Consider the following 144,179-nt stretch of genomic DNA (forward strand, 5'->3'; position numbering starts at 1 on the left):
GAACCTCAAAAGTGGTGCTGAGGGCCAAAACTCCTCGGGAGAGCATTAAAACCAAAAATTCTGCCGACAAGAAAAGGCAGGAAGCGCCCGCCTTTAAATAGCGTTCCCCAGCCCCTTCCTGACTTGAAAACGTTCCCCTCTACCTGTCGTTCCTAGCGGCAGGCGCTAAGGCAGGGGGCGCCACTCACTATCCGGTCCGGGGCGCTACCGGGGCACTCCACGCTCGACTGACGTCACGATCTGCGGGCGCAGGAGATTGTGGCGGTAGTGTTTAGCGCTGCCACAAAACGACTGGTCAATTTTGCGAGCGGCGCAAACAATGCCGCGCTCGGGCGCTAAGTTCCTAGCGCCCCATTAGCACCCCCCCCCCCCTCCAGGAGGCGCTAACGGGAGGCGCTAACCAACCGAATTTTTCCCCCGAGGAGTCGAACGGCCTCCTGCGCTGGAAAGTCTGGCTGTATGTTCTACGCAGCCCTTTGGCTGGTTCTGGGTGAGGAGTTTCTGCCTTGCTCAGCACTGCCCTCTGCTGGAGGGAGAGAATGAGCAGGACCTGCAGGAGATCTCTGACCCAGTCCCAGTGAGGCGAGCGGTGAGAGGCGAAGTACAGGAACAAAGAATTCACTGTTCCTAGATTGTGCGAAGGCTTCTGCCGCAGACTGAGCGTTTCCCCGAATATTTTTCCGTGTCTAAAATCAAAAAAGCAAAGTCTGGAGACAATGAAACCGTTCTGAAGTCGTTAAAAAATATAGCGCCTTTAACATAGCAAAACGTTCCCAGGGTGCTTCACAGGAGCAATTATCAAACAAAATTTGACACCGAGCCACATAAGGAGATATTAGGGCAGGTGACCAAAAGCTTGGTCAAAGAGGTCGGTTTTAAGGAGCGTATTAAAGGAGGAAAGAGAGGTAGCGAGGCGGAGAGGTTTAGGGAGGGAATTCCAGAGCTTAGGGCCCAGGCAACAGAAGGCACGGCCGCCAATGGTTGAGCGATTATAATCGGGGATGCTCAAGAAGGCAGAATTAGAGGAGCGCAGATACCTCGGGGGGGTTGTGGGGCTGGAGGAGATTACAGAGATAGGGAGGGGGCGAGGCCATGGAGGGATTTGAAAACCAGGATGAGAATTTTGAAATGGAGGCGGTGCCGGACCGGGAGCCAATCAGTGCTCCCCCCTAATGTTTCGTTGTGTTGCCCGGCCCCTTTAGCGGGCTCATTCGGACTCCTGCGCACTCGCGTTTTTTTTTTGCATTGTGAAGTCGGCTCGCTGGCCTCGAGACAGTGTGAGAGGAGCACTGGAGCCAATGTAGGCCAGCGAACACTGGGGTGATGGGCGAGCGGGACTTGGTGCGAGCAGTAAAGTGCTCTTTATCTTAAATGTGAGGCTATATTTTCACTGGGACACTGCAGTGTAGCGTTCCGCCCCCCCCCCCAACCCCCACCTTATCCTCCTTTATCCCCCCCCTCTCCCGCAGGTGCTGAATTGACGCCGGGCTGCAGTTACACACGAGCTGGCTGCCCTCTGGTTCTTCACCCAGGCAACACCTCTGCCCATGTAACGTGAGCCTAGGCAGTGGACTATTCGGCCAGGGCAGGCATCCCACCTGAGCCTGAACCCTGCCCTCACTCGACATCTCTCCAAACACATTTTCCAACCGGGGTCACTAGATGGTGATCAGGAGCAGAATCCCACCCCCTCCATCTCAATAACCCAGGAACTGAGGCCAATTATAGTACCCCCATCTGTTGCCTCCACTGAAACTAATGAGCCACACAAACAGAGCACAGGAAGATCCCAGGTTCCATCCGCAGCCTGAACTGAGTGACCTGCCCTCTCTCACCCGGTGCGGTACTGAGCACCACACACACACAGCACAGGAAGATCCCAGTCTCAATGCTTGACCTGTGCTGATTGGGCTGCCCTCTCTCACCCGGTACGGTACTGAGCACCACACACACAGAGCACAGGAAGATCCCAGTCTCAGTGCTCAACCTGTGCTGATTGGGCTGCCCTCTCTCACCTGGTGTGGTACTGAGCACCACACACACAGAGCACAGGAAGATCCCAGTCTCAATGCTCGACCTGTGCTGATTGGGCTGCCCTCTCTCACCTGGTGCGGTACTGAGCATCACAGACACAGAGCACAGGAAGATCCCAGTCTCAGTGCTCGACCTGTGCTGATTGGGCTGCCCTCTCTCACCCGGTGTGGTACTGAGCTCCACACACACAGAGCACAAGAAGATCCCAGTCTCAATGCTCGACCTGTGCTGATTGGGCTGCCCTCTCTCACCCGGTGTGGTACTGAGCCCCACACACAGTGCCGGAAGACATCAGGCTCCATCCCCGGCTTCTGCTGTGTTATTGTAAAAACAGAAAATGCTGGAAAGACTCCGCAGGTCAGGCAGTATCTGTGGAGAGAGAAAGGTCGGGGAGTTAACGTTTCAGGTCGGTGGCTTTTTGCCAGCACCAATATTTTGCTTTCTTGTCCAGTTGTTGCTTGCTGTGTTATACCATATACACCATGTAATGTCACCTCTTCACCAGCAGATGGTGGTGTTGAGCTTTGTAGCCAGTGACTGACATAGCTCACGGTCTACAGAGCCTCAGTGATACCCGCCCTGCTGTATGCTTCAGAGACATGGACCATGTACAGCAGGCACCTCAAAGCACTGGAGAGGTACCACCAACGCTGCCTCCGCAAGATCCTGCAAATCCATTAATGCAAAAGCAAAATACTGCGGATGCTGGAAATCTGAAATAAAAAGAGAAAATGCTGGAAAGACTCAGCAGGTCCCTTATGCCCTCACCTCAATGAATTTCGAGCTCTTTTTCCACTGCCTTCATCTCCGTGCCCACTTCTTTGGCCAGGAGTCTTCTCCCCGCACAGCTGACCCTTTCTCCCGCTTTCAGAATTCTTGTTCGACTTGGACCCCTCCCTCTGGCCTCTAGATCTTTTCATCGCTAAATGCTGGCGTGACATCGACCGTCTCCATTTCTCTGCTCCCCTCACTCACTCCGACCTACCTCCCTCTGAACTTGCAGCACTCTGTTCTCTCAGATCCAACCCCGACATTATCATTAAACCTGCTGACAAGGATGGTGCTGTTGTTGTTTGGCGAACCGACCTCTACCTAGCGGAAGCTGAACGCCAACTCTCCGACACCTCCTCCTACCTCCACCTGGACCATGACCTCACTACCGAACATCAAACCACCGTTTCCAAGACCGTCACTGACCTCATCTCCTCTGGAGATCTTCCCCCCGCTGCCACCAACCTCATAGTTCCCCAACCTCGCACAGCCCGCTTCTACCTCCTTCCCAAGATCCACAAACAGGACTGCCCTGGTAGACCCATCGTTTCAGCCTGTTCTTGCCCCACGGAACTTATCTATTCCTATCTCGACTCTATTTTTCCTCCTCTTGTCCAGTCTCTTCCCACCTACATCCGCAACTCTTCCGACGCCCTCTGTCACTTTAACAGTTTCCAGTTTCCTGGCCCCAACCGCTTCCTTTTCACCATGGACGTACAATCCCTCTACACCTCCATCCCCCACCCGGATGGCCTGAGGGCGCTCCGCTTCTTCCTTGAACAGAGGCCTGACCAGTCCCCATCCACCACCACCCTCCTCCGCCTGGCTGAACTTGTTCTCACATTGAACAACTTCTCCTTTGACTCCACTCACTTCCTCCAAATTAAAGGTGTTGCTATGGGTACCCGCATGGGTCCTAGCTGTGCCTGCCTTTTCGTGGGCTATGTGGAACAATCTTTGTTCCAGTCCTACTCGGGTCCCCTCCCTCACCTCTTTTTCCGGTACATCGATGACTGTAGTGGTGCCGTTTCCTGCTCTCGTCCTGAACTAGAAAACTTAATTCACTTTACTTCCAATTTCCACCCTTCCCTCACCTTCACATGGTCCATCTCTGACTCTTCCCTTCCCTTCCTCGACTTCTCTGTCTCCATCTCTGGGGATCGGTTATCGACCAACATTCACTACAAGCCCACTGACTCCCACAGCTACCTGGACTACACTTCCTCCCACCCCGTCTCCTGTAAGGACTCTATTCCATTTTCCCAGTTTCTCCATCTCCTCTGCATCTGTTGTGACGATGCCACCTTCCACACCAGTGCTTCCGACATGTCTTCCTTTTTCCTCAACCGAGGATTCCCCGCTACCGTGGTTGACACGGCCCTCGACTGTGTCCGTTCCATTTCCCGCACTGCTGCTCTCACCCCTCGCCCCTCCCTCCCGGAACCATTATGGGTTCCCCTTGTCCTCACCTTTCACCCCACCAGCCTCCACATTCAACGGATCATCCTCCGCCATTTCCGCAACCTCCAGCGGGATCCCACCACCAAACACATCTTCCCCTCCCCTCCCCTTTCAGCATTCCGAAGGGACCGCTCCCTCCGTGACACCCTGGTCCACTTCTCTACCACCCCCAGCACCCTGTCCCCTTCGCCCGGCACCTTCCTGTGCAAGCGCAGGAGATGCAACACCTGCCCTTATACCTCCCCCCTTCCCACTGTCCAAGGCCCCAAACACCCCTTCCAGGTGAAACAGCGATTTACTTGTACTTCTTGCAATCTAGTATACTGTATTCGCTGCTCACGATGCGGTCTCCTCTACACTGGGGAGACCAAACGCAGATTGGGCGACCGCTTTGCGGAACACCTCCGTTCAGTCCGTAAGGGTGACCCCGAGCTTCCGGTCGCCTGTCACTTTAATTCACCGCTCCACTCCCACTCTGACCTCTTACACTGTTCCAATGAAGCTCAGTGTAAGCTCGAGGAACAGCACCTCATCTTTCGATTAGGCACTTTACAGCCTTCTGGACTCAACATTGAGTTCAACAATTTCAGATCATAACCTCGGCCCCGATTCTTTTTTTTCCATTCATTTTTTTTTACACCTCATCTAGAGCCATCTTTTGTTTCTTAACTTGTCCCATTACCATCTCCTTTTGCCTCGCACCATCTCTTAATGTCTCTTAATCTCTCCTGCCTTCCAGCCTATCACAGACCTTCCCTTTTGTTCTTTCCTTCCCTCCCCCCTCTCCCTGCCCCCACACTCGCTTAAAAACCTGTTCCATCTCCAGCTTTTTCTCGTTCTGACGAAGGGTCATCGATCTGAAACATTAACTCTTGTTTCTCTCTCCACAGATGCTGCCTGACCTGCTGAGTGTTTCCAGCATTTTCTGTTCTTATTCCTGCAAATCCATTGGCAGGATAGGTGCACCAACATCGGTGTTCTTGCTCAGGCCAACATCCCCAGCATCGAAGCTTTGACCACGCTTGATCAGCTCCGATGGACGGGTCACATTGTCCGCATGCCCGATACGAGACTCCCAAAACAAGTGCTCTACTCGGAGCTCCGACACGGCAAGAGAGCCCCAGGTGGGCAGAGGAAACGCTTCAAGGACACCCTCAAAGCCTCCTTGAAAAAGTGTAACATCCCCACTGACACCTGGGAATCCCTGGCCCAAGACCGCACAAAGTGGAGGAGAAGCATCCGGGAAGGCGCCGAACACCTCGAGTCTCTTCGCCGGGAGCAAGCAGAAGCCAAGCGCAGGCAGCGCAAGGAGCGCACGTCAACCCAAGCACCCCACCCACCCGCCCCTTCAACCACCGCCTGCCCCACCTGTGACAGAGACTGTAGGTCCCGCATTGGACTCATCGGTCACCTGAGAACTAATTTTTAATGTGGAAGCAAGTCATCCTCGGTTCCGAGGGACTGCCTAAGACGAAGTATACTGTGGTGTATGTGCCTTTAAGAGCCCCAGGTGTGCGTAATGCCGGTAATTGCCACTTGGGCTATATAAGCCTGTGTATTGTGTATATCCTTTAGAACCCCCCCCCCCAGACTTTGCTTAGTAAATACCTATGAACCAACTCCTGTCTTCAGTGTCTTTATCTACACACGGACACTACAGTGGCGACGAAGTGGAAACGGACTTACCTGCAATTCGGCAGCACCTCAAGGACATCGATTCCTCGGGCATCCAGAAGACTCAAGGAAGTAAGAGAAACTGTGGTTTCACCAGCTGGCCAAGCTGGTGACAGGTACTGCGCTAATCCTTCCTGGGCGTCAGGCTGGGGCTCCAGCGGCGGGCTCTACAGCTGAGACAGGCAGCGAAATCGGAGGCAAGCAGTAACGGACTGGGAGGGAGCACTCGGGAGACGGCCGGCGCGGCAAGCAGGTCAGCGTTTAGACCTCCGTCGGGAACGAGTCTCCAACAGTGAATAAACGGAAACCACAGTAAAACAGCGTTGTTATCGGTAGCAGCGGCGGGAAAGCGCGGGAAGCGCCATATCTTTGCTACAGAAAAAAAAAGCGCGGGAAGCGCCATATCTTTTCTAAAATGCCTAAATCTGGTAATATTGATGCTTTTGATAGCGAAATAGAGGATTGGACCACATACGTGGAAAGAGTAGAGGTTTATTGCACTGCAAATGGAATAGAAGATGAAAAAAAAGCTTCAGTACTTCTGAACTTAATGGGCGCAAAGACATACGGGCTGTTACGAAACTTAATCACTCCAGCCAAACCAAAGGACAAGAATTTTAAAGAAATTGTTGATACCTTGCAGGAGCACTTAAACCCAACACCGCTGCTGATAGCGGAACGATTCAAGTTCTTCAAGAGAAATCAACACAAGAATGAAAGTAACGCTGATTACCTAACCGAATTAAGAAAGCTATCAAAGTACTGCCAATTCGGGGCAGGACTATCAGATTATCTTCGAGACAAATTCGTTTGCGGTCTCTTAAGTGAAGGAACACAAAAAAGACTGCTTTCTGAAAAAGATTTAACATTGGACAAAGCTTTCAGTATGGCTGTATCATACGAAGCAGCAGCAAAAGGAGCTGCAGAGATACAACAAAAGACACAGGACTTCGGCACCCATGAAATGACACAGGGGTTCGGAAGATGTTATCGCTGCGGCAGATCCACCCATAACCAGAGGGACTGCTGGTTCAAGGACAAAGCATGCAGGCAATGCGGGAAGATTGGACACATTGCACGGGTATGCCAATCTGGACAAAATAAATCCACTGACAGAAAACAAAAAATCAATAAAGAAAAGTACAGGAAGGTACAAATGATGACGGACAGTAGCTCCGAAGACCAGAAGAGCGATAGCGACTTCAAAAACAAGAGACTAAGCTGTCTCAAATTACATAATGTACTTGCCAAAGAGGATTACCAAACCATTTGGGTTACCCTCATAATAGCAGGGTCCCCAGTTAAAATGGAGCTAGATACAAGATCAGCTCTAACCGTAATAAATCAACGAGACTACGAGAGGCTATTTTCGCATATACAGGTAGACTACCCTTTATCTGAACTTCCGAAAACCGAAACCCTCTAGAAACCGAAGGTTTTTTCGTTCAGCGTAAGTCGTGCGCACGACCCCGACCCCCGCCGACCCCCACCCCCGACCCCCCGCCGACCCCCACCCCCACCGACCCCGACCCCCGCCGACCCCCGACCCCCACCCCCGACAAATTTCCCAGTCTTATAAAATACCTTCTGAAATCTGAAATTTTCCGAAAATCGAAACACGGCTGGTCCCGAGGTTTTCGGATAAAGGATAGTCTACCCGTACCTCTAAAAGACACATCCATTATCTTAAAAACATATATGGGGCAGAAAGTATACCCCAAAGGAAAAATAAGGGTGCCTGTTGTATACAACGGCAAAGAAATACAAAAGTTGTATTTATACATTCTACAAGATGGTGGTCCACCGTTGTTGGGACGTGAATGGATCAGGAAGATACGTTTAGACTGGCACTCCATTCAGGCACTGACGGTGACCAGTAAGGAAAAAAACAATGATGACATCATACCTGAACGATTAAAAGACATCTTGGCCAACGCCAAAGAAGTGTTTCAAGAGAAACTAGGAACCTTGAAAGGCATCACCGCCTCAATAAAAGTGGAAGATGCAGCAATTCCCAAATTTTTTAAGGCAAGACCGGTGCCATACGCAATACGTCCAGCAGTCGAGGCAGAGCTGGAGAATTTGGAAAAAGCAGGCGTATTATCCAAAATAGATTGGAGCGAATGGGCAACACCCATCGTTCCAGTCATGAAAAAAGCATTGAAAAATAACTCTGAAGAACAGAGAAAAATTTGCATCTGTGGTGACTTCAAGGTGACTGTAAACCCGGTCCTTCACACAGTACAGTATCTCTTCCGAGGATAGAAGATATTTTCGCCTCACTATCCGGAGGGAAATGTTTCACCAAAATTGACTTGGCACAGGCATATCTACAGATGGAGGTTGAGGACGCCTCTAAAAAGTATCTCACAATAAACACACACAAAGGCCTGTACCAGTACAATCGACTGGTTTTTGGAGTAGCATCAGCTCCAGCTATCTGGCAAAGAGCTATGGAGCAAGTCCTGCAAGGGATTCCGGGAACTCAATGCTACCTAGACCACATCCTTATAACAGGAGAAAACGACAACGAGCACCTTGCCAATTTGGAGCAGGTGCTCACTCGGCTGAAAGAACGGGGCCTACGAGCAAATCGCCCCAAGTGCGAATTTTTCCAAAATCAGATATCATATTGTGGCCACATAATTAATAATGAAGGGTTGCATAAGTCACCTGAAAAAATTGAAGCAGTTATAAAAGCCCCAGCACCTGAAAATGTTTCACAATTAAGGTCATTCCTGGGATTAATAAATTACTATCATAAATTTTTACCGAACTTATCAACTCTTCTACACCCTCTTAATGAACTTCTACAGACAGGAGTGATTTGGAACTGGAACGAAGACTGTAAACGTGCCTTCCAAAAATGTAAAGACTTAATCACATCCGAAGAAGTTTTGGCTCATTACAACCCATCACTACCAATCAGACTGGCGTGCGATGCATCCCCTTACGGCATAGGAGCAGTATTGTCCCATAGATTCCCTGATGGCTCGGAACGGCCGATAGCTTTTGCGTCACGCTCATTAAACTCAGCTGAGCGTAACTATGCCCAAATAGACAGGGAAGCACTCAGCCTGGTATGGGGAGTGAAGAAATTCAACCATTACCTACACGGACAAAAATTTACCTTGTTGACTGACCATCAACCCCTCATCTCCATATTCAACCCTAAAAAAGGTGTTCCCATTATGACAGCACAAAGGCTACAGAGGTGGTCCCTTTTTCTAGGGGCACACCAATACAACATAGAATACAAAGGGTCAAAACAGCATGGGAATGCTGACGGTTTATCACGCCTACCGTTGCCAACGATAGAAGAGGCACCTACAGTAGACCCAGTGGAGATGTTCCACTCGACCATAGTGGAATGTCTACCAGTGACAAATTCTGCCATTGAAAGGAAGACAAGAAATGACCCGACTCTCTCACGGGTCTACGATTTAACAGTGAAGGGATGGCCAGCACATGGCGAACCACTGTTGCCAGCATTCTCGCAAAGAAGAGAACAGCTGTCAGTGTGCCGAGGAACCTTGATGTGTGGATCCAGAGTGGTGATTCCACCCAAACTCCAGGATAAAGTGCTAAAGGAGCTTCACGAGGGGCATCTGGGTGGAGTGAAAATGAAGAACCTAGCTAGGGCGTTTGTATGGTGGCCAGGTATCGATGGAGACATCGAAGACATGACCAAGAGCTGCCTAGGATGCCAGCAGGTCCAAAACGCTCCACCACAGGCCCCTCTACATCCATGGGAGTGGCCCTCATCTCCCTGGCAAAGGGTGCACATCGACTTTGCTGGTCCATTTATGGACTCAATGTTCTTAATCGCGGTTGATGCACACTCCAAGTGGCCGGAGGTAATAAAGATGTCCTCCACCACCACGGAAAAAACCATCACAGTATTAAGGACCATATTTGCCAGGAATGGGCTGCCGGAACAGATATGTTCTGATAATGGACCGCAATTTGTGTCCGAAGAATTCAGAAAGTTCTTAAAAAACAATGGGGTAAAGCTCTACACGTCTGCCCCATACCATCCCGCCACCAATGGATTGGCTGAAAGGTTTGTCCAGACCTTCAAGAAGGCCATAAAGGCCATGGGTAATGAAGACATAAAACTTCAGCACAAGGTGGATAACTTCTTATTCGCATACAGGAATGCAACACATATGGTTACCAACCAAACTCCCGCCATGATGTTCTTCAATAGAAACCTAAGATGCCGGCTGGATTTGGTCAAGCCCAACATCAGAAGGGACGTGGAGAACCGGCAGTTTCAAGGCATGAATGAAAGGCCAACTAGGGCCTTCCAGATAGGTCAACAAGTTTTGGCCCGGGACTACCGTACCGAGAAATGGCAGCCTGGAACTATCTGCACACGACTAGGACCACTGATGTATACCGTGGACATCGGAGAAAGCATAATAAGGCGCCATGCTGACCAAATCATAAAGTCATCCGAAAAGGGACAACCTACACCACCACTCTATACATCTAACGATGAAGTAGAGATACCCATATCTACCTCCGATCCGGTGATACTGGAACCCGATGAACCCGACACTGGCATTCAAGCCGAATCAGCCTTGCCAGAAGAACCTACTACACCACCAGAAACTACTACACCCCTGAGGCGTTATCCGGACCGAGTCAGGAAGCCTCCTGAGAGACTAACTTATAATTAATTAATTACAGCAATGTATATTATTTTGCATATAACATGTAATTAATAATTACTTAAAATATGATGTACTGGTTAGCTAAAAGGGGAGGAATTGTGGTGTAAGTGCCTTTAAGAGCCCCAGGTGTGCGTAATGCCGGTAATTGCCACTCGGGCTATATAAGCCTGTGTATTGTGTATATCCTTTAGAACCCCCCCGCCAGACTTTGCTTAGTAAACACCTGTGAACCAACTCCTGTCTTCAGTGTCTTTATCAACACACGGACACTACATATACCATGTAATGTCACCTCTTCACCAGCGGATGGTGGTGTTGAGCTTTGTAGCCAGTGACTGATCAGCTGATGATAGGAGGGATACCAACGTAAATATGGGAGCCATTGGGCCCAGCTTGCTTCACCCATCCCGGAACAGAATTACATCCCCCACCCCTGCCCGATCATGTCAACCAATTGGATGTGGAATGAATTTAAAGTGTTTCCCCGTCCCGCCTGCCCAGAAGTTTTCACAGAATCAGAGAAATTTACGGCACAGAAGAAGGCCATTCGGCCCATCTTGTCCGTGCCGGCCGACAAAGAGCTCTCCAGCCTAATCCCACTTTCCAGCTCTCGGTCCATAGCCCTGTAGGTTACGGCACTTCAAGTACATATTCAAGTACTTTTTAAATGTGATGAGGGTTTCTGCCTCTCCCACCCTTTCAGGCAGTGAGTTCCAGACCCCCACCACCCTCTGGGTGAAAGAATTTCTCCTCAACTCCCCTCTAATTCTTCTACCAATTACTTTAAATCTATGCCCCTTGGTTATCGACCCCTCCGCTAAGGGAAATAGGTCCTTCCTATCCACTCTATCTAGGCCCCTCATAATTTTATACACCTCAATTAAATCTCCCCTCAGCCTCCTCTGTTCCAAAGAAAACAACCCCAGCCGATCCAATCTCTCCTCATAGCTAAAGTTCCCCAGCCCAGGCAACATCCTCGTAAATCTCCCCTGTACCCTCCCTAGTGCAATCACATCTTTTCTGTAGTGTGGTGGACTTTATCTTGACATCTATCATAAATTGACCGGTTTTAGTCGGTGCCTCTGCTAATCCTGAAGTAATGCTCCAGCATTATCTTACCATGTTCAGGGTGCCACTGCTCTCGGGTAGTGTGGGGTCTGGACAATGGCCACATTGTTCAGATGCAAACCTCACCTGTCCCTTTAAGCTCGTGGCTCAAGTATTACGGGGATTACTGTGGCCTGAATAGGTAAATCCAGGTAATGGCACCAGCCTGTAAACTCCTGAGGTGAACAGGCGACATGGGCGGCTGCTTATAAATTTCTGGCTCCAGGTCAGAAAAAAGCAGCAGGAGATGACTGGCTTTCTTTCTCTTTTCTTTTAAGATTGGACTGCACCTGCGACAAAATGTGACAGCTCGACGTGTGACGTCTGGAGTTTGTGCCTGGTCTAGACACAGGGCGGGGAGGGATTGGGCACCTTAGCGCCTCCGGGGGGCGCTAACGAGGGGGGCGGTCACTTACCGACCGGGCGCGACGAGAAGATCGCCTCCCGCTATATTCGGCCGGAGGTTTGCGGCGGCGGTAAGGCGTTGCGCCCCGATCGCCTTCGCCCGGAGATCGTGACGTCATCGGCGTGCGTGTCGCCCCGGTAACGCCCCGGCCCCGAACTTCGGTTCCGCCCCCCCGCAGCATCGCCACCGTGATGACACCGACAGCCGCAGGAGGCGTGCATCCGGCGGCCGGGCACTTCGGGGGCGATAATTAAAGGCGAGGTGGCCGAGGTAAGTGGGAAAAAATTCTGAAACGCTCTTCCTCTTTTTTTTTCCTTTGTCTTCGCCAGCGCTCGATCAGCCCGGCACTCTGCTGCAGGGCATCGGGCCGGATTGTGGCTGCTGTCGGGGACCAGGTAAGTTTTGCCCCTCGCACAGCCTGCAGCGATGGACCTTCCCTTTAAGGGAGGGAAGGAGCCTTCCAACGTTTGATTGCACTCCACTTCCTTCCTGGACCGCAAAACCGAATTTTTTAAAAAGTTGACATGCATTAGCGTTTGGCGCTAATTTTTTCAACTTTTAAAAGTTACCGAATTTCTCCCCCAGGACTTATATATCTAATATAAGAGGTAGCTGGATAAACACCAACAACCTGTGATGTAAGAAAACTACTAGGCACTCGGTCTAAGCGTTAAACAAAGCTTTAATCAACTGTTTTACAACATGGAGGTCTAGTTGTGTCCTTCACTAGTTCCTGTTAAAGAATGTCCTGAGCAAGCTGGGCCCGTGCCCGAGTATTTATACTCTCCCTGGACAGCGCCACCAGCAGGCCGCCCAGTATTATTTCATAAGTCATTTCCACATTGTAGGGGGTGGTGTGTGGGGTCAGCTTCACCTCTGACTGATGAGCGGTTCGAATCGTTCCCACTCCCTTGGTTCGAGACCTTGGACTTATTTGGGGGTTGTGATAAAAGTACAGCAGACAAACTGAATTTTGATGCAAGAACTTTGATTTTTATTTGAGAAAGAAAATACAACACAATAATAACACTCTAATAAAATGGGGAAACACTTCGACATACACGAGGGAAAAATTACAGTAGACAAATCTCTCACCCCTCCCAATCCCACCTTACTAGCTAAGTTAGGCTCTGAAGGACCAGGGATAATGCTCACCAAAACAACTCCTTGACAGTTGAGCTGGTTCACGATTTCGGGGTTCGCTAGATGTGTTGCTTGGGGCCTGCCGTACCCCGGACGTGGTAGAGGACTTCACCTGCGTAGCTGGTCAGTCTTTGCGAGTCCACTGATGCGGTAGGGTGCATATTGGATCTATCAGGTGAGTACCCAATTTTCTTTGGCTAGAAATAGGGTCTAGAGTCTTTTTGGATAAAATCTTACCCGGGGTAAGTCAGGATAGTTTGTAGAGTGGAAAAGACTTGAGGATCTTCGGTTTCTTCCAAGTTGGTTTTTCGTTGGTCGCGGTGGCCCAATATTACCCGGTTGGCTGTGGGTAATATTCGGTTGGTTGTTTCATGGGGCCCTTGGTGCCGCGAGGTGTCCGATGGTGTGTTACTTCTTCTTCTTCGAGAGAGAGAGAACTGCTTCGAGATGCTTGCTCCTCGACCTTGATGTTGCTCAGCGATGGCTCTTCTTGAGCTTGGTTCCTGCGAGATGTACTGTACTCTGTGTGATGTTCCTGTACTCTTTAACTGTTAAAACAGGCCCCCAATTATATTAATCGAGGCCTGCTAACCTGCGCGCCAAATCAGTTCAAGTCCATTTTTAGATTTTGGTGGGCTCGTTAATATTAAGTTGTGTAAATTGTTTAAGCGGTTTCGAGATGGCTTCCTGAGTTGTTGAAGTCGTTTAAAAATGTGAGAAGTAGTTTCGGAATGGTTTTCCTGAGCTGTTGAGCTCTTATCTGATTGCAGTGAATTGTCCTCAAGTTTTGAGTTTCCTGTGCGGCCTGAGATTCTTTGTAGGTTGACGAAGCGATTTGTTTTATGCATGATTTGGATGGGTTCTGTGAGACTGTTCTTCCGTGGGTCTATTGTTAGCATGTAAATTTCTTGATAGGGGCTGAGTGACGTTTACAGTTCCCCCAGACAGTTTGACTATCTCGAATACTCAAACTGTCTACTGCAGAGGTAGATCCCATTTCTGCAACAGCCTTTTCCCAAACATGCCTGAGCATGTCCGTTTTATAATGCCAAGTCTGTTTCTGACCTTGAATCTCCTTGTTAGGCCCAACATGCCCTTTTTATCACTCCTGAAGTTTTTAGCAAGGGTCCAAAGTCATTTTTAATAGGGTTTTCTTTCATTTTGGGAGATCTGTTAATTTTGAGAATCTTACAACATGAATGACAAGATTCATGTCAACCTGCATTTATATAGCACCTTTAATGTAGGAAGACGCCCCAAGGCGTTTCACAGGAATGTTACGAGACAAAAATTGGCCACAAGCCAAAGACATTAGGTCTTGGTCAAAAAGGTAGGTTTTAAGGAGAGTCTTCAAGGAGGAGAAAGCAGTTTAGGGAGGGAATTCCAGCGCTAAGGGCCCAGGCAGCTGAAGGCACGGCCGGCAATGGTGGAGCGATTAAAATCAGGGATGTTCAAGAGGGCAGAATTGGAGGAGTGCAGAGATCTCGGGGGGTTGTAGGGCTGGAGGAGGTTACAGAGATAGGGAGGGGCGAGGCCACGGAGGGATTGGAACAAGAGGATGAAAATTTTAAAATTCAGGCATTGCTGGACTGGAAGCCAATGTAGGCCATCGAGCAGAGGGGTGATGGGTAAACGGGACTTGGCGCGAGTCACGAAACCTCAGTAAGATCACCTCTCACATCCCCTCCTTTGAAGGTGAAAGAGCCCCATTTTCACAAGATTCAATGTTTCCTTTCTATCGGTGTGTAAAAGTGGGCACAGGAGAGGAGGTGTGCAACAGGCGTGGAACCAACAGACTGCTGCCCTTTAGAACACTGCCAGTACTGCCCGGTGTTACTGCCCCCTCTGGGAACAGCTCCAGTACTGCCCGGTGTTACTGCCCCCTCTGGGAACAGCTCCAGTACTGCCTGGTGTTACTGCCCCCTCTGGGAACAGCTCCAGTACTGCCCGGTGTTACTGCCCCCTCTGGGAACAGCTCCAGTACTGCCCGGTGTTACTGCCACCTCTGGGAACACTGCCAGTACTGCCCGGTGTTACTGCCCCCTCTGGGAACAGCTCCAGTACTGCCCGGTGTTACTACCCCCTCTGGGAACAGTGCCAGTACTGCCCGGTGTTACTGCCCCCTCTGGGAACAGCGCCAATACTGCCCGGTGTTACTGCCCCCTCTGGGAACAGCTCCAATACTGCCCAGTGTTACTGCCCCCTCTGGGAACAGCGCCAGTACTGCCCGGTGTTAATGCCCCCTCTGGGAACAGCTCCAGTACTGCCCGATGTTACTGCCCCCTCTGGGAACAGCTCCAGTACTGCCTGGTGTTACTGCCCCCTCTGGGAATAGCTCCAGTACTGCCCGGTGTTACTGCCCCCTCTGGGAACAGCGCCAGTACTGCCCGGTGTTAATGCCCCCTCTGGGAACAGCTCCAGTACTGCCCGGTGTTACTGCCCCCTCTGGGAACAGCGCCAGTACTGCCCGGTGTTACTGCCCCCTCTGGGAACAGCTCCAGTACTGCCCGGTGTTACTGCCCCCTCTGGGAACAGCACCAGTACTGCCCGGTGTTACTGCCCCCTCTGGGAACAGCTCCAGTACTGCCCGATGTTACTGCCCCCTTTGGGAACAGCTCCAGTACTGCCTGGTGTTACTGCCCCCTCTGGGAATAGCTCCAGTACTGCCCGGTGTTACTGCCCCCTCTGGGAACAGCGCCAGTACTGCCCGGTGTTAATGCCCCCTCTGGGAACAGCTCCAGTACTGCCCGGTGTTACTGCCCCCTCTGGGAACAGTGCCAGTACTGCCCGGTGTTACTGCCCCCTCTGGGAACAGCTCCAGTACTGCCCGGTGTTACTGCCCCCTCTGGGAACAGTGCCAGTACTGCCCGGTGTTACTGCCCCCTCTGGGAACAGCTCCAATACTGCCCGGTGTTACTGCCCCCTCTGGGAACAGCTCCAGGACTGCCCGGTGTTACTGCCCCCTCTGGGAACAGCGCCAATACTGCCCGGTGTTACTGCCCCCTCTGGAAACAGCGCCAGTACTGCTCGGTGTTACTGTCCCCTCTGGGAACAGCTCCAGTACTGCCCGGTGTTACTGCCCCCTCTGGGAACAGCTCCAGGACTGCCCGGTGTTACTGCCCCCTCTGGGAACAGCTCCAGTACTGCCTGGTGTTACTGCCCCCTCTGGGAACAACTCCAGGACTGCCCGGTGTTACTGCCCCCTCTGGGAACAGCTCCAGGACTGCCCGGTGTTACTGCCCCCTCTGGGAACAGCTCCAGTACTGCCCGGTGTTACTGCCCCCTCTGGGAACAGCGCCAGTACTGCCCGGTGTTACTGCCCCCTCTGGGAACAGCTCCAGGACTGCCCGGTGTTACTGCCCCCTCTGGGAACAGCTCCAGTACTGCCCAGTGTTACTGCCCTCTCTGGGAACAGCGCCAGTACTGCCCAGTGTTACTGCCCTCTCTGAGAACAGCGCCAGTACTGCCCAGTGTTACTGCCCTCTCTGGGAACAGCGCCAGTACTGCCCAGTGTTACTGCCCTCTCTGGGAACAGTGCCAGTACTGCCCAGTGTTACTGCCCTCTCTGGGAACAGCGCCAGTACTGCCCAGTGTTACTGCCCCCTCACCATCTGTCAACATCCTGGGGGGTCACCATTGACCAAAAACTTAACTGGACTGGCCACATAAATACTGTGACAACAAGAGCAGGTCAGAGGCTGGGTATTCTGCGGTGAGTGTCTCACCTTCTAACTCCCCAAAGCCTTTCCACCATCTACAAGGCACAAGTCAGGAGTGTGATGGAATACTCTCCACTTGCCTGGATGAGTGCAGCTCCAACAACACTCAAGAAGCTCGACACCATCCAGGGCAAAGCAGCCCGCTTGATTGGCACCCCATCCACCACCTTAAACATTCACTCCCTCCACCACCGGCGTACCATGGCTGCAGTGTGTACCATCTACAAGATGCACTGCAGCAACCCGCCAAGGCTTCTTCGGCAGCACCTCCCAAACCCATGACCTCTTCCACCTAGAAGGACAAGGGCAGCAGGTGCATGGGAACACCATCACCTCCAAGTTCCCCTCCAAGTCACACACCATCCTGACTTGGAAATATATCGGCCGATCCTTCATCGTCGCTGGGTCAAAATCCTGGAACTCCCTCCCTAACAGCACTGTGGGAGCACCTTCACCACACGGACTGCAGCGGTTCAAGAAGGCGGCTCACCGCCACCTTCTCGAGGGCAACTAGGGATGGGCAATAAATGCTGGCCTTGCCCACATCCCATGAACAAATAAAAATAACTGCTGGAGCTGATAGGGGGACTTTGTCCGTGGAGGGCAAGTGTGAGAATATTCCGCAGTTTTGCTTCATTAACTTCAGGGAGTGTTCATACAGAGCATTGCTTCAGGACATTAAATGGATGTGGCGGAGTCCATGAGAGGGTAAATCTTACACTGTCTCGAGGGTCATTTCTTCATTCCTCATGTGACTGTCTTGGAGATTATTACAGTACCACTGAGTGCCTGGGGGTGGCACTGTTAGTCCAAGTCATGGTTACCCAGCCGTGACAACAAAGAGAGACTTGCATTTCTATAGCGCCTTTCATGACCATGGGACATCCCAAAGCGCTTTACAGCCAGTGAAGTACTTTTTGGAGTGGAGTCACTGTTGTAATGTAGGAAACGCAGAAGCCAATTTGCGCACAGCAAGCTCCCACAAACAGCAATGTGATAATGACCAGATGTTGATTGAGGGATAAATATTGGGCCAGGACACCGGGGAGAACTCCCCTGCTCTTCTTCGAAATAGTGCCGTGGGATCTTTTACATCTACCTGAGAGGGCAGACGGGGCCTCGGTTTAACGTCTCATCCGATAGACGGCACCTCCGACAGTGCAGCACTCCTTCAGCACTGCACTGGGAGTGTCAGCCTAGCTTTATGTGCTCGAGTCCCTGGAGTGGGACTTGAACCCACAGCCGTCTGACTCAGAGGCGAGAGAGAGAGAGAGTGCTGCCCACTGAGTCACGGCTGACACTACAAAGTGATAACAGAGACCGCCAATGGGTCAAAGTTTTCCAATGGTTCAAAGGCCTCCAATGGGTCAAAGGTCATCATTACTGGTTCTCTGAGGCTTGGCCTTCTTTAGTTTAAAATACAACATTTACTTTGTGTCTCACTCTTTCGAGGGGTTCGCTGGTCACCTTGTCAGTTACGTAGAATTTACAGCACAGAAACAGGCCATTCGGCCCCACTGGTCCGTGCCGGTGTTTATGCTCCACACGAGCCTCCTCCCACCTTACTTCATCTCGCCCGACCAACATATCATTGTGTTACTGGATTCTCACTCTTGGCAATGGCCTGAGATTGGTATACACCTGGTCTCCAGATGGGTTGGGTTTTCAAATCTTCACTGCACCATTGCCTTGCAATAGCAGGAGTGGGCACAGGTAACGTAGAATCCTCACCGGTGATTTGTATGGTTTAGGGTGGAGATACTGGGAAGGACTGACATGGAGTCAGATGTTATCTGAGAAGGACAAGGGCAGCAGGCGCCTGGGAACATCACCGCCTCCAAGTCCCCCTTCAGGTCACACACCATCCCGACTTGGAAATATATCACCGATCCTTCATCGTCGCTGGGTCAAAATCCTGGAACTCCCTCCCTAACATGTGTACCTTCACCACACGGACTGCAGCGGTTCAAGAAGACCATAAGAACATAAGAAATAGGAGCAGGAGTCGGCCATTCGGCCCCTCGAGCCTGTTCCGCCATTCAATAAGATCATGGCTGATCTTCTGCCTCAACTCCACCTTTCCCGCACTATCTCCATATCCCTTGATTCACTTCGTATCCAAAAATCTATTGATCTCTGTCTTGAATATACTCAACGACTGAGCCTCCACGGCCCTCTGGGGTAGAGAATTCCAAAGATTCACAACCCTCTGAGTGAAGAAATTTCTCCTCATCTCAGCCCTAAATGGCCGACCCCTTATTCTGAGACTGTGGCCCCTGGTTCTAGATTCCCCAGCCAGGGGAAACATCCTCCCTGCATCCACCCTGTCAAGCCCTGTAAGAATTTTATATGTTTCTGGCTGGAGTCATACCTCGCGCAAAGGAAGATGGTTGTGGTGGTTGAAGGTCAATCATCACAGCCCCAGGCCATCGCTGCAGGAGTTCCTCAGGGCAGTGTCCTAGGCCCAACCATCTTCAGCTGCTTCATCAATGACCTTCCCTCCAATATAAGGTCAGAAATGGGGATGTTCGCTGATGACTGCACGGTGTTCAGTGCCATTCACAACCCATGCCCGCATGCAACAAGACGTTCAAGCTTGGGCTGATAAGTGGCAGGTAACATTCGCGCCAGGCAATGACTATCTCCAACAAGCGAGAGTCTAACCACCGCTCCCTGACATTCAACGGCATTACCATCGCCGAATCCTCCACCATCAACATTCTGGGGGTCACCATTGACCAGAAAGTTAACTGGACGAGCCACATAAATACTGTGGCAACAAGAGCAGGTCAGAGGCTGTGTATTCTGTGGCGAGTGTCTCACCTCCTGACTCCCCAAAGCCTTTCCACCATCTACAAGGCACAAGTAAGGAGTGTGATGGAATACTCTCCACTTGCCTGGATGAGTGCAGCTCCAACAACACTCAAGAAGCTCGACACCATCCAGGACAAAGCAGCCCGCTTGATTGGCACCCCATCCGCCAGCTTAAACATTCACTCCCTCCACCACTGGCGTACCGTGGCTGCCGTGTGTGCCATCTACAAGATGCACTGCAGCAACTCACCAAGGCTTCTTCGGCAGCACCTCCCAAACCCGCGACCTCTTCCACCTAGAAGGACAAGGACAGCAGGCGCATGGGAACACCACCACCTCCAAGTTCCCCTCCAAGTCACACACCGTCCTGACTTGGAAATATATCGGCCGTTCCTTCATTGTCGCTGGGTCAAAATCCTGGAACTCCCTCCCTCACAGCACTGTGGGAGCACCTTCACCACACGGACTGCAGCGGTTCAAGTAGGCGGCTCGCCACCACCTTCTGAAGAGTAATTAAGGATGGATACTAAATGCCGGCCTTGTCAGCGATGCCCACATCCCGAGAATGAAGAAAAATGTGGGTTTTGGTTGTGCTAGGACTGTTTTAAATACCGTGTACAGTGAGTTGACCGCCACTACAAGTCCCTGACCATCACAGCGCTGCCTCCCTTCCGATACCTGTGATAAACCTTTTGCCCGCATAACAAAAATAAGCGGTAGTGCCGTTGAACGATCACGGAGGTTTTCCCGCTCACGGTTGCTGCCATGGAGATGCAGCCCATAATGGCTGACAAAATCCCCAAACCACAGTATCAGCAGGGATGACACAGAGGTTCCCCGTGGGTCGGACATAACACAGCCGGTGGAGCTGTGCACCACCGTGCGTTTCTTGGTCGGACTTCCAGGTTGGATGGGCGTTGTATCTAACGCGGGTGCAGCCCGTACCCACGAGTGGAGTGGAGCGCGAGCAGAGACTGCCCTGCGGAGTCAGCCCTCCCCCTCCCAAGGATTCTGACGTTGTGTTGAAAGGTTGGCAAGGTGTGCCATCACCTGGAAATGGCTGCGAGGGGCCTAGCATCTCCCTCATTCAGTTCGTTGCTTTCCTCGTCCTGTATATTGGCTCGATTTCCATCGCTCCACCATTGGCGGCCGAGCCTTCAGCCGTCTAGGCCCTAAGTTCTGGAAATCCCTCCCTAAACCTCTCCGCCTCGCTCCCTCTCTCTCCTCCTTTAAGACGCTCCTTCAAACCTACCTCTTTGACCAAGCATTTGGTCTCCTGTCCTAATATGGATATGTGGGTTCTTATGTGGCTCGGTGTCAAATTTTGTCTGATAATGCTCCAGTGCAGCTCCTTGGGATGGTTACTACAATAAAGGCGTTATGTAAATGCAAGTTGTTGTTGTATCTTGTTCATTTGCGCGCCTAGGAAATGAATGGCCAGCTATTTGGCCTTAAAGGGCATTGCAGGACCATCCTAAGGTGCCAGCACTCTCTCGCCTCAGAGTCAGAAGGCTGTGGGTTCAAGTCCCACTCCAGGGACTTGAGCACAAAAATCTAGGCTGACACTCCCAGTGCAGTGCTGAGGGAGTGCCGCACTGTCGGAGGTGCTGCCTCTCGGATGAGACGTTAAATCGAGGCACCGTCTGCTCTCTCAGGTGGACATAAAAGATCCCACGGCCACTATTTTGAAAAAGAGCAGGTGCGTTCCCCTGATTGTCCTGCCCAGTATTCATCCCTGAACCAACACCAACAAGATTATCTGGTCATTTATCTCATTGCTGTTTGTGGGAGCTTGCTGTGCGCAAATTGGCTGTCGCGTTTCCTACATTACAACAACCACACTTCAAAAAGTACTTCATTGGCTGTAAAGTGCTTTGGGACGTCCTGAGGTCGTGATAGGCGCTATAGAAATGCAAGTTCTTTCTTTCGAATGTTGTCCTCATCTGCCATCCATACACACTCTAGCAGGAGGTGGCGGACTAGCGCTGAGGAGCAGGAGCATTGGCTGATTCCTCCTCCCCTTGGCCCAGGAGTCCCTGAGACTAATCATCGTGCAGCCCGGACATTTTCTTATTATTCATTCACGGGATGTGGGCGTCACCAGCAAGGCCAGCATTTATTGCCCATCCCTAATTGCCCTCGAGAAGGTGGTGGTTGTAAAGTCCGCGCCTCAATAACACACGGACTTCGGGAGAACAGTTTAACAGGTACTTTACTGAACAAGAGGCAGCTTGAAACTGAAACTACAGAAGCCTGCTAGGGCCTTTTATACAGGGGTGGTCACTACCGGTACTGCAGTCTAAGACCAGTTATTCCCTTAAAGGTACATACACAACAATTCCTCCCCTTTTAGATAAACAGTACATAACATTCATTTAACAACTAAATAATAACTAATTACAATTTTCTCAGTAATATATACATCAACTGAAATAGTCATTTATAAGTTCAGTCTTTGAGGAGGCTTCCTGATCCTGACTGGATAGCGCCTTTCTCGAGTATCCTGTTCTGGCAGTGGAGTCAATTCTGGCTCATTGTCATTGGTTGGTTCGTCAGCTTCCAATATACCCCTGCTTCTGAGGTAGATGCAATCTGTACTTCAGGCTCATTACCAGGTGCACATGCTTGTGGTACAGGTTTGGCTTGTTCCTGTGACTCTAGAATCTGGTCAGCATGGCGTCTCACGATGCTCTCTCCAACGTCCACTGTGTACATTAGTGGTCCCTGCTGTGTGCATATCGTGCCTGGCTGCCATTTTTCTGTTCGGTAGTCGCGGGCCAAGACTGGTTGCCCTATCTTGAAGCTCCTGGTTGGCTTCTCATTTATGTGCTGGAACTGCTTATCCTCAACATCTCGTCTTATGTTTGGTTTGAGCAAATCCAAGCGACATCTTAGTCTCTGGTTAAAAAACAGTACAGCTGGAGTTTGGTTGGTTACTGCATGTGTCGCATTCCGGTAAGCAAACAGGAAGTTATCCACCTTGTGTTGCAGTGCTTTGTCGTCATTATACATTGCCTTTATGGCCTTTTTAAAGGTCTGAACAAACCTCTCAGCCAATCCATTTGTGGCTGGATGATATGGGGCAGATGTGTAATGTTTCACCCCATTATTCTTCAGGAACCTCCGGAAATCCTCAGACACAAACTGTGGGCCATTGTCGGAACAGATCTGTTCTGGCAACCCATTCCTGGCGAAGATGGTCCTTAGGACTGCAATAGTTTTCTCTGTGGTGGTGGAGGACATTTTAATGACCTCTGGCCATTTTGAATGGGTGTCCACAGCGATTAGAAACATTGAGTCCATAAATGGGCCAGCGAAATCAATGTGTACCCTGTGATGAAATATATGTCTTCATCAGCCCCTGTGTTTTACCTGCATTGTATTGTGTGTACCGCCCCCTTTTCCCCTATTGTGTGTATTGGCTCCGCCCCTGTCTTTTGTCATATAAAGGTCTCAAGAGCTGTATGAGTCATTCTGCCAGACGAATCCGATGTGGAATGACGTGCAATGTTCTTAGCGATTAAAAGCCTTCAGTTGAATCCTTTAACTTCTTGTCTTTGAGTTATTGATGGCACATCATACCCGTTGCCATGGAGATGAGGGCCACTCCCATGGATGTAGCGGGGCCTGTGGTGGAGTGTTTTGGACCTTCTGGCATCCTGTGCATCTCTTGGTCATATCCTCGATTTCTTTATCGATTCCCGGCCACCACACAAACGCCCTGGCTAGGCTCTTCATTTTTACCCCTCCCAGATGACCCTCGTGAAGCTCATTGAGCACTCTATCTCTCAACTTGGGTGGAATTACCACTCAGGATCCACACAACAAGGTTCCCCGGCACACTGACAGCTGTTCCCTCCTTGGCGAGAATGCTGGCAACAGTGAGTCGCCATATGCTGGCCATCCCTTCACCGTCAAATCATAAACCCGAGAGAGTGTCGGGTCATTTCGGGTTTCCTTCTCAATACTTGTGTTTGTAACAGGCAAACATTCGACTATGGTCGCATGGAATATCTCCACAGGGTCCACTGCAGGTGCTTCTTCTGCCATAGGCAACGGTAGGCGCGACAGCCCATCAGCGTTTCCATGTTGTTTCGTACCTTTGTACTCTATGTCATACTGATGTGCCCCTAGAAAAAGTGACCATCTTTGCAGCCGTTGTGCCGTCATCACCGGAACGCCCTTCTTTGGGTTAAAAATGGAGACCAGGGGCTGATGATCAGTCAGTAGGGTGAATTTCTGCCCGTGCAGATAGTGATTGAACCTCTTCACCCCCCACACCAGGCTGAGGGCCTCCCTGTCAATCTGGGCGTAGTTACGCTCGGCTGAGGTTAGCGAGCGCGATGCAAAGGCTATTGGCCTCTCTGAACCATCACGGAATTTGTGTGACAGCACCGCTCCAATGCCGTAAGGTGACGCGTCACATGCCAACCGAATCGGTAGTGTTGGGTTGTAGTGGGCCAATACTTCTTTTGAAGTGATTTGGCATTTACATTCCTGAAAGGCACGCTTACACTCATCACTCCATTTCCATGTTACACCAGTTTGAAGGAGGGCGTTCAGTGGGTGCAGAATTGTAGATAAATTCGGCAAGAACTTATGGTAGTAGTTCACCAACCCGAGGAACGATCTCAGTTGCGACACATTTTCTGGTGCTGGAGCCTTGACTACAGCCTCAATCTTGTCCGGCGACTTATGCAACCCTTCCTCATCAATCATGTGGCCACAATACGAGATTTGTCTCCTGAAGAACTCGCATTTGGGACAGTTGGCTCGTAGCCCATATTCCTGCAATCTCGTGAGCGCCTGTTCCAGGTTGGCAAGGTGTTCATTGTCATTTTCGCCCGTAACCAGGATGTCGTCCAAATAACACTGGGTCCCCGGGATCCCTTGTAGGACTTGTTCCATTGCCCTCTGCCACATAGCCGGGGCCGATGCTACCCCAAATACCAGTCGATTGTACTGGTAAAGGCCTTTGTGAGTGTTTATCGTGAGGTATTTCCTAGATGCTTCTTCCACCTCCATTTGTAGATACGCTTGAGCCAGGTCAATCTTTGTAAAACGTTTCCCTCCAGATAGTGAGGCGAAAATATCTTCTATCCGCGGAAGCGGATACTGTACTGTGCGCAGGACTGGGTTCACAGTCACCTTGAAGTCCCCACAGATGCGAACCTTCCTTGGCTCCCCAGGCATGCTGCTCAATGCTTTCTTCATTACAGGAACGATGGGTGTGGCCCACTCGCTCCAGTCCACCTTAGACAGCACCCCCGAACGCTCCAGACTCTCCAGTTCAGCTTCCACAGCAGGGCGTATTGCGTATGGCACTGGTCTGGCCTTGAAAAATTGTGGGGTTGTGTTATCCTCAATCTTTATGGTTGCCTTTACTCCTTTTAGAGTCCCAAGTCCTTGTTGGAACACCTCTTCCGCGTCAGATAGAATTTGTGACAGACGTCCAGGTGCGACGTCATCATCTTTTTTGTCAGTCACAGTTAGTGCCAGAATGGAATGCCAATCCAATTGTAGTCTTCGGATCCATTCACGTCCCAATAATGGTGGTCCTCCATCTCGTAGTATATACATGTATAGTTTCTGTGTTTCCTTTCCATTATATTCAACTGGCACCCTTATTTTTCCTCTGGGGTAGACCTTTTGCCCCGTGTATATCTTCAATACAATGGACGTGTCCTTTAAGGGTATGTGTGAGAATAGCTGCTCATAGTCTCGTTGGTTCATGACAGTTAGGGCTGATCCTGTGTCCAATTCCATCTTCACTGGGGACCCTGCTATCCTGAGGGTGACCCAAATGGTTCGGTGATCTTCTTTTGCGATCACGTTGTGTAACTTTAAGCAACTTAGTCGCCTGCTCCCGGAGTCCTTATCACTCTCCTGATCTTCTGAACTACTATCTGTCAGTTTCTTTACTTCCCTGTACTGTTCCTTAGTAGTTCTTGTCGTGTTGGTCTTCTTTCCCGACCTGCAGACTCTTACTATATGTCCAATTTTCCCACATTGCCTGCATATTTTGTCTTTAAACCAGCAGTCCTTCTGCTCATGGGTTGTTCTGCCGCAGCGATAGCACTTTTCGGCTCCATACGCCATTTCGTTAGCGCTGTATTCTTGTGGTTTCTGTTGTATTTCCGCAGCTCCCCGTGCTGCTGCTTCGTAGGATACTGCCACGCTGAAAGCCTGTTCTAGCGTCAGGTCCTTTTTTGAAAGTAGTCGTTTCTGGGTTCCTTCACTCTGGAGCCCGCAGACAAACTTATCCCATAAGGTGTCTGCCAGTCCTGCTCCGAACTGGCAGTGCTTCGATAACTTGCGTAGTTCCATAAGATAGTCAGCATTGCTCTCATCTTTGTGCTGGTTTCTTTTATGGAACTTGAATCTTTCTGCTATCAGCAGTGGTGTAGGGCTTAGGTGTTCCTGTAAGATATGAACAATCTCCTCAAAACTTTTCTCCATTGGTTTAGCTGGGGTAATTAAATTCCGCAATAGGCCGTACGTACTCGCACCCATCAGATTTAATAATACCGACGCCTTCTTTCCATCAGCCACATCATTTGCCTTGCAGTACACTTCAATTCTTTCCACATATGTGGTCCAGTCTTCTACCTCGTTGTCGAAAGCAGTGTTACTGCCACTTTTCGGCATCTTGGGCGATTTAAAATGGCGCCTCCCGCGCTTTTTCTTCTTCCCCAATGGAATAAAATGGCGCCTCCCGTGCTTTTGCTTCTTCCCCAACGGGATAAAATGGCGCCTCCCGCGCTTTTGCTTCTTCCCCTTACTGCCACGCTGCTCCTAGCGTTCTACAGGGTAATGGCGGCGACCCGCAGCTTCGGCGCGTCTTGCTTTCCTTCCCCCCGTTTAGTTTCTCTCCGCTGTCCTGTTCTCGAGCAGCGACCGCGCCCTGTGTGCTCCACCCTCTCTCTCTTGTTTTCTTTTCCCGGCGACGCTGCGCGGCCCGATTTGTAGAGCCGCTCGATCAAGCTTGAGCCCGCCGCAGTCCGGAAGGGTCAGCGCGCTACCTGCTACCAGCACGATTCGCTGGGATCACAGTCTCTCCCGCAATTCTCCAAACACCGATGGATTCTTTGGCCGGTTGCCCTCGGTCGACGCCCGTTGCTCAGACTACGACCTTCCAGGACCTTCCTTTCAGGCGAGATCCCCGTGAGATGATGCCACACTGCAGGTGAGTTCGAACTTACTCGTCGCCACTGTAAAGTCCGCGCCTCAATAATACACGGACTTCGGGAGAACAGTTTAACAGGTATTTTACTGAACAAGAGGCAGCTTGAAACTGAAACTACAGAAGCCTGCTAGGGCCTTTTATACAGGGGTGGTCACTGCCGGTACTGCAGTCTAAGACCAGTTATTCCCTTAAAGGTACATACACAAACAGTGGTAAGCCGCTATTCTTGAAAATACAACTGGGTGGCTTGGCTGGGCCATTTCAGAGTCGACCACATATAGGCCAGACCTGGCAAGGACGGCAGATTTCCTTCCCTAAAGGGCATGAATGAACCAAATAGGTTTTGGCAACAATCACGACCTGGCTTTTTAATTCCAGATTTATTTAATGAACTGAATTGAAATTCCGCAGCTGCCGTGGTGGGATTTGAACTCACGTCCCCGGCTCATTAGTACCAGGCCCCTGAGTTGCTGGTCCAGTAACATATGCTACCGTATCCCATTGGAGATCGGGTGAGTCAGCATCCGGGATCTAAGCCAGCTTCGGACTGGTTTATTTTGAAGAGAGGTTATGCACCAACTGCAGAGCTCCGTTTGGAACGAGTTTTTCCAGAGCAAACCTTCCGGAACTTCCCACGATGCAACGAGACGCTGCCCCTTTAAAAGTCAGGATTGTGGAGGGGGGGTGGCGGTGGGAATAGGTGTGGCCCTTTAAGAACAGTCTTCGCACAAGCACCATTGTCTTTCTATCCAAACCAGCCCTTGCTGTTACATGCTGATGTTCCAATTAGACGCCTGATTATGTAATCCTCCATCACCCGAACGTGCAGAGCACTCAGTGACCCTGATGTTCCCAGAAACACTCGTTACTCTCGGGGAGGCCGCGGGCTCCTCTTTAGCAATCATTATTTAAGGAGCGGCTTAAGGGCCGAGCGCAACCAGCCTAAACCGGTCTACTCTCCCTCTTGACGGCCAGATCCAACCACCCTTCCCCCTCCCACCCAGCCCGCCTCGACCCCTCTCATCCTTTTGGTTTCCAGAGGAGTTTAACCACAAACAAATCGCATCCCTGACATGCTTGGAAGCCGAGTGTGTGGCACAGACTGCTCTCGTACAATATGCCATAAATATTACATCATGCAGATAAGGGGGCTGGCACGGGTCCAGAGCTCTCATTACTGGTCTGCAGAAAAACACTTGTTCCCAAACCGAGGGGAGACTGGAATGCTTCAGGAAGACAAAGCCCGAGCCCATTATTAACCGAGGCTCGGCAACACCGTCATTTCCATTCAGTTTCTGGAACGTAGCAACAGGAGGAGGAGGAGGAGGCCATTCGGCCCCTCGAGCCTGTTCCACCATTCGATGAGATCATGGCTGATCTGTGACCTAACTCCATATACCCGCCTTTGGCTCATATCCCTTAATACCTTTGGTTAATATCAATCTCAGATTTAAAACTAACAATTGACCCAGCATCAATTGCTGTTTGCGGAAGAGAGTTCCAAACTTCTACCACCCTCTGTGTGTAGAAGTGTTTCCTAATTTCACCCCTGAAAGGTCTGGCTCTAATTTTTAGACTATGCCCCCTAGTCCTAGAATCTCCAATCCATGGAAATATCTTGAAAACTTCGATCAGATCACCCCTTAACCTTCTAAATTCCAGGGAATACAACCCTAATTTGTTTAATCTCTCCTCGTAATTTAACCCTTGGAGTCCGGGTATCATTCTGGTAAACCTACGCTGCACTCCCTCCAAGGCCAATATATCCTTCCTAATGTGTGGTGCCCAGAGCTGAACACGGTACTCCAGGTTTTCTGTGCTTCATCAGAGAATCACATCCAGCAATAGCTAGACCGAGAAAATACTACAAATAAACTCCCCTCCAAATATCTGAGAGAGAGTGGTAGTGTGGTCCAGCTGGGCCTGTTTGATTAACGATGAGACCAAATATTCAGAGTGTTATAAATCTCATCATTCATCAAGAAACTACTCGTGAAATAACACTGGATGACCAGCTGGTGGCGCCGTCCAAGGAGTATAAATACTCGGGCGTCGGCCCCAGCTTACCAGGGACATTTTGTAAGACAAGGAACTAGTGAAGTACAACTAGACCTCCATGTTCTGAAACAAGTTGATTAAAGCCTTGCTTTATACTCAAACCAAGTGCGTAGTGAGTTTTATTATGTCACAGAAGTAATCAGCACAGCAGAAGACAAGAGGCTCGAAGGAAATTTGCAATTCAGCCCGTTGCATGTCTTGCAGGTACTCGGCCCATTCGTCTAAGGCTCCCTCCATTCCTGAGGGCGAATCGTTCCGATAGGAGCAGAGTTCCAGCCCAGTCTGTCCACAAACGCAACTCGAGGTCGGGACGCAGAACGCTATTGCTCCCACAAGGATAGCATTTCCGTATTTGTCATGAAAGTCAGGACTAGTTTGATCTGGGCGGAAAAGGAACAGGTTAATGTTTTGGAAAAGAATGAAAGACTTGCATTTCTATAGCGCCTTTCACGACCACTGGACGTCCCAAAGCGCTTTACAGCCAATGAAGTACTTTTGAAGTGGAGTCACTGTTGTAAAGTAGGAAACGCGGCAGCCAATTTGCGCACAGCAAGCTCCCACAAACAGCAATGTGATAATGACCAGATCATCTGTTTTTTTAGTGATGTTGATTGAGGGATAACTATTGGCCAGGACACCGGGGAGAACTCCCCCCTGCTCTTCTTTGAAATAGTGCCATGGGATCTTTTACATCCACCTGCGAGAGCAGACGGGGCCTCGGTTTAACGTCTCATCCAAAAGACGGCACCTCCGACAGTGCGGCACTCCCTCAGTATTGCACTGTCAGTGTCAGCCTAGCTTTTTGTGCTCAAGTCTCTGGAGCGGGACATGGTGGAGAGCCTCTGTCAACTCAAAGGAAAATGAGTGCAATTTTCGCGCAGGGTCAGAGGTTGCGGTGCCCGCTCCGCTATGTTTTCCAATTTCCTCCCCTCATTTCCTGAAGGCGCTAACTATTTCTGGGAGACAATCCCATGCGTCCGCCTTCTGGCACCTCACGCGGGTGTGTGCCTAGAGAGTGATTCTTGGCAGGATATTCAACCATGGAGGCATCGCCGCCAATCCCAATCCTGTACTGACCATAACATCGTGTGCATACATACACTTTACAGTCATCTGGTCACCGAGTAGGGGTCACTGTTAATAATTAGAGCAGAGGTCCCTGTGTAATCATTCGGGCAGGGGTCATAGATCATAAGAATTAAGAGCAGGAGTCGGCCACACGGCCCCTCGAGCCTGCTCCACCATTCAATGAGATCATGGCTGATCTTCGACCTCAACTCCACTTTCCCGCCCGATCCCCATATCCCTTGATTCCCCTAGAGTCCAAAAATCTATCGATCTCAGCCTTGAATATACTCAAAGACTCAGCATCCACAGCCCTCTGGGGCAGAGAATTCCAAAGATTCACAACCCTCTGAGTGAAGAAATTTCTCCTCATCTCAGCCCTAAATGGCCGACCCCTTATCCTGAGACTATGCCCCCTAGTTCTAGAAACTCCAGTCAGGGGGAAACAACCTCTCAGCATCTACCCTGTCAATCCCCTTCAGAATCTTCTAAGTTTCAATGAGATCACCTCTCATTCTTCTAAACTCCAGAGAGTATAGGTCCAATCTACACTGGGTCACTGCGTAATATTTAGAGTGAGGGTCACTGCGTAATAATTAGGGCAGGGGGTCACTGGGTAATATTTAGAGCGAGGGTCACTGGGTAATAATTAGAGCGGGGGTCACTGGGTAATAATTAGAGCGGGGGTCACTGGGTAATAGAGCGAGGGTCACTGGGTAATAATTAGAGCGGGGGTCACGGTAATAATTAGAGCAGGGGTCACTGGGTAATAATTAGAGCAGGGGTCACTGGGTAATATTTAGAGCAGGGGTCACTGGGTAATAATTAGAGCGGGGGTCACTGGGTAATAATTAGAGCGAGGGTCACTGGGTAATAATTAGAGCGGGGGTCACTGGGTAATAATTAGAGCGGGGGTCACTGGGTAATAATTAGAGCGGGGGTCACTGGGTAATCATTAGAGCAGGTGTCACTGGGTAATATTTAGAGCGGGGGTCACTGTGTAATAATTAGGGTGGGGTCACTGGGTAATAATTAGAGCAGGGGTCACTGGGTAACATTTAGAGCGGGGTTCACTGGGTAATAATTAGGGCGGGGGTCACTGGGTAATAATTAGAGCGGGGGTCACTGGGTAACATTTAGAGCGGGGGTCACTGGGTAACAATTAGGGCGGGGGTCACTGGGTAATAATTAGGGCGGGGGTCACTGAGTAACATTTAGAGCAGGGGTCACTGGGTAATAATTAGAGTGGGGGTCACTGAGTATCATTTAGAGCGGGGGTCACTGAGTAATAATTAGGGCGGGGGTCACTGGGTAATAATTAGAGCGGGGGTCACTGGGTAATAATTAGAGCGGGGGTCTCTGGGTAATAATTAGAGCGGGGGTCACTGGGTAATAATTAGAGCAGGGGTCACTGGGTAATAATTAGAGCAGGGGTCACTGGGTAATAATTAGAGCGGGGGTCACTGGGTAATAATTAGAGCGGGGGTCACTGGGTAACATTTAGAGGGGGTTCACTGAGTAATATTTAGAGCGGGGGTATGCCTGTATAATGGGCATAGTGACATTGAATTTTTGGACGTCTTTTTCTTAAAATTATTGCCAGTCGGTTTAGTGAATATTGACTTGTAAAGTGAAGCATCATTTATTATTTTTGGTGTTACGAGGACTGATAGGAAAACTGTATTCAGTCATCTAATTTGTGTAAAATAAACCCGTTTGTCAGTTTACAATTGGCCATGCCCCACTAGGGAGCTTATCTGTCTGCCTTGTGAAAGTCAAGAGACAGGGGTCACGGAATCCAGTGCACACAACGAGAGATCTTACTGTTACATCCCTGGGTCCTGCTATCGCAGATCTAGATTTGGACAGCAAAGGTACTCTCCAGATCATAGGGAGGGCAGGGCCCGCTTACAGGAGAGACCCGGTGGTGTTGAGGCTAAGGAAATAACTAGAGCTAAGTTGAAACATAATAACCTCCCAACACAGCACTTCCTCATTGCTGCACTGAAGCCTCAGGCCAGGTTTTGTGCAGCTCAAACACACAACCTTCTGGCTGTGCAAGGACCCTGCTAACATACCCGACTTTGGGCTGATTACTAAACACATCCTGTGCAGTTTCGTTTCATCAGGGCATAGACTCCTCTCCCTGTTTCCAGGAAGGGTTTTGCTGTAGGTACACTTGGTCCTGATGTGCTGGGAAAATACTGCAGTTTTCTGGTCGAATAAAGGCACAATTTGAGCTCGGAGCAAAGCAGCAGCTAATGTAATTAAATTACTATTCACAGGCACCGAGCCAGTACTGATTGACTCATAGTTCTTGGAAGGATTTTTATAGGGAATATATTATTCCCTTCTGTGTACCGGAATACTTATTTAGAATTGAAGAACTGTTGAGGCAACTGGGTAACAAAAAAATAATTCTTAGGTTGAGGGTGTTGTGGTCACGTGTGTGTGTTTGTAGGAGTGTGTACATGTGTGCGTACATACGTGTCTATAAGAACATAAGAATTAGGAGCAGGAGTAGGCTATATGGTCCCTCGAGCCTGCTCCATCTTCGCCCACAACTCCACTTTCCCGCCCAATCCCCATATTCCTTGATTCCCCTAGAGTCCAAAAATATGTCTATCTCAGCCTAGAGTCTACTCAATGATTCAACATCCACAGCCCTCTGGGGTACAGAATTCCAAAGATTCACAACCCTCTGAGTGAAGAAATTCCTCCTCATCTCAGTCTTGAATGGCCGACCCCTTATCCTGAGACTATGCCCCCTAGTTAGAGACTCTCCAGCCAGGGGAAGCAACCCTCTCAGCATCTAACCTGTCAATCCCCCTCAGAATCTTACATGTTTCAGTGAGATCACCTCTCATTCTTCTAAACTCCAGAGAGTATCGGCCCGATCTACTCCATCTCTCCTCATAGGACAACTCTCACATCCCAGGAATCAATCTAGTGAACCTTCGTTGCACCGTCTCTAAGGCATGTATGTCCTTCCTCAGATAAGGAGACCAAAACTGTGCACAGTACTCCAGGTGTGGTCTCACCAAGGCCCTGTACAATTGTAGTAAGACTTCCTTACTCTCGTACTCTAACCCCCTGCAATAAAGGCCAACATGCAATTTGCCTTCCTAATTGCTTGCTGTACCTGCATGCTAACTCTGTGTGTTTCCTGTACGAGGACACCCAAATCTCTCTGTTTGTACATGTATATGTGTATTTGTACATATGTGTGTGTAGGCGTGTGCATGTAAGCAGAACTGTGTGTGTGTATGTGTGTACAAGTGTGTGTTTGTGTGTACATTTCTGTGCGTGTGTCTACATGTGTACGTGTGTATGTAGGACTGCGTGTGTACTGTGTGCACACACATGTCTGCACCCACGCCCATGTGTGTTCGTATCTGTTCCCTGCATTGTGCCCCGCACTGTCGGGAGGGTTTGTGTTTTAGAAAGCAGTGCGAGCGAGCAGTTCTGATTAAACTGCCTGTTGGCACTGCCCTCGAGTGAGGAACAATGAGCAGAGACGTGGAGGTTGGCTCACCGACTCCCACCATCACTAGCCTCGCGATGGAAAAGAGCTGATGGGGGCCAGAATCCAGCCAGGGCCTTCTGCACTGACTGTAACCCGGTGAGTCCAGGGGAAGTCGAGAATGGGATCAGGCTCCATGGTCAGTGACTTAAGAAAACAACTAGGCACTTGGTCTAAGCGTTAGACAAAGGGGAACCGGTAGATGTGGTGTATTTGGATTTTCAGAAGGCCTTCGATAAGGTCCCACACAAGAGGTTGGTGAACAAAATTAGGGCACATGGAATTGGGGATAATCACAGAAATCACAGAAATCACAGAAACCCCACAGTGCAGATAGAGGCCATTTCGGCCCATCGAGCCTGCACCGACACATATCCCACCCGATCCCCGTAACCCCTACACCAACACATATCCCACCCTATCCCTGTAACCCCACGTATTTAATCCCCCTAACACTAAGGGTCAATTTATCATAGCCAATCAACCTAACCCGCACATCTTTGGACTGTGGGAGGAAACCGGAGCACCCGGAGGAAACCCACGCAAACACGGGGAGAATGTGCAAACTCCACACAGACAGTCGCCCGAGGCCGGATTCGAACCCGGGTCTCTGGTGCTGTGAGGCAACAGTGCTAACCACTATACTAGCATGGACTGAGAATTGGTTAACAGACTGAAAACAAAGAGTAGGGATAAACGGGTCTTTTTCAGGATGGCAGGCTGTGACTAGTGGGGTACCGTAAGGATCGGTGCTTGGGCCCCAACTATTCACAATCTATATCAATGATTTGGATGAGGGGACTAATGTAACATTTCCAAATTTGCTGATGATACAAAGCTAGGTGACTGTCAGTTGTGAAGAGGCTTCAAGGGGATCTCGACAGGCTCAGTGAGTGGGCGAGAACATGGCAGATGGAATATAATGTGGATAAATGTGAAGTTATCCACTTTGGTAGAAAAAACAGAAAGGCAGAGTATTTCCTAAATGGTGAAAGATTGGGGAATGCAAATGCTCAAAGGGACCTGGGTGTCCTTGTACATAAGTCACTGAAAGTGAACGTGCAGGTGCAGCAAGCCATTAGGAAGGCAAATGGTATGCTGGCCTTCATTACAAGAGGATTTGAGTACAGGAGTAAAGAAGTCTTACTCCAATTATATAGGGCCTTGGTGAGACCACACCTGGAGTACTGTGTACAATTTTGGTCTCCTTACCTAAGGAAGAATATACTTGCCATAGAGGGAGTGCAACGAAGGTTCACGAGATTGATTCCTGGGATGGCAGGACTGTCGTATGAGAAGAGATTGATTAAACTAGGCCTGTATTCTCTTGAATTCAGAAGAATGAGAGGGGATCTCTTTGAAGCATACAAAATGATTACAGGGCTTGATAGGGTGGATGCTGGGTGAATGTTTCCCTTGGCTGGGGAGTCTAGAACCAGGGGCCACAGCCTCAGGATAAAGGGTCGGCCATTCAGGACTGAGATGAGAAGACATTTCTTCACACAGAGGGTGGTGAATCTTTGGAATTCTCTACCCCAGAGGGCTGTGGAGGCTCAGTCATTGGGTATATTCAAAACAGAAGTCGATAGATTTCTGACTAGTAAGGGCATCAAGGGATATGGCGATAGGGCCGGTGAATGGAGTTGAGGCAGAAGATCAGCCATGATCTCATTGAATGGCAGAGCAGGTTCGAGGGGCCGAATGGCTCCTATTTGTTATGTTCTTATGTTCTCAAGGGCAATTAGGGATGGGCAATAAATGCTGGCCTTGCCAGCGACGCCCACATCCCATAAACTAATTTTTTTTTTTAATGGGGCGAGTTGTGTAACGGGCTTATCCGATAGCGCCCCGTTTTTACAATATCCCTAACAGTTGGAATGACCCCCTTTCAGATTTTCCACAAACCAGGCTAACATCTTTAGAAAGGGTTGGACGAAAAAATAATGAAACTTGCTCTGATGATCTGGGCTCAGTTTTTGCTCCTCTCCCAGGGCCGTAAGGGTGAATCCTGTCGCTTCCTTCTGGGTAGTGTTTACCCGCTGGTGAAATTTGGTAGGTTACCATGGCCACCAGTGATACAATGGCTGCACCCAGTTGAGGTGCTTACATCACCAGCACTTTACAGCTGTACGGTACTAGGTGAGAGCGAGCTGCTTCCCTTTCTCCTGGTGGCACTGTACGTGTCCAGGGGCTGACACTCCAACACACACACACACACCAATGGTGCCAGTCCGAAGTGAATCATTGACCTCTTAATTGGGCCGTAACCATTTTTGGAGTGCGCAGGGTTGCAGGGCTGGAGGAGGTTACCGAGATAGGGAGGGAGCGAGACCATGGAGGGGTTTGAACACGAGGCTGAGGATTTTGAAATCGAGGCATTGCCGGACCGGGGAGCCCATGTAGGCCAGCGAGCACAGGGGTGATGGGTGAACGGGACTTGGCGCGAGTTAGGATCCCGGGCAGCCGGGTTTGCGCCATGAGCACGAGTTGATGGGCGGAGGATGGGAGGCCGGCCGAGGGAGCAATGGAATAGTCGAGTCTGGAGGCAGCAGAAAGCGTGGGTGAGGGTTTCAGCAGCAGATGGGCCGAGGCAAGGGGGCGGAGACGGGCGATATTGCGGAAGTGGACGTCTGTGTGATGGAGAACCGTTGAGGAACCTCTCCCACTGAACTTAAACGGGGACCACTCAAATCTCGCCAGTGAGTAGCATTTGGTGTCTGCCACCGTCAGTCCCCAGTTGTCCAATTTGTGTGGGAAAAAATCCTCAGCAGCTCTTGGGTGGTCTATCACCCTCAGCCCACCACATTCCTCAGGGGACTATCACAATGTGGTGTCCTGAGTGAATCAGCACACTCGGGGTTAGGATTACTTGTCGCAACGCAGTACAATAAGAGGAGCGTGAACAAGATGCTCATTAGAAACATAGAAGGAGCAGGAGTCAGCCATTCGGCCCTTCGAGCCTGCTCCGCCATTCAATGTGATCATGGCTGATCCTCTATCTCAATACCATATTCCCACTCTCTCCCCATACCCCTTGACGTAAGAAAACTACTAGGCACTTGGTCTAAGCGTTAAACAAAGCTTTAATCAACTGTTTTACAACATGAAAGTCTGGTTGTGTCCTTCACTAGTTCCTGTTAAGAATGTCCTGCACAAGCCGGGCCCGTGCCCGAGTATTTATACTCTCCCTGGACAGCGCCACCCATAGGCCGCTCAGTATTATTTCACAAGTCTTTCTTTCATGAATGACTGATTCATGTCACCCCTTGACGCCTTTTGTGTCTAGAAATCTATCTATCTCCTTCTTAAATATATTCAGTGACTTCTGTGGTAGAGAATTCCACAGGTTCACCACCCTCTGAGTGAAGATATTTCTCCTCATCTCAGTCCTAAATGTCCTACCCTGTATCCTGAGGCTGTGATCCCTCGTTCTCGACCGCCCCTAGCCAGGGGAAACATCCTCTCTGCATCCAGTCTGTCTAGCATTGTCAGAATTTTATACGTTTCAATGAGATCCCCTCTCATTCTTCTAAGCTCTAGTGAATACAAGCCTAGTCGACCCACTCTCTCCTCGTACGACAGTCCGGCTATCATCAGGAATCAGTCTGGTGAACCTTCGCTGCAATAACCTAGTTTCCGAATTCTTCTGAAAACCGATTGCCCTGAGCACCTCACAAAGATTAGTCCTTTCTGCATCAGTATGTGAGCCCAACAAAGGAGGAGACGAAAGGAACAAGCAGACTTTTCTCCCTGTCCTGGGCCCATCCCTACCCGAGTGTCTCATTGCTGGACACCCCCCAAGATCACTGTGTACCAGGCAGCCATCCAGAACAGGTTATCTCAAGATCCAATTGAATTACACTGGTTTCGGATAACAAATGTGGAAAAAAAATAGAACTCCGTGGCACACCTCAAAGGCAAAGTGGCAAGTTGGATATATTTCTTAAGGCTAAAGGGATCAAGGGATATGGGGAGAAGGCAGGGACAAGGTACTGAATTTGGATGATCAGCCATGATCTCATTAATTGGCGGAGCAGGCTCGAGGGGCCGAATGGCCTACTCCTGCTCCTATCTTCTATGTATCCTGGCAACGCCTAACCTATCCCATAATCCCGCACTTTACAGGCAACGTGCCATCCTGCCATCGCCTAACCTATCCCATAATCCCACACCTCAAAGGCAAAGTGACAGCCTGACATCACCTAACCTATCCCATAATCCTACGGTCGTGCTAAATAAAAACAGAAAATGCTGGAGATACTCAGCAGGTCAGGCAGCATCTGTGAAGAGAGAAACAGAGTTAACATTTCAGGTCGATGCTAAATAATCGTTGATGATTCAACTCGCTGGAATAATGGCCATTCTGCACCCCGCCTCACTTTCTTGTTGAAACCGTACTGTGTGATGTTAATGTACAAATGTGTCTCTGCCCCCCTATTTTAATGGTAGCATTAATATCACCGTTAAAATAGCAGTCAGAAGAATTTCATTTGAATGGCTTAAGCATTTTGCGCACCAGCATAATGCAATCTGATTAAGGCGCGACTCCACTTGGGGTTGATGTGTGAGGGGAGAGAAGGAGGCTTCAGCTACAGGATATTGCAAAGACACAGAGGGAAGGGCAGCTGGAAGAAGCAGCCCGGATGTGAGGAGATACCCCAGACATGCCTGGGCAGTAACGTGACAGAGCGGATTGCCCATCCACCATACAGGAAAGAAAGACTTGCAGTTATATAGCGCCTTTCACGACCTCAGGACGTCCCAAAGCGCTTTACAGCCACGGAAGGTCTTTTTTGAAGTGTAGTCACTGTTGTAATGTGGGAAACGTGAGAGCCGATTTGCGCACAGCAAGCTCCCACAAACAGCAATGAGATAATGACTCAGATAATCTGTTTTAGTGGTGTTGATTGAGAGGTAATATTGGCCCCAGGACACTGGGGATAATTCCCCTGCTCTTCTTCGAAATAATGCCATGGGATTTTTTACGTCCAACTGAGAGGACAGACAGGGCCTCGGTTTAATGTCTCATTGGAAAGACGGCTCCTCTGACAGTGCAGCACTCCCTCAGCGCTGCACTGGGAGTGTCCGCCTGGATTATGGGCTCATGGATCTGTTTGTTAAGGCTCAAGTTTTCAGGAAATTCCGGGCCAGTGCCTCTGCCTAACCTGAGGTCTCTTGCCATTGGTGGTGGGGGGGTGGGGGGGTGGGGGGGGGCGGGTGTGGGGGGAGGAGGAAGTCGGGGGAGGGGCGGCAGCAGTGTTTGCCAACCCTTGGCTAATAGTCCTATCTCAGAGGTTTTGGAATTGTAGGGCTGGATTTTGCCAATGGGGACACGTTGGGGGCGGGACTGCTGGTTTTTGGGTTTCAGTCCCGCCCCCAACGACGTCCGGCCAACCCACACTATTTTCCCTTGATTGACCTTGTTAAACTCACTCTGCGGGCTTAGCCGGCCAATTCAGGGAAGGTCGGTGACAGAGGACGTCAGCGTATGACGTTTCATCTGTCAAACATTTTTGACAGATGAATTGTCAGCATTTGACAGCTTTGAGAAGCTGTCAAACACTGACAATCCCTGTTCTATGGTGAGCCCTTGCACTGAAGGCTCACCAAAACCTATTTCCTCGGCAGAAATCAGATGGCTGCTGCATCTGAGAATGCATCAGCCATTCTGTCATCTCTGCTGTTGAGATGAGGCACCTCCAGATCCCCAAGGGTTGAAGCCTGCAGGAAGAAGCAAAGGCAAGGAAACTTTTTCTAACACTTTACACTCACCTCCCATACTTACCTGTCCACACTTGCACCCATCACTTACCTCCACAGCGAACTTCTCGGTCCCTCTCACCCCCGCAGACCCACTGCTCGCCTCACTGACCCTGGTGGGATTTCCTGACGTCGGGAAGCCCGCACTTGCAGGGGTAAAATGGGGAGAAGCCTCAAAACTGCCTGTTAACTAACTGTTAACAGCCAGTTAATTGGCTGTAATCTCCTTCCCACCTCGAGGAGTCGGGAAGGGGAGATGGCGCAGAGGTGGGTTGGGAGCGGGTTCGGTACCCGCTCCCAGTTTCTGCCATTTTCCCAGCAGTCCTTCCCCCGCCTCCCTCCTCCCCCCACACCCGCCTCCCCCCCACCAAAGGCCAGGGACCTCAGGTTAGGCAGAGACACTGGCCCGGAATTTGCTGAAAACTTGAGCCTTAACAAACAGAGCCGTGGGCCCATAATCCAGGCGGACACTCCCAGTGCAGTGCTGGGGGAGGGCTGGGAAAATCCCCCCCCCCCCACCGTACTGCCTGAAACGGCAGGTCCTGGAGAGCGGGAATTGGAATGAGGGTCGCAGTCGGATCTGCAGAGCGATCGTTGTTTTCTCAGGAGCTACCCCGGGTTTGGCTGTCGCCGTTCACCTTGTGCTGAACTGACCCACAGTGCTCTCTGTGAAGCCCGAGGATTGCCAAGGGCACTTGCTATCTCGTTTGAGGCTGAGCTGCATCCAACGCCAACTTGCTCGGTGACAACACTGACCTAGCCTGACTTGAAAAGTTTCTCTCCCAGAGAGAGAGAGAAAAGAATCAAAGAGCTTCAAAGCACTGAGAGCTGCCAAGACACAGAGTGTAAGTCAATATTTAATGGCGCAAGGAGTCATTCAACTGATAGCTGGGAAGCTGCGAGTTTTATGGAGTGAGGTAACGGTTTTAGGCGAGGGGGGTTCATTTTTCATTTAAAGTTGTCAGCATCAAGCATTCCCAGCCAGGTTACATAGAATTTACACGGCACAGAAACAGGCTTTTCGGCCTTGTCAATGCTCCACACGGGCCTGCTCCCTCTCGAGTTACTTAATCTAAACCGAGCAACATATCCTTCTATTCCTTTCTCCTTCATGTACTTAACTAGCATCACCTTAAACACTATTCGCCACATTCAAACCACTCCATGCGGTAGCGAGTGCCACATTCAAACCACTCTCTGGGTAAAGATCAGAGTAAAGGCCCCACTCCCGATATTCTGCACTAACAACAACAACTTGCATTTATATAGCGCCTCGGATGAATTCCCCCCCAACTGCACCAATAAGGCATTTTTCTAATTCCTAATAAGTGTCCCTAACTCGCACCAAGCCCCGTTCGTCCGTCACCCCTCTGTGCTCGCTGACCTACATTGGCTCCCGGACCGGTAACTCCTCAATTTTAAAATTCTCATCCTTGTGTTCAAATCCCTCCATGGCCCTCGCCTCTTCCCTGTCTCTGTAACCTCCTCCAGCCGTACATCCCTCCGAGATCTCAGCGCCCCTCCAATTCTGGCCTCTTGCGCATCCCCGATTTTAATCGCTCCACCATTGGCGGCCGTGCCTTCAGCTGCCGAGGCCCTAAGCTCTGGAATTCCCTCCCTAAACCTCTCCACCTCTCTCCTCTTTTAAGACGCTCCTTAAAACCTACCTCTTTGACCAAGCTTTTGGTCACCTGCCCTAATATCTCCTTATGTGGCTTGGTGTCAAATTTTGTTTGATAATCGCTCCCGTGAAACGCCCTGGGACGTTTTACTACGTTAAAGGCGCTATATAAATGCAAGTTGTTGTTGTTGCTATAGATTGCCAATTAGTGTTGTGAGCCCATTGAAACTGACCAAATATATTTCATGGGAAGCCAAAGAGAGAGGAGACCAATGTCCTGTTAGTCTGAGCTTACTGTCAGCTGTGGCTCGGAGGGTAGCACCCCCCTCACCCGCCCCCCAACCCCCGCCTCTGATTCAGAAGGTTGTGAGTTCAGATCCCATGCCACTATTTCGAAGAAGAGCGGGGGAGTTCTCCCCGGTGTCCTGGTCAATATTTATCCCTCAACCAACATCCCTAAAACATATTATCTGGTCATTATCGCATTGCTGTTTGTGGGAGCTTGCTGTGCACAAATTGACTGCCGCGTTTCCCACATTACAACAGTGACTACACTTCAAAAAGTACTTCATTGGCTGTAAAGCGCTTTGGGACGTCCTGAGATCGTGAAAGGCGCTATAGAAATGCAAGTCCAACAACACTCAAGAAGCTCGACACCATCCGGAACAAAGCACCCCATCCACCACCTGAAACATTCACTCACTCCACCACCGGCGCACCGTGGCTGCAGTGTGTACCATCTACAAGATGCGCTGCAGCAACTCGCCAAGGCTTCTTCGGCAGCACCTCCCAAACCCGTGACCTCTTCCACCTAGAAGGACAAGGGCAGCAGGCGCATGGGAACACCACCACCTCCAAGTTCCCCTCCAAGTCACACACCATCCTGACTTAGAAATATATCGGCCGTTCCTTCATCGTCGCTGGGTCAAAATCCTGGAACTTCCTCCGTAACAGCACTGTGGGAGCACCTTCACCACACGGACTGCAGCGGTTCAAGAAGGCGGCTCACCACCACCTTCTCAAGGGCAATTAGGGATGGGCAATAAATGCGGGCACTATTTCGAAGAAGAGCAGGGGAATTCTCCCCGGTGTCCTGGCCAAAATTTATCCCTCAACCAACATAACAAAAATGGATGATCTGGTCATTATCGCGTTGCTGTTTGTGGGAGCTTGCTGTGCGCAAATTGGCTGCCGTGTTTCCCACATTACAACAGTGACCACACTTCAAAGGTACTTCATTGGTTGTAAAGCACTCTTGCGACGTCCTGAGATCGTGAAAGGCGCTATAGAAATGCAAGTCCAACAACACTCAAGAAGCCCGACGCCATCCAGGACAAAGCAGCCCGCTTGATTGGCACCCCATCCACCACCTTAAACATTCACTCCCTCCACCACCGGCGTACCGTGGCTGCAGTGTGTACCATCTACAAGATGCACTGCAGCAACTCACCAAGGCTTCTTCGACAGCACCTCCCAAACCCGCGACCTCTTCCACCTAGAAGGACAAGGGCAGCAGGCGCATAGGAACACCACCAGCTCCAAGTTCCCCTCCAAGTCACACACCATCCTGACTTGGAAATATATCAGCCGTTCCTTCATCGTCGCTGGGTCAAAATCCTGGAACTCCCTCCCTAACAGCACTGTGGGAGTACCTTCACCACACGGACTGCAGCGGTTCAAGAAGGCGGCTCACCACTACCTTCTCAGGGGGAACTAGGGATGGGCAATAAATGCCGGCCAGCGACGCCCTCGTCCCTTGAACTAATAAAAAAACAAGTATTTTCTTTCAAACAGAGGAATTCTGAGCTGGAAACACATGAGCAGTGAGATACCTTAAACACTGTTAACAATGCACCATGATTGTTCGGAAGTTATCCAACAGTATTGTATACAAAATGGTGGCTGAGCCAACCTGCATAACAACTGACATGGTAATTAAGATTAATTTATTGTTTGTGATGTGCTTTGCGAGCTCTGATAAGGTGCCATATCAATACAAATTCTCGCTTCTTACAGCACTTAGCAGAGCTATTAAATGATATGTATCTCTCCCCGGCTCTCTTTCTTCCCCCCCCCCCCCCTCAAAACAATAATTACCTTTCCTTCCACCTTTAACACAAAATTGGGAAAGAAACAAGATAAATAAGAAATATATGGGAATAAAAAAATGAGGCTGGGCAGCAGTAGTGGGCGCTACAGTTGATCTAGGGACGGTGGGAGGGGGAGAGGAGGCGGAGATTGGCCACGGTTCCTGCTCCTGATCACGATCCAGTGACTCACACCTTAAAATTGTGTGAGCGTGTGCATGTGTGTGTGTGCGTGTGTGTGTGTATGTGTGTGTGTGTGAGTGTGTGTTGTGTGCATGTGTTGTGTGTGTGTGTTGTGTGAGTGTGTGTGCATGTGTGTGTTGTGTGCGTGTGTGCATGCGTGTGTTGTGTGCTTGTGTTGTGTGAGCATGTGTGTGTGTGCGTGTGTGCATGTGTGTGTTGTGTGTGTGCGTGTGTTGTGTGAGTGTGTGTTGTGTGTACGTGTGTGTGTTGTGTGTGTGCGCATGTGTGTGTTGTGTGTGCATGTGTGTGTTGTGTGTGCGTGTGTGCCTGTGTGTGTGCGCATGTGTGTGTGCGTGTGTGTGTTGTGTGCTTGTGTGTGTGCGTGTGTTGTGAGTGTGTGTTGTGTGTGCATGTGTTGTGTGAGCATGTGTTGTGTGAGTGTGTTGTGTGTGCATGTGTTGTGTGAGCATGTGTTGTGTGAGTATGTGTTGTGTGTGCATGTGTTGTGTCTTATGTGCGTTGTGTGTGTTTGTGTGTGTTGTGTGTCTGCGTGTTGTGTCCGTGTGTATGTGAGTGTGATGTGTGTGTATGAATTGTGTGTGCGTGTGTTGTGTGTGTGCGTGTGCAGAATACGCAACACACACAACTCATGCACACACACAACATATGTACACACAACACACACAAACACACACACATGTATTGTGCATGTATTTTGTGTGTGTGCGTGTTTTGTGTGCATGTGTGTTATGTGTGTGTGTGTGCCTGTGTTGTGAGTGTGCGTGCGTTGTGTGCATGTGTGTTGTGTGTACTTGTGTTGTGTGCGTGTGCGTGCGTTGTGTGCCTGTGTTGTGAGTGTGCGTGCGTTGTGTGCATGTGTGTTGTGTGTACTTGTGTTGTGTGTGTGCGTGCGTTGTGTGCCTGTGTTGTGTGTGTGCGTGCGTTGTGTGCCTGTGTTGTGTGCGTGTGCGTGCGTTGTGTGCCTGTGTTGTGTGTGTGCGTGCGTTGTGTGCCTGTTGTGTGTGTGCGTGCGTTGTGTGCCTGTGTTGTGTGTGTGCGTGCGTTGTGTGCCTGTGTTGTGTGTGTGCGTGTGTTGCGTGCGTGTGTTGTGTGTAATCAGGGTTAACTACAATGCCTCCAGCAGTTGAATAGTTTGCCAACAGCCACACATAAAGAACGGCCAAGTGGACGAGATATCAAAGGGCGATTGGTGCCCATGTAGGCCAACAAACTCAGGGAGGGCCTTGCGGAGAGGAGGGAGAGAAGAAGTTTTTTTTAAGAAAGGGACAAGGGATTGACTTCGCAGATTCTCTGGCGATAAAGTGGATTTGAGACTCAGGAGTTGGCTGGAGGAAGTTTTCACAGTACAGTTATAATGTGACACAAATACTCCCCCTCTCCTGAACTACCAGTAGAAAATGCTCTGGAAAATTGTGCAATAAACACTTGTGTCTGGGTTGACAGGGTGCAATTAAACGTCATTAAAACTGACTGGTATTTACGATAGGGATCAGCAGGCACGCTGTTAAAAATAGAGGCGGTGGAACACGGTGTGCTCTTCAGAAGTGCAGCTTACACAATGGAATTCGCAGATGAAACAAAGCCAGCTCGCCGAGCCCTTACTCCAAGCCTGACATTACAAAGCATCATCTCTTATGAATGAGGGGCGCTTTGATTTTTCCACCGACTCTGTCGGCACTCTGCCTTGTCTGGTGGCTGCTTCCCTTTTCAGTTAAAGAGGCAGGTTTCATTCTGGATTGTTGGAGGGACTGCACTGTTAGGCAAACCCTTGTTGTTGGAAACCTCGCATTAAAAAAAGCAAAAGTTGCTCCCACTTCTACATCTAAAGTCCCCACTCCAGAGACTTGAGCACAGAATCCAGGCTGACGCTCCCAGTGCGGTGCTGAGGGAGTGCTGCACAGTCGGAGGTGCCGTCTTTCGGATGAGACGTTAAACCGAGGCCCCGTCTGCTCTCTCGGGTGGATGTAAAAGATCTCACGGCATTATTTCGAAGAAGAGCAGGGGAGTTCTCCCCGGTGTCCTGACCAGTATTTATCCCTCAATAAACATCACTAAAAAAACAGATTATCCGGTCATTATCGCATTGCTGTTTGTGGGAGCTTGCTGTGCGCAATTTGGCTGCCGCATTTCCCACATTACAACAGTGACTCCACTTCAAAAAAGTGCTTCATTGGCTGTAAAGCGCTTTGCAACGTCCGCTGGTTGTGAAAGGCGCTATAGAAATGCAAGTCTTTCTTTTTCTTAAAATGTTAAGCTGCCATTTTATCAGATGTGCCCCAGCATTTTCTGTTTTGAGTTTCAGATCTCCAGCTTTGACAGGTTTTTTTTAAATTTCGAAAAGCCCGTTCTCGCTTTCCTGTTAAAATGTTTTATGATCTCACAGCCCAGGCCGTGATGAAATGAGCTCCAGATAGGGAAGGACTACGGTGCCATGTCCTCTACCAGTTTGTGCTAATGAGGTCCGAATGTCGTTAGAAAACCTTGTTTGCGGTTGCGTGGGGCGCGGGCGCGGTCACGGTTTCCGTTCTGAAGCAGGCCGCCTGCCCCGTGAAGCTTGGTGCATGTCCCACAATGACCAGGCTGGTTGGGAGGCAGGAACAGCTCAGCTGTACGGCCCAGGACGGCCCCAGCTTCGGCGCCAAGCCGTTGCTGGGTTACCGGCCAACGGGGCAGGCCTGTCGGCCTCAGCGCCCCCCGGGTTAAGGAGGTGGAAGATCGGCCTGGGCTGCTGCTGCTGATCTCTGCACAGCGCCCCCTGGCTGCAAAGCGTGCGTGTTTGGGTGACCGCTTTGCGGAACACCTCCGTTCAGTCCGTAAGGGTGACCCTGAGCTTCCGGTCGCCTGTCATTTTAATTCACTGCCCCACTCCCACTCGGACCTCACCGTACTCGGGCTCTTGCATTGTTCCAATGAAGCTCAGCATAAGCTCGAGGAACAGCACCTCATCTTCCGATTAGGCACTTTACAGCCTTCCGGACTCAACATCGAGTTCAACAATTTCAGATCATAACTGCGGCCCCTATTACATTTTTACTTATATTTTTTATCCACACCTTTGTTTTGGCCTTTCCCCCCCCCCCTTTTTTTCTCTCCCACATGGCAGCTGTCTCCCATTCTGCCAGCGCATTTCACACCTAATCTAGAGCCGCCTTTTGTCTCCACTAGTCCTATCACCATCTCATCTGGTTTTGAATACCTCTTAATGTCTCTTCACTTCTCTTTTGTTCTCTCCCAGCCCCCAAACTGGCCTTTTAATTTGTTTCATTTCCTGTGCTTCTTCAGTCTTGACAAAGGGTTTGACTCGAAACGTCGACTCTAATTTCTCTCCACGGATGTTGCCTGGCCTGCTGAGTTTTTCCAGCATTTTCTGTTGTTATTTCGGATTTCCAGCATCCGCAGTATTTTGCTATCGTGCGTGTTTGGATGTTGGACCAGGGCAGGATCGTGCTCGGCGGCGATGCCCCACACGGCCAAATAGTACGCTGACCCTCACTGTCTGAATGCCGAAGCGTGGTCAACTTCAGCGAGGTACCGGGCGGCAGCGCATGTGCGCTCGTGTGGGGCCCGTGCCCCAGGAAGTGTCAGCGCCTTCAGGAAAGGAGGGGAGAGAATTGGGGGCAATAAAATAATCTCTAATGGCCGTCTCTCAGTGATGCATTCCCGATCCCCACCCCCCCACTCCTCCCCATCTCACCCAGGGAACGTTATCATCAGTCCACCTCTCATCAATGTTCCCCGTAATTATTTTTTGAGGTTTGCGGCCCCTTTAAGGGGCTGTGCGAACCCATTCACATCGCAAAATTTAACGTTGCCTCTCATTATCCCATTTGTCATTTAATCTCTCCTGCCTTCCATCCTATCACAGACCTTCCCTTTTGTTCTTTCCTCCCCTCCCCACTTTCCTGGCCCTTACACTCGCTTAAAACCTGTTCCATCTCCAGCTTTTCCAGTTCTGACGAAGGGTCATCGACCTGAACCGTTAACTCTGTTTCTCGCTCCACAGATGCTGCCTGGCCTGCTGAGTGTATCCCAGCATTGTCTGTTTTTTTTATTTTACCTTATATAACCCAGCCCTGACAACCTGGGACACACCCTGAGGGCCCACAGGACCAGAGGTGAGGCCTGCTGGATTCACGGAGCATCCCGAGGGGCGGGTCCAAGCTCCGAGAACCTCCCAAAGCCTGTCAGACGGTGAACCTCCGGCACTTGCAGGGCACGAGACGTGACGAGTGAGTGAAACAAAAGCCAGCAGTCGATGCTCAAATATCGGGAGCCGAGACAGATGGGCATGGTGGCCTCCTCCTGCGCTGTATCATTCTAGGAGCCTATGATTCTATGATATGTTGGTAAGGTGGGAGGAGGCTCATGTGGAAGATACACACCGGCATAGACCTGTGGGGCCAAACAGCCTGTTTCTGTGCTGATGGGGTAAAGGGAGCGCTAAAAGTTAGCGCCCCCATGGCCGATTTTCCTAGGTAGCGCCCTGAGAGGGAGGAGGGGCGCTACTGGAAGCGCCCCGTGTCCCGCTTGTGGCGCTGCGAGCCAATATCGCGGCACGTTACTGCAGGCCTTCCTCCCCTTCTTAAAGGGGAGGGGCCTGGCGCAGCGCGTCCCGGCGTCCAGCTGGGCCACCGGGGATGGGGAGTGCCGGCAAAAGAGGAGTGCCGGGCTCACGGAGAGCAGCCGGCACCCGGCGGGGCGGAGGGGCTTCACAGGGGCCGGGGACAACAACGGGGGCAGGTGCTGGCAGGCCGCCAGCATCAAAAATGGCCGCCCGCCACCTCCCCTTTAACTAGCACTGCCCCGGCCGCAAGTAGGCCCCCCTGACCCCGCCGGACATAGCTTCCAATATTACAGCCGGGGGCGCGAGCGGGAGACTGTACATGGTGATGACATCATCGCCGGCGGCGCAGCACCGCGTGATGCTAATGGTTAGCGCTGCCGCTAACCTCCCGCTGAATTTCGCCAGAGGTGTTCGCGACGCCGTGCCCAGGCGCTAGTTGATTTGCGCCAGTTACCGCCCTCTTAGGGCTCTAGCAGGAGGTGCAAATCAACCGAATTTAGCCCCCGTAATTTAAACAGACATCCCACATTCCTGGAAGTCCATCTCATTCCAAGGGCAAGACATTGTTGTCAAAAATTCTAGGGTTGTAAACCAAACACTTTCACACCAAAAAGGGAAAGGAGCTAAACAGGCAATAGGCAGAGAAGGGGGAGAAAGTAGATTCTCCTGGCTTTTAAACACTCTCGGGACAGCTACAGCACGGGTTAGATACAGAACAAAGCTCCCTCTACACTGTCCCATCAAACACTCCCAGGGCAGGTACAGCACGGTTTAGATACAGAGTAAAGCTCCCTCTACACTGTCCCATCAAACACTCCCAGGGCAGGTACAGCACGGATTAGATACAGAGTAAAGCTCCCTCTACACTGTCCCATCAAACACTCCCAGGGCAGGTACAGCACGGGTTAGATACAGAGTAAAGCTCCCTCTACACTGTCCCATCAAACACTCCCAGGGCAGGTACAGCACGGGTTAGATACAGAGTAAAGCTCCCTCTACACTGTCCCATCAAACACTCCCAGGGCAGGTACAGCACGAGTTAGATACAGAGTAAAGCTCCCTCGACACTGTCCCATCAAACACTCCCAGGGCAGGTACAGCACCGGTTAGATACAGAGTAAAGCTCCCTCTACACTGTCCCATTAAACACTCCCAGGGCAGGTACAGCACGGGTTAGATACAGAACAAAGCTCCCTCTACACTGTCCCATCAAACACTCCCAGGGCAGGTACAGCACGGGTTAGATACAGAACAAAGCTCCCTCTACACTGTCCCATCAAACATTCCCAGGGCAGGTACAGCACGGGTTAGATACAAAACAAAGCTCCCTCTACACTGTCCCATCAAACACTCCCAGGGCAGGTACAGCACGAGTTAGATACAGAGTAAAGCTCCCTCTACACTGTCCCATCAAACACTCCCAGGGCAGGTACAGCACGGGTTAGATACAGAGTAAAGCTCCCTCTACACTGTCCCATCAAACACTCCCAGGGCAGGTACAGCACGGGTTAGATACAGAGTAAAGCTCCCTCTACACTGTCCCATCAAACACTCCCAGGGCAGGTACAGCACGGGTTAGATACAGCGTAAAGCTCCCTCTACACTGTCCCATCAAATACTCCCAGGGCAGGTAGAGCACGGGTTAGACACAGAGTAAAGCTCCCTCTACACTATCTCATCAAACACTCCCAGGGCAGTACAGCACCGGTTAGATACAGAGTAAAGCTCCCTCTACACTGTCCCCATCAAACACTCCCAGGGCAGGTACAGCACGGGTTAGATACAGAGTAAAGCTCCCTCTACACTGTCCCATCAAACACTCCCAGGGCAGGTACAGCACGAGTTAGATACAGAGTAAAGCTCCTTCTACACTGTCCCATCAAACACTCCCAGGGCAGGTACAGCACGGGTTAGATACAGAGTAAAGCTCCCTCTACACTGTCCCATCAAACACTCCCAGGGCAGGTACAGCACGGGTTAGATACAGAGTAAAGCTCCCTCTACACTGCCCCATCAAACACTCCCAGGGCAGGTACAGCACGGGTGAGATACAGAGTAAAGCTCCCTCTACACTGTCTCATCAAACAGACCCAGGGCAGGTACAGCACGGGTTAGATACAGAGTAAAGCTCCCTCTACACTGCCCCATCAAACACTCCCAGGGCAGGTACAGCACGGGTTAGATACAGAGTAAAGCTCCCTCTACACTGTCCCATCAAACACTGCCCATAACCTGGTGCATGTACACAATCTCTGCCTCTGGCCAACCGTGGCTCAGTGGGCAGCTCCCTCTCACCTCTGAGTCAGAAGTTTGTGTGTTCAAGTCCCACTTCAGAGACTTGAGCATATAAATCCAGGCTGGCCCTCCACTGCAGTACTGCGGGAGTGCTGCACTGTCGGAGGCGCCATCTTTCAGACGAGACATTAAACTGAGGCCCCGTCTGCTCTCTCAGGTGGACGTAAAAGATCCCACGGCACTATTTGGAAGTAGAGCAGGGGGAGTTCTCCCCGGTGTCCTGGCTAAGATTTATTCCTCAATCAACATCTAAAACAGATGATCTGGGTCATTATCACATTGCTGTTTGTGGGAGCTTGCTGTGCGCAAATTGGCTGCCGCGTTTCCTACATTACAACAGTGACCACACTTCAAAAAGTGCTTCATTGGCTGTAAAGCGCTTTGGGACGTCCTAAGGTTGCGAAAGGCGCTATAGAAATGTAAGTCTTTCTTTCCGTTGCACCTAAAGAGGCTGTCTATGAAATACTGTGTGGCAAACATCATTTGTTTGTTAGGGTGAGAGGGCAGAGTTGAAAAGTTTGGTCTATTTTTAGTCGTGATGTTATGGTAGGACAACAGGGTTCAAGTCACTGCGTTGTGAACTTGGAAACAAAGCGAGGCTTGCAGACACTTTCCACGTGAGTATACACTTTGGAAAGTCGGTGAAAAACAGATAATTCTTCAGGATGTTTCACTGTGTCGATGGAATCCAAATTCGTTTTCTTTGGAGAAACGGTTGGTCAGGAATTTCCTGGACTGGTTCCTCTCAGGCCCCGCAGGCTCCACTTCTCAGGTTGGCTGTTAGGCCGAGCTCCCTCCTTCATCAAGCGGGTGACATTTGCAAGCACACTGTGCCAAGTTGGCAGAGAGAGAGAGAGACAAAAATCACTGTTACGCAATTTGTTTTTTGGACTGTGAGCGGAATATTATCTGTTCCAAAATGTTTCTACGTACAATGGGAACTGGGGCCTTGTTAAAGTGAGTGGTGCGGCTGAGCTCAGAGTGAATCCGCAGTTTGAAATAATTAACTTCAGCCTTAGCACCCGTGTTTCTGCTGGCTGCAGGCACATCTTAGTGTACAGTGCAGCAGCTAAGGGCGCAGCCAAAACGATCGAGGAGTTTGAGGGATCGGATTATGTGGTGTGGTTATGCAAATTGGGCCTGTTCTCACTGGAAAAGAGAAGGCTGAGGGACGAAGGTGGGTGAAGAAATAGAAAGTATTCAAAACCACAGCAAAACATTAGGAAAATCAGAGTGGGAACCACAAATTCATTTGCAGCCTCAGAGATGGAACATTAGGAACAGGATTAGGCCATTCAGCCCCTCCAGATTGTTAGGAACATTAGGAACAGGAGGAGGCCATTCAGCCCCTCAAGCCTGATACGATAGGAACAGGAGGAGGCCACTCAGACCCTCGAGCCTGTTTCATCAGAAACAGGAGGAGGCCATTCAGCCCCTCGAGCCAGTTACATAGGAACATTAGGAACAGGAGGAGGCCATTCAGCCCCTCGAGCCAGTTACATAGGAACATTAGGAACAGGAGGAGGCCATTCAGCCCCTCGAGTCTGTTACATAGGAACATTAGGAACAGGAGGAGGCCATTCAGCCCCTCGAGCCAGTTACATAGGAACATTGGGAACAGGAGGAGGCCACTCAGACCCTCGAGTCTGTTACATAGGAACAAGAGGAGGCCATTCAGCCCCTCAAGCCAGTTACATAGGAACATTAGGAACAGGAGAAGGCCATTCAGCCCCTCGAGTCTGTTACATAGGAACTTTAGGAAAAGGAGGCCATTCAGCCCTTCGAGCCAGTTACATAGGAACATAAGGAACAGGAGGAGGCCACTCAGACCCTCGAGCCTGTTACATCAGAAACAGGAGGAGGCCATTCAGCCCCTCGAGCCAGTTACATAGGAACATTGGGAACAGGAGGAGGCCATTCAGCTCCTCGAGCCAGTTACATAGGAACATTAGGAACAGGAGAAGGCCATTCAGCCCCTCGAGCCTGTTACGTAGGAACATTAGGAAAAGAAGGAGGCCATTCAGCCCCTAGAGCCTGTTAGGAACATTAGGAACAGGAGGAGGCCATTCAGCCCCTCGAGTCTATTACATAGGAACTTTAGGAAAAGAAGGAGGCCATTCAGCCCCTCGAGCTAGTTACATAGGAACATAAGGAACAGGAGGAGGCCATTCAGCCCCTCGAGTCTGTTACATAGGAACTTTAGGAAAAGAAGGAGGCCATTCAGCCCCTTGAGCTAGTTACATAGGAACATTAGGAACAGGAGGAGGCCATTCAGCCCCTTGAGCCAGTTACATAGGAACATTAGGAACAGGAGGAGGCCATTCAACCCCTTGAGTCTGTTACATAGGAACAGGAGGAGGCCATTCAGCCCCTCGAACCTGTTAGGAACATTAGGAACAGGAGGAGGCCATTCAGCCCCTCAAGCCTGCATTGCCATTCAATTAGATCATGGCTGATCGCCAGCTCAGCTCTATATACCCACCTTCATTCCATATCCCTTGATACCTTTACAACAACAACAACTTGCATTTATATAGCGCCTTTAACGTAGTAAATCGTCCCAGGGCGTTTCACAGGAGCGATTATCAAACACAATTTGACACCGAGCCACATAAGGAGATATTAGGGCAGGCGACCAAAAGCTTGGTCAAAGAGGTTGGTTTTAAGGAGCGTCTTAAAGGAGGAGAGAGAGGTAGCGAGGCGGAGAGGTTTAGGGAGGGAATTCCAGAGCTTGGGAGCACTTTTGTTACCCGACAAAGCGTCCATAGCCTTTGTGGGGAGGGGGGGGGAGAGAATTCCAGAGTTCTCGGGCAAACTCCGGGAAACATGACTGTACCTGCGTTACGTAAACCGTACAAAAGCAGCGAGGAGAAAGCCTAGTCGTGAGCTGCTTGCTTTTGAACATTTCTGCACAAATTGTCGGCCAGTGAATAGAGCCAAATTAGATCGGAGCAGGGTTGTGGATAAATGAAAGCCCTGGAGCCTATTAGCACAGCTAAATCCAGCACTTACATAAGTCATGACACCCCATTGTATAACACAGCCCAGCTCTCCTGATAATCACTTATATAAGCCATGGAAAAAAAAGAGCTTCCTTTGATCCTGTTCCATTAATGCAAGTCATGCTTACAGTCAACATGTTACATAAAGGGGCCTTAGTCACAGTAAACTGTAGCAGGTTATGTAACCTCCCGATTTAACACAGAACACAGAGTGAATCACTCAGCTGCCTCAGAATTAAAGGAACATTCTCCTCGTAAGGTGGGGGCGGGGGGGAGCACAATGGGCCAGTAATTCCGGTCCCAACGCGTGAGTACGGACGGTGTACTCACGCGTGGGCCCGTTGGAAGTGCCGGATTTCAGCATGCACAGCGCATGCGCGGGAAACCGGCATTTCCTCTCCATCGAATAAAGGGGTTAAGAGGTCCAACCTGCGCGCACGCGTTGAACTTCCTTTTTTTTGACAGGTTTGCGCGCGTGTGCAAGGGCCTGAACTTCTTAGAAATGAAAAAAGGAAGTGTAAGGAGTGGATTTTTGAAGGTAAGTGGTCTATTATTTAAAATTATTACATTTTTTCCACAGATTCATTGTTTATAAGGACTTTACAGTAAGGTAAGTTTATTTTTAGACCCGATTTTGTAAAAAATTATTTTTTTCAAAAATTTTATTAATTGTTTTAAATAGTTTTTAAAAGTTATTTATAGTTTATTTAATTATTGGGATTTTTTTAAATTTTAATTAAAGTTAAACTAGTCTTTTGGGCGCCCGTACTTTTCATGAGTTTGACAGTCTTTAACTATCAAACTCATGAATGAGTTTCCCCTCCCCTGATTGGCTGCACAGTGCTCACCTGATCCCAGCCGGCACATCGCACTAACTACGCCGCTGGATCAGGTTAGCACATCGCGCCGACATCTGAACCGGGCCAGTGAGAGGAAATGCAAGCAAGCCCAGGCTTCAGATGTCGGCGCGCCGGGTGAGTGCACATCGGGGGCTTGCACGCGCGGCAAGCTCCCGATCCTAATTTCTGGCCCAATATTTTTTTTGAGAGGGGGGGAAATCGTGCCCTTTGGCGGCCTTGGAAATTATCTTCAGGGTGCAGATGGACTTTGGCGATGGGATTTTGTGACTGGGTTGCAGGCAGCGTGGGTGGCCACCCGGGGGAGAGAGAGCTACAATTGAACTGATCATTAAGGGATCAGGCCTAGAAATTATTACGGGCGGGCACGCAAAAAAAACGGGCTGGAGCGGATCTGCCGCCCGTCATACACAGCGCCTAATAGTCCGTTCCATTGACTCTTCTTCTTCTTAGGCAGTCCCTCGGAGCCGAGGATGACTTGCTTCCACATTAAAACTGAGTTCTCAGGTGACTGATGAGTCCAATGCGGGACCTACAGTCTCTGTCACAGGTGGGGCAGACGGTGGTTGAAGGGGTGGGTGGGTGGGGTGCTTGGGTTGACGTGCACTCCTTGCGCTGCCTTCCACTTGCTCCCGGCGAAGAGACTCGAGGTGTTTGGCGCCTTCCCGGATGCTTCTCCTCCACTTTGTGCGGTCTTGGGCCAGGGATTCTCAGGTGTCGGTGGGGATGTCGCACTTTTTCAAGGAGGCTTTGAGGGTGTCCTTGAAGCGTTTCCTCTGCCCACCTGGGGCTCTCTTGCCGTGTCGGAGCTCCGAGTAGAGCGCTTGTTTTGGGAGTCTCGTATCGGGCATGCGGACAATGTGACCCGTCCATCGGAGCTGATCGAGCGTGGTCAAAGCTTCGATGCTGGGGATGTTGGCCTGAGCGAGAACACTGACGTTGGTGCGCCTATCCTGCCAATGGATTTGCAGGATCTTGCGGAGGCAGCGTTGGTGGTACCTCTCCAGTGCTTTGAGGTGCCTGCTGTACATGGTCCATGTCTCTGAGGCATACAGCAGGGTGGGTATCACTGCTGCTCTGTAGACCATGAGCTTAGTGCTGGGTTTGAGGTCCTCGTCTTCAAACACTCTCTTCCTCAGGCGACCGAAGGCCGCACTGGCACACTGAAAGCGGTGTTGGACTTCGTCATCGACGTCTGCCCTTGTTGACAGTAGGCTCCCAAGGTATGGAAAGTGGTCCACATTGTCCAAGGCCTTGTCGTGGATTTTGATAATCGGGGGGCAGTACTGTGTGGCGGGGACAGGTTGGTAGAGGACCTTTGTCTACAATTAAGCTGAGTATCAGGTGCTGCGTATAACGATGTGGCTGATCTGATACTGCCCATTTTCTAGACCCAGATTTCTTAAATAATACCCTGTAATTACTCTGCAATATAATTAACTGATCAGAATCGTGCGGCGAGGCGCGTTTGAAATAGAGTTTAACCCTCGGACTTCCCTGGTATCTTTTAGCGGGGAGGATTTCAGCTGCTGCTCTGTGAAGCCGAAACGGACACTAATATTACAGTAATAAATCCTTCTCGCTGTCAGGTGTCAGCCGTGGCTCAGTGGGCAGCACCCTCGCCTCATGAGTCAGAAGGTTGTGGGTTCAAGCCCCACTCCAGGAGACTTGAGCACAAAAATCCAGGCTGACGCTCCCAGCGGAGCGCCGCACTGTCGGAGGTGCCGTCTTTAGGATGAGACGTTAAACCGAGGCCCCTGCCTGCCCTCTCAGGGGAACACAAAAGATCCCGCAACACAAATTTGAAGAAGAGCCGGTGTTCTAATATTTATTTATTTTGGTTCGTTCCTGGGAGGTGGGCGTCGCCGGCAAGGCCCATCCCTAATTGCCCTTGAGAAGGTGGTGGTGAGCCGCCTTCCTGAGCAGCTCTCCCTCCGCGCGGCAAATCCCTCGACCAACACCTACAAAGCAGGTTATCTGGTCATTGTTGTTTGTGGGAGCTTGCTGTGCATAGATTGGCTGCTGCTCTACACTTCAAATAAAGTACTTGGTTGGTTGTAAAGCGCTTTGGGAAGTCCTGAGGTTGCGAAAGGCGCTATAGAAATGCAAGTCTTTCTGTTTTGTAGGCTTTTTAACACGCCTGTGGGAGTCAACAACTCCGATATTTACAGTGTCTTTAATGTAATAAATTGCTCCAGAGTGCTTCACAGAAGTGACAAATAAACCCTGACATAATAAAACTCACTACGCACTTGGTTCGAGTATAAAGCAAGGCTTTAATCAACTTGTTTCAGAACATGGAGGTCTAGTTGTCCTTCACTAGTTCCTGTCTTACAAAATGTCCCTGTGCAAGCTGGGCCCACGCCCGAGTATTTATACTCCTTGGACGACGCCACCAGCTGGCCGTCCAGTGTTATTTCATGAGTCATTTCTTCATGATGATGAGATTTATAACAAACCCCATACGGCGATGGGAGAGGTTGCTGGAGGTGTTTGAAGGTGCGGTAGGTTTGGAGAAGGCTTTTGAAGGAGGGATGGAAGAAGCAAGGAGGAGGGGATTAGGGAGAGTTGGGAGAACAGTGGTCATGTAGGGCTGGAGGAGGCTGCAGAGGTAAAGAGGAGCGAGGCCATAGAGCGACTTGGAAACAATCTTAGTGACACCCATGAACTAATAGGAGTTGTGGGATAAAAGAGCTCTGGATTGGGCTTCATTTGTCTCCACCTCCCTATTCTTCTCAATCAGACTGATTAACACCTCATCAGATTTTGATATTCGATAGTTGAAGGGAGTTTCAAAGTGCTTCAGTTGTTTTTTCTCTCATACTTTACAGTCAGATTTAAAACGCACGCTCCATTCTGAACTAGCAACAAATAGGAATCCTTGAGTTAGCTTGCCGTATCTTCAATAGAACGTCCTGTAGTAACCGTACATTAGACAATAAACTATTTGAACTGTCTTTGTTTAAGAACATAAGAACATAAGAAATAGGAGCAGGAGTCGGCCATTCAGCCCCTCGAGCCTGCTCCGCCATTCAATGAGATCATGGCTGATCTTCTACCTCATCACCACGCTCCCCATTATTAACTTTTATTTTATATTATTTATTATTTAATTATCCCACTGTGACTTTCACTTGAACTTTTTTTAAGCTTAAATAAGTTTCCTCCTTGCTCAGCTGGGGCCCTCCCACCTCCCGACCCAACAACAATAACTACTTGCATTTATCTAGTGCCTTTAATGTAGTCAAACATCCCAAGGAGTATAAAAGTAGGGAAGTCCTGCTACAACTGTACAGGGCGCTGGTGAGACCACACCTGGAGTACTGCGTACAGTTTTGGTCTCCTTATTTAAGGAAGGATATACTTGCATTGGAGGCAGTTCAGAGACGATTCACTAGATTAATTCCAGAGATGAGGGGGTTGACTTATGAAGAAAGGTTGAGCAGGTTGGGCCTATACTCATTGGAATTTAGAAGAATGAGAGGTGATCTTATTGAAACATATAAGATACCGAGGGGGCTCGACAAGGTAGATACAGAGAGGATGTTTCCCCTCGTGGGGAAATCTAGAACTCGGGGGCACAGTTTTAGAATAAAGGATCGCCCTTTTAGAACTGAGATGAGGAGGAATTTCTTCTCTCAGAGGGTCGTAAATCTGTGGAATTCTCTGCCCCGGAGAGCCGTGGAGGCTGGGTCATTAAATACATTTAAGGTGGAGATAGACAGATTTTTTGCAAGATAAGGGAGTGAAGGGTTATGGGGAGCGGGCAGGGAAGTGGCTTTGAGCCCAAGATCAGCCATGATCTTATTGAATGGCGGAGCAGGCTCGAGGGGCCAAGTGGCCTATTCCTGCTCCTATTTCTTATGTTCTTATTAAGGCACTTCACAGGAGAGATGAGCAAACCGCCTACATTTGAAGCAGTCCCAGATTGGTTGAAGATCCAGTCCAAATCCAGATTTGAATCCAGCCGGGAGGCTGAACACTCTGGTCAGATCTGGCCATCCCAGGTCAGAGTGCTCGGTCAGATTCGGGCTCTGGTCCGATGCTCCAAATGATCCCGAGCACCCGGTGAATCTCTGGCCTCTTCTCGACGGGGTTGGCCTGGCAGCAAACCCACTGCGTCTTCCCACTCAGGCTGCCGAGTTCCAAATTGCAGCCCGCGGGCTTTGGCCGGGGGTTGCGTGGCGCCTGCTCGGTTGAGCCGGTTGCAATCCCGAAGCGGTCAACTCCCGGCGGCTTCAGGGCTCCGGTTTCCGCCGCCTGGACAGGGTTAACATCTCCCCCCATTGGCGCCAGTTTCCATACACCCGGCTCCATCACCCGACTGCCTCCCTCGGATCCCTCCGCTGCCCTCGGTGTCGTCACACCGCTTCTCCGACATCCGCTCCTGGATGAGCCGCAAAGGCATCCAGTTAGACGTTGGGAGGACCGACGCCATTGTCTCTGGCCCCCCCGCCGTCAACTTCACACCCCAGCCACTGATTCCATCACCCTTCCTGATCATTGTCTCAGGCTGAAAAAGATTGCTGACAATCCTGGCCAGCGAGTCGACCGCGAGTTGAGCTTCCAACCTCATATTCGAGGAAGAGCAGGGGGAGTTCTCCCCGCTGTCCTGGATAATATTTATCCCTCAATCAACGTCACAAAAACAGATGATCTGGTCATTATCACATTGCTGTTTGTGGGAGCTTGCTGTGCGCGATTTGGCTGCCCTGTTTCCCACATTACAACAGTGACCACACTTCAAAAAGTACTTTATTGGCTGGAAAGCGCTTTGGGGGTGCCTTGAGGTTGTGAAAGGTGCCATAGAAATGCAAGTCTTCCTTTCTTTATATCCTCTCCATCCCCAAGACTGCCAACTTCCACCTCGCCTGCCTCTGCACATCTGCTGCTGAAACCCTTAACCATATTTCTCACGTCCAGATTTGACGATTCCAACCAACCCTGGCCAGCCTCCCGCCCTCCACGTTCCATAAACTGGAGCTCACCCAAAACCAGCACTCTCCAACTCAACTCTGTATTTAACCCGTGCTGTACCTGCCCTAGGACTGTTTGATGGGGCAGTGCAGAGGGAGCTTTACTCTGTATCTAACCCGTGCTGTACCTGCCCTGGGAGTGTTTGATGGGACAGTGTAGAAGGAGCTTTACTCTGTATCTAACCCGTGCTGTACCTGCCCTGGGAGTGTTTGATGGGACAGTGTAGAAGGAGCTTTACTCTGTATCTAACCCGTGCTGTACCTGCCCTGGGAGTGTTTGATGGGACAGTGTAGAGGGAGCTTTACTCTGTATCTAACCCGTGCTGTATCTGCCCTGGGAGTGTTTGATGGGACAGTGTAGAGGGAGCTTTACTCTGTCTCTAACCCGTGCTGTACCTGCCCTGGGAGTGTTTGATGGGACAGTGCAGAGGGAGCTTTACTCTGTCTCTAACCCGTGCTGTACCTGCCCTGGGAGTGTTTGATGGGACAGTGTAGAGGGAGCTTTACTCTGTATCTAACCCGTGCTGTACCTGCCCTGGGAGTGTTTGATGGGATGGTGTAGAGGGAGCTTTACTCTGTATCTAACCCGTGCTGTACCTGCCCTGGGAGTGTTTGATGGGACAGTGTAGAGGGAGCTTTACTCTGTCTCTAACTTGTGCTGTACCTGCCCTGGGAGTGTTTGATGGGGCAGTATAGAGGGAGCTTTACTCTGTATCTAACCCGTGCTGTACCTGCCCTGGGAGTGTTTGATGGGACAGTGTAGAGGGAGCTTTACTCTGTATCTAACTTGTGCTGTACCTGCCCTGGGAGTGTTTGATGGGGCAGTATAGAGGGAGCTTTACTCTGTATCTAACCCGTGCTGTATCTGCCCTGGGAGTGTTTGATGGGACAGTGTAGAGGGAGCTTTACTCTGTATCTAACCCGTGCTGTACCTGCCCTGGGAGTGTTTGATGGGATGGTGTAGAGGGAGCTTTACTCTGTATCTAACCCGTGCTGTACCTGCCCTGGGAGTGTTTGATGGGACAGTGTAGAGGGAGATTTACTCTGTATCTAACTTGTGCTGTACCTGCCCTGGGAGTGTTTGATTGGACAGTATAGAGGGAGCTTTACTCTGTATCTAACCCGTGCTGTACCTGCCCTGGGAGTGTTTGATGGGACAGTGTAGAGGGAGCTTTACTCTGTCTCTAACCCGTGCTGTACCTGCCCTGGGAGTGTTTGATGGGACAGTGTAGAGGGAGCTTTACTCTGTATCTAATCCGTGCTGTACCTGCCCTGGGAGTGTTTGATGGGACAGTGCAGAGGGAGCTTTACTCTGTCTCTAACCCGTGCTGTACGTGCCCTGGGAGTGTTTGATGGGACAGTGTAGAGGGAGCTTTACTCTGTCTCTAACCCGTGCTGTACGTGCCCTGGGAGTATTTGATGGGACAGTGTAGAGGGAGCTTTACTCTGTATCTAACTCGTGCTGTACCTGCCCTGGGAGTGTTTGATGGGACAGTGTAGAGGGAGCTTTACTCTGTATCTAACCCGTGCTGTATCTGCCCTGGGAGTGTTTGATGGGACAGTGTAGAGGGAGCTTTACTTTGTATCTAACCCGTGCTGTACCTGCCCTGGGAGTGTTTGATGGGATGGTGTAGAGGGAGCTTTACTCTGTATCTAACCCGTGCTGTACCTGCCCTGGGAGTGTTTGATGGGATGGTGTAGAGGGAGCTTTACTCTGTATCTAACCCGTGCTGTACCTGCCCTGGGAGTGTTTGATGGGACAGTGTAGAGGGAGCTTTACTCTGTATCTAACTTGTGCTGTACCTGCCCTGGGAGTGTTTGATGGGGCAGTATAGAGGGAGCTTTACTCTGTATCTGACCCGTGCTGTATCTGCCCTGGGAGTGTTTGATGGGACAGTGTAGAGGGAGCTTTACTCTGTATCTAACCCGTGCTGTACCTGCCCTGGGAGTGTTTGATGGGATGGTGTAGAGGGAGCTTTACTCTGTATCTAACCCGTGCTGTACCTGCCCTGGGAGTGTTTGATGGGACAGTGTAGAGGGAGCTTTACTCTGTATCTAACTTGTGCTGTACCTGCCCTGGGAGTGTTTGATGGGATAGTGTAGAGGGAGCTTTACTCTGTATCTAACCCGTGCTGTACCTGCCCTGGGAGTGTTTGACGGGACAGTGTAGAGGGAGCTTTACTCTGTCTCTAACCCGTGCTGTACCTGCCCTGGGAGTGTTTGATGGGACAGTGTAGAGGGAGCTTTACTCTGTCTCTAACCCGTGCTGTACGTGCCCTGGGAGTGTTTGATGGGACAGTGTAGAGGGAGCTTTACTCTGTATCTAACTCGTGCTGTACCTGCCCTGGGAGTGTTTGATGGGACAGTGTGGAGGGAGCTTTACTCTGTCTCTAACCCGTGCTGTACCTGCCCTGGGAGTGTTTGATGGGGCAGTGTAGATGGAGCTTTACTCTGTATCTAACCCGTGCTGTACCTGCCCTGGGATTGTTTGATGGGACAGTATAGAGGGAGCTTTACTCTGTATCTAACCCGTGCTGTACCTGCCCTGGGAGTGTTTGATGGGGCAGTGTAGAGGGAGCTTTACTCTGTATCTAACCCGTGCTGTACCTGCCCTGGGAGTGTTTGATGGGACAGTGTAGAGGGAGCTTACTCTGTATCTAACCCGTGCTGTCCCTGCCCTGGGAGTGTTTGATGGGACAGTGTAGAGGGAGCTTTACTCTGTATCTAACCCGTGCTGTACCTGCCCTGGGAGTGTTTGATGGGACAGTGTAGAGGGAGTTTTACTCTGTATCTAACCCGTGCTGTACCTGCCCTGGGAGTGTTTGATGGGACAGTGTAGAGGGAGCTTTACACTGTATCTAACTCATGCTGCACCTGCCCTGGGAGTGTTTGATGGGGCAGTATAGAGGGAGCTTTACTCTGTATCTAACCCGTGCTGTACCTGCCCTGGGAGTGTTTGATAGGACAGTATAGAGGGTGCTTTACTCTGTATCTAACCCGTGCTGTACCTGCCCGGGGAGTGTTCGATGGGACAGTGCAGAGGGATCTTTACTCTGTATCTAACTCGTGTTGTACCTGCCCTGGGAGTGTTTGATGGGACAGTGTAGAGGGAGCTTTACTCTGTATCTAACTCATGCTGCACCTGCCCTGGGAGTGTTTGATGGGGCAGTATAGAGGGAGCTTTACTCTGTATCTAACCCGTGCTGTACCTGCCCTGGGAGTGTTTGATGGGACAGTGTAGAGGGAGCTTTACTCTGTATCTAACTCGTGCTGTACCTGCCCTGGGAGTGTTTGATGGGACAGTGTAGAGGGAGCTTTACTCTGTATCTAACCCGTGCTGTACCTGCCCTGAGAGTGTGTGATGGGACAGAGTAGAGGGAGCTTTACTCTGTATCTAACCCGTGCTGTACCTGCCTTGAGAGAGTTTGATGTTGAGTCTGGATGTCCCAGTCAGCATAAAATTTACAGAAACACAGGGTTTAACCCTATAAGGAGCAGTTGATTCCGATCAGCTCACTCTTTCCAGATGCTGAGAGACAGAGGCAGTCAGAGATGGAGCTCGCTGATTGTTAGCTGGGTGACTCCCTCCCCTGTTCTCACTGGGAGTTGCCAACTCTCGTTAGACATATTCCTTGAGGTTTCATCACCTGACCTCCTGCGTTGAATTGCCCGTGCCCCCCACCCCACCCCACGCTCCATCCTCGTGTCGCGTCGCCTTCCCGCGCCGATCGGAAAGCGAACAGACGCTTCGTTTCCCGGTTGGATGATCCTTGACTCTTGGTCAGGCAGCCTTTCTTCCCCACCTCCAATATTTTTAGGAATAATAAGCAAAAGTGATCGAAGCAAATGGAAAAAAACACCATTTTGTTTTCGCCAATGATTTTTCTCCCGGGTGTTGCTCGCAGCCGTGTCTTGGAGATTAACCTTCAGTTCCTGGAGACTGCAGGCCAATCCTGGAGGCTTGGCAACTCCAGTTGTCAGCAATGTTTCAGGTCGCAGTTGCGAATGTCCCTGCTTCTCGCTGCTTGTTACACAATCACTGGACCTCGAGAACACAACAACCAGTTGGCGATGAGCTAACGCTGCGGTCCCTGGCCTGCTATATTGGGCAGGTGGCAGCGAGGAGCGGGAAGGCGTGGAGGAGCAGTCAGGTGGAAACAAGCTACCCTTCGGAAAGCAGCTGTCCCCGTCTCTGACATTATCCTAATCAATGAGATGTTCAAACAAGTCACGAGGAGAAACATACACAGCGTCCAGGGATCAAGGGCCGGGCTTGTTTTTCTAAGCTTTGTTTACTCGACTCCAGAAACAGTCTCTCAAGTTACAGCATGTGACCCGACCCCCCCAGCCCCCGACTTAGCTTCAGCCCGGTTGAGTTCAGAGGTCAGCTGCATCCCGTCCGCTGATCTCAGGAGGGAGATCTGAGGGGGCGGGGGAACCTGGACGGAACCGCCTCATCATTCTGACTCCTGATTCTTTCTCACTGCAGTGTCAGCTAGGCTGTGCGTCGTACTGCTGCTTGTAGCTGGAATGGTTTTGAACTGAGGCCACATCTGGCTGATGAGGTGACTGTTAGAGATCCCACGGCTCTATTGGAAGAAGGGCAGGGCAGGGTATCCAATGTCACTCCCCCCCCCCCCCCCCCAATAAAAACAGATTAGCTGGTCATTTATCTTTTTCTGGGGTCTTTTTGAGAGCAAATTGTTTGTGTGCATAACAATACAACAACACCTTGCATTTCTACAGCACCTTTAAGGTAGTGAAATGTCCCAAGGCGCTTCACAGGAGCGATTATCAAACAAAAATTGACACCGAGCCACATAAGGAGACATTAGGACAGATGACCAAAAGCTTGGTCAAAGAGGTAGATATTAAGGAGCGTCTTAAAGGAGGAGAGAGGCAGAGAGGTTTAGGGAGGGAATTCCAGAGCTTAGGGCCTCGGCAGCTGAAGGCACGGCCGCCAGTGGTGGAGTAAAGGAAATCAGGCAAACACAAGGTGCCAGAATTGGAAGGAGCGCAGAGATCTCGGAGGGTTGTGGGGCTGGAGGAGGTTACAGAGATAGAGAGGGGCGAGGCCACGGAGGGATTTGAACACAAGGCCGAGAATTTTAAATTTGCGGTGTTTCTGGAACGGGAGCCAGTGTAGGTCAGCGAGCACCGGGGGCGATTAATTGTGGGGGAACTTTGAGACGTTTCTAAGATAAAGAAAATGAAGAACTTGTATTTATAGAACACCTTATCAAGACTCAGATAAACATCCCAAAGCATTTCACATACAGCCAGTTTGAAGTGCATTCACTGTTGTTGTGTAGGCAAGCATAGCGGCAGGTTTGCACATGGTCAGGTCCCACAAACAGCGTTGAGTTACAGTAAGGTGCGATGAAAATTTAAGCCTTTCTTGCTTACATTAATATAAATTGGCAGTCTTCAGTCTAAGACCACTAAGAAGTGATGGTGGGGACCAACAACTCGGGCCTTGTCACTAACCAGCAGTGGTGATGCGATCGGTGGAGCACAAGGGAACCAAGTGAGGCTCCGAACTGCGGCAAGGCCAGTTGAAGCAGCCCAACGTCGGCCCAGCGATCGGCGGAGCTCCAAAGTCCACACCTTGGAGCTTCACCTGCTGGTGCCCTCTCCGAACCTCTCCCTAAATAAGCTTTGCTTTCACTTCCCAAAGCCAAGCCTCAGGGCCCCGTACATGGTGCAAGAACAGCACATTTTGTAATGTTCCTTGGTTGGGTTTCGTGGGGAAACTGGGCTGTGCGAGATCCGACATAAGGCTGACAGAAACTTCGATGTGAAATAAAGGGATTTGCGGCTTTGAAAAAAACAACATGCCCAAAAGAATATAAAAGGTTAAGGGATGACATGTTTTGAGGCTTTTAGGATTTTGAAAGGAATTGGTAGGGTTTCTTTTTTATATAACACTCCTGTGAAGCACCTTGGGACATTTTCTTACGTTAAAGGCGCAATATAAATATAAGTTGTTGTTGTTTATTCATTCATGGGATGTGGGCATCGCTGGCAAGGCCGGCATTTATTGCCCATCCCTAATTGCCCCTTGAGAAGGTGGTGGTGAGCCGCCATCTTGAACCGCTGCAGTCCGTGTGGTGAAGGTACTCCCACAGTGCTGTTAGGGAGGGAGTTCCAGGATTTTGACCCAGCGACGATGAAGGATCGGCCGATATATTTCCAAGTCAGGACGGTGTGTGACTTGGAGGGGAACTTGGGGGTGTTCCCATGCGCCTGCTGCCCTTGTCCTTCTAGGCGGAAGAGGGCGCGGGTTTGGGAGGTGCTGCCGAAGAAGCCTTGGCGAGTTGCTGCAGTGCATCTTGTAGATGGTACACACTGCAGCCACGGTGCGCCGGTGGTGGAGGGAGTGAATGTTTAAGGTGGGTAGATAAAGAGAAACTTATTCCGCTGGTGGGTGAATCTAGGACAAGGGGAACGTATCCTTAAAATCAGAGCCAGGCCATTCAGGAGAGAAGTTAGGAAACACTTCGTCACGCGAAGGGGTGGTAGAAGTGTGGATCTCTCTCCCACACAAAGCAGTAGATGCAAGCTCAGTTAATCATTTTAAATCCGAGAGCGATAGATTTTTACTAGCCAAGGGTATTAAGGGATATGGAGACAAGGCGGGTGGATGGAGTTAGGATACAGATCATTGAATGGCGGAACAGGCTCGAGGGGTTGAATGGCCTCCTCCTGTTCCTATGTTCCTAAGAAGTATTCAAAGGGGAAAACCGATTATATTACGAGAGAAATATCAGACTCGAGCCATCCTTTAGGCCAAAGGTGAAAGGATAGTGTTCAAACAAACTGCATCAATTCAAGACCTAGAAACGACCCTGCTGGATGTTAGCATTCGAGTTCTTGATGTTTTTACACATTAATATCTCACAGTATCATTTCAACAGTTCAATGTGCTCATTTCAAAATCATTTTCCCTTTCTTAATTTGTTCGCAGGATATGGGCGTCGCTGGAAAGGCTGGCATTTATTGTCCAGCCCTAATTGTCCTACTGTTTATACAAAAATAACTGCACGTCTTCATATAGATAGCAGCAGAGGAATCCTGTCTGGAAGTGGCAAGCAATCACAGAAATCACAGAAACCCCACAGTGCAGATAGAGGCCATTTCGGCCCATCGAGCCTGCACCGACACATATCCCACCCGATCCCCGTAACCCCTACACCAACACATATCCCACCCTATCCCCGTAACCCCACGTATTTAATCCCCCTAACACTAAGGGTCAATTTATCATAGCCAATCATCCTAACCCGCACATCTTTGGACTGTGGGAGGAAACCGGAGCACCCGAAGGAAACCCACGCAAACACGGGGAGAATGTGCAAACTCCACACAGACAGTCACCCGAGGCCGGATTCGAACCCGGGTCCCTGGTGCTGTGAGGCAACAGTGCTAACCACTATGCCACCGTGCTGCCCTTTGTGTGCTAATATTTGTAGAGTGTGATTTTTGGACCCTGCATTTTTACTGGTGCTGCTGAATTTATCTCCCTTTCCTTCCCCAAGTTCTTGAGCATCTTTTCACCTCCCAAATCCATGCCCATCTTTCACTCAACTCCATGTATGAATCTCTCTAAACATAGAAACATAGCAGATAGGAGCAGGAGTAGGCCATTCGGCCCCTCGAGCCTGCTCCGCCATTCAATGAGATCATGGCTGATCATCCAAATTCAGTACCCTGTCCCTGCTTTCTCCCCATATCCCTTGATCCCTTTAGCCTTAAGAAATATATCCAACTCCTTCTTGAATATATTTAATGAATTGGCCTCTACTGCCTTCTGTGGTAGAGAATTCCACAGGTTCACCACTCTCTGGGTGAAGAAATTCCTCCTCATCTCTGTCCTAAATGGCTTACCCCTTATCCTTAGACTGTGACCCCTGGTTCTGGACTCCCCGACCATCGGGAACATCCTTCCTGCATCTAGTCTGTCTAGTCCTGTTAGAATTTTATAAGTTTCAATGAGTTTCTAATCAGGTTACCATCCCTGCCTCAGCACTGGAAATGGTCCTAACCCATTCACAAATGACTGACTATGTTTCCTCCCTCCTCCTCCTCTGTGTGTGGTCTTTGGCAGGGTTGACCATACCATCCTCCTCCTCTACCCCTCTTCCGTTGTCCAGTTCTGCGGGACTGCCCTCACCTGGTTCCATTCTTATCCGAAATAACAACAGAAAATGCTGGAAACACTCAGCAGGTCAGGCAGCATCTGTCGAGAGAGAGAAACAGAGTCAATGTTTCGAGTCGAGGACCCTTCGTCAGAACTGGAAAAGGTTAGCGAAGAGAGATTTTTAAGCAGAGGCAGGGAGGAGGGGAGGAGAGAACAAAGGGAAGGTCTGTGATGGGATGGAAGGCAGGAGAGATTGACCGACAAAAGGAATGATGGTGCAAGGTACAAAGAGAGGTAATGGGACAAGTTAAGAAACAAAAGATGACTCTAGATGAGGTGTGAATGGCGATGGCAGAATCATCAACTGCTGCCATGTGAGAAAACAAGGGGGAAAAAAAATTCTTATCTGATTGTAGCTAGAGCATCTCCAATGGCTTCTCCTCCCGCCCTCGCACCATTATCTCCAGACTCTCCCAGCAATCTATCCATGGCTCCCTCTTCTTGCTTAGCTACATGCTGCCCCTTGGCAACATCATTTGTAGACATGGGTCAGGTTTCCACATGTACGCTGACGACACCCAGCTCCACCTCACCACCACCCCTCTCGATCCCTCCACTGCCTCTGTGCCGTCAGCCTGCTTGTCCGACATCCAGTCTTGGAAGAGCCACGATTTGCTCCAGTTAAACGTGAGGAAGGCCGACGCCATCGTCTTCAGCCCCTGCCACAAGCAGCGTACTCTCGTCACCGACTCCAGCCCTCTCCCTGCCCACTGTCTCAGGCTGAGCCCGACTCTTCGCAGTCTCAGCAGCTTCCTTGACCCCCAAGCTGAGCCTCCGACCCCATATCCTCTCCATCGCAGAGCTCGCCTCTGTAACATCGCCCGCCTCCATCCTGCTGAAACCCTCATCTTTGCCTTTGTTACCTCCAGACTGGATTATTCCAGTGCTTCCGTGGCTGGCCTCCCAATCTCCGTAAACTCCAGCTCGATGAAAGCTCTGCTGCCCGTATACTATCCTGCATCAATTCCTTGCAGACCTGCTCCAGGTCCAGCTCCCCCGATGCCTCCAATTTGAAAATTCTCATCCTTGTCTTGAAACCCTTCTCTTGCCTCATCCCTCCCTATGTCTGGAACCTCCTCCCCCTCCCTCACCGTGAACTCGCCGTTCCTCATATCTCCCCTTCCCTTCACTTCACCATTAGTGGCTGTGCTTTCAGCCACCTTGTCCCCATGCTCTAGAGTATCCCACCTAAGCCCCTTTGTTTCTCCACCTCCCTCGCCTCATTTGAGGCCCTCCTTAAAACCCACGGGGGAAAAGTTCGGTATCGCCCATTTTGGGGCGCTAATATCGGCCGGGCGCAAAGTTTAGCACCCGGCGCTAATTATCGCCTCCGACTGCAAAATTCGCCTCTATCGCCCCTGGAGGTGATTTGAGCGCTAAATCAGGCGCTACACACCTCTCTTAAGGTGCTAACGTCGGGGAGCGAGGCGTTACCTCAGAACGCTACCGAAGCTCAGGCGATGCCCGTTACCATGGAAGCCAGACAGACTGGCGCCATCCAGTTCTTAAAGGGGAGGGGCCATCTTGCTGGCCAGCCACTCCCTGCTCATTGCAGCCTTGAATCTCGGCCTGGAGAGACCTCGAAAGCAATTGTGTTGGAAGCACTAATGGATAGGCCCAGGGAAAGAGCTCAGCGCTTAGGAACCTCAAAAGTGGTGCTGAGGGCCAAAACTCCTTAGGACAGCGTTAAAACCAAAAAATTCTGCCGACAAAAGGCAGGAAGCGCCCGCCTTTAAATAGCGCTCCCCCAGCCCCTTCCCAACTTGAAAACGTTCCCCTCTACCTGTCGTTGTTTGCGCCAGGTGCTAAGGCAGGGGGCGCCACTCACTATCCGGTCCGGGGCGCTACCGGGGCGTTGCACCCTCGACTGACGTCACGATCTGCGGGCGCAGGAGATGGTGGCGGTAGTGTTTAGCGCCACCGCAAAACGATTGGTCAATTTCGCGAGCGGCGCTAAAATCGCCGCGCTCGGGTGCTAAGTTCCTAGCGCCCCATTAGCGTCCCCCCCGGAGGCACTAACGGGAGGCACTAACCAACCGAATTTCTCCCCCCCCCTCCACACATCTATAACCAAGCTTCAGGCCACCCCTTCCAATGTCTCCTTCTTTGGCTCGACACCCACTTATTTGCGCCTCGATGAAGCACCCTGGGTTGCTTTTGTGCGTTAAAGGCGCTATATAAATGCAACTTATACGATAGCAAAATACTGCGGATGCTGGAAATCCGAAATAACAACAGAAAACGCTGGAAAAACTCAGCAGGCCAGGCAACAGTCGTGGAGAGAAATTTGAGTCAACGTTTCAGGTCGAAACCCTTTGCTCTGAGAAGCTGTCAAACACGGACATTCTCTGTTGTTTGATGAGTTCTTGAATTCAAGACCTCATCAAACCTCTTTCTTTTGTAGAAATGAGATGGTTGCTGCATTGGAGAATGCAATGGCCATCTGTCATCTCTGCCGCGGAGGTGCGAGACTCTCCGCATCCCCAACTCTTGAAGCCTGCAGGAAGAAACAAAGGTAAGTAAACTTTTTCTAACACTTTCCACTCACCTCACATACTCACCTCTCCACACTTGCACCCATCACTCACCTTCACAGCGCACTTTTGCACCCCTCCGACCCCCGCAGACCCACTGCTCGCCTCGGTGACCCTGGCGGGGTTCGCAGCCTTCGGGAAGCCCGCACTTGTGAGGGTAAAATGGGGATAATCCTCTTATCTGCCTGTTAACAGGCAGATAAGTGGCTGTAATCCCCTTCCCGCCTCCAAGGAGACGGGACCCGACGCGGGTCGGCTACCCGCCTCCTGGCAAGGTGGCTTGGAGGCGGGATGGGCACCCGCCCCCAGATTCTGCCATTTTCCCGGCAATTCTGCCTCCAAACCTGCCTCCCCAGGGCTGGCAGGATCGCGGCCTAAGTTCTGCTGCCCATGGCTCACTGACTGCGGGTAGAGTTGCCAACTCTTGCTGGACGCATCCCTGGAGGTTTTGTCGCCTGACCTCCCACCTCCATCTGCCCCCCCCCCGACTCACGCCATTGGTCGCTTGACACGTCCATTCTCCCAGCGTACTGCCTGCGTAGGGGACGCGATTGGACGATTTTGACCGTCAGTCAAACAGCCCTTTGCTCCCCCAATCCCCAATATTTTTATGACTAATAAAGCAAGGTGCTCAAAGAGAATGAAAAAGAACGCACAATTTTTCTTTGTGATGTCCCGATGATTTTGCTCCCGGGCCTGGCTGGCAGCAGCACCCTGGCGATTGAGCTGCAGTTCCTGGAGACGCCGGGACAACCCCGGAGGGTTGGCAACCCTCAGTCTGTGGGCTTCTGCAAACAGCCTGAAAGCAGAAGTCATCAGTTCGGTTCAGATTCAGAGCGCTTGCCTATAAATAAAAGCAGTTCCTGTAACCTTGCACAGCTGACTGCCAAGGTTGTTTTTTAGCACACTGTGAGCTATTTTAAGCATCTTGTGGAGGTTTCAGATAAGAGCAACCAGAATGTGCCTGTTGATATAAGCGGGCTGAAAGTTCGTAGGTTTAGAATTAATCAGGCCTATTGGCTGCAGGCCTGTAAATCTAGGAATCTCACTTCTGCTTGTGGAGTTGCCATGGGTGTGAGGCGGGTCAGGGGAGCAGGAGACCCTCATCGCAATGATCCCTACACCTGAGCAGCTAAGCCCGATATTGGGCCTTGGGCCTCATTTAAATGAGACTGGCAAGCTGCAGACACCCGCTGGGCCTTCCCTGGGCAGCTCGCCATCAAATGGGCTTCGAATTTCGGGCCTCTGTGTCGCCGGCAGCGGCCCTCAGGCCGGTCATTAAAGGGGAAGGGGATGCAGTGAGGAGGGGGGACGACGGGGAAGAGGGAGGGCGATTGGGAGGTGGTGGGGGTGCAACTGGCTGGCAGCCGCCCACAGTGTTAATGTGGAGCCGGGAGGAGCACGCCTGCACTTGTTGTGGTGGTGGAGTGGGTCAGGGGACAGGAGACCCTCAGTTCTTTTATTGGGGTCACTGGGGATAGGTTGCAATGGTTGTGGGTCAGGGGTCAGGGGTCAGGAGACCCTCAGTTCTTTTATTGGGGTCACTGGGGTTAGGTTGCTATGGGTGTGGGTCAGAGGTCAGGGGGCAGGAGACCCTCAGTTCCTTTATGGGGGTCACTGGGGTTAGGTTGTATGGGTGTGGGTCAGAGGTCAGGGGGCAGGAGACCCTCAGTCTTTTATGGGGTCTCTGAGTGCAGGTCAGGAGGCAGGAGACCCTTGGTCTTTTATGGGGATCACTGAGTGCAGGTTGCTATGGGTGTGAGTCAGAGGTCAGGGGGCAGGAGACCCTCAATTCTTTTACCGGGGTCACTGAGTGCAGGTTGTTATGGGTGTGGGACAGAGGTCAGGGGGCAGGAGACCCTCGGTCTTTTATGGGGATCACTGAGTGCAGGTTGCTATGGATGTGGGTCAGAGGTCAGGGGGCAGGAGACCCTCAGTTCTTTTATGGGGTCACTGAGTGCAGGTTGTTATGGGTGTGGGTCAGGGGTCACTGAGTGCAGGTAGCTATGGATGTGGGTCAGGGGGCAGGAGACCCTCAGTTCTTTTATGGGGTCACTGAGTGCAGGTTGCTAAAAGTACACGGGGCAGGACTCCGTTCTATTGCTCAGGTTCATGGAGTACAAGTTGCTATTAGTTCACAGGGTTGGGACTCTTTTACTGACTGCAGGCTGCTAGCAGAGCGTGGAATATTTGCTGAGCTCATTTTTTTACTGTAAAATTATCCTCAGCCAGTAGTTCTAGGGCAGAGACTGCGTTCAGTCAGTCTGTCTGTCACAGACTGAAATCAGGAGGGGCCTAATTTTAAGAAGCCCCTGCTGTCAGAACTGGATTTCCCAAGTACCTAGTTATTTAGTGTGCTACCAACGTTCCTTATACGAATTATCTCATAACTCTACTGCACGTACACAGCACCTTATCACATCAGAACACGTCGCACACACTCCACTCGCCTGAAGTGCGGTGCCTGATATTCTGTAGGTAAACCTGGTATCCATTTTGCGCCAACAGCAATGAGATGAATAACCAGCCCGTCTGTTTAGGTGGTGAAGGCTGAGGGAGGACTGTTGGCCGGGATACCAGGAGAACTCTCCCACCCCACCCCGGCTCTTCGAATAGTGAACAAATCTTTAAAAGTCCATCTGATGAGATAGACGGGGCCTCGGTTTAACGCCTCATCCAATGACGGCACCTCTGACAGTGTAGCACTCCCACGGTGCCGCACTGGAGTGTCGGCCGAGATTAATTTCTCACCAGGAGCAAGAGTGCTACCAACTGACCCAAGCTGACAACCCGCTGTCCTTGTTTAGCTGTGTGTACGTGTCAGTCGTGGCTCAGTTGGCAGCATGCTCACCTCTGAATCAGAAGGCCGTTCCAGAGACTTGAGCACAAAATCTAGGCTCACGCTCCAGTGCAGTGCTGAGGGAGCGCTGCACTGTCGGAGGTGCCGTCTTTCAGATGAGGCATTAACTGAGGTCATGTCTGCTCTCTCAAGTGGACGTAAAAGATCCCCATGCCACTACTTCAAATAAGAGCAGGGGGCGTTCTCCCTGGTGTCCTAGGCCAATATTTATCCCTCAACCAACATCAATAAAAACAGATTATCTGGTCATTATCACATTGCTGTTTGTGGGAGCTTGCTGTGCGCAAATTGACTACCATATTTCCTATATTACCACAGTGACTACATTTTATTATAAGTACTTAATTGGCTGTAAAGCGCTTTGGGATGTGCTGAGGTTGTGAAAGGCACTATATAAATGCAAGTTCTTTCTTTGTTTAATGTCAAACCCAAGTGTGGTTCTGGGGTTGTGAGGTGTTCAATGTGGTTGCTAGATTCAGCAGGTGAGAGATTGTGAATCATCCTGTTGTCGTCACATTGCAGTCATGGGTGTAAATTACTGTCCAATGTTCTACTTCCAAAGTAAAAGGTAAGGAGGACCCGCTGTAGCTCTACAGTTCTCTGCTGAAACTCGCACGGTTGAGCAGATGAAAGCAAGCGACGTATATACTTCACGCGATTCCTTATTAGAAGGATACTGACGAGATAACAACAGAAAATGCTGGAAAAACTCAGCAGGCCAGGCAACATCCGTGGAGAGAAAATAGAGTCAACGTTTCGGGTCAAACCCTTTGTCAAGACTGGAAAAGCACAGGAAATGAAATAGATTGAAAGGCCGGGCTGGGAGAGAACAAAAGAGAAGTGAAGAGACATTAAGAGGTATTCAAAACGAGACGAGATGGTGGTAGGACTAGTGGAGACAAAAGACGGCTCTAGATGAGGTGTGAAATGCGCTGGCAGAATGGGAGACAGCTGCCATGTGGGAGAGAGAAAAAGGGGGGGAAAGGCCAAAACAAAGGTGTGGATAAAAAATAAGTAAAAATGTAAAGGGGGCAGAGGTTATGATCTGAAATTGTTGAACTCGATGTTGAGTCCGGAAGGCTGTAAAGTGCCTAATCGAAAGATGAGGTGCTGTTCCTCGAGCTTACACTGAGCTTCCGTGGAACAATGCAAGAGCCCGAGGACAGTGAGGTCTGAGTGGGAATGGGGCGGTGAATTAAAGTGACAGGCGACCGGAAGCTGGGGGTCACCCTTACGGACTGAACGGAGGTGTTCCGCAAAGCGGTCCAATGCGATTCCTTATTGGAAGGATGCTCTTGAGATGCTGGTCCAATGCTCTACATGGTACAAGCAGACCAACCCCCGTGCAGTCTTATTGTCGGACAAAGCACGAGGTTCATTGAGTGCCGGCGGTGACAGGTACATGGGTCAGGACTCTCATTACCGTCACTGAGCTGGACTCTGCTAAGAGTTCACAAGAGTTGGAGACTCTCAGCACTGTTGGCACGGTTCGCTGAGTTCATATTGCTAAGAGAAACTCTCAATTCTGTTTGTAAAGTTTACTGTATTCAAGAGGCTAAAGGTGCATAGGGCAGTAGTCTCTCTGTCAGATTGGCAAGGTTCACCGAGTACAGGATAAGTACAGTACACAGGGCAGGAGTCTCAGGGTCCCAGTGTCAAGCTTCACTGGGTGCAGGCTGCTATTGAGCACATGGCTGGACTCAATTAATGTTTAAACAGCTTAGTGATGCTGATAATAAAATGGGTTGGTTGGGGCGTTCAGCGCCTGCGTGTCTTTGATACTCGTGTAGTGTAACATCTCCTACCAGGTGATTGTTGCTTCTCTCCAGTGTTGGACTTGAACAAAGCCAGGAACATTATAAACACGTCCGCAGTTCCCATGCGCGGCGGCCTGGGTTGGAATGTCTATACATTGGGAGTCAGTGGGAATGGGGAATTGGAATTCTGTCCAATATTAGAAGATAAGGTTTGGTACAAAATTCTTTTGCCACTCAAAATTACTGGTTCACAAATAAACCAGAATGGGGGGAGTGATAGCAACAGCAACACTGTCCCTACCATAAGATTTGGACAGTTCTCTGTAACAGATGTCGGAGCTACAGGGAGTTCTAGTGAGTCACCACATTTTACAGTTGGAGTAGTTTCAGTGGCCAGAACCCCTCCATCCCCAATCCTTAGGTCCTTCCATCTGTCTCACCTCACCTCACCTCACCTCACCTCATCTCCCTAACTTCACCTCACCTTATCGCATCTCCCCTAACTCCACCTCACCTCACCTCACAATATCACCTCATCTCATCTCCCCTAACTCCACCTCACCTCATCTCCCTAACTTCACCTCACCTTATCGCATCTCCCCTAACTCCACCTCACCTCACCTCACAATATCACCTCATCTCACCTCACTTCACCTCATCTCATCTCCCCTAACTCCACCTCACCTCACCTCACCTCACCTCAGAAATCACAGAAACCCCACAGTGCAGATAGAGGCCATTTCGGCCCATCGAACCATGCACCGACACATATCCCACCCGATCCCCGTAACCCCTACACCAACACATATCCCACCCTATCCCCGTAACCCCATGTATTTAATCCCCCTAACACTAAGGGTCAATTTATCATAGCCAATCAACCTAACCTGCACATCTTTGGACTGTGGGAGGAAACCGGAGCACCCGGAGGAAACCCACGCAAACACGGGGAGAATGTGCAAACTCCACACAGACAGTCACCCGAGGCCGGATTCGAACCCGGGTCCCTGGCGCTGTGAGGCAACAGTGCTAACCACTATGCCACCGTGCTGCTCATCTCCCCTAACTCCACCTCACCTTATCGCATCTCCCCTAACTCCACCTCACCTCACCTCACAATATCACCTCACCTCACCTCACCTCACCTCACCTCATCTCACCTCACCTCACCTCATCTCATCTCCCCTAACTCCACCTCACCTTATCTCACCTCATCTCCTCACCTCATCTCATCTCCCCTAACTCCACCTCACCTCACCTCACCTCATCTCATCTCCATAACTTCACCTCACCTTATCGCATCTCCCCTAACTCCACCTCACCTCACCTCACAATATCACCTCATCTCACCTCACCTCATCTCATCTCCCCTAACTCCACCTCACCTTATCTCACCTCACAATATCACCTCATCTCACCTCACCTCACCTCACAATATCACCTCATCTCATCTCCCCTAACTCCACCTCACCTTATCTCACCTCATCCCCTCACCTCATCTCATCTCCCCTAACTCCACCTCACCTCACCTCACAATATCACCTCACCTCATCTCATCTCCCCTAACTCCACCTCACCTTATCTCACCTCACCTCACCTCACCTCATCTCATCTCATCTCACCTCACCTCACAATATCACCTCATCTCATCTCCCCCCACTCCACCTTACCTCAACACACCTCACTTCATTTCACCTCACCCCATCGCATTTCACTGAATATCTCTCACCACACCCACCTCAACTCACTATTCACCCCCTCACCTCTGCTCACTTTAGCTCATTTTGCATCATCATATCTCCTCGGGGGAAACCTCTGGTCCTAGTTGCCATGGGCCCTCAGCACAAAACTGCTTTGACTCTGGCACTAGAAATGTCACATTGGCACGGTAAGTAATGCTCTTCTGAGAATAGGGCTGGAGCCTATTGCAGCGGCAGAGTATGGTGGGTTTACTTGACATCTAATTGTTGTCCCTGCCCTGGGAGAGCTTGATCCTGAGGGTGCGCGCCGTGGGAAAGTGTCACACTCCCCTTCGTGGGCATCTTAACCTGCCTTAAAGGGTGGAGATTTCTAGAAACAAACTGCTGCCCAGCTTGTCCTACTTTCACCTGGAGCCCTCGGTGGGCCCTCCGCTAACTGGAGCGGAACGCTGATACTGTCCCTGGCCAGCTGTGGCAACACATGAGTCAACGCTTGTTACTGGAAACCTGTAATCATTGTGTGTGCAAAGTCACTGCTCTTGTTTCATTTCCCCTCAATGTGGCTTTCGTTTTACTGCTTATTTTGGTACTTCCTAGTACGCCGCGACTATATCTGTTCGCTTGTTTTGTCGAGTTGCCCACCACTGTCCCCATACCACCCCCTACCCGCCCCCCCCCCCCCCGTCCTGCCCCGCCACCATACTCGCCATGTGCAATCTTTCTACCGTTGAAAAATGTCTCGGTCGAGCTTTTCCGTTGGCAACATCTGTGACTTTTGTGCTCATTAGAAGGCGGGGGAGGTTAGCGCTGCGGGATGGCGTGCTTCCCCAGCGCAGGAACCCAGTGTCAGCATCAGACTCTGTCCCACCCTCGGAAAAGTGCCCCTGACCGCAGCAGCTGCGTCTGACGCTCGCCATCCCACGGTCCTTTTCTGAGTGAGATTGCCAAATCAGGGCCAGATTAGGAGCCAGCCCCCGGGGCTGCCAGCCCAGAAAGCGGATTAGAAACGTCTGAACTAATCAAGGCCGGACCATTGCACCCGGCAGAGGAAACCTTCACCACCCCCCCCCCCCCCTCACTCTGTATGCATTTGTCTCACTGATTATTTCTGTAGATCCTAGTAGGTCACATTGCAAGTCTGGTTGCTTCTTTTCTCGAGTGCCCGCTTCCCTCACTTGAAATTTGACATTTAAAAAAAAAATGTGCCTGGGCCCAGTCATCAAGAGAGGATCGCCAACTGAACCAAGGTGATATTTCGGCATAACAACAGAAAATGCTGGAAAATGCTGGAAAAACTCAGCAGGCCAGGCAACATCCGTGGAGAGAGAGAAACAGAGTCAATGTTTCAGGTCGAAGCAAAGGGTTTCGACCCGAAACGTTGACTCTATTTCTCTCTCCACGGATGTTGCCTGGCCTGCTGAGTTTTTCCAGCATTTTCTGTTGTTATTTCGGATTTCCAGCATCTGCAGTATTTTGCTCTGATATTTCGGTGTTCCTGGTCTGGATCATTTTTTACAGATGACCCTGACAACAATAGCAATATGTATTTATATAGCGCCTTTAACGGAGTAAAGCCTCCCAAGGCACTGCACAGGAGCGTTATCAGACCAAAATTGACACCAAGCCACATAAGGAGACATTAGGACAGGTGACCAAAAGCTGGGTCAAAGAGGTAGATATTAAGAAGCGTCTTAAAGGAGGAGAGAGAGAGGCGGAGAGGTTTAGGGAGGGAATTCCAGAGCTCGGGGCCCAGGCAGCTGAAGGCAGGGCCGCCAGTGGTGGAGTGAATCAGGCAAACACAAGAGGCCAGAATTGGAAGGAGCGCAGAGATCTCGGAGGGTTGTGGGGCTGGAGGAGGTTGCAGAGATAGAGAGGGGCGAGGTCACGGAGGGATTTGAACACAAGGCCGAGAATTTTAAATTTGCGGTGTTTCTGGAACGGGAGCCAGTGTAGGTCAGCGAGCACCGGGGGCGATTAATTGTGGGGGAACTTTGAGATGTTTCTAAGATAAAGAAAATGAAGAACTTGTATTTGTAGAACACCTTATCAAGACTCAGATAAACATCCCAAAGCATTTCACATACAGCCAGTTTGAAGTGCATTCACTGTTGTCGTGTAGGCAAGCATAGCGGCAGGTTTGCACACGGTCAGGTCCCACAAACAGCGTTGAGTTACGGTAAGGTGCTACTTAAATATAAGCCTTTCTTGCTTATATTAATATAAATTGGCAGTCTTCAGTCTGAGACCACTAAGAAGTGATGGTAGGAACCAACAACCCGGGCCTTGTCGCTAACCAGCAGTGGTGATGTGATCGGTGGTCAGGAGATGGAGAGGGCTTTCGTCGCATCAGTCCGAATTGCGTTCAAACTCACATTCCAGAGGTGAAAGGTCAGGATCTAACCCACGGTGCCACCCAGCTCCCCCATACAGCTTAATCCCTCCCCACATGATGCACGAGCCCTGACATAAGAAAACTACTAGGCACTTGGTCTAAGCGTTAAACAAAGCTTTAATCAACTGTTTTACAACATGGAGGTCTAGTTGTGTCCTTCACTAGTTCCTGTTAAGAAAGTCCTGCGCAAGCTGGGCCCGTGCCCGAGTATTTATACTCTCCCTGGACAGCGCCACCCGCAGGCCGCTCAGTATTATTTCATAAGTCTTTCTTTCACGAATGACTGATTCATGTCAAGCCCATCAAAGGAGCTCATGTTCACCTTTGCACAAAAAACATTTCACGTAATTTGCCTCCTTTTGAAGCTATGCCTGTAGAGGTTCCGCTCGGAGAACAATACTGTGTGTACCAGGCACGCCCAACACACTCAGCGGGCACTCAAACCGGGGAAGACAATGGATGACATTCAGCATAAACATCTACTTTCACCTCCGTCACATTCCCGCCTCCGCCTCAGTTCACCTGCTGCTGAAACACTCATTGACATGAATCAGTCATTCATGAAAGAAAGACTTATGAAATAATACTGAGCGGCCTGCGGGTGTCACTGTCCAGGGAGAGTATAAATACCTGGGCACGGGCCCAGCTTGCGCAGGACATTCTTAACAGGAACTAGTGAAGGACACAACTAGACCTCCATGTTGTAAAACAGTTGATTAAAGCTTCGTTTAATGCTTAGACCAAGTTTTCTTGCATCACTCATCAATACTTTTGTCACCTCCAGACTCAACTAGCCCAATACTCTCTTGGCCAGCCTCCCATCCTCCACACTCCGTAATCTTCAGCTCGCCCGAAGCTCTACTGCCCGCAACCTAGCCTACACCCTTTCCTATTCACCCATTACCTTGGGCCTGCTGATCTGCATTGGCTACTGGCCCTCCCTCACCTCCCAATTAAAAAAATTCTCATCGTTGGGTTTGAATCCCTTCATGGCCTCGCTCCTCCCTGTCTCTGTAGCCTCCTCCAGCCCGACAATCTCTTCCCCAGAACTCTGCGTTCTTCCATCTCTGGCCTCTTGCGCATCCCCCTTCCCTTCCCCCCCCGCGCCCCCGCCACCGTTGGCGGCCGCGCCATCACCTGTCTCGACCCTAAGCTCTGGACTTCCCACCCCCAAAAACTGTAAAACTTTCCTCTTTGTCCACACATTTGGCCACTTCTCCTAATATCTCCTTCTTTGGCTCAGTGTCAATTTTTGCCTGATAACGTGCCTTTGGATGGTTTACTGCATTAAAGGCGTGATATAAATGCAGGTTGTTGTTGTTGTTGTTGTTGAGTGGCAGTGAATGTTCGAGCGCCCTGTTTTAATATTTAACAAGCGCACAGGCTTCAGATGAAGCCCCAGAGATATGAGCAGTCTGATATTAATAGCAGGAGGCATTGCCTGACTGAATTATGGAACTACAAAGAGCCATATCACTGAGCAACAGCTGGGGTTTCAATATGAAGTCGGTCCAAGGGAGAGGTTATGTAAGGACACAGCTTTGATAAGCTGGACTTTATTTAGCATTGACACCAGAGCACTGCTGTATCAGGGTCGTGTGAGCCCAACAACACTCAAGAAGCTCGACACCATTCAGGACAAAGCAGCCCGCTTGATTAGCACCCCATCCACCACCTTAAACATTCACTCCCTCCACCACCGGCGTACCGTGGCTGCAGTGTGTACCATCTACAAGATGCACTGCAGCAACTCACCAAGGCTTCTTCGGCAGCACCTCCCAAACCCGCGACCTCTTCCACCTAGAAGGGCAAGGGCAGCAGGCGCATGGGAACAGCACCACCTCCAAGTTCCCCTCCAAGTCACACACCATCCTGACTTGGAAATATATCGGCCGATCCTTCATCGTCACTGGGTCAAAATCCTGGAACTCCCTCCCTAACAGCACTGTGGGAGTACCTTCACCACACGGACTGCAGCGGTTCAAGAAGGAGGCTCACCACCACCTTCTCGAGGGCAATTAGGGATGGGCAATGATGTAATAAAACTCACTACGCACTTGGTTTGAGCAAAGCTTTAATCAACTTCTTTCAGAACATGGAGGTCTAGTTGTACTTCACTAGTTCCTTGTCTTACAAAATGCCTCTGACAAGCTGGGCCCACGCCCAAGTGTTTATACTCCTTGGACAGCGCCACCAGCTGGCCGTCCAGCGTTATTTCACGAGTAGTTTCTTGATGAATGATGAGATTTATAACAGGCAATAAATGCTGGCCTTGCCAGTGACGGCTAGATCCAATAAACGGATAAAAAAAAAATATCAACATCTTGCGAGGCAACAACAATTCAGTGTTGAAAAGTCAAGAAAAGGCAGCAGTTTTTTTAGCTTCTTACCACATCTCTGAGAAAGCGATTCACCTACAATGAATTTATTTGAAGGGGGGTGACTGTTGCGACAGGAGCAAGCGCAGCAGCCGTTTCTTCATTGGCAAAAGCCCACAAAGGGGCAAGGCGATGAAAGAACTGATCGATCTCTTCTCCCTGGTGTTGTCTGAGCGAGGAGTGTTGGCCAGGACACCGGGAGGACTCCCTGCCCTTTGCCCAGTCGTGTGGTGGATCTTGAGCCTGCACCTGAGCCTACCAGAACAGATAGATGGAATCGTAGAATGCTACAGCTCAGAAGTAGGCCATTTGGCCCGTCCAGCCCGTGCCAGCTCTTTGAAAGAGTCCCACTCCCCTTCTCTGCCTTTGTATCGGAGGCAGTTCAGAGAAGGTTCATGAGGTTGATTCCTGAGATGAAGGGTTGACTTATGAAGAAAGGTTGAGCAGGTTGGGCCTATACTCATTGGAGTTTAGAAGAATGAGAGGGGATCTTATTAAACATATAAGATTCTGAGGGGGCTTGACAGGGTAGATGCAGAGAGGATGTTTCCCCTCGTGGGGGAATCTAGAACTAGGGGGCATAATTTCAGAATAAGGGGATGACGTAATAAAGACTCACTACGCACTTGGTTGTACGTAAAGCAAGGCTTTAATCGACTTGTAACAAAACATGGAGGTCTAGTTAGTAGTCACTAGCTTCCTGTTTCCAGACTGACTCTGGCCAAGTTGGGCCCATACCCGAGTATTTATACTCCTTGGGCGGCGCCCTCAGCTGGCCGTTCAGTAGTACTTCCTGAGTTACTTCTTATAGAAGTTGCGATTTATGACAGGGGGCACCCATTTAAAACGGAGAGGAGGAGGAATGTCTTCTCTCAGAGAGTCGTGAATCTTTGAAATTCTCTTCCCCAGAGAGCTGTGGAGGCTGAGTCATTGAATATATTCAAGGCAGAGATAGACAGATATTTGAGCTACAGGGGAGTCGAGGGTTATGGGGAGCGGGCAGGGAAGTGGAGTTGAGGCCAAGATCAGATCAGCCATGATCTTATTGAATGGCGGAGCAGGCTCGAGGGGCCAAATGACCGACTCCTGCTCCTACGTCTTATGTTCTTATGTTCTTTTCCAAAGGATGGTAGCTCTGACAGAGCAGCACTCCCTCAGTACTACGCTGCAGTGCCAGATTATGTGCGGTGGGCTTGACCACATAACCTGACCCAGAGACGAGTGTGATACCAACTCCATTGGATAGGTCAGAATAAGGGTAAGATGCACACAGCAATTTGATATCTCAGTTGAACATACTTGAACCCACCCCTCCCCACCACCCCCATAGTGGGTACAGTTCCACAGACCGCAACCATATTTTGGTAGTTCTTCCTGTGTGAGACTAGCCAGTGGCCTATTTGACTATGGAAGGAATCACAGCTGAGCTCAATATTGTCCCCACCCAACATCCACGTAAATTCAGAGACTCCCGCCCTCGCGCTGGCGGAACACTCGCCCTTGGCAGCTCCGATCCCGTTGGGTGCCCGCTGTGTGTCGGAAGTAGCCCCCAACGCAGGAAAATGGGTAGGGGGTTGGGGGAGGATATGGAGGGGCGGTGGGGGTGGGGGTTGGTGGTGGGGCGGGGGGGGTTAGAGGGCAAGCCCTGTCCAAACCAGAACCTAGGCCCAAAGTGGACAGCCCAGCCTGTGTGGTAGTAGATCGAAGGAAATGTTAAGTCAGATCGCACTGGGTTAAGAAGTTAAAAATCTGGAGTCCACGTTTGGTTTGAAGTATGTAAATTGACATTTGCATAATTTGATAATAATAGATGCTCTGAATTATTAATGAGGCAGCACAGCTCATCTCCAGCACTGACTGACTGACAGCTTTAATCAACTTTCGCATCACAAGAGACCAGCCGACCGCCAAGCTAATTATTTCCCAAAGCGCCAGTCAGCACATCGAGCGGCAGGTTCCTGTTTCTTCAGCAGGTTAAAGGCACATCCCGAGGGTCACGAACCCTGACCCCGCTTGACCTCGAGGGCACCCGTTCTCCCGGTTAAAATACCCAGTGACCCCTGGAGGGGGGGCTGTTTTCCCTTCCGCTCCTCCGGCCATTTTCAGGTGGTCCCGGGGCGGGCCGAGCTTAGACACCCCCTGACACTGGTTCCTCCATTTAATGTTCCATCTTCTGGCACCAGACGCCCAAACAGGGGACAGATGGGCTTAAAGATAGAAAGGACTTGCATTTCCGTAGCGCCTTTCACAACCTCAGGATGTCCCAAAGCGTGTTACAGCTAATGAAGTTCTTTTTTGAAGTGTAGTCACTGCTGTGATGAAGGAAATATGGCAGCCAATTTGCACACAGGAAGCTCCCACAGACAGCAATAAGATAATGACCTGATAATCTGTTGTAGTGATAAATATTGGCCCAGGACACCGGGGAGAACTCCCCTGCTCTTCTTTGAAATTGTGCTGACGTGAATCAGTCATTCATGAAAGAAACGATAGCAAAATACTGCAGATGCTGGAAATCCGAAATAACAACAGAAAATGCTGGAAAAACTCAGCAGGCCAGGCAACATCCGTGGAGAGAAAATAGAGTCAACGTTTCGGGTCAAAACCCTTTGTCAAGACTAAAGAGGCACAGGGAATGAAATAGATTAAGAGGCCAGGCTGGGAGAGAACAAAAGAGGAGAGACATTAAGAGATATTCAAAACGAGACGAGATGGTGATCGGACTAGTGGAGACAAAAGACGGCTCTAGATTAGGTGTGAAATGCGCTGGCAGAATGGGAGACAGCTGCCATGTGGGAGAGAGAAAAAAAAGGAAAGGGGGGGGAAACCAAAACAAAGGTGTGGATGAAAAATATAAGTAAAAATGTAAATTGTTGAACTCGATATTGAGTCCGGCAGGCTGTAAAGTGCCTAATCGGAAGATGAGGTGCTGTTCCTCGAGTTTACGTTGAGCTTCCGTGGAACAATGCAAGAGGCCGCGGACGGTGAGGTCCGAGTGGGAATGGAGCGGTGAATTAAAATGACAGGCGACCGGAAGCTCGGGGTCACCCTTACGGACTGAATGGAGGTGTTCCGCAAAGCGGTCACCCAATCTGCATTTGGTCTCCCCAATGTAGAGGAGACCACATCGTGAGCAGTGAATACAGTATACTAAATTGGAAGAAGTACAAGTAAATCGCTGTTTCACCTGGAAGGGGTGTTTGGGGCCCTGGACAGTGGGAAGGGGGAGGTATAAGGGCAGGCGTTACATCTCCTGCGCTTGCACGGGAAGGTGCCGGGCGAAGGGGAAGGGGTGCTGGGGGGTGATAGAGGAGTGGACCAGGGTGTCGCGGAGGGAGCGGTCCCTACGGAATGCTGAAAGGGGAGGGGAGGGGAAGATGCGTTTGGTGGTGGGATCACTTTGGAGGTGGCGGAAATGGCGGAGGATGATCCGTTGAATGTGGAGGCTGGTGGGGTGAAAGGTGAGGACAAGGGGAACCCTATCGTGGTTCCGGGAGGGAGGGGCAGGGTGGAATTTGAACTCACGTCTCCCGGATCACTAGTCCATGCCTCTGGATTACTCATCCAGTAAAATAACTACTATGCTAACGTTCCCGACTCATCCAAAAGACGGTACCTCTGACAGTGCAGCACTCCCTCAGCACTGCACTGGAGTGTCAGCCTAGCTTTATGTGCTCAAGTCCCTGGAGTGGGATTTGAGCCCACGACCTTCTGACTCACGGGTGAGAGTGCTGCCAATGCTATATTTGCATTGTGCCTCATAAAAGGCAAGTCTTTCTTTTCCTTCCTCTGTGGGAAATAATCTCAGTTGCCACAGGCGGCTGAGGGAGAGAGTGGGAGCTCACGGTGCGGGGAGCTGTCTCTGTTGAACCCTTCGCCCACCTACTCCCCGCAGCGTAACACACCGACACACCGCACCAGCACACGGGCCACGCGATGGCGCGCGGGCACAGCTCTTGCGACACATTCCGAAAAGCCGTGTCAAGCGCAGTCAGCGTAATAGTTGCAGCCTGATGAAACGATGTTCTGAGAATAAGGAAGTGCACAGTCGAGTGTCCCAACATAAGGCTCCGATAACCAGAACTATGAGTAAACCATGATTCTGTGATACCGAATCTTCAGAAATGAGAAGTGAGGGAACACTACAGCCCTTTAAAGGGGGGGATTAGATGAATTAGGGTGGGAGGAGGCTCGTGTGGGGCATAAACACCAGCATAGACCAGTTGGGCCGAATGGCCTGTTTCTGTGCTGTACATGCTGTGCAATTCTACGCACTGTTTTCAAAGTGAAGAGCCATAGCAGTGTATCAGGATGGGTAGGTGGGTTGGATAATTTGGCCTCGGGATGTGACAGGAGTCACCATGGTTTCTGGGGGCATGGCCTCATGGAATCAGGGAGAAATTTCCCAGAATTCCCCCTCAAGCTGGGCATGGTTTCGTTTCTGCGCTTCTGTCACCTCACTCGGGAGTTAACGTTACTGGAAGGGGAGGGGGAGGGCGGGGCTGAGGTTCATGGGAGGGGAGGGGAGGGGGAGAAGGGGAGTGAGGTTGGTGGATGGGGAGGGGAGGGGAGGGGGAGAGGGGAGAGTGAGGTTGGTGGGTGGGGAGGGGTGGGGTGGGGAGGGGGAGAGTGGGAGTGAGGTTGGTGGGGTGGGGTGGGGTGGGGAGGGGGAGAGCGGGGAGTGAGGTTGGTGGGGTGGGGAGGGGAGGGGGAGAGGGGGAGTGAGGTTGGTGGATGGGGAGGGGTGGGGTGGGGAGAGGGGAGAGTGAGGTTGGTGGGTGGGGAGGGGTGGGGTGGGGAGGGGGAGAGCGGGGAGTGAGGTTGGTGGGTGGGGTGGGGTGGGGAGGGGGAGAGTGGGGAGTGAAGTTGGTGGGTTGGGTGGGGAGGGGAGGGGGGAGAGCGGGGAGTGAGGTTGGTGGGTGGGGTGGGGTGGAGGGGGGAGAGGGGGAGTGAGGTTGGTGGGTTGGGTGGGGAGGGGGAGAGGGGGGTGAGGTTGGTGGGTTGGGTGGGGAGGGGGAGAGGTCGGGTGAGGTTGGTGGGTTGGGAGGAGAGGGGGAGAGGGGGAGTGAATGCTGGGTTGGGTGGGGAGGGCGAGAGGGGGCTGAGGTTGGTGGGTGGGGTGGGGAGGGGGAGAGGGGGAGTGAGGTTGCTGGGTTGGGTGGGGAGGGGGAGAGCGGGGCTGAGGTTGGTGGGTTGGGAGGGGAGGGGGAGAGGGGGAGTAAGGTTGGGGGTGGGGAGGGGAGGGGGAGAGCGGGGAGTGAGGTTGGGGGTGGGGAGGGGAGGGGGAGAGCGGGCTGAGGTTGGTGGGGTGGGGTAGGGTGGGGAGGGGGAGAGGGGGAGTGAGGTTGGTGGGGTGGGGTGGGGTGGGGAGGGGAGGGGGAGTGGGGGAGTGAGGTTGGTGGCATGGGGTAGGGTGGGGAGGGGAGGGGGAGAGGGGGCGTGAGGTTGGTGGGGTGGGGTGGGGAGGGGGAGAGGGGGAATGAGGTTGGTGGGTGGGGAGGGGAGGGGGAGAAGGGGAGTGAGGTTGGTGGGTAGGGAGGGGAGGGGGAGAGCGGGCTGAGGTTGCTGGGGTGGGGTAGGGTGGGGAGGGGAGGGGGAGTGAGGTTGGCGGGGTGGGGTGGGGAGGGGAGGGAGTGAGGTTGGTGGGTGGGGAGGGGATTGGAGGGGGAGAGCGGGCTGAGGTTGGTGGGTGGGGAGGGGAGGGGGAGTGAGGTTGGTGGGTGGGGTAGGGTGGGGAGGGGAGGGGGAGTGAGGTTGGTGGGTGGGGTGGGGAGGGGAGGGGGAGAGCGGGGAGTGAGGTTGTTGGGTAGGGAGGGGAGGGGGAGAGCGGGCTGAGGTTGGTGGGTGGGGTAGGGTGGGGATTGGAGGGGTAGAGCGGTCTGAGGTTGGTGGGGTAGGGTGGGGAGGGGAGGGGGAGTGAGGTTGGTGGGGTGGGGAGGGGGAGAGCGGGCTGAGGTTGGTGGGTGGGGTAGGGTGGGGATTGGAGGGGTAGAGCGGTCTGAGGTTGGTGGGGTGGGGTGGGGGAGAGGGGGAGTGAGGTTGGTGGGGTGGGGTGGGGAGGGGAGAGCGGGCTGAGGTTGGTGGGTGGGGAGGGGAGGGGGGCAGCGGGGCTCAGTACAATGCAAGGTGTACATTCCTCCATTGAGCCACTGGGGTGCCGATCACTCAGTCTCTCTCGCAGTGTGACCATGCCTGTTGCAGCCTGCCAGCATTGCTCCAGAGATACAATACAGCTGCAACAACGTGCATTTATATAGCGCCTTTAACGTACTTTTATGACGGCGCGTCAGAGGAGCGACATGAAACAAAATTTGACACCGCGCTACACAAGGCGATATCAGGGCAGGTGACTAAAAGCTTGGTCAAAGCGGTCGGTTTTAAGGATCGAGTTAAAGGAGGAGAGGCGGAGCGGGTTAGGGAGGGAATTCCAGAGCTCGGGGCCTTGGCAGCTGAAGGCACGGCCGCAGTGGTGGAACGATTCAAATCGGCCATGCGCAAGAGGCCAGAATTGGAGGAGCGCAGAGATCGCGAAGGGTTGTGTGGGGCTAGAGGAGGTTAGAGAGGTAGGGGAGGGGGCGAGGCCATGGAGGGATTTGAAAACGAGGATGAGAATTTTAAAATCGAGGCGTGGCCGGACCGGGAGCCAATGTAGGTCTGCGAGAGAAATCCCCCTGCAGCGTAATGCCACTCTGTGCTGAATTGGGGGGGCTGATTGAGGGATCGAAACACGACTGAGTTCGGGACGCGTCTCCAAACCCCAAATTTGGATCTGACGGGACTGCATAAGCTGCCCTAAATATAGCTGTGCTCAATCCCAGTTACAGACGCACACTATATGTGTGACTCAGCTCCCAACCTACCAAGTGTGACGGACTGGTTGAATGTGGCATCTTGCTTGATTATCAATGAGTCTATTTTTCGGATCAGTGTGCCTGTTGTCACTGCTGCTGACCCACTTTGTTGGGAATACATGGGACGTGTGTGAATTGGATAAGTGGGTTAAGGCATTACCAGCAGGGCTGGTGCAGACTTGACAATACAGATCATCTCCATTCCAAGAACGTCTATTTGCCAACGCATTTGGCCAGCTTTACTGATCTGCGGCACAATAACATTTGCAAATTGCAAGGGTTTCTGTAGAAGGGTTTCGACCCGAAACGTTGACTCTCTCTCTCTCTCCACGGATGTTGCCCGACTCTGTCTCTCTCTCTCTCCACGGATGTTGCCCGGCCTGCTGAGTTTTGCCAGCGTTTTTTTTCTTCTCTGTTGTTATTTTTTGCAAATCGCCAGGCTATTTCAGGCTGCCTCGACGTCATGAGTTGCCATGGCGATCCCGGGGGTTGACACACTCTCGCTCTCACACACACACATTGCACGGGTTGCCAAGGGGGACGCAGTTGCCGAGGTTACGGCACATCCTGGTTGGGATCAGGAAAGGCAGGATTGACGGCTGAGGGTTGCCTCGGGTGACACTCATCCACCAACACCCACCGTCGACTGATTTTTCTCAGAGAGGCAACGGCACAAGTAGGAGGCTGAGAGAGAGAGAGAGCACAGATTACACATTGTGTGTCTGTGTGTCTGTGTGTGTGTTCGTCGGATACTATCAAGGGAAACTTCAGTCGACCCAGACTGCCCGAGCCAGGAGCAGCGGAGGAAGTAACCATTGATCTGGGGGGTAAGAGTTCTTTGTCTGGGGTAAACCTCACTGAGCGAGATCCTCACCTCTGGGGCCGGGCACCGTTATATAAGGGAGGCTCTTATATATAATATATAATATATAATATATACTTTATTCATAAAAATTTGTTGAGATACATGACAATACAGTTCACATCACGTACAATACAAATTAACGTGGTACATGGCACTCAATTTACAGAGACACGTTACAATACATTTTCATTACACATTTTATAAGTCATACAGCCCAAAGGGAAGCAAATCTGGCTTCTTATTTAAAGCGACGGCGCACCACTTTCGGAAACTTGACTTGGGCCACAAACGTGGCACCTTTAAGAGATGGGACCTGACTTTTGTGCCCATTTCGTAGCTATTTCAAAAAATGCCTTTAAAATAAATTTTCTTCCTGGTTAAGGGGCAGGATTTATTTGAGGTTAACTCTTTGCGTTCCGAAACAAGCTATGCTAACATAACTTTGTGGGGATTTTTTTTGGGGGGGGGCATTAAGTGCTCTCAGTTGTAAGGGATGTTAAGAGCTTGCGTCAGGCCCTAAGCTGAGGGCTGTGACGGGTTAAGTGTCTCTCCGTGGGACCGCAGCGTCTGATGTGGTCCTCCGTGGTTACCGAAACCATACGCCACGCATCCTCCTTCAACACGTCCAGAGTTTAACTCAGCCCCTCAGCCCGTGGCATGACGTACTTTATGGTGAAGGAGAAAGAGTGATAGTGAGTGAGAGAGAGAGATGTACCAAAATGGGGAGCGAAAGTAGGGTGAGAACGAAACAGAGAAAATAAACGAGACTGAAACCGAGAGAGAAATCAACCGAGCCAACGCAAGAAAGCAAATCAGAGAAAGAAAGAGAGAGAGAGAGGATGAGAGGTACAGAGATAGTGAATGAGAGAGACACTTAACCACAGCATCACCATCACCGGGACATTTAACCACAACATTACCATCACCAGGACACTTAACACAGCATCACCATCACCGGGACACTTAACCACAGCATCACCATCACCGGGACACTTAACACAGCATCACCATCACCGGGACACTTAACCACAGCATCACCATCACCGGGACACTTAACCACAACATCACCATCACCGGGACACTTAACCACAACATCACCATCACCGGGACACTTAACCACAACATCACCATCACCGGGACACTTAACCACAACATCACCATCACCGGGACACTTAACCACAGCATCACCATCGCCGGGATAATTAACCACAACATCACCATCGCCGGGATAATTAACCACAACATCACCATCACCGGGACACTTAACCACAGCATCACCATCGCCGGGATAATTAACCACAACATCACCATCGCCGGGACACTTAACCACAGCATCACCATCACCGGGACACTTAACCACAGAATCACCATCACCAGGACAATTAACCACAGCATCACCATCACCGGGACACTTAACCACAGAATCACCATCACCAGGACAATTAACCACAACATCACCATCACTGGGACAATTAACCACAACATCACCATCACCGGGACAATTAACCACAGAATCACCATCACCAGGACAATTAACCACAACATCACCATCACTGGGACAATTAACCACAACATCACCATCACCAGGACAATTAACCACAGCATCACCATCACCGGGACAATTAACCACAGAATCACCATCACCAGGACAATTAACCACAACATCACCATCACTGGGACAATTAACCACAACATCACCATCACTGGGATAATTAACCACAGCATCACCATCACTGGGACAATTAACCACAACATCACCATCACCAGGACAATTAACCACAGCATCACCATCACCGGGACAATTAACCACAGAATCACCATCACCAGGACAATTAACCACAACATCACCATCACTGGGACAATTAACCACAACATCACCATCACTGGGATAATTAACCACAGCATCACCATCACTGGGATAATTAACCACAACGCCATCAGCAGTGAGACAATTAAGCACAGGAGTTCTCTGCAGCTGAATTAACTTCTGGACCTATGTAATTCAGCTGTTTTCTCCCAAATATTTCCAACTCCTCTCCCGAATCTTCCACAGATGCCATGTGCCTTCCAGTACCTCACCCTAGGGCCATTTTCAAAGTGTGAGCTCAGATGGTGAGGGTTGATGGGCTATCCGACTGTGGGCGGCATCGCCGTTAGACCTGACGCTGACAACCCCACACAGTCACTTTCCAGTGTGGGGTGGGGTCACTGTATAGTGATTAGGAGTGGGAACCCTGGGGGTTTGAAGTATCTCTGGAAGTATGTCCTTATACGTTGCCAATCCTGGGAGCACGGTACATTGTATCAAAGGCGTATCATTGAATCTTAAAATCTTACAAAAACAACACCAACAGGAGTGTCTTAAAGGAGGAGAGAGAGGTAGAGAGATTTAGGGAGGGAATATTCGAGCTTAGGACCATGACAGCTGAAGGCACTGCCGCCATTGGTGGAGCGATGGAAATCGGGGATGCGCGTGAGGTCAGAATTTGAAGAGTGCAGAGATCTCGGAGGGTTGTAGGGCTGGAGGAGATTACAGAGATAGGGAGGGGTGAGGCCATGGAAGGTATTGAAAACGAGGATTAGAATTTTTAAATCGAGGCGCTGCTCCATGAGTGGAAACATCAGGACATCCCAAATCGTCTTGCAGCCTATTAAGCACTTTTGAAGCATTGTAATTATAATTATACCATTGTAATGTAGGAAACATGGCAGCCAATTTGCACACAGCAAGGTCCCACAAACAGCAATGAGATAATTACCAGATGTTGGTTGAGGGATAAATATCAGGGAGACCTCTTCTTCAGATAGTGACATGGGATCTTATACATCAATATGAGAGGGCAGATGGAGCCTTGGTTTAATGACACTCCCTTGGTACTGCCCTGAAGTGTCAGCCTGGATTTTGTGCTCAAGTCTCTGGAGTGGGACTTGAACCCGCGACATTTGGACTCAAGGGGCAAGAGTGCCACCCACTGAGCCACGGCAGACTCTTTAATACCAGCTTTAAGCACGAAAAGGAATTGTAGTGAGCCACGTTATTGGTTGGAGGACCCCATTCACTGGGTACGAAGTGACCCAGGCCTTTTGGACATACACTGTGACGTAATAAAACTCACTACACACTTGGTTTGAGCATCGAGCAAGGCTTTAATCAACTTGTTTCAGAACATGGAGGTCTAGTTGTACTTCACTAGTTCCTTGTCTTTACAAAATGTCCCTGGAAAGCTGGGGCCCACGCCCGAGTATTTATACTCCTTGGACGGCGCCACCAGCTGGCCGTGCAGCGTTATTTCATAAGTAGCTTCTTGATGATGAGATTTATAACACGCTGTCTTCCTCTGATCCACTTTTTAAAAAATTTGTTCCTGGGATGTGGGCGTCGCTGGCAAGGCCAGCATTTATTGTCCATTCCTAATTGCCCTTGAGAAGGTGGTGGCGAGCCACCTTCTTGAACCACTGCAGTCCGTGTGGTGAAGGTACTCCCACAGTGCTGTTAGGGAGGGAGTTCCAGGATTTTGACCCAGCAACGATGAAGGATCGGCCGATATACTTCCAAGTCAGGATGGTTTGTGACTTGGAGGTGGTGGTGTTCCCATGCACCTGCTGCCCTTGTCCTTCTAGGTGGTAGAGGTCGGGGGTTTGGGAGGTGCTGCCGAAGAAGCTTGGTGAGTTGCTGCAGTGCTTCTTGTAGATGGTACACACTGCGGCCACGGTGCGCCGGCGGTGGAGGGATTGAATGTTTAAGGTGGTGGATGGGGTGCCAATCTAGTGGGCTGCTTTGTCCTGGATGGTGTCGAGCTTCTTAAGTGTTGTTGGAGCTGCGCTCATCCAGGCAAGTGGAGAGTATTCCATCACACTCCTGACTTGTGCCTTGTAGATGGTGGAAAGGCTTTGGGGAGTCAGGAGGTGAGACACTCGCCGCAGAATACCTAGCCTCTGGCCTGCTGTTGTTGCCGCAGTATTTATGTACTTGTGGCTCTCAGAAAGGAATGATCTGCACCCGTACAGAAAAAATATCAGTTTTCTCATGAAAAGTATTTTCCTTCTGATTCGATCTCCAGTCTTCGATGAGTTACTGGAACTCAGCCACAGCGCAGTGGAGATGCTAATTCTACAAGTCGCCTCAGCGTCTCTGGGCTAGGAGCAGGCAAAAAATAATCAGCTCCTCTTTGTCATTATCCAGTGATTTTGCTGGAAACGTGCTGACGAAGGGCAGGATCTGTGATGCCACCCATAGTCAAAGAGCTGATGACAATCACTGTCCGTGCCCTCCCAGGAAGAATGTTAGTAATCGATGGGAAAAAGAAAGACTCGCATTTCTATAGCATAGAAACAGGAGTCGGCCATTCAGCCCTTCGAGCCTGCTCCACCATTCAATGTGATCATGGCTGATCCTCTATCTCAATACCATATTCCCGCTCTCTCCCCATACCCCTCGACGCCTTTTGTGTCTAGAAATCTATCTATCTCCTTCTTAAATATATTCAGCAACCTTAATTATTTTCAGTGCACCTTTCACCACCACCGGACGTCCCAAAGTACTTTACAGCCAATGAAGTACTTTTTGAAGTGTAGTCACTGTTGTAATGTGGGAAACATGGCAGCCAATTTGCGCACAGCAAGCTCCCAGAAACAGCAATGTGATAATGACCAGATCATCTGTTTTAATGATGTTGATTTAGGGGTAAATATTAGCCAGGACACCAGGGATAACTGCCCCTGCTCTTCTTTGAAATAGTGCCACAAGATCTTTTACATCCACCCGAGAGGGCAGACGGGGCCTCGGTTTAACGTCTCATCTGAAAGACGGCACCTCCGACAGTGCAGCACTCCCTCAGCACTGCACTGGGAGTGTCAGCCTAGATTTTTGTGCTTAAGTCTCTGGAGTGGGACTTGAACCCACAACCTTCTGACTCAGAGGCGAGAGAGAGAGTACTGCCCACTGAACCATTGGCAAGCGTTAGTCCCTTCGGACAGGAATGGGAAAACAATCCAGATGGAATTAAAAAGTGCTCAGCAAATCTTTCCTGTTTGTCTTTAGTTTGAACCTAGTTTTGAACTCCCCCACAAGTTCCTAAACGACAAAGCAGTGTAAGGATCGCTTTAAACTCATGCGCAGGAGTCCTCTCTTCAGTTTCAGTGTAAAACATCACAAGTTACTGTGGGAATTTAAAGAAATTAGCGATTTTATTTGGGGTGGGGTGGGAGGGCCGATTGTTTCGGCGTGCAGGACTGAATAAAGGAACATGCCACAGTCGCACTAACTTTTACTCGGGTGGGGAGGAGGGAAGGTGGGACTGATCGGAATCCACAAGAGCCCTGGCGGGTGTACTAAAGTGTTTCCAGATCATTGCACAGTAGGGGGGGGGGAAACAAACTGCAAAAAGGGCAGGAGTGAGCTACAGAAATAGTGGAAGGAGGGAGGAGGGAGGCTTGAATTTGCCAACGCTGGGAGGAGTTCCTTAGAGGGTTGGGTAACTATTTTTTAGAAAAGTATTGCAACAGCTTAGATAACTCGGCTCTTGCTGACAGAACACATCTGCTTTCGAGGAAGGAGAAACTCCTAACTCGGAACTGAGAGAGGCTTCAGATACTTTCTCGCCGGATCGGTGGACGGTTAGTGCTGTGACAGCGACCATTGATGTGAGTTTTCACTGTTGCAGTTTAGACCAAACAAGCGAAGACCCTTAACAGTAAACATTGTTTGTGTGTGTGTGTATTCTGTGAGATGTTAGTCTGCCCCACCACTGCAGAATCGCTTATTTGTGCTCAAGAAAAATTAATTTGTCCGAAATGTTGAATGAAGCAATGTAAATAACACAGGGAAGTGGGACTTTAAACAACGGAGTACTTCGAATGTGCGTGAGTTGAGATTTTTTTTAATATGTCGACTGATTCATTTTTTTGAGGAGTTTGGAGTGAACAAAACCCCCTTGTGAGAATGTTTCCCACACTGAATGTGACACCAAATCTCCTTAAAGGGTGAGGTTAACGTGTTAATGAGATGCCAAGATAGTGTGCTCCGGGAAGTGGGTCCAACAGGTAACTCAGTGAGGATCGCCCCCCAAATATTCACAAAGAACTCAAAACAACCCACCCCCCCACCGTGAGCCAGTTTAGTAGGATATCCTGATGGACATCCTGATGAATCCTGTTATGAGACCGTGAACCAACTCGATGGCTACTTATTTAAACAGAATATACTGGGGGTGGGTATTGGGAAAAAACTTTCAATGTTAGACAATGTTCCAAGTGACCTCTAACCCCTGTTAATTATCATTTACCTGCATTCTCTAAAATTACTCGGGTCTATTGTCGTATTTACTCTAAAATTACTCTGGTCTATTGTCGTATTTACTCTAAAATTACGTGGATTTACTACCGTATTTACTCTAAAATTATTTGGGTCTATTGTCGTATTTACCCTAAAATTACTTAGATTTACTACCGTATGTACCCTAAAATTACTTGGATTTATTACCGTATTTACTCTAAAATTACTTAGGTCTATTGTCATATTTACCCTAAAATTACTTGGGTCTTTTGTCGTATTTACCCTAAAATTACTTGGATTTACTACCGTATTTACTCTAAAATTACTTGGGTCTATTGCCGTATTTACTCTAAAATTACTTGTGTGTGTTGCCGTATTTACTCTAATGTGACCTGGCTCTATGATATTATAATATTACTTTAACCTATTTTAAATCAGCCCCTCTCCCTGACACGGAGACAGTGGCTGGCTGATTAGTTCATTGCTGACGAGTTGGCTTTCTTCATAGGCAATCTGGTTTAAGACTCCAAAGGGTGAGCTAGCTAAACCCTGGAGGTGCGGCGAGTGGAGTTTTGAATGGCAGGTCACCCTGAAGGTATATAATGAACAGCGCTGCACAGTTAAGAACGGGGCTGGTGTTCTGACTGACGATTGCAATAAGCACACGAGGATTTCAACACACTCCCGATAGAAATGATTATTTTTAGTATAGTTGAGCGCCTCTAAGGCTTCTGAAGTTATTTTTCCATCACCGAATATATTTTGCGATGCAAATTGCTGGTAGTGAGGGCAATGGGGCATCTGTGACCTTGGTGAAAGACAGGAACAAACAGTTTATCTCCTTAAGCAATTAAGGATTGAGAAAGAAACAAAGGAACAACGGAGAAGGAAATCGGGTGAATTAGAGTCAAATCGGGTACAGAAAGAGAAATAAAGAGAGGGAAAGAAAGATTGGATTAAGAGAGAGAGAAAAAAGAGACAGCAAAAGTTAGAAAAAACAATTACATTTTAAAAGCCTCTAGCAACAATTTACTACCTGCAGGAATGAGACGCCACAGTTTCAATTGTTCTCTTTCTGGGCCAGAGAGGTTGAGTGGCATTGCAGGGACATAAATCTCGTCATTAAAAGGTTCCTTAAGTCGTTAAGTACCAGCCCTAGCTTTCCGCGGCGAGTTTAATTTGCATTTACGCCGCAAATCCAGCAATTTCTTGAAACTCGCGGGAAAATTGACGGCAAGATCGCCGTCTTCGCAAAGCTAATGGTGTGGCGAGGCGCAAATCTTCCAGCAACTCCTGGCAATTCGCAACTCACGGCGCATCGCTTCCTCACAACAAGTTGCTGGGTTATTTGTACACTAATAACAGCGAGCGCCATTAAACTCGCCATTATTTTACCAGCCAATTCTGGGTCCATTACCTTACCACCCTGAGCTCTCAGAAGATACATTGAAAACAGGACTTGTCTTTGAATCTCATCCTTTGAATTGTGTTGGGACCCACAGATAAGAAAGGGGGAGACAGACACCACTCCCCCGCCCCCCCGCCCCCCGCCGCCTCCACCCCTGAGTTTGTCTCCTGGCTTCAGCCAAGTCATTATATTTCAGGGTCTTTGCTGTCTTCAGCCAACTCTAATAGTATCCTTCTGTTCATAGGAGACAGTGTTCCTTCAACTCCTGCCTTCTAAGTTGGAGAAGGTTGAAACACAGCCCATTTTCCTGGCAAAGAATTTCCAAAACTAACCCCCCCCCCCCCCCCCCCCATGGGCAGTCAGCCTCAAATAGCTGGTCAATGTTGGGATTCCCAATGCCAGAGGTTTTTATTAGTTGAAAATTCAATATCGTTCCAGTCAACTGGTCCTAAGACAGCAATGTATAATTAGCACTCAACCAAACTGACGATCCAGTGTTTCTACTTCTTATTTTAACAGGTTACTTCTCCACTGCTGAGATTTTTGGTCAGAGGCACTCAGTTCCATCAACTGGAATGAACATGTCAGCGGCGGAGTCATTCCAGGAGGTAAGAGAACCGAGGACTGACCACCTCCAGGATCTAGCGGCGCCTCCTCGCACACTGGACCTGTGCGCTCCACGCCTGTCCTTCACCGATGAAGCCGTGTCCCTGCTCACCACCAACAGCCTCTTGGCCCGGTCCCTGCTGGGAACCAGGCAGATCAAACACAAAGACTCCAACTCGGTGAACCGCAGAAAACGAGAGTTCATCCCCGACGAGAAGAAGGACAACAGCTACTGGGACAAGCGCAAGAAGAACAACGAGGCGGCCAAGAGGTCCCGGGAAAAACGCCGGGTCAACGACATGGTCCTTGAGCAGCGAGTCATTGCCCTTCTGGAAGAAAACGCCAGACTGAAGGCAGAGCTCCTGGCTTTAAAGTTCCGGTTTGGTCTCGTAAAGGACCCATCGGAGACACCGGCTGTCCAAAATAATCCACAGCCTCTGCGCTGCGTTCCTGGTGTTCAGTCAGCTTTTCTGGTCAGACCTGACAATGGTTATATCATGCAGCCTGTGGACAATAAAAGTTTCTCACCTAATAATCGGCAGTTTGGAGCAGGGCTTGGAGTAGAACAACAGGAGTCCTGTGTGGTGTCTGAAGACTCTGGTATCTCCACTCCTGGGAGCTCCAATGTTGGAAGCCCTGTCTTCTTCGATGACCACCTGAGCGACCAAGGCAAATTCTCTCCTCATTGCGAAGACCGCTTTGAAACCCAACTGTCCTCCAACAGTGACATAGAGGTGGACATTGGGAGAACGTACCCAAGTGAGATCGCTAAGCCTGCAAGGTCCCTCGAACTAACGGAGATGGTCAGGAGTTTACCTCACAAGCTTCGGTTTAAGATTGGAGCTGGGATGGAAGAAAGCGCCGAGGTCGATGGGAAGGCAAAGGTGGTCCAGATGGCGCTGGGCAACTTTGCCAGAGCAGCAGTCCCTGAGCAACCAGTCGGACAAGCCAGTGAGCAGCAGCAAGGGTGTTACCCTAACGCTTCGATGCCCCAGTCAGACAGAGGAGTCGGCGCTGGTTTGGTCCCGCCCGCTTGGAGAGCTCACGTTGGACTCTCACCCAATGAGAGCAAAAGTGGTCTGAACTATAGGTACATGCAGGAAGCTGCCCACTACAGTGCCCAGGAAGCTCCTGGCTATCCAAGGAACACTCTGAAGGGGGACACCACCTTCAAATCAGAAAACAGCGTCCTTAAGAATCAGCTCGCTTCACTCTCGGCCGAGGTGGCACAGCTGAAGAAGATGTTTTCTCAACAAATGTATTCCAATCCCAATTAAGAGGGGTCCTTTGTCAATACGTGTACATTTTTACTCTGGTTCGCTTCTCAATAAGTAGTTAAGTTATTTGCAAATATCTGAGTTCTGTGCAAAATATTTATTGTTGGCGTTGTGAATGGATTTAAAATGCGTGTAAATATATTTTTACTTTATTTTCTAATCAATCATTGTCGCTGTAATAAACCCTTTTTAAACTGTACGGGAAATGGAAGTTCTTCACGTTCAAAAACACCTTTTAGAAAACTCCATGACTTCTCTCTTTATGGATTAGTAAAAGAAAGACTTGCCTTTATATAGCGCCTTTCATGACCACCGGACATCTCACAGCCAATGAAGTACTTTTTGAAGTGTAGTACACTGTTGGAATGTGGGAAACGCGGCAGGCAATTTGCGCACAGCAAGCTCCCACAAACAGCAATGTGATAATGACCAGATCATCTGTTTTTGTTACGTTAGTCGAGGGATAAATATTGGCCTAGGACACCGGGGATAACTCCCCCGCTCTTCTTCGAAATAATGGCATGGGATCTTTTACGTCCACCTGAGATAGCAGACGGGGCCTTGCTTTAATATCTCACCCAAAAGACAGCACCTCCGACAGTGCAGCACTCCCTCAGTACTACACTGCAGTGTACAGCCTAGATTTCTTTTGCACTCAATGTTCCTGGAGTGGGAACTTGAACCCACAACCATTCTGGCTCAGAAGCAAGTGTGCTACCAACTGAGCCATGGCTGACACAGAACTGGAGTGGAGCCAAACGCACTTAAAGGTCTCAATTTTGATCTTCCTGTCGGTATTGAGTTAGCTTATCTCAGCCAGGGCAGCAACTACAATTGAACTCAGTGCCCGTGGACTGCTCAGCCCAGGGCTCCTCGTACCTGATTGCTGGCCTGCTAGCGCGTTCCTTTGTCAGGATGTCGGCTGAGAACAGGAGCGCGATGCCCTCCACAGTCGAATAGTCTGAATGGCCGCTTGGCTGGGTGGGAGGCAGGAGGGCCTGCCAGAGCCCACGGAGCCAACCCGAGCAACGGTCTGTCCCTTCGGGTGAAGTGCGGAGCCACTGACCAAATACCATCCAGTAGCTTTGAAACCCTCCCCCCCCTCCCCACCCCGATACGTGGACTGTGTCTGTGAACACTGACAGCAGCTGCAGTAGTCGAACAGCTACCAACGTTATTTAGGGACACATTTGAGAAATAGAATGAATATCAGGAACTATCAGGGAGAAGCTATCATGAGTGGGAGCACAGGGTGGGTGCAATAAATAAGAACATAAGAAACAGGAGCAGGAGTCGGCCATTCGGCCCCTCGGGCCTGCTCCGCCATTCAATAAAATCATGGCTGATCATCGACCTCAACTCCACTTTCCCGCCCAATCTCCATATCCCTTGATTCCCCGAGAGCCCAAAAATCTATCGATCTCAGCCTTGAATATACTCAAAGACTCAGCATCCACAGCCCTCTGGGGCAGAGAATTCCAAAGATTCACAACCCTCTGAGTGAAGAAATTCCTCCTCATCTCAGTCTTAAATGGCCGACCCCTTATCCTGAGACTATGCCCCCTAGTTCTAGACACTCCAGCCAGGGGAAACAACCTTTCAGCATCTACCCTGTCAATCCCCCTTCAGTAACTCCACATAACTACATGCTGTGCCAAAGAGCAGCAAGAGCTCCCACAATAACCTGGTGAGGTCTTATTCACAGGCATGCCATTGAAGGGCATGGGCTTAAGTGAAAGGTCTTTCCTATTGAATCATGTTTAAAGACCGGTACTGGCACAGACGTTGGTATAGGTTGCCTAACCTTTACAGCTGGCTGTTGAAAACCTAAAGATAAGAGTATAGCTTCCTGAAGAAACAAATTATTAAAGGAGATTTACAACAAAAAAAACAACAAACTAGAGACACAGGATCATCCAAACAGGAAGCCAGTAATAGAGAATGGACCTTTATATTAGCGTTAGCATTTGAACTAGTTGTTAGATGCTACTTGATTTACCTCACCTTTTCTCCCATTCACTTCAGCAATTGCTGCTGTCTTGTACAAGAGGCCTCGGTCATTCGCCCAAATTTTTTTTGATTTCTACACATTTTCTCCAACAAAAAAAAAACGGTTCTAATGACTTTCGTCTAAATACCACTCAGCGTATGTGAAATAAATGTCACTGCTTAGATGGCAGGGCAAGGATTATTCACTGCGTAGCTGTACGGAGCTTGTTCATTCAGCGAGGTAAGAGTTAAGACACTTTTCACCAAAATATCACAGAATCAGACCAAGATAGCTTCCTCGCATCTAACGTGTGGCATCAATTAAAATGAAGAACCCTTAAGTGCGGACTAGCCCAAGCACCTCCCAGCCCCCCAGTGATGTCGGGCCGATTACAGTCCCATTTAGCAAGGAGCAAGGCTTTAAAAATGTGGACCGTTCCATTCATATTTTCATCCGTTTAATTTTCCATAAATTGAATAGTATTTATTCCTGCTACAATCTGTGCTTCCTTGGGATCTGTTCTGTGTTGAAAAAAAAACGGCACCAGTTTTGAGCCCAGATGCCAAAGGGACTTGACTAAGACCGCTGACATAATAAAACTCACTACACACTTGGTTTGAGTATAAAGCAAGGCTTTAATCAACTTGTCTCGTTGTACTTCACTAGTTCCTTGTCTTACAAAATGTCCCTGTGCAAGCTGGGCCCACGCCCGAGTATTTATACTCCTTGGACGGCGCCACCAGCTGGCCGTCCAGCGTTATTTCATGAGTAGTTTCTTTATGAGGATGAGATTTATGACAACCGCGTTGCAAAATTACCCACAATTCAGCAAGGATTGGGCAATGTTGCACAGAGCTCACAGGGCTGATTGGTGCAGGAATGGACATGTCATCTGAGGGACGTAGAGGCAGTGTTACGATAAGTTTAGGGGTTGGAGCTTATTATTCCCCTCATTGTGAGGCATGGAGAGAAATGGAATGGGGGACGATAACCAAATTTTACACGGGAAAGAACGTGGAAAAAGACAAACAAAAAAATCAAAAGTGTATTCGTTTAAATTGTTCTTGCTATCATGTAGATCTATAATATAATTCTCAAAGGAGATGAAAAACATGCTTTCCCATGGCCAGCCAAACACAAGGAACACTGATGGTTTTCATTCCTACTGGCCTTTTGCCATCTCTTTAATAATAACAGATTAACAAAACAAAACAGCTCTTATTGCGACAGACCACGGAATTTCATAATTCATTCCCAGGAGTTAAGTCTGTCAACATATCTGAACGTTTTACTTCAGACCAGTTTAATAAAAAAGGGGCAGCATGGCCACTAAATGGCAACAAACCCACCCGAACACATGCAACATGTCCACCCAAGGACTCTCATTGGATCTTCTCAATGATTCATTCAAACTCACGCCAGCTACTCTTTTTTAAATTTGTTCATGGGTTGTGGGCGTAGGTTTGGGAGGTGCTGCTGAAGAAGCCTTGGCGAGTTGCTGCAGTGCATCTTGTAGATGGTACACACTGCGGCCACGGTGCACCGGTGGTGGAGGGAGTGAATGTCTAAGGTGGTGGATGGGGTGCCAATCAAACCCACCCGATCACACTCAACAAGTCCACCCAACGACCCATCCAATCCCACCCAACAAATCCTCTCAACAAACTCACGCACATACTCTCCAGAACTCACCTGCATAAACCCAACACTCAGCGAGCCAAAGAAAACACATTCACAGTCAGAATTCAGAGGTACTTAATGTCATTTTCCTAGCTTGCTTCATGTAAATCACTGCAACATCCAATATCTTGCTTTAAGTCTGCTCTGGAATCGCTGTGTGCTGCTTCACCACTATGGGAGCTGAGCAACATGCTTTACATAAATGCACAACCAGAGGGAACAGGTTAAAACCAGATCAGCGGGAGCGCAATAATGCAGTGTCAAAGACGCAACCTCCCCAACTAGCAGCTTCTGTCTACGTTCAGTGTTAACATGGCTCTATAAACACACACACACATTTCTGTCCCATGTCTCTTCGGTCCAAAAGGGGGCATTCACTGCCCGCACATTAGCAAGAAATGACTGTACAGTGTTGTCTCCTATTGGGTATTATTGGGGTAGAGTCTCATCGAGAAGCTTTCTTCAGTAATGTAGCTGGCAGTTCTTTAGAACCAGTTGCTGACCAACATGGCCCACACTCCATCCTGCATGCACCTTGAGTATTGCGTGCAGTTTTGGTCGCCTTATCTGAGGAAGGATGTTCTTGCCATGGAGGGAGTTCAGTGAAGATTCACCAGACTGATACCTGGGATGGCAGGAATGACGTATGAGGAGAGATTGGGCCGATTAGGCTTATATTCACTAGAGTTTAGAAGAATGAGAGGGGATCTCATTGAAATTTATAAAATTCCAACAGGACTAGACAGACTAGATGCAGGAAGGATGTTCCCAATGGCGGGGAGTCCAGAACCAGGGGTCACAGTCTACGGATAAGGGGTAAGCCATTTAGTGAGATGAGGAGGAATTTCTTCACCCAGAGAGTGGTGAACCTGTGGAATTCTCTACCACAGAAGGCAGTTGAGGCCAACTTATATTAAATATATTCAAGAAGGAGTTGGATATATTTCTTAAGGCTAAAGGGACCAAGGGATATGGGGAGAAGACAGGGACAGGGTATTGAATTTGGATGATCAGCCATGATCTCGTTAAATGGCGGAGCAGACTCGAGGGGCCGAATGGCCTACTCCTGCTCCTATCTTCTATGTTTCTATGTACTCTGTAATGGGCCGTTTTATCTTCCTTTGACTTTCTTCCTTCTGCCTTAATTCGTGGAATTTCCCTTTCCTTGTTTACCATCCACCAGCAAACTGACTTGAAGATCCTCGCCCTTGTTTTCCCAATCCCTCCAGGGCCTCACTCCACCATAGCTGTTGACCCCCTCGATAGGAATACCAACCTTCCAGGATTGCCCTGGAGTCTCCAAGAATTAAAGGTATATATATCTCTTGGACAACCCAGGAGAAATATCATTAAATAAAGAAATTGTGTGGGTTTTTTTCTCCATTTCCTATGAACAAGTTCTAAACATATTGGCTGGGGCAGTGGGTTAGAAAATAACATTTCACCTCCGGTTCCACATCCAGCCCAGACTGCTGGGAAGGAAGTCTCATTTGCTATTGGCTGTCAGGGTCTTTATGGGAACATAATAAATTAAAACAGGAAGTGCTGGAAGTCCGTAACAGTTCTGTCAGAGAAATATTTCCATTTCTATAGCGCCCTTCACAATCTTAGGACGTCCCAAAGTGCTGTACAACCAATGAAGTACTTTTTGAAGGGTAGTCACTGTTGTAATGTCGGAAACGCAGCAGGCAATTTGCGCACAGCAAGCTCCCACAAACAGCAATATGATAACAGCCAGATAATCTGTTTAAGTTGATTGGGGATAAATATTGGCCAGGATACCAGGGATGAATTCCTCTGTCCTTCTCCGAAAATAGTGCCATGGGATCTGTTGACATCCACCTGAAAGGGCAGACGGGGACTTGGTTTAACGTCTCAACCAAAAGATGGCAGCCTAGAATTATGATTTAAGTGTCAATGGAGCGGGATTTGAACCTACAACCTTCAAACTCAGAGGTGAACGAGAGCTACCCACTGAACCACAGTTAACACAGAAGAGAAGGGCTAATGTTTTGCATGTGTATCTCACAATATTATCTTCATCTAGAGCCATTGTTTGTTTCTTTACCTGCCCTATTACCATCTCGTCTCGCCTTGAATATCTCTTAATGTCTCTTCTTTCATCCCCTCCCCCATTTCCCAGCCCCCAAACTGCCTTTTAATCTGTTTCATTTCCTGCCTTTTCTTCTCAGTTCTGACGAAGGGTTTCGACCCGAAACGTTGACTCTATTTCTCTCTCCACGGATGTTGCCTGGCCTGCTGAGTTTTTCCAGCGTTTTCTGTTGTTATCTCACAATATTAACCCGCCTTTGGACCTTGTCTGTGGCCTACCTCCCAGGCCTGTAAATAAAACAACACGGGCTATGCAATCGGTCACTCTGCGCTCCATTGCACAGTCTGCGGTGGCCCTTCAACTTTTAATGCTCTTCCCCCCATCCTGTTGACATAGCAACCTTGGACACTAGGAACACTCAAACGTTCCCAGTGCCCAGTGATGCTCAGCATGAATGGTGGGAGATATATTGGATGACCTTTTCCCCCATTACGTATTTGGATGCCCTTTCAATGTGCCTACCCCCGCACGGTACACTCCCCGATACTTCCAGCGGGAAATCTTCCCCCAGAGTGTGAGATTTTGTTAAATTAACCCTCAGAATGGTCCAGGCTCTGTACTGCACCCAAACATTTCAATTCAGCCCACCTCAACACTTAAAAGGGTTGCAAACCGGCTCCAGCACCCCTGGTCGGTGCGGCCACAGATCAGTAGGCTCCAGCTCCAACTCCCTTGGCCTGTGCCCAGTCACCCGATCGCAGCCTGGGGCATCAGTTGGCAGGAATTCACCTCCCCTGCTTCTGGACTCTGGGGTCCGCGTCACGGATGATGTGGTTTCATTTGGAGAATTTTATCTGGGGGAGAAAACTCACTGCATTTCAGGCCTGATGACTGCTTGAGAGGGCGGGTGGAAGCCAATTCAGCAGTATTTTTCAAAAGGGAATTGGTTATATATTTGAAAAGGAACAATTTGCAGGGCTATGGGGAATCAGCGGGGGAGTGGGACTAATTGGAGAGCTCTTTCAAAGGCACGGTGGGCCGAATGGCCTCCCTCTGATTCTATGAGGATGAGGCCTGCCTTTCTGGTGGGCTGTTTTCCCCTCCCTTAAACGAGGACATTCCCCATTGACAATTTCCCTGAATTTGCTCCCTATACAACATTCTGACGAAGGGTCATCGACCTGAAACGTTAACTCTGTTTCTCTCTCCACCGATGCTACCTGACCTGCTGAGTATTTCCAGCATTTTCTGTTTTTATTTCAGATTTCCAGCATCCGCAGTATTTTGCTTTTGATTTGTCTCTTAACGTCTTTATTTTCCAGTCTTCCTTCTCCCCCACCGCAAAGGTGCTCACTCCCTGCTGTTTTTTAATTTATTCATTCCTGGGGTGTGGGCGTCGCTGGCAAGGCCAGCATTTATTGCCCATCCCTAATTGCCCTTGAGAAGGTGGTGGTGAGCCACCTTCTTGAACCGCTGCAGTCCGTGTGGTGATGGTACTCCCACAGTGCTGTTAGGGAGGGAGTTCCAGGATTTTGACCCAGCGACGATGAAGGATCGGCGATATATTTTCAAGTCAGGATGGTGTGTGGCTGGGAGAGGAACTTGGAGGTGATGGTGTTCCCATGCGCCTGCTGCCCTTGTCCTTCTAGGTGGAAGAGGTCGCGGGTTTGAGAGTTGCTGCCGAAGAAGCCTTGGTGAGTTTCTGCAGTGCATCTTGTAGATGGTACACACTGCAGCCATGGTACGCCGGTGGTGGAGGGAGTGAATGTTTAAGGTGGTGGATGGGGTGCCGATCAAGCGGGCTGCTTTGTCCCGGATGGTGTTGAGCTTCTTGAGTGTTGTTGGAGCTGCACTCATCCAGGCAAGTGGAGAGTATTCCATCACACTCCTGACTTATGCCTTGTAGATGGTGGAAAGGCTTTGGGCAGTTAGGAGATGAGTCACTCGCTGCAGATTACCCAGCCTCTGACCTGCTCTTGTAGCCACAGTATTTATGTGGCTGGTCCAGTTAAGTTTCTGGTCAATGGTGACCCACAGGTTATTGATGGTGGGGGATTCGGTGCTGGTAATGCCGTTGAATGTCAAGGGGAGGTGGTTAGACGCTTGCTTGTTGGAGATAGTCATTGCCTGTCACTTGTGTGGCGTGAATGTTATTTGCCACTTATCAGCCCAAGCCTGAACGTCGTCCAGGTCTTGTTGCATGTGGACATAGACTGCTTCATTATCTGAGGAGTTGCGAATGGCGCTGAACACTGAAGTCATCAGCGAACATCCCCACTTCTGACCTTATGATGGAGGGAAGGTCATTGATGAAACAGCTGAAGATGGTTGGGCCTAGGACACTGCCCTGAGGAACTCCTGCAGCGATGTCCTAGGGTTGAGATGATTGACCTTCAACCACTACAACCATCTTCCTTTGTGCTAGGTATGACTCCAGCCAGTGGAGAGTTCTCCCCTTGATTCCCATTGACTTCAGTTTTACTAGGGCCCCTTGATGCCACACTCGGTCAAATGCTGCCTTGATGTCAAGGGCAGTCACTCTCACCTCCCCTCTGGAATTCTTTTGTCCATGTTTGGACCAAGGCTGTAATGAGGTCAGGAGCCGAGTGGTCCTGACGGAACCCAAACTGGGCATCAGTGAGCAGGTTATTGGTGAGTAAGTGCCGCTTGATAGCACTGTCGATGACACCTTCCATCACTTTGCTGATGATTGAGAGTGGACTGATGAGGCGGTAATTGGATGGATTGGATTTGTCCTGCTTTTTGTGGACAGGACATACCTGGGCAGTTTTCCACATTGTCGGATAGATGCCAGTGTTGTAGCTGTACTGGAACAGCTTGGCTAGAGGCACGGCTAGTTCTGGAGCACAAGTCTTCAGCACGATAGCCGGGATGTTGTCAGGGCCCATAACCTTTGCTGTATCCAGTGCGCTCAGCCATTTCTTGATATCACGTGGAGTGAATCGAATTGGCTGAAGACTGGCTTCTGTGATGGTGGGGACCTCAGGAGGAGGCTGAGATCGATCATCTGTGTCTCGTCTGTGTATCTGTGTGCGTCTGTCTGCTTGTGTGTCTGTGTGTAAGCCTATGTCTGTCTGTGTGTCTGTGTCTGTCAGTGTACATGTGTGTATGTGTACCTTTGTACCTGCAAAAGTGCAATCAATTAAGTAACTGCAGTTCTTTATTCTAAAATAAAAACATAAAATGCTGGAGAAACTCAGCAGGTCAGGCAGCATCTGTGAAGAGAGAAACAGAGTTAACGGTTCAGGTCGATTATTCTAAAACCCTGATCCAAACACCCTGAACAAGAGGGCAGAGGGAATATTGCACAATTCCATTGCTGCCCTGGGCAGAGCCACGTCTGCTCAAACCCTGTCCAGTGCCGCCTCTCACTAGGTGGAGCTGTGTACAAGGCTGAGTCTGCGGTGACTGAAACCCGTTCAATTCCGAGCAGCGCCTCTGAAACCGGCCTCAGCATTCCTGCAGCAAGTCGAGACCATTACATCTTATGCAACTATTTCAACACCCTGGCCTGTAGTTGGAAGGCACTCGATAAATGTATCCACGTAATGCACGTAGAGCCAGGCGTGCAGAGCAACCTACAAAGGGCTGGGCGCAGAAGGGTTTGGCCTGGTTCTGTGATGGACTGCCCAGTGAAGCTCCAACATCACCAAAGATGATCTGGCCTTTATGGCATTGCTGTTTTGTGGGAGCTTGCTGTGGCGGTGACCGCACTTCAAAAAGTACTTCATTGGCTGTAAAGCGCTTTGGGACGCTCCGAGGTCACGAAAGGGGCTATAGAAATGCAAGCCCTTTCTTTAGTGTCTCTATGTTAAAAGCAAACATTAACCGCTAAAACAGCTGACAAAAGAATGCATGCAAACACACTCAACATTGCACGCATCTATAACAAACAATTATCTCCAGGCTTGGGTCATGGGATTGACTTTAGACTAAATGAAGGAACAAAGATTTTCTTCTTTCTCAAGGGTCCCGCATGATATGAGTCTGCAGCAACTTCTCGGTTCTTTGTGAACCTTGTGCTCCTCGCCCTGAGAGATGTCAGTTCTGCATATGGAACCCTTCCCATCTCAGACGCCCAGTGTCGGCATCAAGCAACCTACCTCTGAAGGGATGTTGCCGCATTGGTGAGGGGGGGTCAAGGGCCAGGTGTCAGAGGTGATGCCAGGATGTAGGGCTGACTCGAGGAGGCCGGCTCACAGGATCAGACCAGCTTTACACTTGAGAGAAGATCGAGAATGGACACGATCCGGGATTTAAAATGCTGAGAGTTAAATCAGTCCTGGCGGGTTATTTAAACTGGGACTGTCCACGTAGAACTGAGGGAAGTGAGGGCAAAACTAAGAAGCTTTGTGCTTCAGGTTAGAAAGAGTTTGCGACCTTAGAAATAGTGGATAGAGCAAGTAAACTCTCAATCATGAAACACAGGTGGTTATCTGGTAAGGAATGGGCGTAAAGAAGCATGAGAGGTGATCTCATTGAAACATATAAAATTCTGAAGGGGATTGACAGGGTAGATGCGGAGAGATTGTTTCCCCCTGGCTGGAGAGACTAGAACTAGGGGGCATAGTCTCAGGATAAGGGGTCGGCCATTTAGGACTGAGATGAGGAGAAATTTCTTCACTCATAAGGTTGTGCAACTTTGGAATTCGCTGCCCCAGAACCTGTGGCTGCTCAGTCATTAGGGATGGGCAATAAATGCTGGCCTTGCCAGCGACGCCCAGATCCCATAAGCGAATTTTTAAAAAGTATATTCAAAGCTGAGAATTGATAGATTTTTGGTCATTGAGGGATATGGAGATCGGGCGGGAAAGTGGAGTTGAGGTCAAAGATCAGCCATGATCTTATTGAATGGCGGAGCAGGCTCGAGGGGCCGTGTGGCCGACTCCTGCTCCTAACTCTTATGTTCTTAAGAGGCGGTTCAGATAGAGATGGACAAATGCTGGTTGGCAAATAAGGGTTTTTTCTGGGACGATGGAAATACCCAAAGGAAGAGAAGCTGTCAAGGGTGAATAATGGTAGAGAGACACCCAGGAGTTTGATTACCTATTGGGGCAGCGAGCAGGAAGAAGCTTTCCCACAGAAGATGAAATGGGGGGTCCAGAATAGAACATACTGTGGTGGTCTGTGCTAGGACCGGCCACCATGGGGCAACTCTCCTAATCAGTTCATCCTCAGCACCCCAGCCTAGATACCCACAACAGCAGTACTGAGTTAGCACGCTCCCGTAGTCCTGCTAGTCAGGCCAAGGGTCAGAGCCTAGAGCTTTCACTGTGTGTATTTAAAATAATTGGCAAAAGAGCCAGAAGGGGAGATGAGGAGCCTTTTTTTTTTACACAGCGAGTTGTTGTGATCTGGAATGCGCTGCCTGAAAAGGCGGTGGAAGCAGATTCAATAGTAACTTTCAAAAGGGAATTGGATAAATACTTGAAAAGGAAACATATGCAGGGCTGTGGGGATAGAATAAGGGGAGTGGGACTAATTGGAGAGCTCTTTCAAAGAGCAGGCACAGGCACGATGGGCCGAATGGCCTCCTTCTGCGCTGTATCATTCTATGATTCTGCGCCGTCCTATCACATTTTGAAATAGACAGTTTGTGGCATTTAGGAACAGCTCGAGGAACAGCAGTTCACCTTCCGATTAGGCACTTTACAGCCTTCCGGACTCAATATCGAGTTCAACAATTTCACATCATAACCTCGGCCCCTATTATATTTTTATATATTTTTTATCCACACTTTTGGTTTGTGCCTTTTCCTTTTTTCTCTCTCCCACACGGCAGCTGTCTCTCACTCTGCCAGCGCATTTCACACTTCATCTAGAGCCATCCTTTGTCTCTTTACCTGTCCTATTACCACCTCGTCTCGCCTTGAATATCTCTTAATGTCTCTTCACCTTTTGTTCTTTCATCCCCTCCCCCATTTCCCAGCCCCCAAACTTGCTTTTTAATCTGTTTCATTTCCTGCTTTTTTCTCAGTTCTGACGAAGGGTCATCGACCTGAAACGTTAACTCTTTCTCTCTCCGCGGATGTTGCCTGGCCTGCTGAGTTTTTCCAGCGTTTTCTGTTGTTATTTCGGATTTCCAGCATCCGCAGTATTTTGCTATCATCGTAGTTTGTGGCATTTTGTTGGCTAACACAATGTTTGCCTCTGCTGTGAGTTCCGTCCCTCAGTGGCAGCCTCCAGCTCTCCCCTCACCTCGTCCCCGCCTTTCAGCTGCTTCTCCTGTCAGTCGGGAGGGACTTGCTCTGTCCTTGGGGCTGCCCCGTTCAGTGAATGTAACATCCCGGCTCAGGATCCTGGCTTTAATGGCTTCTCTCGCTCTCTCTCTCTCTCTCTCTGTGCATGCCTGTCATGGTCCACAAGTTGTGTGCCTTCATAGAATGATACAGCACAGAAGGAGGCCATTCGGCCCACCGTACCTGTGCCATGCTATTTAAAAAAATCTGTTAGATCCTCTAACACTGATACAGAGCGGAACTCAGTGACGCTTGGCAACTCCCTCTGTCGTCTTGCTGTGTGTGAGAGGTGGAGTTTGGTGCATACACCAACTGATGCTTGTGTTCGTTTCATATATTAAATATAATATTGTCACGTGTATATTTATTTTACTGCTTTACTCCTACGCTCTACAGGCTCTTATAACCCAAGCTTGGTCACCTACCCTCTTAATTTATCTCATCCTTCCTCCTACTCTGATGTCCAACCCTAGGCTCTGACCCTTGGCCTGGGTATGCACAGGTCTGCCCATGGACACTGTCATAAATCTCATCCTCATAAAGAAACTACTCATGAAATAACGCTGGATGGCCAGCTGGTGGCGCCGTCCAAGGAGTATAAATACTCGGGCGTGGGCCCCAGCTTCCAGGGACATTTTGTAAGACAAGGAACTAGTGAAGTACAACTGGACCTCCATGTTCTGAAACAAGTTGATTAAAGCCTTGCTTTATACTCGAACCAAGTGCGTAGTGAGTTTTATTATGTCAGACACCAGTCTGTGTTGTCTACCAAACTAGCAAAGCTAATCCCACTGACAAAAAACAGTGCGCCCGCTCGCCTCCCGCCCCCCCCCGCCCCGCCCCCCCCCCCCCCCCGGCCCCGGGTTACAGGTCCAGCACACACCATTAAACCTTCTGAATTATTGGCTGCTCCCTGCCCCAATAGGTAATCAAACTCCTGGGTGTCTCTCTACCATTGTTCATTCTGCCAGAGTCCAAAGATGTGCGGGTTAGGTTGATTGGCTATGATAAATTGACCCTTAGTGTTAGGGGGATTAAATACGTGGGGTTACGGGGATAGGGTGGGATATGTGTCGGTGCAGGCTCGATGGGCCGAAATGGCCTCTATCTGCACTGTGGGGTTCCTGTGATTTCCTGTGATTCTTGTGCATACTGGCATGGAGTTTCCGCTCAATTGTGCTGGGTTTTTCAGACTGATAGAAGGTACGGTAGCATAGTGCTTATGTTACTGGACTAGTAATCCAGCAGGCCGGATTAATGATCTGTCGAGACATGAGTTCAAAATTCACCACTGGTAGCTGAGGAATTTAAATTCAATTAATAAAATAAATCTGGAATTAAAGACTAGTATCAGTAATGGTGACCATGAAATTACTGGCTTGTCATAAAAACCCATCTGGTTCACGAATGTCCTTTTCAGGGAAGGAAGTCTACCGTCCTTTCTTAAGGAGGGATATACTTGCATTGGAGGCAGTTCAGAGAAGGTTCACTAGGTTGATTCCTGAGATGAAGGGGTTGTCTTATGAGGAAAGGTTGAGCAGGTTGGGCCTATACTCACTGGAGTTTAGAAGAATGAGAGGTGATCTTATTGAAACATATAAAATTCTGAGGGGGCTCGACAGGGTAGATGCTGAGAGGATGTTTCCCCTTGTGGGGAAATCGAGAACTCGGGGGCACAGTTTCAGAATAAAGGGTCGCCCTTTTAAATCGGAAATGAGCAGGAATTTCTTCTCTCAGAGGGTCGTGAATCTTTGGAATTCTCTTCCCCAGAGAGCTGTGGAGGCGGAGTCATTGAATATATTCAAGGCGGAGATTGACAGATGTTTGAGCTAAAGGGGAGTCAAGGGTTATGGGCAATGGAGTTGAGGCCAAGATCAGATCAACCATGATCTTATTGAATGGCGGAGCAGGCTCGAGGGGCCGAATGGCCAACTCCTGCTCCTATTTCTTATGTTCTTATGTTCTTACCCGGTCTGGGCCTATATGTGACTCCAGACCCCACAGCAATGTGGTTGACTCTTAACTGCCCTCTGCGGTTCAAGAAGGCAGCTCACCCCCACCTTCTCCAGGGCAATTAGGGACGGGGCAATAAATGCCGGCCTTGCCAGCGATGCCCACACCCCATGAACGAATAGTTTTTTTTTTAAACGGCGTAACCGCCACAAAAGATCGCGGGATTTTAAGCACCAATTGCATTCAGCGCAACTCGGGTTTCCACGATCTTCTGCGCTAATTTAAAAAAAGTCGCGCTAGCAGCAGGCCCCGCCCACAATACTGGCCCCGCTCCCAGGGCTAATTAATCACCATCGGGAGTTTCCGCTAATTGCGCCTTTTTGCGGGCCTGCGAGGAGGCTCCAAAAACTAAGATGGATCGTTTGGATGCAAGGGCCCTACTAGGTAATGTTTTAAAAGTTTTGAATTATTTTTTTATAATATACTAAGGAACTGACTATCACCCCCCCGCAAATCTAACCAGAAAACAGTTTTGCGTCTTTTTTTAGAGTCATTTTCAGTCATTTAAAATCGGGTTACTCACAGATGGTGGATTGAAGCCGATGTTCCCTTCAAACCGTGAGGCCGCGCAGTCGCCCCAGGGAATCCCGCGCAGCCGGTGAGGTGAGCCGGCCTTTATATTGAAGAAACCGCGCAGCGCGTGGACTTTTGAACGGGACCGGGCAGCCCCTTAAAGGGGCCGCGCGGCCCCAAAACAAATTTTGATTGACACTGTTTATTTTTTTTGCTGATAAAACCCATTTTCAGCCGCACTAATCAAACTTCACCCAGTTACCACTCTTAAATATAGCAAGGGAATATTTATTAAAGCAAAATTTAAAATAAAAAAAACCTTTTAAAACGCCGCTCGATTGAGTTAGTTCGTGGCGGATTTTGCATTTGCCGGGGAGGGGAAAAACACTTTTCAAAATGGCCGCAATTTTGGGCGCAGTTTGTGCCGGAATCCTGGATTGAGCCCACAGTGGCAACTCTACCCCACCACACGTGCAGATATACATGTATGTATGTGTGAGTGTGTACATAAAATGCATGTGTGCATATGCATGTATATGTCAAGTTTTGTTTAACATCGCTCCTGTGAAGCACCTTGGGACGTTTTACTATGTTAATGGCGCTATATAAATGCAAGCTGATGTTGTTGTTGTTGTGTGTGTAAATACATTTGTGTTTACGTGTCATGGAGTCACAGAGTCATAGCGGCACAGAAGGAGGCCATTCGGCCCATCGAGTCCGTGCCGGCTCTCTGTAGAGCAATCCAGTCAGTCCCATTCCCCCGCTCTATCCCCGTAGCCCTGCAAGTTTATTCCCCTCAAGTGCCTATCCAGTCTCCCCTTGAAAACATTGAGTGTCTCCGCTTCCACCACTTCCGTCGGCAGCGAGTTCCAGGTCCTCACCACTCGCTGCGTAAAAAAGTTTTCCCTCACATCCCCTCTGTATCTCTCGCCCAAAATCTTAAATCTGTGTCCCCTAGTCCTTGTACCATCAACTGTGTGTATATATAATATATATAAATGCGTAAGTGTGTGTTAATGTTTATGTATGATTTGTAAATGTGCACTTATGTATACACATGGTTGCGTGCATGTGTGTATTTATCTACATACAGTACATGAGTTTTCATTCTGTCGCGCTCCAGACATGACCCTTTGTCACGATGCAAAGAAACCTTTATTTCTTTTAATGAGAAAGAAAGCCAGTCATTTCCTGTTGTTTTCTCTGACGCTGTGAAGAAGGCAAAAGTTTACAACCAGCTGCCAATTGGCAAATAATCTTCTACCCTCTAATCGATCTCAAGGATTAGAGAGGAGTTATGGGGAACTGTTTTCACCCAGAGGGTGGTGGGGGTCTGGAACTCACTGCCTGAAAGGGTGGTAGAGGCAGAAACCCTCACCGCATTTAATAAGTACTTGGATATGCACTTGGAGTGCCGTAACCTGCAGGGCTACGGACCAAGAGCTGGAAAGTGGGATTAGGCTGATAGCTCTTTGTCGGCCGGCACAGACACGATGGGCCAAATGGTTTCCCTCTGCGCCGTAAACCTCGATGATTCTATGAGGGTGTGCCTATTTATATAATATATATATGTATTATATTTTACACAGCAAGTTATGATCTGCAATGCGCTGCCTGAAAGGGAGGTGGAAGCAAATTCAATTATAACATTCAAAAGGGAATTGGATAAATACTTCAAAAGTTAAACTTTGCTAAACTATGGGGAAAGAGCTGGGGTGGGGGGGGTGCGGGACTAATTGGAGAGCTCTTTCAAAGAGCCGGCACAGGCACGATGGGCCGAATGGCCTCCTTCTGTGCTGTATGATTCTATTAAGTCTATTTACAGCAATTAAACCTTAAAGGAATGCAGTGTCACCTCTGGAGCAGCATAGTACACGGTGCCATAACACGGCTTCACGTTCCTGTCAAACGTACCTTCCCACGTACCGTCAGCCAATGCCCAAGGGAGATCTAATATAGATATGTGTGCGTGTGTGTGTATATAGTGCGTGCGCCCGACTTTACACAATAAATACAGATGAGCAGGGCTGTACTGGATTTGAATCTGGTCCGACTGACGTTGGCTCAATCTTGCTCCCCACTTTCACAAGGGCGTGGAACGAATGCACGTCGCACGGTGACAGAATCCGAGTGCTGTCAACTATCGGAGGCAGGGATCAGGCTGGCGATATCTGCCGTCCCCTAAAACCAAGCTCTTTATATTTGGCAGCTCAGGTGTGTAACGACCTCATTCAAAATCACGAGGGGTCGGGACAGAGCAGACCGAGAGAAACTGCTCCCATTGACGGAAGGGTCGAGGACCAGAGGACACAGATTTAAGGTGGTTGTCAGAAGAACCAAAGGCGACACGAGGGAAAACTTTTTTACGCAGCGAGTGGTTAGGATCTGGAATGCACTGCCCAAGAGGGTGGTGGAGGCAGATTCAATCGTGGCTTTTGAAAGGGAATTGGATAAGTACCTGAAGGAAAAAAATTTGCAGGGCTACGGGGAAAGGGCGGGGGAGTGGGACTGGCTGAAGTGCTCTTGCAGCGAGCCGGCACGGGCTTGACGGGCCGAATGGCCTCCTTCCGTGCTGTAACCATTCTATGATTCTATGACCTTCCCAGAGCTGCTAAACATAGCAGGCTGAAGGACCTTGCCCTGTCACTGTTAATGCTGGGGCCACCAGCTTTATGTACGTTTTCTATGACACTCTGAGTTACAGAGCCCAAATCTAAACCAGCGGCTGCATAAATTATCTTTTACAAAACATAAAAATCCTCCAGTCTTTCCTCCTCCTACAATCCTCAGGCTTTTAAAATCAAAGCAGGTCAGGCAGCATCTGTGGAGAGAGACAGAGAGAGAGTTAACGTTTCAGGCCAAAGACTGGCTGAAAGGGCAGTGGATGCCGTTTCAACAGTAACTTTCAAAAGGGAATGGGTTATACACTTGAAAAGGAACAATTTGCAGGACCATGGGGAAAAAGCAGGGGGAGCGGGACTAATTGGAGAGCTCTTTCAAAGAGCCGGCACCGGCACGACGGGCCGAATGGCCTCCTTCTGTGCTGTGTGATTCTATGAGGATGAGGCCTGTTTTTCTTGTGGGCTGCTTTCCTCCCTAAAACGAGGACTTTCCGCCCTTTGGACTTTTCCCTGAATTGGCTCCCTGTACAACATGTGTCTCTTAAGATGACAGTTCTGATGAAAGGTCATCGGCCTGAAACACTTCTCTCTCTCTCCGCAGATGCTGCCTGACCCGCCGAGCGTTTCCAGCATTTTCAGTTTTTATTTCAGATTTCCAGCCTCTGCATTATTTCGCTTCAAAATCCAAGACTGCTCCCTGGGTTACCTCATCTTCTCTTCGCCTTGGCGAGCTCCTGCACTGCGAGACCTCGGTCCTTCTAGTTAAGGAGATAGATAGATTTCTAGACGCAAAAGGCATCAAGGGGTATGGGGAGAGAGCGGGAATACGGTATTAAGATAGAGGATCAGCCATGATCATATTGAATGGCGGAGCAGGCTCGAAGGGCCGAATGGCCGACTCCTGCTCCTATTGTTCTATGTTTCTATGCTTCATCCCACCGTCTCAATTTAAGAAGAATATATTTCCCACACTTTTACTCATCTCCTGACCTCCATCGTTCTCTCGGAGCAGTTCCAAGTAAAAGCGCTGAGATTAGAATTGATGTCATTAGAACTGATTTCATTGGAACTAAGACAACAGAAATCGGGAACTAATTTCATAAGAATTTTAGAACGGAAACTAGAACTGATTTTGTTAGAATTGAAATGCTCCTGAGGGAATTACATCAATATCAAGTTTTTAAATTTTCAAAGTGAAGCAGAAGGATTTTTTGTGAAAGTATATCGAAACACGAGAATGATTGGGAGAGTGCAGTATCTAAGGATCTAAGAATTAAAATTCATTTTTAAAAATTCATTCACGGGTTGTGGGCGTCGCCAGCAAGGCCAGCATTTATTGGCCATCCCCGAGTTGCCCTTGAGAAGGTGGTGGTGAGCCGCCTTCTTGAACCGCTGCAGTCCGTGTGGTGAAGGTGCTCCCACAGTGCCGTTAGGGAGGGAGTTCCAGGATTTTGACTCAGCGAAGATGAAGGATCGGCCGATATACTTCTAAGTTAGGATGGTGTGTGACTTGGAGGGGAACTTGGAGGTGGTGGTGTTCCCATGCGCCTGCTGCCCTTGTCCTTCTAGGCAGTGAAGGTCACGGGTTTGGGAGGTGCTGCCGAAGAAGCCTTGGTGAGTTGCTGCAGTGCATCTTGTAGATGGTACACACTGCAGCCGCAGTGCGCCGGTGGTGGAGGGAGAGAATGTTTAAGGTGGTGGATGGGGTGCCAATCAAGCGGGCTGCTTTGTCCTGGATGGTGTCGAGCTTCTTGAGTGTTGTTGGAGCTGCACTCATCTAGGCAAGTGGAGAGTATTCCATCACACTCCTTACTTGTGCCTTGTAGATGATGAAAAGGCTTTGGGGAGTCAGGAGCAACGTTCCCTTTAAGCTGTGCGGCTGGACATACCCCTTAAAGGGGCCGCGCACCCCAAAAGAATTAAAGGGAACATTAGTCAATAGGTGATTCACATGCCACAGAATACCCGGCCTCTGACCTGTTCGAAGGCATTTATGTGGCCGAATTCATAGCTGAAGAAGCCAGGTTAAACACTGAGGGGGTGATCCTGCCAGCCCTGGGGAGGCGGGCTTGGAGGCGGGACTGCTGGGAAAATGGCAGAATCTGGGGGCGAGTACCCATCCCACCCCCAACCCGCCTCCTTGCCATATTCCCGGGAGGCGGGTAGCCGATCTGCGCCGGGTCCCATCTCCTGGAGGTGGGAAGGGGATTACAGGCAGTTAACTGCCTGTTAACAGGTAGTTAACAGGCAGGCAAGAGGATTCTCCCCATTTTTCCAGCAGAGGCGCGGGCTTCCCGACGTCGGGAAACCCCGCCAGGGTCACCGAGATGAGCAGTGGGTCGGAGGAGGTCGGAGGGGTCCAAAAGTGCGCTGTGGATGTGAGTGATGGGTGCAAGTGTGGAGAGGTGAGTATGTCAGGTGAGTGAAAAGTGATAGAAAATGTTTACTTACCTTTGTTTTTTCCTGCAGGCTTCAACAGTTGGGGAACCGGAGACTCCGGCATCTCACCGGCAGAGACGACAGATGGCTGCTGCATTCTCCGATGCAACAACCATCTGATTTCTGCTCAGCAGATAGGTTTGATGCGTCTTGAATACAAGGACTCATCAAACAACAGAGAATGTCAGAGTTTGACAGCTTCACAGAGCTGTCAAACGATGACAATTCATCTGTCAAAAAATTTTGACAGATGAAACGTCATACGCTGACGTTCTCTGTAACCGGCTTTCCATTAATTGGCCTGCTGAGCCCGCTGGGCGGGCTTAACAAGGTCAATCAAGGGAAAATAGTGTGAGTTGGCCACAAGTCGATGGAGGCGGGACATCGACCCGACAAGTGGGAGTCCCGCCTCCAATGCGCCACCATTGGCAAAATCACCCCCTGATGAGTTTAAGTTTACTGAGAATGTCCCAGGTGCCAATGAAGAATATATCTTCTTCTTAGGCAGTCCCTCGGAACCGAGGATGACTTGCTTCCACATTAAAAATGAGTTCTCAGGTGACTGATGAGTCCAATGTGGGACCTACAGTCTCTGTCACAGGTGGGTCAGATGGTGGTTATAGGGGCAGGTGGGTGGGGTGCTTGGGTTGATGTGTGCTCCTTGCGCAGTTTGCGCTTGGTTTCCGCTTGCTCCCGGCGAAGAGACTCGAAGTGTTTATAGAAACATAGAAGATAGGAGCAGGAGTAGGCCATTCGGCCCTTCGAGCCTGCTCCGCCATTCAACGAGATCATGGCTGATCATCCAAACCCTAGCACCCGGTCCCTACACCGACAGCCATCCCACCCAAGCCCTATCTCCGTAACCCCACGTATTTAATCCCCCCTAACACTAAGGGTCAATTTTAATCATGGCCGATCAACCTAACCCGCACATCTTTGGACTGTGGGAGGAAACCGGAGCACCCGGAGGAAACCCACGCAAACACGGGGAGAATGTGCAAACTCCACACAGACAGTCACCCGAGGCCGGATTTGAACCCGGGTCCCTGGCGCTGTGAGGCAACAGTGCTAACCACTATGCCACCGTTCGGCACCTTCCCGGATGCTTCTCCTCCACTTTGTGCGGTCTTGGACCAGGGATTCCCAGGTGTCGGTGGGGATGTTGCACTATTTCAAGGAGGCTTTGAGGGTGTCCTTGAAGCATTTCCTCTGCCCACCAGGGGCTCTCCTGCCGTGTCGGAGGTCTGAGTAGAGCGCTTGTTCTGGGAGTCTCGTATCGGGCATGCGGACAATGTGACCCGTCCATCGGAGCTGATTGAGCGTGGTCAAAGCTTCGATGCTGGGGATGTTGGCCTGAGCGAGAACACTGACGTTGGTACGCCTATCCTGCCAATGGATTTGCAGGATCTTGCGGAGGCAGCGTTGGTGGTACCTCTCCAGTGCTTTGAGGTGCCTGCTGTACATGGTCCATGTCTCTGAGGCATACAGCAGGGATGGTATCACTGCTGCTCTGTAGACCATGAGCTTAGTGCCGGGTTTGAGGTCCTGGCCTTCAAGCACTCTCTTCCTCGACAACTGAAGAACAAAAAGGCCTCAGGAGCAGATGGAATCCCTGCCGAGGCACTAAAGCACGGTGGAGAAGCACTACTGGCGCAAAATCATGAACTCATTTCTCTTATCTGAAAGGAGGAGAGCATGCCAGGGGATCTCAGAGACGCCGTAATTGTGACCATCTTCAAGAAAGGTGACGAGTCCGACTGCGGTATTTACAGAGGAGTTTCCCTGAAGAATATATACGCAGCAAACAAAGGGTGAAAGAAAGCACTGGGCTATCTCACGATGATGGCGCGAAGCTGGAATTCAGGGCTAAGAAGCAGCAGGGTTCTAACATTGTCCCTCCAGGTCCGTCTGCGAAGAGGAGACAAAAATAGGCAAATGAGGATCTCACTTCTAGGAGCAGCAGGTGAGCAGCTAATCAATATGCAAATAACAATGAACGTGGTTATAAAAAGATTAGCTGTTCTTACAATAAACAATGTACTTGGCCTGGGCAATGCCCAAGCATGTGTCTTAAAGGAAATAAAGGTTACAATTGGTTTTCAACAAAATTAATGTTAGTTTCTTCAAGTGTTTGCACATTCCGCAGTGAATCAACACTCACTGCATGAATGGTCAAGTTATTCTAAGATGCAACACATGCCCTTTTACCTCCTCCCTTCCCACTGTCCAGGGCCCCAAACACCCCTTCCAGGTGAAACAGCGATTTACTTGTACTTCTTCCAATCTAGTATACTGTATTCGCTGCTCACGATGCGGTCTCCTCTACAGTGGGGAGACCAAACGCAGATTGGGCGACCGCTTTGCGGAACACCTCCGTTCAGTCCGTAAGGGGGACCCCGAGCTTCCGGTCGCCTGTCACTTTAATTCTCCGCTTCACTCCCACTCAGACCTCACCGTCCTCGGCCTCTTGCATTGTTCCAATGAAGCTCAGCGTAAGCTCGAGGAACAGCACCTCATCTTTCGATTAGGCACTTTACAGCCCTCTGGACTCAACATCGAGTTCAACAATTTCAGACCATAACCTCGGCCCCTATCTTTTTTTTCATTTTTTTCTCTCTCACGTGGCAGCTGTCGATGATTCTGCCATTTACACTTTGTGATGAAATATTCCATTCATCACTGCCTGTGACTGTGGTTGGTTTCAGGTTTCCCCTCACCATTGTATTGCCTGTGACTGTGGTTGGTTTCAGGTTTCCCCTCACCATTGTATTGCCTGTGACTGTGGTTGGTTTCAGGTTTCTCCTCACCATTGTATTGTATATTGGAATGTATGGAATGTGTTGTGTGTAGGGCTCCGCCCATACCTGGCCTCTATGTAAGCCAGCTCAGTCTGGCCTCATATCCAGTACTGCAGAGCTCCAGATGGAAGATACCTCTCTCCACTGCGTGTTATCTTCTAAGTTAATAAAAGCCTTGTTTTGTTCCGCTAACATCGAGTCTCGGGATTATTGAGGCACATCAATTTTATTAACTTATTTTTCAACACAATGGATCAACTCCTGAAACCCAAACGTTTGGATTTGGATCAGCATGCTCCGGACGCATCAGCACGCTTCGGACACTGGTTTATGTGTATGGAATTCTTCCTGGACAATTCCGCAGCCGTCAAAGACGCTACGGACGCTGCGAGTATGAAACTCGGAATTCTGCGGAATTGGGTAAGCCACCGGGTTTACCCCCTCATCCAAGACGCCGACACGTACCTGGCCGCCTGCGACATCTTAAAGGCGCATTACCAGCAGCCTACGAATGAGGTGTATGCTAGGCATCTGCTCGCCACTCGCGCACAGCGACCTGGGGAATCGGCGGAGGAGTTCCTAGGCACCCTGAAAATGCTTGGCAAAGACTGCAAGTGCCGAGATGTAAAAGCTGCAGTGTACACCGACGAGCTTGTTCGCGATGCCTTTATCACAGGCCTCAGCTCCACTTACATCCGGCAAAGACTGCTGGAAAAAACGGGATTGGACCTGAAACAGGCTGCGGACACCGCGCGATCCCTGGATGTGGCCCAGAGAAACTCGGACGCCTACTCTTCAGCCCGCGCCGTCCACGCCGCCACGTGTGCACCAAGGGCGCCGCCATCTTGGAAGGCATCTTCCCCGCCCGGCAGCCCGACACCGTCGGGGCCCCGCTCTCCCCCCAGAAGCCCTACGACAGCCGCGACGCGTCGGGGACCCAACTGCTACTTCTGCGGGCAGCCAAAGCACACCAGAAACCTGTGCCCGGCGAAAGGCACCACCTGCTTTAAGTGCGGTAAGAAGGGGCACTTCGGGAAGGTGTGCAGAGGGAACCCCGCCGGAAAACCAAAACCCGCCACCGCCGCATGTGCGCCGTGGGAGCGGCCATCTTGGATGCCATCTTGCCCGACCTTGTGGGGTCCACCATCTTGTGAGCAGACAGCGTGGACGCCATCTTGTCTCGATCAGGGCCCTACAGTGGCATCGGTCACAGTGGACCAGACCAGGCCCCACCCGCTATCCAAATCAATGGTGGACATCGAGGTAAACGGGTGCGGGGTTAAATGTTTAATTGACAGTGGAAGCACGGAGAGTTTTATCCACCCTGAACTGGCACAACAACTCTCCCTAAAGGTGGTCCCTACTCGGGGTACCATCTCTATGGCTGATAAAACCCAGACATCGACCATTCTGGGTTACTGCACGGTACAATTGTCCGTTAACGGGACTGTATACGATAATTTTAAAGTATTAATCATGAAGAATCTATGCGCGAGCGTGATCTTGGGCCTGGATTTCCAGTGCAACCACCAAAGCATCACGCTCAAGTACGGTGGGTCCCAGCCGCCCCTCACAGTGTGCGGCCTGGCTACCCTGAAGGTAAAGCCGCCTTCGCTATTCGCGAACCTTACCCCTAACTGCCGGCCAATAGCGACCAAAAGCAGGAGGTACAGCTGGGAGGACAGGCGGTTTATCGCGACCGAGGTAGACAGGCTCCTGAAAGAGCGCATTATTGAATGCAGCAATAGCCCGTGGCGCGCCCAAGTGGTGGTGGTAAGGGGTAGCGAGAAGAAACGGATGGTGATCGACTATAGCCAAACGATCAACAGGTACACCCAACTAGACGCCTACCTGCTATCCCGCATATCAGAAATGGTGAACCAAATCGCCCAATACCGGGTGTTCTCCACCATCGACCTCAAGTCAGCGTACCACCAGCTCCCTATCAGACCAGAGGACCGCCCGTACACTGCCTTCGAGGTGAACGGACGCCTCTACCAATTCCTCAGAGTCCCCTTTGGGGTGACGAATGGGGTCTCGGTCTTCCAGAGGGAGATGGATCGCATGGTCGATGACCACCACTTGCAGGCAACCTTCCCCTACCTCGACAACGTCACCATCTGCGGTCACAACCAGCAGGATCACGACTCGAACCTCGAGAGGTTCCTGAAAACCGCACAAAAACTCAACCTCACCTACAACGAGGACAAGTGCGTTTTCAACACCACGCGCCTCTGCATACTAGGCAGCGTGGTGGAGAATGGGGAAATCGGACCAGACCCTGACCGATTGCGCCCCCTACGGGAGCTGCCCCTGCCCAACACTCCCAAAGCCCTGAAAAGGTGCCTGGGGTTATTTTCTTATTATTCCCAATGGGTCCCCAACTACTCCGACAAAGCCCGCCCCCTCTTGAAAGCATCCTCTTTTCCGCTCTCTGCTGAGGCCCACGCCGCCTTCAAAAGCATTAAGCAGGATATTGAGCGGGCCACGCTACAGGCAGTGGACGAGAACACTCCATTTCAAGTGGAAAGTGATGCGTCTGACTTTGCCTTGGCGGCCACCCTCAACCAGGCGGGGCGGCCCGTAGCTTTCTTCTCGAGGACCCTCCAAGGGCCCGAGATCAGACACTCCTCCGTGGAAAAGGAGGCCCAAGCCATCGTGGAGGCAGTGCGCCACTGGCGCCACTACCTAGCCGGCAAACGCTTCACCCTACTTACCGACCAGCGGTCGGTAGCGTTTATGTTCAATAATAAACAGAAGGGGAAGATCAAAAATGATAAGATTCTTAGGTGGCGGATCGAGCTCTCCACCTTCGAGTATGACATCATTTACCGGCCAGGGGCCCTTAACGAATCCCCAGATGCCCTCTCACGAGGGATGTGTGCCAGCGCCACCGGGGATCGGCTACAGACCCTCCACAACGACCTCTGCCACCCAGGGGTCACGCGGCTGTTCCGCTTCATAAAGTCCCGCAACTTACCCTACTCGATTGAGGAAGTTCGGTCTCTGACCAGGAACTGCCGCACTTGCGCTGAGTGCAAGCCTCGGTTCTACCACCCTGATAGAGCCCACTTAATCAAAGCTACACGGCCCTTTGAGCGGCTCAGCTTAGATTTCAAGGGCCCCCTCCCGTCCGTCGACCGCAATGTTTACTTCCTGAACATTGTGGACGAATACTCCCGGTTCCCATTCGCCTTCCCCTGCCCAGACATGACCAGCGCCACGGTCATTAAATGCCTCAACAGCCTGTTCCGCCTGTTCGGTATGCCGAGCTACATCCACACGGATAGGGGGGCATCCTTCATGAGTGGAGAGCTACGCCAGTACATGCTGTCCAGGGGTATCGCCACGAGCCGTACCACCAGCTACAACCCCCGGGGTAACGGTCAAGTGGAGCGAGAGAACGGGACAGTATGGAAAGCAGTCACTCTAGCTCTAAGGACCAAGGGCCTCCCTATCTCCCGCTGGCAGGAAGTCCTCTCAGATGTGCTCCATTCGATATGGTCGCTATTGTGTACTGCCACTAATGCCACGCCTCATGAACGAATGTTTAGCTTTCCCCGGAAATCCACCTCAGGCGTATCCATGCCGTCATGGCTCTCCACCCCAGGTCCGGTATTCGTGCGAAGGCATGTGAGGGGCCATAAGACGGACCCTCTCGTGGAGCCAGTGCACCTACTCCACGCCAACCCCCAATACGCGTATGTCCGGCACGCTGACGGAAGGGAGGACACCGTGTCAATAAAAGACGTCGCCCCAGCCGGTAACGACAACAACCACGGCAATAGCAGCAACAACGACCACAGCAACTCTTACCCACCCACTACTCTTTCATCACCCCCGGAAGAACATCGACCAACGGCACCCCCACCAACTACCCCTTCAACAACCCTGGCGGCACCCCCGGCAGAGACCCAGGAGGCCACCGGGGACACCCAGCCGACACCCGCGACACCACAACAGCCACGTCGGTCGCAGAGGACTACCAAACCCCCGAACAGACTAAATCTATAGAAGGGGTGAATGTGATGAAATATTCCATTCATCACTGCCTGTGACTGTGGTTGGTTTCAGGTTTCCCCTCACCATTGTATTGCCTGTGACTGTGGTTGGTTTCAGGTTTCTCCTCACCATTGTATTGTATATTGGAATGTATGGAATGTGTTGTGTGTAGGGCTCCGCCCATACCTGGCCTCTATGTAAGCCAGCTCAGTCTGGCCTCATATCCAGTACTGCAGAGCTCCAGATGGAAGATACCTCTCTCCACTGCGTGTTATCTTCTAAGTTAATAAAAGCCTTGTTTTGTTCCGCTAACATCGAGTCTCGGGATTATTGAGGCACATCACACTTCATCTCGAGTCATCTTTTGGTTCTTAACTTGTCCCATTACCATCTCCTTTTGCCTTGCACCATCATCCCTTTTGTCTCTTAATCTCTCCTGCCTTCCGCCCTATCACAGACCTTCCCTTTTGTTCTTTCCTCCCCTCCCCCCTTTCCCGGCCCCTGCACTTGCTTAAAAACCTGTTCCATCTCCAACTTTTTCCAGTTCTGACGAAGGGTCATCGACCTGAACCGTTAACTCTGTTTCTCTCTCCACAGATGCTGCCGGACCTGCTGAGTGCTTCCAGCATTTTCTGTTTTTATTTCAGATTTCCAGCATCCGCAGTATTTTGCTTTTGTATTCTAAAGGTCTATTACCCTCTGTGGAAAGAAAAACCTCCAGACATCAACCTAGTTCTTTACTTATGTAACTCCCCTCGTTCTCCCTAGCATCTCATTCAAATAATCGATCCACTTGGACACACCCTAGCCCCTTCATTGTTTTTATTACCTCAAACAAATCAACCCAAAGTCTCTGCTTTTTGAGAATTAAAAAAAAAGCTCTCCGAGCCTATCATGATAACCAAGGGTCTTTAAACTAGCTATCGATCTAGCGGCTGAGATTCATCATAAAGGAAATAAGAACAGAAAATGCTGGAAACACTCAGCAGGCCAGGCAGCATCCGTGGAGAGAGAAACAGAGTTAACGTTTCAGGTCTGTGACCCTTCGTCAGAACTGGAAAAAGTTAGAGATGTGACAGGTTTTAAGCAGGTACAGGGAAAGGGGGAGGGGAGGGGAGGAAGGAACTGAAGGAACATTCTGTGCTAGATTTGAAGGCAGGAGAGATTAAATTGTGCAACTGGGGAAGGCAGGATCATCAACAGCTGCCGCCCGAAAAATGGGGGCAGGGGTTATAGACTGAAATTGTTGAACTTGATGTTGAGTCCGGCAGGCTGTAAAGTGCCTAATCGAAAGATGAGGTGCTGTTCCTCGAGCTTACGCTGAGCTTCATTGGAGCAGTGTAAGAGGCCGCGGACAGAGAGGTCAGAGTGGGAATGGAGCGGAGAATTAAAGTGACAGGCGACCGGAAGCTCGGGGTCACCCTTACGGACTGAACGGAGGTGTTCCGCAAAGCGGTCACCCAATCTGCGTTTGGTCTCCCCAATGTAGAGGAGACCGCACCGTGAGCAGCGAATACAGTATACTAGATTGCAAGAAGTACAAGTGAATTGGTGTTTCACCTGGAAGGGGTGTTTGGGGAACCTGGACAGTGGGAAGGGAGGAGGTAAAGGGGCAGGTGTTGCGCCTCCTGTGCTTGCACAGGAAGGTGCCGGGCGAAGGGGCAGGGCTGTTGGGGGTGATTGAGGAGTGGATCAGGGTGTCGCGGAGGGAGTGGTCCCTTCGGAATGCTGAAAGGGGAGGGGAGGGGAAGATGTGTTTGGTGGTGGGATCACGCTGGAGGTGGCGGAAATGGCGGAGGATGATCCGTTGAATGTGGAGGCTGGTGGGGCGAAAGGTGAGGACAAGGGGAACCCTATCGTGGTTCTGGGAGGGAGGGGAAGGGGTGAGAGCAGAAGTGCGGAAAATGGAATGGACACAGTCAAGGGCCGTGTCAACCACAGTAGAGGGGAATCCTCGGTTGAGGAAAAAGGAAGACATGTCGGAAGCACTGGTATGGAAGGTGGCATCGTCAGAGCAGATGCGGTGGAGACGGAGAAACTGGGTGCTTCCAGCATTTTCTTTTGTTATTTCTTTAAACTAACTGTGTGGCTGAGATTCATCATAAAGGAAATAAGAACAGAAAACGCTGGAACAGCAGGCCAGGCAGCATCCGTGGAGAGAGAGACAGAGCCACTAATGGTTGAGCGATTAAAATCAGGGATGCTCAAGAGGCCAGAATTAGAGGAGCGCAGATATCTCGGAGGGTTGTGGGGCTGGAGGAGGTTACAGAGATAGGGAGGGGCGAGACTATGGAGGGATTTGAAAACAAGGAGGAGAATTTTGAAATCGAGGCGCTGCTTAACCAGGATCCAATGCAGGGGGTGATGGGCGAGCACGGGGGTGATGGGCGAGCGGGACTTGGTGCGAGTTAGGACACGGGCAGCAGAGTTCTGGATGAACTCAAGTTTATTGAGGACGCGAGGAGGGAGGTCGGCCGGGGAGCACTGGAATAGTCGGGTCTGGACATAACAAAAGCATGGATGAGGGTTTCAGCAGCAGATGAGCTGAGGCGGGGCGGAGACGGGTAATGGTACGTACGGAGGTGAAAGTAGAGCGTAAGAGTTTGGGATGAGAAACAGCCAAGGAGTAGAGGAGCAGTGAGACTTTGGGGTTCAGGTACGAGATCTTTAAAAGTGAGAGGACGAGTTGGTAAAACTGTAAGAGTATGAGGGATCCTAGGTCCTATACATAGGGGTAGATCTTGACTTTGTGTAATAATGTAAATGGATGATAACGAGTTGGCAGCTCGTTTTACATCGCTCCTGATTTTTATTTCCATTGACTTTAATTTATATAAGTAAAGAGGTAATGCGAAACGTCTCTATAATCATTGGTTAGGTGGCTATTACAATATTGTGTCCAGTTTTGGACACCCGACTTTCAGGAAAGATGTCAAGGCCACGGAAAAGGTGCAGAAGAGATTCACTAAAATGACACCAGGGATGAGAGACTTTAGTTATAAATGGAGAAACTGGGGCTCTTTTCATTAGAAGCCAATATTTATCCCCCAACCAACATAACAAAAACAGATTATCTGGCCATCAGCACATTGCTGTTTGTGGGAGCTTGCTGTGCGCAAATTGGCTGCCGCGTTCCCCACATTACAACAGTGACTCCTCTTCCAAAGTACTTCATTGGCTGTAAAGCGCTTTGAGACGTCCGGTGGTCGTGAAAGGCGCTATAGAAATGCCAGTCTTTCTTTCTTTTAGAACAGAGTAGTTTAGGGAAGGTAGCAGGACAGGTAGATAAGGCGGTTAAGAAGACATAAGGGATACTTTCCTTTACGAGCCGAGGCATAGAATATAAGAGCAGGGGGGTTGTGCTTGAACTGTATAAAACACTAGTTAGGCCGCAGCTCGAATACTGCGTGCAGTTCAGGTCACCACATTACAGGAAAGATGCGATCGTGCTAGAGAGGGTACAGCGGAGATTTACAAGGATGTTGCCAGGACTGGGGAATTTTAGCTATGAGGAAAGATTGGATAGGCTGGGGTTGTTTTCTTTGGAACAGAGGAGGCTGAGGGGAGACTTAATTGAGGTGTATAAAATTCTCAGGGTTGTAGATAGTGTGGATAGGAAGGACATATTTCCCCCAGCAGAGAGGTCAATAACCAGAGGGCATAGATTTCAAGTAATTGGTAGAAGGATTAGAGGGGATTTGAGGAGAAATTCTTTCACCCAGAGGGTGGTGGGGGTCTGGAACTCACTGCCTGAAAGGGTGGTAGAGGCAGAAACCCCCATCACATTTAAAAAGTACTCGGATATGCACTTGAAGTGCCGTAACCTGCAGGGCTACGGACCAAGAGCTGGAAAGTGGGATTAGGCTGGAGAGCTCTTTGTCGGCCAGCACAGACACGATGGGCTGAATGGCCTCCTTCTTTGCCATAAATCTCTATGATTCTATATCATGAAATCACAACAGAAACTGCTGGAAATACTCTGCGGGCCAGGCAGCATCTGTGGAGAGGGAAACAGAGTTCTGATGAAAGATCAGCGACCTGAAACGTTAACTCTGTTTCTCTCCCCACAGATGCTGCCTGACCTGCTGGGTATTTCCAGCATTCTCTGTTTTTATTTCAGATTTCCAGCAGCCACAGTATTTAGCTTTTGTTTCAATGTTAAGAGGTGGTTTTGAGAAAAATATAAATTGGATAAGACTATTTTCACTCCTCCTGGACTCCAATTTAAAATTAGAATTGACTGTCCCTAAATTTCAAAGAAAAGAAAAACTTGCATTTCTATAGCGCCTTTCTCGACCTCAGGACATCCCAAAGTGCTTTACAGCCAATGAAGTACTTTTGAAGTGTAGTCACTGTTGTAATGTGGGAGACGGGGCAGCCAGTGTTCCCTCTAAGCTGCGTGCAGTAACGCGTAAGGTGCCGCACAGTCCACCCTCAAGCTTTTACATTGGAATCCCCGCGCATAGCCAGAAATTTAAAGGGACCACGCATTGGGAGAAACAGGCCAGGCAGAACATAGTGCAGCCTGCAGGGAACATTGGCAGCAGCCAGCTCCCACAAGCAGCACTGTGATAATGACCAGATAAGCTGTTTTAGTGATGTTGGTTTGCGGGATCAATATTGGCCCCAGGACACCGGGGAGAACTCCCCCTGCTCTTCGAATAGTGTCATGGGATCTTTTCTGAAAAGGCAGATGGGGGGGGGGCCTCGGTTTAACGTCTCATCCGAAAGACGGCACCTCCGACAGTGCGGCACTCCCTCGGCACTGCACTGGGAGTCTCAGCCTGGATTATGTGCGCAAGTCTCTGGAGTGGGGGATGACTTGCTTCCACATTAAAAATGAGTTCCCAGGTGACCGATGAGTCCAATGCGGGACCGACAGTCTCTGTCACAGGTGGGGCAGACGGTGGTTGAAGGGGCGGGTGGGTGGGGTGCTTGGGTTGACGTGCGCTCCTTCCGCTGTTTGCGCTTGGCTTCCGCTTGCTCCCGGCGAAGAGACTCGAGGTGTTCGGCGCCTTCCCGGATGCTTCTCCTCCACTTTGTGCGGTCTTGGGCCAGGGATTCCCAGGTGTCGGTGGTGGGGATGTTGCACTTTTTTCAAGGAGGCTTTTTGAGGATGTCCTTGAAGCGTATCCTCTGCCCACCTGGGGCTCTCTTGCCGTGTCGGAGCTCCGAGTAGAGCGCTTGTTTTGGGAGTCTGGTGTCGGGCATGCGGACGATGTGGCCCGTCCATCGGAGCTGATCGTGTGCTATCACTGAGCCACGACCGACACTGAACCAAGTAGCCTGGGGTCTGCTGGAGCACAGTTGTGATTTTAGTTGCAATCCCTCCCTTGCCTTTAAATCCACAGCTCCTCGCACATCACTGTAACTGGTTGTTAACCGCCAAGGTCATTTACAGGACAAATGCAAATTGCTTGTAAATTGCAAACTCCAGGGCAGTGACTGGCTCTCTCTGTTATAAAGATAGTTTCATGGCTGGAACAAAGTGTATGACATCTGGACACACATTGAACTGCGAGACTTTTACATCAGAGAGAGGGGTGGATGGGGGAGGGGCAGTGATTTATCCAGTGAGTAATTTGCTGTATTTTTGGTTGTGGGAACTCTTATCTTAAACCACCTATCCCTCTCTAATTCATTGCATTTTGAAATGATGGTTAAAGCATTTGCAGGAAATCCCTCTGTGCGCTATTTTAACGCCGGCGTTACCTTAACGATGTGGGAATGCCCTGCACTGTCTGGATATCACAAGGCTCTGTGACACTGGGCGCTGTTCTCTTCTCTCTCTCTCTCTCTTTTGTTACTGTGCAATGCTGAGAATGCAGAATGCTGCATATTTAACAGTGAACCAGATTTCTCTCTCATCGCCCCTTACCTTCCCTGTGTGTGTGGTATTGTCAATGTTTGGAGGAAGCTATTTTAGATCACCAGCCTTTCATTTGCTATTTATATTTTTAGACGTACACATTTCCCCTTCAGTTTGCAATTGGTTTATCTCCTCCTACTTTATGTTATGTCTCTTTCCATTGTGTGTGGTGTGAGTCTCTCTTGAACACATCACTCGTTCCCCTCCCCCTCATGTTGTGGATAGCTCTCTCTCTCTCTCTCCTCCGGCTCTTTTGGCGGCTTGCCTGGATTCTCCATCCCACTGCGCAAAAAAAAAGGGAGAGGAAAAAAAACCCAGCTCAAACGTGACTAGGCAGTTAAGTGGTTGTTATGCAACTAGCGACCTACTAACACATATCCCCACAGTTCCTGGCAACCAGGACAGGATAGGTACAATAATACCAGCCAGCAAAGGACACAGCCAGACAAGTACTTCAGGAGCCAAACAATCGAGGCACTCAGCAAACCAAACACCTCTCTATAATATATATATAATAATAGAGAGAAATGTGTATATATTATATGTAGAAGAGGAGCCAAGAGCAGTTCACATGCTGGATGCTTTGTGTTAATTCTTAACAGAAGGTACAGTGTCGAATCTCTGTTGTACATGTTACAGTGATAAGCTCTCTCTGTCTCTGTCTCTCCTGTGTTTTATTTTGCCAGCCCAGTGCCAGCCTTGGCACTGATGCCAGCTGCTTTCTGCCTACTTCTCAGTAAAGTGGGTCAGTGTGGTTTAAGATGCTGATCTGATTAAGTGGCGAAGAACTATCCCTGACTGTAGGTAACCGTGGTTTGTGTGTATGTGTGGGTGAGAGAGACTTGTAATGTAGATTTGATTATTTACATATATATAACTAGTTTTGTATTAAGGGAGCCACAGGATTTGATGTGTTTCTTGTATTCTGAAATTCATTGATATTAATTATTTTTCAAATACCGGTGCTTGAATCTATATTGTCAATTTGCCAAGATGTTTGTTTTTAAAATATTTAATTGATTGCAGGATCAGAGGGACTTAGACTAATAAGAGTTTATTTTTAGAGCTATACACGGCGGGAAGAGTGGACTTCTATTTTGCTGGTTCTATTATTAAACTTTGCTTGCATGATATAGCCATATGAAATTGTACGTTGGTTGCGTGGGAGTAGGTTCTGAAAATGAATATTGCCTCTTGACAGTTCCATTAACTCTGCGTTCGCCGTGGTTCTTGGTTCTTCGATGAATTAATTAATTGCTTTGTGCATTTCTTTGAACACCCAAGAACCTCCCGTTGTTGCAACAGCCTCTTGTTCCAGGGTGTATTTGAATAAGGCAAGGGGATTTTTTTTTTGGTGGGAGGAAGGTGTTTGCAATAACGTTGTGGCATTTTTGCAGCGGGGATGGGAGTTTGACTCCTTAAGCACTGGGATTTTAAAACGCGTGGTTACCAGAGTTAGTTACCCATTAACAGAATGTGAGGGAATCGAGACAGCAAGTGCAACAATGGAGCTTTAAATAGAAACCGACTTATTACTGGAAACCTTTTTAAGAAAACGATACTTCCTGAACAAGTTTTTTTTTTAAGTCGCATTACAGTGACCTGTAGTCATTGATGTTTGAACAGTATGCAAATGCTTTTTTGGTGTGGCTTTAACGAGGAACTTTAGACACAAGTTAATGATTAACCACACTCAGAAAACGTGGCCAGCTTGATAGTAATTGAATCAGTAATTGAGTGAGCAGGAATAACAACAGAAAATGCTGGAAAAACTCAGCAAGTCATTGAGTGAGCAGGGTTGTCTGGTAAAGCTGAATAAAGAGGGGTGAGCTGTTCCAAAAGTTTTGAAACAGCCGTTAGGTCAGTGTGACTAAAGGACTTTAATCAACTTTAACCTGAAGGGAGGCTGATTGAGAAAGTGGGCCATCTCTACAGAAACCTGCTTTGGAGATTTAAAATCTAGTTTGTTCCCAATTAGAAAGAGCAAACGTGCATTTCTATGGCGCCTTTCACATCCCCAGGATGTCCCAAAGCGCTTTACAGCTGACAAAGTGCTTTTTAAGTGCAGTCACTGTTGTAACATGGGCAAATGTTTAAACAAACCACACAGCAAGTCCCCACAAACAGCAGTCAGATAAATGACGAGATAATCTGTTTCTGGGTGTTGGTTGAAGGATAAATGTAGGAAACGCGGCCGCCTGTCTGCACACAGCAAGGTCCCACAAGCAGCAATAAGAAGATAATCTTGGTGATGTTGATTGAGGGATAAATATTGGCCAGGACACCGGGGAGAACTCCCCTGTTCTTCGAAATAGTGCCTTGGGATCTTTTGCATCCACCTGAGAGAGCAGATGGAGCCTCGGTTTAACGTCTCATCCGAAAGACGGCACCTCCGACAGTGCAGCACTCCCTCAGCACTGCACTGGGAGTGTCAGCCTAGATTTTTGTGCTTAAGTCCCTTGGAGTGGCACTTGAACCCACAACCTTCTGACTCATGGTGAGAGTGCTGCCCACTGAGCCAAGCTGGCACTCACTAATATTTGGTGCCTAGTATACCTCATGTTAACTGTCTTTGCCCCTTCACTATCCTCTCCTGATGGTGCTGACTCGTGTTGGGGTACAGCTCCATTGGATGCCCACAGGTGTCTGGTAACTTGGCCAAGTGTGTCTACCCAGAAAGTGAGTGCTGGGAGGCTGTTCAACCGTGAAGAGCATCACAGTTGACCATGAACCTTCATAGAAACATAGAAGATAGGAGCAGGAGTAGGCCTTTTGAGCCTGCTCCGCCATTCAATGAGATCATGGCTGATCATCCAAATTCAGTACCCTGTCCCTGCTTTCTCCCCATATCCCTTGATCCCTTTAGCCTTAAGAAATATATCTAACTCCTTCTTGAATATATTTAATGAATTGGCCTCAACTGCCTTCTGTGGTAGAGAATTCCACAGGTTCACCACTCTCTGGGTGAAGAAATTCCTCCTCATCTCAGTCCTAAATGGCTTACCCCTTATCCTTAGACTGTGACCCCTGGTTCTGGACTCCCCCGCCATCGGGAACATCCTTCCTGCATCTGGTCTGTCTAGTCCTGTTAGAATTTTATAAGTTTCAATGAGATCCCCTCTCATTCTTCTAAACGCCAGCGAGTATAAGCCCAATCAACCCAATCTCTCCTCAGCTGATGTCCGCTCATACTTCCCAGCAGGGGTCATTGGTCATCATTTCAATGTGGGGAACCCTGGTGGAATTTCTTCCCCCAGCTCCCCCCCCCACTCCCCACCGCCATTCTAGCACAGGAAAACCAAGCCTAATTGTATAACCCCCTTCTGTTTCCTGGGCTGCGATCAGCTAACTAAGCACACATTCGACCTGGGACTCTCCTACTGTCCTTTGAATAGCGCCTTGGGATCTTTTGCACGATATGTGTCAGCCATGGCTCAGTTGGTAGCACCCTCGCCAGAAGGTTTGTGGGTTCGGGTCCCACCCCAGAGACTTGAGCACAAAAATCCAGGCTGACACCCCCAGTGCAGTGCTGAGGGAGCGTCGCACTGTCGGAGGTGCCATGCTTCAGATGAGACGTTAAACCGAGGCCCCGTCTGCTCTCGCAGGTGGACATAAAAGATCCCGCGGCACTATTTCGAAGAAGAGCAGGGGCAGTTCTCCCTGGTGTCCCTGGCCAATATTTATCTCTCAACCAACATCACAAAAAGAGATGATCTGGTCATGATCACATTGCTGTTTGTGGGAGCTTGCTGTGCACAAATTGGCTGCTGTGTTTCCTACATTACAGCAATGACCACACTTCAAAAAGTAATTAATTGGCTGTAAAGCGCTTTGGGACGTCCTGAGGTCGTGAAAGTGCGCTATAGAAATGCAAGTCTTTTCTTCTGACACCATTATCCCGAAACCAACGCCAACAAAGCAGATTAGCAGGTTATGCATGTCATAGTGCTGGTTATGGGAGCTTGCTGTGCGCAAATTGGCTGCTGCATTTCCCTACATTACAACAGTAACTGCACTTCAAACTCAGCTGTAAAGCGCGTTGGGGCATCTTGAGGTTGTGAAAGGTGCTATATAAATGCAGGTTCTGTGTGGCTCCCCATCTGATGTGAAACTGCCCCATGTTTCAACGCTTGCTCATTCGGAGTGAGGCTCATTCATTCTGGCTTCAAAATGTAATCTATTTTGAGTCCCTTACTCGCTAAAAATAAACACAGCACCATATGTTTCCTGGATTCCCTAACCTTCAGAGCTATGCAAATTCTGGCTTTACGTTACGTGAACAGAACTGACTGGAAAAAGGCACAAAGTGTTCTGTCAGCGTTTGAACAGGGAAAGGATCGGGTCACGTTTCGGGTGTAGACCCTTGTCAGAGTTCGAGCTGTCGGGAAAGGTTGAACAGGCTGGGGCGCTTTCCTTGAGAGGGCCGAGGGAGCGACCAAATCGAGGTCTTGAAACTGATGAAAGGGTTCGATAGGGTAGACGTGGAGAAGATGTTTCCACTTGTGGGGGAAACCACAACCAGGGGTCATTAATATAAAATAGTCACTAATAAATCCAATAGGGAACTCAGGAGAAACTACTTTACCCAGAGAGTGGTTAGAATGTGGAACTCGCTACCACTAGGCGCAGACACAAATAGCATTTAAAGGGAAGCTAGATAAATACATGAGGGAGAAAGGAATAGCAGGAAACTCTCTCTTAACCGGCAAAATGCAGGAGTAGGTTCAGGTAAGTTTTACTTTATATTTAGTGGCCGTATAACCGGGGTTCCTGAATCTGTGGCCGTGTAACCGGGGTTCCTGCACAAGTGCCGTGTAACCGGGGCTCCTGCACCTGTGGCCGTGTACAGGGCTCTCGTACCTTAGTAAGTATACCTCGCTGTAAAGAACCAGGGGTCACAGCCTAAGGATAAGGGGTAGGCTATTTAGGACAGAAATGAGGAGGAATTTCTTCACCCAGAGAGTGGTGAACCTGTGGAATTCTCTACCACAGAAGGCAGTAGAGGCCAATTCATTAAATATATTCAAGAAGGAGTTGGATATATTTCTTAAGGCTAAAGGGATCAAGGGGTATGGGGAGAAGGCAGGGACAGGGTACTGAATTTGGATGATCAGCCATGATCGCATTGAGTGGCGGAGCAGGCTCGAGGGGCTGAATGGCCTACTCCTGCTCCTATCTTCTATGTTTCTATGTTTTCTATGTAATCTAGACTTTTTGATCAACCGGCACCACGCCGGTCCCGTCGGTGCCGGATAAAAAAGAGTTTCCTGTAGAAGGTTATTCCGTTAGGGCGAGATGAAGAGAGGAGGCTCGTGTGGGGCATAAACAGTGGCACGATCAGTTGGGCTGAATGCCCTGTACATTCGACGTAATATGTGAACGTGAAACTTGACAATAATTTTATGAACTGTTCAAAAAGTGCACGCTTCTCCGAAGTCACAGAAACGGGGGTGTGGGGGGGATTCTAAATGGAAGTCGGGAAAGATTTGAGCGATGCTGAACCTACACAACAAGGCAACTGGCATCTGTAAAGAGAGAGAGCGGTAACTGTTGGGGGTGTGAGGCAGGTTCTTCCTCGACAGATGCTGATTGGCCTGCTGTGTGTTTCCAGCATGTTCCGGCTGATGCTCGGCGCTCACAGTTTGTTTCCCTTCTTATTTCTAGAGTTTCAAAATGTCGCCGTCAAATTCCGTTGTGCCGCGTTACGGTTCGACTGACGCCTCCATTGAAATGCTGACTTCATACAGATGCATTAGGCCTTTGTACAGTGATGTATAGAATATAAGAGCAGGGAGGTTATGCTTGAACTGTATAAAACACCAGTTAGGCCGCAGCTAGAGTACTGCGGACAGTTCTGGTCACTGCATTATAGGAAAGATACGATCGCACTGGAGAGGGTACAGAGGAGATTTACGAGGATGTTGCCAGGACTGGAGAATTTTAGCTATGAGGAAAGATTGGATAGGCTGGGATTGTTTTCTTTGGAGCAGAGGAGGCTGAGGGGCGACTTGTTTGAATTGTATAAAATTATGAGGGCCTAGATAGAGTGGATAGGAAGGACTGATTTCCCTTAGCAGGGAGGTCAATAACTAGGGGGCATAGATTTAAAGTAATTGGTAGAAGGATTAGAGGGGAGTTGAGGAGAACTTTTTTCACCCAGAGGGCGGTGGGGGTCTGGAACTCACTGCCTGAAAGGGTGGTAGAGGCAGAAACCCTCATCACATTTAAAAAGTACTCGGATGTGCACTTGAAGTGCCGTAACCTACAGGGCTACGGACCAAGAGCTGGAAAGTGGGATTAGGCTGGAGAGCTCTTTGTCGGCCGGCACAGACACGATGGGCCGAATGGCCTCATTCTGTGCTGTAAATTTCTATGATGAACCTAACTTAAGGACTTGGATAACTTAGGAAACCAGGGCACTGTGATTCACAAGTCGATAAGTATTTCTCTAGTTAGCTTAAAAATAGGTATTAAGTAGAGGGAAGTGACTTAAACAGTGCTGTCACTTATAAATTTGTCTGTAAAAATAGCAAAGCAACTGAGGCACTGGATATTGGGACATTTAAACTAAAGCCAGTTTTTCCAGAAATAGCTTCATTCCACTGGCTTCAAAGGACAGCGAGAGGCCTCTCCGTGAAGGATGGGCCTGCCTGAGGAAATGCACGTAGCTTTGCTCAGCTTGACAGCCAAAGGTTATGTAATAGAATTGACTGTGGTGTAATCCGAAAGAGGAACTTATGCTTCCTGATAGTTAAATATTACCATTGGGGAAATCAAATGTTAAAGGGATGCTGCTAGTGTGGTGAGAGAGGTTGTAACTCAATGTACAGTACCTACGCTGAGAGGGAACCACAGGAAACCTGCAAAGTTGGTGCAGTTTTTACCATCTGAGATGCCTGATGGAAGAGAGGAATTGCCCCTCTCCAGCAACTGTACCCCTTTGGATATCAGAATTTGTCCCGCTCTCAGATACCGCTGCTCCATCACCCACCCACACAGCCCGTCCCACTCTCAGATACAAGCTCCTCCATCACCCACATACAGCCTCTCCCACTCTCAGATACCAGCTCCTCCATCACCCACCCACACAGCACGTCCCGCTCTCAGATACCAGCTCCTCCATCACCCACTCACACAGCCCGTCCCACTCTCAGATACAAGCTCCTCCATCACCCACATACAGCCTCTCCCACTCTCAGATATCAGCTCCTCCATCACCCACCCACACAGCCCGTCCCACTCTCAGATACAAGCTCCTCCATCACCCACACACAGCTTGTCCCACTCTCAGATACCAGCTCCTCCATCACCCACACACAGCCTGTCCCACTCTCAGATACAAGCTCCTCCATCACCCACACACAGCCTGTCCCACTCTCAGATACAAGCTCCTCCATCACCCACTCACACAGCACGTCCCGCTCTCAGATACCAGCTCCTCCATCACCCACTCACACAGCACGTCCCGCTCTCAGATACCAGCTCCTCCATCACCCACACACAGCCTGTCCCACTCTCAGATACCAGCTCCTCCATCACCCACTCACAGCCTGTCCCACTCTCAGATACCAGCTCCTCCATCACCCACACACAGCCTGTCCCACTCTCAGATACCAGCTCCTCCATCACCCACACACAGCCTGTCCCACTCTCAGATACCAGCTCCTCCATCACCCACTCACAGCCTGTCCCACTCTCAGATACCAGCTCCTCCATCACCCACACACAGCCTGTCCCACTCTCAGATACCAGCTCCTCCATCACCCACACACAGCCTGTCCCACTCTCAGATACCAGCTCCTCCATCACCCACACACAGCCTGTCCCACTCTCAGATACCAGCTCCTCCATCACCCTCACACAGCCTGTCCCACTCTCGGATACCAGCTCCTCCATCACCCTCACACAGCTTGTCCCACTCTCAGATACCAGCTCCTCCATCACCCACACACACAGCCTGTCCCACTCTCAGATACCAGCTCCTCCATCACCCACACACAGCCTGTCCCACTCTCAGATACCAGCTCCTCCATCACCCACACACAGCCTGTCCCACTCTCGGATACCAGCTCCTCCATCACCCACACACAGCCTGTCCCACTCTCGGATACCAGCTCCTCCATCACCCTCACACAGCCTGTCCCACTCTCAGATACCAGCTCCTCCATCACCCACACACAGCCTGTCCCACTCTCGGATACCAGCTCCTCCATCACCCACACACAGCCTGTCCCACTCTCAGATGCCAGCTCCTCCATCACCCACACACAGCCTGTCCCACTCTCAGATACCAGCTCCTCCGTCACCCACACACAGCCTGTCCCACTCTCAGATACCAGCTCCTCCATCACCCACACACAGCCTGTCCCACTCTCAGATACCAGCTCCTCCATCACCCACACACAGCCTGTCCCACTCTATATCTAGTGCTTGGAGTCCTCATTGCTGTATGGTTTGACTAGCTTACACACTGGGGTTAATATGAAGACTCACAGTAGCCCTACAGTACAAGGGCTGATGTAACCATTCATGCACGTCTGCTAGCTGTTTACCTTCAGCCTGTGTGTACTGTAGTGATGGTTTTGTGGTGATGTAATGCCTTCTTGCAGCCTGGCTGATCCTCGCTGCTGATAAACGTGGGAAGTAATGAAACTTGGATTTCTGTGATAAGATTTAGGGACTGTTTCCAAATGTCACTGAGATTAATCTTTCCATCTGCTGGGCCTCATTGTTTGTACGGTTAACTGAGACTTCACTTCTAATCTTACACCAATGTCAAAGCTTTGAAGCCCAGCATCTCATTAAAAATGGAACATTTCCGTTGTAGTCCCTAATATAAAATCCAGGCTAAAACACAGACACAGTTACACTGACACACAGGCACAGTTACACTGACGCACAGGCACAGTTACATTAATACACAAATGGGTACAGTTACACTGATACAGTAAGTTACACTGATGCACTGAGATACTGATATAAATTGATACACAGTGAACTGCAGGTATACTGATGTAGTGAGATACTCTGTTGATGCGCAGTCAGGTACGGATAGACTGACTCGCAATGAGGTCAGCACAGGTTGTGGCAGCTTCCCAGTATTTAAAAAAGCAAAATACTGCGGATGCTGGAATTCTGAAATAAAAACAAAAAATGCTGGAAACACTCAGCAGGTCAGGCAGCATCTGTGGAGAGAGAAACAGAGTTAACGTTTCAGGTCGCGGACGAAGAGTCATCGACCTGAAACGTTAACTCTGTTTCTCTCTCCACAGATGCTGCCTGACTTGCTGAGTATTTCCAGCATTTTTCTGTTTTTATCCCAGTATTTAAGCCTTGGCTGTTGCCAGTCTGTACCTAGACTCTCTGGACTGGATGTGTCGCTGAGGGAAGACAGTGTATACACTGTATCAGTCACACAGAAACTCTTTGCTTATGTGTAGTTCTCACTGTTTGTTTTTTCTTTGTGAGACTTTTACGGGCAGTGATGGTTTCGGGGCGTGTCAGGCTCCCCCCCCCCCCCCCCAAATAAAGGGACTCCTTTTGAGCAGACGCCCCTCTCCAGCGTCCGCACCCCCTCCCCATCGAATCACCTCAGTGAGATAATTTGTTGCCATGAGCCTTGGCTGCTTGTTGAAGTTGTGCTGTTCTGGCTGGAGCCCCTGAACAGGCTGACATTCTAACCCTTCAATGTAGCTTATTGTGTTTAGTGCCGTTTACATTACTTCCTGGCGCTAAAGTGCGCGTCTGATAAATCGCAGCCGCCGAGAAGAAGAAAAAAATCTATCTAGGGCACCGCTAATCTTGGCATAAAAGCAGAGGCACTCATTTGTGTACTGATTTCTTCCAGGCAGGGAACCTGTCCAAAAAAAAACCACACCGAAACACACGGCGCTGGACTGCACTGCCTTTGGGATCTGTGTTTGTTCACACACGCTCAGGCCAGGGCTAACAAACACTTGCGTCATTGGCCCTTGGCAGTTTCCCTGGATGAAGAGAGACGAGTAGGTGGAGATTATGCGGTTCAGCGGGCAGCGATCTCGCCTGTGTGAGGATGGATGCTAAGCCTCGGGATGCGAAGACCAATTTTTTTTTTTAGTTTCAAAAAATATACTTCATTCATAAAAGTTTGTTCAAGTACATTACAATACAGTCCTCGTCGGGACGCGGAGACCAATCCCCAGCCTCACCCGGTGCCCGCACACGCTTCCTGCGATCGGAGCAGGACTGCCGGCCGAGTTGTACCCTTCTCCGACACCCCTCCCCCCCCCCCCCCCCCCCCAAGCCAGCTGCAGCGTCCCGATCACCATCCCGGGTGAGACCGGCTCACGCAGTGCCTGGATTGAATCTGGATTCAGCCAGCGGGCAGAACTTAATTGATATTTTTAAACATTTTTAATTCAAAATATTCTATGAATGACCCGGGGTCATAAGAATGTAGCCGCCCCCCCACCACCACCAACCCCCCCCCCCCCACCGCTCTGGGACCAAACAACACAGAGTGTATTTTTAGCCGAAAGCATTATTGCACGCACTGGTCCAGTTAATGCTACTGACCTACATTTCTTGTAACCCAGGCTTTGTCACAAGATAACATCAGCCAGCTTCCACCAGCATTCTTTTGGTTCATAGGAACATAAGAATTAGGAGCACGAGTCGGCCACAAGGCCCCTCGAGCCTGCTCCGCCATTCAATAAGATCATGGCTGATCATCGACCTCAACTCCACTTTCCCGCCCGATCCCCATATCCCTTGATTCTCCGAGAGCCCAAAAATCTATCGATTTCAGCCTTGAATGTACTCAAAGACTCAGCATCCACAGCCCTCTGGGGTAGAGAATCCCAAAGATTCACAACCCTCTGAGTGAACCCTATGAACCAAAAGAGTGAAGAAATTCCTCCTCATCTCGGTCTTAAATGGCCGACCCCTTATCCTGAGACTATGCCCCCTAGTTCTAGACACTCCAGCCAGGGGGAAACAACCTCTCGGCATCTACCCTGTCAATCCCACTCAGAATCTTGTATGTTTCAATGAGATCACCTCTCATTCTTCTAAACTCCAGAGAGTATCGGCCCATTCTACACAATCTCTCATCATAGGACAGCCCTCTCATCCCAGGAATCACTGTGTTTATATACATATACTAGCTGGGGGAGCCCGGTTTTGCCAGGGCTGTTTTGGGCCAGGCGGTTTAAATCGAGTGCGAGGCTTTGGGGCCTGTCTGTGTCCCTCTGTGAATCTGCTGCCGGGCAACATTTTAAATCGAGTCCCAGGCTTTTGGGCCCTGTCTGTGTCCCTCTCTCAATCTGCTGCCGGGCAACATTTCTACCTTTTAATACCTTGAAAGATGAAAGTGAAAGTACTTATAAAACGTTTTTGGTAAATCTTATGTTATTTTTAAAAGAGATACTAACTTTTTCAAAGCTGGATGATCAAAGTAGTTTGAGCTGGAAGCAGTGAAACAATGGCTGCCACATCCCTGAGATGAAAACGATTAGTCCCGCCCACACACACACACCGATTGGCCAACCATCAGGGGACTGTACTGTAGGATTGGTCAATCGTGACGGCACAGGATTGGTGGAACCTTGACGTCAGTCAATCAATGCTAAGTAGCAGATAATGAGTTTAATTTTGAAGGTTTTTTGCATAAGGCGCGAACAATTTTCGTCCGACCGTCCCAGAAGCGTAAGCTTTCTTTGGAGGTAACGCGCGCGTAGGTACGCTCTATAACTTTCGAGCGCATAGCCGGACAGACGCACACGTGAGGACAGAAGGACAGACAGACAGACAGACAGATCGATTCCTTTATATATATAGATATATAAAATCTCTATTCTGTTTCCTCTTGATTATAGGGTGCTGGGGGAATCTCTGCTCAATATCATTTACCGTTTGGTGTGATCTTATTTGAAAAACGTACACAACACACTTTGCTTTACTGCTTTATTTGCTGTGCTTTGCTTTGCTTCAGCGTCAGCCATGGCTCAGTTGGTAGCACTCTCTCCTCTGAGTCAGAAGGTTGTGGGTTCAAGTCCCACTCCAGGCACTATTTCAAAAAAGAGCAGGGGAGTTCTCCCTGCTGTCCTGGGCCCAATATTTATCCCTTAACCAACATAACAAAAACAGATTATCTAGTCGTTATCACATTGCTGTTTGTGGGAGCTTGCTATGCGCAAATAGGCTGCTGCGTTTCCCACGTTACAACAGTGACTACACTTCAAAAGTACTTCATTGACTGTAAAGTGCTTTGAGACATACGGTGCTGTATCGACGCCAGTCTTTCTTTGACTGTAAGCTGCTGAATATTCATTGTCCCCTGACCTATTTCAGTGTGTTTAAGTGTTACTTGTGAGAGTGCTGAGGCTGATCCCTTTCCGTGTTGTCCACGACACGCATGTTCAGGCCCAGCAGCCGTGGAAGCTTGCTTTGGGGCGGAATCAAGGAGGTGAGCTTACTTCCCTTTCTGGGTTAAGGTGGACTTTTTATCTTGGTCTCACGCTGGCCTTGCTTGGATGTGATGTGAGTGCTTGCTCAAGGCCCACCCTTAACAGTGAATACTGCCGCTGGTCAACTGAGTGCTGTCATTGCTTTGAAACTTTGAGGAAGCCAAACTATCTTTTAATTTTTCTCTCTTTTTTTCCCTTTTTATCCTAATTTACTAATTTCCCCTGTATTTTTTCACCTTCTGTCTTTCATATCTTTTTCTCTCTTCTCTCTCTGTTTCTCTCTTTCTCTCTCGTTCTATTTTTCTCCCTCGCTCTCTCTCTCTCTCACTCTTTTCTCTCCCTGATTTCCTCTCTCTTTTCTCTCTCTTTCTCTTTCTCTCTCTCTCTCTCTCTTTTTTTCTCCCTCTCTCTTTCTCCCTCTTTCTCACTCTTTTCTCGCTCTTTTTCTCTTTCTATTTTTCGCTCTCTATCTCTCTGTCTCTCTCTCTCTTTCCCTATAAACTGATGTGATTCTCAGCATCTTTAAAGAGGTTCTGTTGAGGCCCTGATTGGTTCGATTGAAGACTCCCGACCCACAATGTTAACCCATCTTGTCCCTTTCCAGAACCTGACTGACCTGCTGTCCATGTCGAACATTTCCACTTTTTTCTGTTCTTCCCTTTGCCTCTCTCTGTACCGGGGCCTAGTCTTCCCTTCTGTTAGTCTACTGCTTAACCAGAAAGGCAGGGAGGAGAAGTTCACAATAGAATAATCGGACATGGACTGTGGGTGGACCAAGGCCCTGCATGGCTTTCTCTCACCCTGGACTCATCCAGCAATCTTGCTCTGATATTTGGTTGGCCATGGCAGCTCTGTATTTCTTTGTCCCCAGTTTCCTGGCCCTATCTCCATACCCTTTAATCCCAATGATCTCTCTCCCTTTAAGACACCTCAGTTGGCTTTGCACCAATGGCATTCTGGGGCACTGTTCTATATTCGCACAACCCTTTTTGTGATGGTACAGACGTGTCCCTAGCTTTCTCTAACATAGTCCTAGAGTTATACAGCACAGAAAGAGGCCCTTCGGCCCATCGTGTCCACGCCGGCCATCAAGCCCTGTCTATTCTAATCCTATTTTCCAGCACTTGGTCCGTAGCCTTGTATGCTATGGCGTTTCAAGTGCTCATCTAAATGCTTCTTGAATGTTGTGAGGGTTCCTGCCTCTACCACCCTTTCAGGCAGAGAGTTCCAGATTCCAACCACCCTCTGGGTGAAAAAGTTTTTCCTCAAATCCCCTCTAAACCTCCTGCTCCTTATCCTGAAACTATGCCCCCTGGTTATTGACCCCTCTACTAAGGGGAAAAGTTCCTTTCTATCTACCCTATCTGTGCCCCTCATAATTTTGTAC

General features: G+C 49.8%; 2 protein-coding genes and 1 long non-coding RNA gene across 7 annotated transcripts in view; 2 read left to right on the top strand and 1 right to left on the bottom strand.

The window, feature by feature from the left end:
- Nucleotides 1–29,141: 29,141 nt before the first annotated feature.
- Nucleotides 29,142–70,747, bottom strand: LOC147097645 (uncharacterized). Its single transcript, XR_015074322.1, has 3 exons — nucleotides 70,397–70,747; nucleotides 67,180–67,245; nucleotides 29,142–29,432 (listed from the first exon to the last, which is right to left on the bottom strand). It is a non-coding gene; the product is annotated as an uncharacterized LOC147097645 (long non-coding RNA).
- Nucleotides 50,741–98,307, top strand: nfil3-6 (nuclear factor, interleukin 3 regulated, member 6). 5 transcript variants are annotated; one of them, XM_085971632.1, is made up of 3 exons: nucleotides 93,976–94,186; nucleotides 95,326–95,412; nucleotides 96,745–98,307. In XM_085971632.1, the coding sequence occupies exons 2-3, from the start codon at nucleotides 95,394–95,396 to the stop codon at nucleotides 98,106–98,108; spliced, it is 1,383 nt and encodes a 460-aa protein (XP_085827758.1). In that variant the 5' UTR covers nucleotides 93,976–94,186; nucleotides 95,326–95,393; the 3' UTR covers nucleotides 98,109–98,307. The 5 variants fall into 5 exon arrangements, with proteins under 5 accessions (XP_085827762.1, XP_085827761.1, XP_085827760.1 ...); XM_085971636.1 differs by lacking the exons at nucleotides 93,976–94,186; nucleotides 95,326–95,412 and adding an exon at nucleotides 50,741–50,788; XM_085971635.1 differs by lacking the exons at nucleotides 93,976–94,186; nucleotides 95,326–95,412 and adding an exon at nucleotides 53,652–53,711.
- Nucleotides 98,308–130,672: 32,365 nt separating this feature from the next.
- The window catches only part of LOC147097647 (uncharacterized), a 19,365-nt gene continuing 5,858 nt past the window's right edge, over nucleotides 130,673–144,179 (top strand). The window contains exon 1 of the mRNA XM_085971637.1: nucleotides 130,673–130,951. The gene's annotated coding sequence lies outside the window, so the exon portion shown is untranslated. The remainder of the gene's footprint in view (nucleotides 130,952–144,179) is intronic.

Source organism: Somniosus microcephalus, chromosome 31 (assembly GCF_052327205.1).
Source record: "Somniosus microcephalus isolate GS21.2 chromosome 31, FLI_Smic_1.0, whole genome shotgun sequence".
In the NCBI taxonomy this organism is placed as follows: domain Eukaryota; kingdom Metazoa; phylum Chordata; class Chondrichthyes; order Squaliformes; family Somniosidae; genus Somniosus; species Somniosus microcephalus.